The following is a 144,179-nucleotide window of genomic DNA, read 5'->3' as shown; positions in this document are numbered from 1 at the left end:
GTTGCATGACTGAGTAATTGTCATTCAAAATGTGAGAGCACATAAAGCTGAAAATTGGTCTGGTTATTAAGGGTGTTTAAGTGCCCAGTGGTCAAGTGGTTAATAAATGTTTAAATGTAAGAAATTTTCTGTATCACTTATGAAGGCTGCTTTCACACTGGCGTTGATGGTAAAACGCTGCTAGTTTTAGCGGCGCTTTACCATCATTTTAGAGGTGCTATTCAGCTGCTAGTGGGGCACATATAACCCAGCTAGTGGCCGAGGAAGAGGTTAAATGCGCCTGTGAAGCACCACTACCAAATCGTTTTGCATGCGCTTCGGCAATGGTGCCCATTAATATCAATGGGCAGGAGTGGTGAAGGAGCGGTATACACCACTCCAAACTTGCTTCTTGCAGGACTTTTTTTTAACATCCTGCCAGCGCATCGCCTCAGTGTGAAAGCACTCGGGCTTCCACACAGGCTGCAGGGGAGCCATTTTGCAGGCACTTTACAGGCGCTATTTTTAGCCCTAAAGCGCCTGAAAAACGCCCCAGTGGGAAAGGTGTATGTTAGATTTTATGAGATGAAGGGGGATAAGAAAAGAAAAAAAATTGGCCTAACATCGGCCAAAAAAAATTGGCATCATATATTGACAATCGGCCGCCATGATTTCTAAATATCGGCATTGGCCAGAGAAAAACCCATATCGGTCGACCTCTACTCTTGACATGTGTGCAGCAGATCGCACCATTGCTGTTTGCAACCTATGTCTGAAGAAGATCAAGCGTGGCCAGAACAGCAGCTGCTTGGGCACCACATGCTTGACCAGACATATAACGACCTGCCGTGCAGTCCATTGGCAACAGCACTTGAAAGACCCACATCATAGAAAAAGGCGGACTTCTCGTCTCAAAAAAACTGCACTGAGAGGAATGAAGGTATAGCAATAGGTGTCCCAAGTACTTGCAGCCAATCTGCTAGCAGTACACCACCAATTGATTTTAGCAGGCAAATTTTCCTATTCTAGTTGCTGAACCATAAAAAGAAATTCGGTCACAGCCATCCACATACTCAGTGTCTAAATGCTAGCTTGACCAAATTGCAACTGCAACTGTTGCCTTTTGAGCTGGTAGACTCTGCCCCCTTTCGTGAATTTGTGGAATGTGCTGTACCTCAGTGGCAGGTTCCAAAACACCATTTCGGCTCTCTACCAGCATGTGGAAGGCAATGTTTGGCCTCGTCTGCAGATTTGTCCTCTGAACCAGCAGTTCTCCGTAAGCATTCAAGGGGCTACGCAAGCAGTCAGGCTAAAAGATGCCATGTGGTGCTTGAGTTGATCTGCCTAGGGGACAGGAGCCACATTGGGGCAGATATTCTGTCAGCTCTGCAGGGGCAGGCTCAGAGGTGGTTAACGCCATGCCAGCTTCAGCCAGGAATGGTTGTATGCGACAATGGCACCAACCTTCTCTCTGCTCTCCGACAGGGACACTTGACCCATTTTCCATGTTTGGAACACATCCTGAATTTGGTGGTGCAGTGGTTCTTGACCAGGTACCCAGGCTTACAAGATCTCCTGAGGCAGGCCAGAAAAGTATGTGGTCATTTCCGCCAGTCATACAATGTCACTGCTCGGTTGGCTGACATTCAAAGGGAATGCAACCTGCCCACCAACCGCCTCATTTGTGACATGCCCACCAGGTGGAACTCAATGTTGGCAATGCTACAGCAGTTTCACACACTGAAGAGGGCTATCGATGAGTACCTGTGCGAGTCTGGTACCAGGGCAGGGTCAGGGGAGCTTGGCTTATTTTTGCCACGCCAGTGGCTACTGATCAAGGATGCATGCACTGTCCTGTCACCATTTGAGGAGACCACAAGGATGGTGAGCAGTGACAATACATGCATCAGTGACACTGTCCCTCTAGTCTTCCTGCTTGAGCATACGCTTTGTGGAATCATGGACAGAGCACTTGAGGCAGAACAGCAGGAGGAAGAGGAGGACTCCCTTTCCTCTCAAGGCCTCCTTTATCCAGATAGCTGTCAGGGAAGGTTCCATCTGCTGATGACACTGCCTGATATTTGGTGTGCAGTACTGTGGTCCACCAGCAGGTGTCTCCTGGTAGTCTGGAACTGCCAGGAGAGCTTTTCCCTTTTGGTAGTATTATGTCCTCTTTGGGCCCGCAGTACTGGTGTCCACCAGCGGATGGATCACGGCAGCGTGGAGCAGACAGCACCTCTTGCAAACAGGTGTCACTTGAGACCAATTACAGGCATATAAATACCTGACAAACACTCACATGTTTGCCTTGGTATCTTCCTTGTGCCCTGGACCCGATCTCTATCCCATCCTGATCCTGTCCCTCCTATGTTCCTGTACCTTACCTTTAACCTTCATCCCCTCCTTATCCTGTTTGTTCCCAGTCCCTCTTCTACTGATCTCCCTGTGTATGATCTTGGCCTGGCTAACGTTTATGTTTCTGGAACATCCCTTGTCCCTGACCTGCTTTGTATGACCCTGGCCTGGCTGACATCTGTGTTTCTGGTACTGCCCCTTGCTGTATATACTGCTGTTGTGGGTGGGTTTGGTGGGTTGGTTGTGCACTGTTTGTATTTTCTTATTTATCATAATAAATATTATTATTATTCACTTCACATGCATTTTTGGTCATCTCTGTGCAGTCCACACAGTCTGGTCTACTAATTCTCCTGACAGTATACCAAGGCCATCTCTGATCAGAAGTGGCTGTACTGAGGAACCATTTTTGAAAATGCAGGCCAAAATAGTGATCTATCTTGCCTCGTTGTTAACTGAGGATAATTGTTATTGCCGTCTGGTATTGAAGGAGTGGGCCAGGGATTAACTATTAAGCCCCATACACGCTATCAGATTTTTTGTTGATTTTTTTTTCTTCAGATTTACCAAAACCATATAATATGAGGTCAAACCTTAGGAGTTTCCATTTGTATACAATCAGGCAGGCTCTTGCACTACATGGTTTTAGTAAATCTGAAGACAAAAATCTGCAGAAAATCTGATAGTGTGTATGGGGCTTTAGAGTGTATCTGTCTGGCCCATTCTCTGGTGGATCAGGGCGGTATGCTATTTGAAAATATTTCAGTCTCTGATTCAGTTGTGCGCAGAGCTAGCCTTGTCCAGTACTCCAGAGGGCAGGGATGATTTTTCTCCCCCCTTCAGTTTTGATCAGATTGAGTCTCTGGTGTGGTTATTAGAGGATGACCCGGTTTCTTTCTTTAACCACTACAGATCCGCGCTATTGCCAAATGACGGCATCAGCGCGGACCTACATTTCCGGGACTACGTCTATTGACGTCGTCCCGGATACGAGCGGCCTGCGCGCCCTGTGATCGGCGAGTCCGTGAGACTCGCCTGATCACCGATCCGTGCAAGGGGTCGATCCCGACCCCTTATCACGTGATCAGCTGTCAGCCAATGACAGCTGATCATGTGATAGAACGGAGCCGGTAATCGGCTATTATTCCTCCTCGCGCTGACAGCGCGAGGAGAGAAAAAAAAAGCCGATCACCGGCGGCCGTGATCGGGACATCAGTCCCGATCACGGCCAGCAATACAGCTGACCACCTGCCCCCTGCCAGTGCCCACCTGCCCACCGCCGTGCCATCCTGAATAAAAGTAAGTGCCCCCCATCAGTGCCCATAGTGCCCACAGTGCCACCTACAGTGCCACCCACAATGCCACCCACAGTGCCATCCAGCAGTGCCACCCACAGTGCCCACAATCTGCCTCAAAGGTGCTGCGACCCAGTGCCGCCCATCAGTGCCCAGCAGTGCCGCCCAGCAGTGCCGCCCATCAGTGCCCAGCAGTGCCACCTATCAGTGCCCATCCGTGCCACCCATCCGTGCCACTTATCCGTGCCACCCATCCATGCCATCTTATCTGTGCCCATCTTTGCCCATCAGTGCCGCCTTATCTGTGCCCATCGGTGCCGCCTTATCTGTGCCTATTAGTGCCGCCTTAACTATGCCTATCAGTGCCCACCAGTGCAGCCCATCAGTGCCCACCAATGCAGCCCATCAGTGCCCACCAATGCAGCCCATCAGTGCCCACCAATGCAGCCATCAGTGCCGCCTAATCAGCGCACTTCAATGAAGGAGAAAAATGACCCGTTTGCAAAATTTTATAACAAACTATTAAAACATTATTTATTTATTTTTATTTTTTTGCATCTTTTTTTGTTTGTTTAGCAAAAAATAAAACTCCGAGCTGTAACTAAATACCACCAAAAGAAAGCTCTATTTGTGGGAAAAAAAATGATAAAAATTTCATTTGGGTACAGTGTTGTATGCCCGCGCAATTGTCATTCAAAGTGCATCAGCGCTGAAAGCTGAAAATTGGTCTGGGACTGAGGGGGGTTTAAGTGCCCAGTAAGCAAGTGGTTAAACATTATTCCTCATGTTCTCAGCAGGTGTTAGAGTGCAATCTCTTGTTAGACAGGCAGAATGTAAACCAAGTTTTGTTCAGCCATTATTCCAAGCCTGGTCTAATATATTGCAATCAGCCTCTCTCCGCTCACAGCACCCCATGTCTGCTACCAAACACCTGCCTGCTCAGACGTCTTTTCTCCCATCGCCCATGGCAACCTCCATTTCAGCCCAATATACTCTGCTTCAGAGCAAATATCAATGCCCGTTTCTACTCCCTGCACCTATCCTGCCTTTAACTCACCTGCCTCTTCTCGGCTGCCTGCAATCCTTCACAAACTTCCCCCAGCTACTATTACCTCTTCCCTGCCATATTCCAACCCTCCTCTCCAGTCTGCTTCACCCCCTACCTACAGTCCTGTAGTTACCTATAGGACTCCAGTAGCTAAGCCAAAGAAGAAATGGAAGTTCTTCCCCACTCACGCGATCCTGCCAGTAACCCAACTTGCTTCCACACCAACCAACCTGCTCCAGCCTGCTTGCATGCCAGCTGAACCTAATATCCCAGCTGATTCTGCCAAACCTCTGCCTGCTATCCAGCCAGTGTCTCCGCTGGAAGTTCCTGCTCCCCAATCTGATGTTCTTTTGCCCATGTTCCACTCCAATGTTTCCTCTGTCTGCTGCCCAGCCTGATGACCCGGAGCTTGCTGCCCAGCCTGAGGACCCGGAGCCTGCTGCCCAGCCCGATGACTCGGAGCCTGCTGCCCAGCCCGATGACTCGGAGCCTGCTGCCCAGCCCGATGACCCAGAGCCTGCTGGCCAGCCCCGATGACCCAGAGCCTGCTGTCTGCCTTGATGTGTCTGCCATCAGCCTGGATGTGCCTGTGCCTGCTGCCCAGCCTGATGTGCCACTGTCTACTACCCAGCCCGATGACCCGGAGCCTGCTGCCCAGCCCGATGACCCGGAGCCTGCTGCCCAGCCCGATGACCCGGAGCCTGCTGTCTGCCTTGATGTGTCCACCATCAGCCTTGATGTGCCTGTGCCTGCTGCCCAGCCTGACGTGCCACTGTCTACTACCCAGCTCGATGACCCGGAGCCTGCTGCCCGGCCCAATGACCCGGAGCCTGCTGCCCGGCCCAATGACCCGGAGTCCGCTGCCCAGCTTGATGACCCGGAGCCTGCTTTCTGCCTTGATGTGTCCGCAGTGAGCCTTGATGTGCCGTGCCTGCTGCCCAGCCTGATGTGCCACTGTCTGCTACCCAGCTCGATGACCCGGATCCTGCTGCCCAGCTTGACGACCCGGAGCCCGCTGCCCAGCCCGATGACCTGGAGCCTGCTGCCCAGCCCGACGACCCGGAGCCTGCTGCCCAGCCCGACGACCTGGAGCCTGCTGCCCAGCCCGACGATCCAGAGCCTGCTGCCCAGCCTGATGACCCGGAGCCTGCTGCCCAGCCTGATGACCTGGAGCCTGCTACCCAGCTCGATGACCCCGGAGCCTGCTGCCCAGCTTGATGAGCCTGCTGCCCAGTTCGATGCCCTGGAGCCTGCTGTCTGCCTTGATGTGTCCGCCATCTGCCTTGATGTGCCCATGCCTGCTGCCCAGCCTGATGTGCCACTGTCAACTGCCCAGCTCGATGACCCAGAGCCTGCTGCCCAGCTCGATGACCTGGAGCCTGCTGCCCAGTTCAATGACTCGGAGTCCGCTGCCCAGCTCGATGACCCAGAGCCTGCTGTCTGCCTTGATGTGTCTGCCATCTGCCTTGATGTGCCTGCTGCCCAGCCTGATGTGCCACTGTCTACTACCCATCTTGATGCACCTGTGTCTGCTCCCCAGCTCGATGACCCAAAGCCTGCTGCCCAGCTCGATGAGCCTGCTGCCCAGCTCGATGACCCGGAGCCTGCTGCCCAGCTCAATGACCCGGAGCCAGCTGCCCAGCCCAATGACCCGGAGTCTGCTGCCCAGCCCGATGACCTGGAGCCTGCGGTCTGCCTTTGTGTCCGCCAACTGCCTTGATGTGCCTGTGCCTGCTGCACAGCCGGATGTGTCTCTGTCTGCTACCCAGCTTGATGTACCCTTGCCTGCTGCTTGAGCTGCCTGTTGCCTGGTTTGATACTTTGGACTGTCTCATACCCAGCTTAGTGTGACTTTGCCTGCTGCCCAGCTTGATGCCATAGACTTGTCCCAGCAGCAGCTAGTTGGAGGGTCCAGAGGCCACTCCTTTGAGGGGGGATACTGTCATTGAAGGTTCCATCCACTGATGACACTACCTGATATTTGGCATGCAGTATTGTGGTCCACCAGCAGGTGTCTCCTGGCAGTCTGAAACTGCCAGGGGAGCTTTCCCCTTTTGGTAGTATGTCATCTATTATTATGTCATCTTTGGGCCGCAGTACTAGTGTCCACCAGCGGATGGATCATGGCAGTGTGGAGCAGACAGCATCTCTTGCAAACAGGTGTCACTTGAGACCAATTGTAGGCATATAAATACCCAGCAAACACTCACATGTTTGCCTTGGTATCTTCCTTGTGCCCTGCATCCTGAACCTGCATCCTGAACCCTGAACCTGATCTCGATCCCATCCTGATTCTGTCCCTCCTGTGTTCCTATACCCTTACCGTTAACCTTCATTCTGATCTATCCTCTTCTTGTCCTGTTTGTTCCCAGTCCCTCTTCTACTGACCTCCCTGTGTATGACCTTGGCCTGGCTAACGTTTATGTTTCTGGAACATCCCTTGTCCTTCTGCTGACCTGCTGTGTATGACCCTGGCCTGGCTGACATCTGTCTTTCTGGTACTGCCCCTTGCTGTATATACTGTTGTTGTGGGTGGGTTTGGGGGATTGGTTGTGCATTGTTTGTATTTTCTTATTTATCACCTATCTTAATAAATATTATTATTATTATTATTATTCACTTCACATGCATTTTTGGTTGTGCAGACTCTGTGCAGTCCACACAGTCTGGTCTACTAATTCTCCTGACAATAGCATTCCTGCAGCCCCGCCAAACACACAGGAAGAAGAGGAGGAGGATTGTGTCAGCATGGACGTAGAGGATAACACTTAACAGCAGTCTTAAAGGGATTGTTTTCAGTCCGCAGGAACCCAAGGAGTTGTACATGGCTGGGAGGAGGTAGTTATGGATAATGTAATCCTTAGTGACCCAGTGGACTCAGAATTGAACACCTCTGCAAACTTGCACTGCGTGGCCTACCAGATTCTGCAAAACCTGCGAAAGGACCCTAGGATTTGTGGTATCAAGGAGAGGGATCATTACTGGCTGGAAACCCTTCTTGATTTACATTACAAGGGTAAAGTTGCAGAACTTATCCTGCCTTTGCAGAGGATGAAACATCACCTGAAGAAAGGCTTGTTTAATGCATTTATAGACCCTGGGAGGTTACTATTTACTGGTGCCGGACAATGTGTTGCTGAGGCTTTGTTCAGTCAGAGGAAGAGAGGTGGAGAAGCTGGCCGGCTGACCGATGCCTTTAAACAATTTTTCAATCCTCAGCGCCAAGGTCTGATCCGTTCAAGCAACCATCACCAGCATCTGCATTATATGGTGCAGAAATATCTAGGGGCAAGAGCAGACTTGGAGACCTTTCCAATAGAGCATCTACTGGGCTACTGGGTCTTGAGGATGGGCCACTGGCCAGAACTTGCTCAATATGCAACCGAGCTACTGGACTGTCCGGCATCCAACGTGCTTGTAATGAATGAATTTGTAATGAATCAAAGAGTGCGACTGTTCACAGACTCTGTTGATAGGCTTACATTCATAAAAAAGGAATCACTCTTGGATCAGCAGCTATCAAGCACCTGCTGCTTATGTAACTAATTTAATTTGCTATGGATCTGGAATCCCTTGAAGACTGCCTATGCTGACTATCCTATCCTCAATCATGATGATGCTAGCTTTCAACACTATTTTTGGTTTAGGGCACCGCTACCACCACCCAAGGCCCAATTTTTCTGCCCCTGTTCAACAGGGGCATGTAATTGCAATTTTTTTATATAATATTTCATTTCCTGCACCCAACAAGAGTAATTATGAGGGCTTATGCCCCATACACATGGTCAGACATTCTGACCACAAAATCCGTTGGATTTTGACCCGAAAATTGTCTTGCATGCGCACGGTCACACAAAGTTGTCGGAAAATCCGATCGTTCAGAACGAGGTGACTTACAAAATGTACGACGGGACTACGTAGAGGCCAGCAGCCAATAGCTTTCGTCTCCAAATTTTTTCTGAGCATGCGTGGCACTTTGTGCGTCGTAATTCTCAACACACGATCAGAAAAAGTCTGATCGGATTTTGTTGTCGGAAAATTTTAGCTCCAGCTCTCAAACCTTTTCCATCATCAATTCAGACGGAAAAAGTCTGATAGAGCCAACACACGATCTGATTTTTCGACAACATAATCCGATTGGAATTTTTCCGTCTGAATTTCCGACTGTGTGTACAGGGCATTATAGTGTTCTGGCACCACCAGGGCCCAATTTTTCTAACCTTATTTAACAGGGGCATGTAATTACAATTTTTTATATAATATTTCACAGCAGGGCCCATTCCTGCGCCCAACAAGAGTAACTGTGAGGGCTTACAGTGTTCTGGCACCATCAACACCTAAGGCCACATTTTTCTGCAGAATAAATAGGGAAGGCCGTATAGTATATATACTGCTGTTCAGAGTATATAAGGCTGGGGAGTGACTCCCATGCCATTTTAAAAAGGGCCTGGTTTGAATTTTGGAGGGGACATCCGCATAAATTTTTTTGTATTTTTGGTGGGGGGGTTCCCCTTAATATTCATACCAAACCCAAAGTCCCATAGACTTTAACGGTGTTCGCACACATTTTTTGCCTGTTCGCATGTTCTGCTGCGAACCAAACCGGGGGGTGTTCGGCTCATCTCTAAAGACAACATAAAGAACACCTACCTTCATGTCCCCATTGCCCCAAAACACCACAAATTCTTAGGCGCCCATGTCAACAGTCATCATAATCATTTCTGATGTTAACCTTTAGGCCTGAGAACTTTTAAAAAAAATACTGGTTGTGTTTATAGTCTTCATAAGTCATCAGGGAGTTTGGATAAGCTCATCTTAGCCCAATCCAGAATGACCCTAATATAAGCTCATTGGGACCTGGTTCTGATAGGATACTTTTTTATCATTGTATACAACAAAATATCTTAACCACTTGAGCTCCAAAAGGTTTTATCCCCTTCATAACCAGAGCATTTTTTTACTATTATGTCTTTATTCAAGCTTACTAACTAACTAACTAACTTTATTAGACATCCACCATTCCATGCTTTTTATACTGAGCCTCTTTTCATACAGGCGGCTGTCCTGCCACTGTTAAAAGCATGTTTTGTTAATTTTGAAATTCCAAGACTTCAGGCACAGTGATCACTTGCAGTTGTACATTGCGATTAGCAGTGGTTACGTGTGGCTGCGTTTAGCTGCAGTGGAACATTCTTGCCATTTTTGATGTGCTTCCTGTTTTTCATTTCTTATTGCCGCTGCTATCCGCAGGTCAAATTGTACACTGCGATTACCTGTGGTTATGTACAGTTAGCTGTGACAAATCGGTCCTGGACGCAATCAAATACATTTTTTCTAACCACACAAAACCCCATGTAACAAAACTATCACTAAACACAGTGTGTGAATGGGGCCATAGGAAAACATTGTCTGAGTTTAGGTGCGGTAGATAACTTCATCTATCCACAGCTAAAAGCTGAATTCTATCCGCCCACGTGAAAGGGACCTAATTCAGAGGAGCTGTGCTGGACGAATCTGGACCTGAAAACCCCTGTTGCAAACATGCCTGCTTAGGGGGAACCCCTTTTATCAATCAGAAGCTCTTTTTATTTTGCCATAGTCAATACTGTATAGTCAAGACTATACAGATCACCTACTCAGTGTTGCCAACCTCCCGTATTTTTATAGGCAGTCGGTAAAAACACGCCACTTTTCTCCTGTCCATAAATGCCCGTAACGAGAAAAGTGGCAGTAAAAAATGGCTGTGATGGCTCGGCTTGGAACTGCACATACGTGAGACCATCACCTTTTCGATCCTAGTATATTTGGCTGCGCTCATGGGGCAGGTTTGACAGAGGCTGTGTGGCGTGTGGCGAGTGATAGAGACATCATGGCTCATTTCCCACCAGCTTTACAAAACACCCAGGGGCCGAGTGGCCAGAGCGGAGGAGATGTGGCGTGTGACTGGCAGACTATTCTGTTGTCTGCGGGAGCGGGACGGAGGGAGTGAGACTGTTGGACCCCATCCACGGCAATGGACAGACCAGGCACACAAGCAAGGCAAGCCTGCAGACTCGGAGCTCTCAGGTGAAATATTCCGTCCAGCCCCAGACAGAGCCATGGGCAGAGGTGGAGAGAGACTGTCACTGTAGCAGGTGAGCTCTTCATCATCTGTGCTGTCTGCAAGTCAAATTCAGTTTCATGGGTGCTCATTCTTTCCCTCTTGTCCCAGAGCTAGGAAGGATGGGCTGTTGGGGGCCAAGCCTGCCTGGAGACTTTCACGGAGGTCATCTTTGTTGCACTACTGAAGTGCTGTCGGAGTCAGTCATTTTCATATGCTGTGGGTGGCAAATGTGGTGTGTCTCTCTCTCTCTCTCGCTCTGAGGCAAAAGCAGTCCCTCTCTCTCGGAGCAAAAGCTGTCTCACTTTCTCTGTGGGTGGGCAAAAGCTGTCTCTCTCTCTCTGTGGGGGCTAAAGCAGTTTCTCTGTGTGGGAAAAACAGTCTTTCTGTCGGGGGGAAAAGTGGTCTCTCTCTTTCTCTTTCCGTGGGGTCAAAAGTGGTCTCTCTCACTCACTCTGTGGACATAGGTAACAAAAAACGGATGGGTTACAATGACCTGCCATACTATATAAAAAATGTTTTTACTTTCAGATCTACTTGAAATCACATTACTAATTGTATATTATAGTTGTTTGTAGCTTAACCACTTCAGCCATGGAAGATTTGGCTACTCAATGACCAGGCCATTTTTTTGCGATACGGCCCTGCTTAATTTTAACTGACAATAGCCTGGTTGTGCAACGCTGTACCCAAACAAAATTGATGTCCTTTTTTTCCCCCATAAATAGGACTTTCTTTTGGTGGTATTTGATCACCTCTGCGGTTTTTATTTTTTGCGCTATAAACAAAAGAGGAGCGACAATTTTGAAAAAAAAAAACACAATGGGGGTTTTTCTACTAAGGCTCCATGCACACTGGAGCTCATAAACTGCAGTTTATTAGAGTTTGGGCGTTTTTTTTTTAAAGCCCATAAACTCCACTCTATGTTAGCCTATGTGTCCATGCACACATGGACATTTTTTAACTTTAATGAGCAGTGGAGTTTATGGGCTTTTTTCTGAACACCAGAAATACGCGTTCAAAGTGACGTTTTTCACCGCCAAAAACGACAAATGCCGATAAACGCTTATAAACGCGCATAAACACACGTTAATTAGTGTTCGGCATTCTATTTTTTCAATGCATTGTGGGAGTTTGGAATGCACTGTGGGATTTTTGGAGTGTCCTCTGTGTATTTTTATTGAAAACGCCCATAAACGCTCTTAAACGTTAGTACAAAACGCTGTTAAAAGCACGTTTTTCAACCAGCGTTTTCTGCCAGCAATCTGGCATCCAGAAAAAGCTTTTTTGAGCTTCAGTGTGCATGGAGCCTACAGGCAAATCCACTTTGCACTAAAAGTGCACTTGAAGTACAGTCACTGTAGATCCGAGGGGGACATGCAAGGAAAATAAAAAAAAAAAACAGCATTTTAGCTTGCACATGATTGTTCTTCCACTCGTTTCAGATCTACCTCTCAGATTTTCGTAAATAACCCCCAATATCTTTTACTTTTTGCTATAATAAATATCCCACATTTAAAAAAAAAATGTTTTCCTCAGTTTAGGCCAATATGTATTCTTCTACATATTTTTGGTAAAAAAATTGCAATAAGCGTATATTGATTGGTTTACGCAAAAGTTATAGCGTCTACAAAATAGGGAAAAGATTGATGGCATTTTTATAATTTTTTTTTTTACTAGTAATGGCAGTGATCTGCGAAATATAGACATATTGGACGCTTTTCACACATTTTTGGGACCATTGACAATTATACAGCGATCAGTGCTATAAAAATGCACCGATTACTGTATAAATGTCACTGGTAGGGAAGGGGTTAACACTAGGGGGAGATCAAGGGGTTAACTGTGTTTCCCTAGGTGTGTTCTAACTGTAGGGGGGAATGGGACTGACTAGGGGAAGAGAGATTGGTGTTCATACTTGGTATGAACACACAATCTGTTTCTTCTTCCCTGAGAGAACCGGGTTCTGTGTGTTACACACACAGATCCCAGTTCTCGCTCTGTCACGAGCGATCGTGGGTGCCCGGCAGTCATCATGCCCGCTGGCACTCGCATCAGCTCTGGGCACATGCTGCGGCGCCCCTAGTGGCCAAAAGGTGAAGCAATGTAAGGTGATTTTGATTTGCCCAGCCGAGCCAACCTGCCGCATTAAAACTGTGAGGCTAGTCCGGAAGTGGTTATATGCCAAAATTTTCACTTAAAACTGTAATTTTGTAACTTTTTGAAATGCCAGTAAATTGTGGGTGTTTAATCAGTAAACTTCAGTTTGGTAGGTTGGCAACACTGCTTACTCAAAAGAAGTTCTTACCCCTCCAGAGAAAATGGCATATTCGACCAGGGCAGTGGCAGAATCCTGTGACCTATGGTTGAAAGTATAAGCAGATTTGGTTTGTTAAGCAGCAAGGAGGAGTACTTCTGACACCTTTATCTTCCACTGTATACAAAACAAGTCTTTAGGTCCTACACAGGTATTGGACACATCTGTTGTTTCTTTTGCTTTTGGCACAGCATTAAACTTTGTAGTATTATTATTATACAGGATTCATATGGCACCAACAATTTGTGTAGTGCTTTACAACATGAGGGCAGGCAGTACAGTACAATGCAGTTTATTACGGGAGGAATCAAAGAGCCCTGCTCTATGAATAGAACTCCTATGTGTCTAGGGATATATAGAGATACTCAGTTGTTGATTTTTGAATAAAGATCATTTGCTTTAATTGTTCTACTGATTATTTCATAAGAATGCCAAGAAAATTCATAGATGTGAACTGTTTTCAAATTGCAATTCTGTTCAGCCAGTCTTGTGATCAAAAATTTTCTACATTAACCCAAATATGTTCAGGCCAATTTCCTGTTTTTTAATCCCTTTCCATGATGTTCCATCACCACCATCTTGCTACACCCTGCACTCCTCCACAGTAATGATAAGTGTATCCTTAATGTGGAGGAGTGTGGGATGTAGCAAGATGGCGGCAACTGAATGTCACTTCTGCTACAAATTCGCCTAATCTAATGAAACACTTGCACAAGTCCGCAGGATGAAACATTGTGGAGGTGAAGTATAAGAAAGTGATGAAGCTGCGGTAATGAGATCGTGACATGTGATACACAGTAGTGATATCCATTCATTCATGACATTCATGACTGTCATTCATAAGGGACATCTGGTTCCTTTATAGCAGAGCGGAATAGAGACTAGAGCTGGCTGCTGGTGTTATTGTGAATTATGACTTGCTAGTGACCAACACTGCCCTATACAATGACACCAGCCAACAACACAAACCAGCTAGTACTCTAGTCTCTCTCGGACAACTCACCACCCACCTACCTGCTCTTCTGGTAAGGGAGACTAGAGTAGTAGCTGGTGTATTGATACAAAGGCAGTGGTCTCCGGCAAACTGTCATTCACAACAACATGATCTGCTAGCTAGTACTCTGTTCTCTTTCCCTAAAATAGTACTTGGCTGTGGGTGGGTCTGGGTTCAGTTGTCTGAGAGTCTATAGTATTAACTGGTGTATGTTGTTGGGGGCTTGTATTTTTGTGAACGATGGTGCTCGTCTCCAACAACCGTCATTCACAAAAACATAACCACTATTACTCTAGTCTTTTTCCCTAAAATAGCTGGCAGGCAGTGAGTGGGCCTGTGCTCAGTCTTTTCTCCAGTGAGCAAAGAAGATGGCAGAGGGGTACAGCAGAAGAGGCACAGATGGCAGAGCTGCAGATGCTACAATGAAATAAGAGAAGTGACTTCAGTGCTGTGCTGTAGCACCTTCAAAAGAAACAGCCACCACAAACAGAAATGTATTTTTAATTTTAAAGCACTGCACATATCTGAACAGTACTGGGTCGGCTGGGGGATTCAACAAGAAGTTTCAACTTCTGGTGCTTTCAGAGTATAGGTCCATTTTCAGGTTTGTGCTGCAGCATTATATAAAAGCTTTGATTCGCGCTGAAATATATTTAAATGAATTTTCAACAAAAATATAAAAACTGTTGGAAGTGTGATTTTTCTCCAACACTTCTAATTTACCTAGAATATTATTATAATATTTTAAATGTTATGTCAGAACATAGGCGCTGAGCGGCCTCATATTTGCGTATGTTAGTGTAAATACAACTGTGCTGAGAGCGCTCCCGGGAAAATTACCAGAGGCTAATGGAAAGCTCTCAATTGTGTGACTGCCATGACAGGCAATGACAGCAGTCATAAACCCTGCCCCACCTCTCGGCATACTAAACTCCTTAAAGGGCCAGGAGGCGCCGGCTCCAAAAGGTTAATAAGATATGTCTAAGGCCGCGTACACACGGGCGGATTGTCTGCCCAACTAAGTTCGGCAGACAATCCGACAGACAGTCCGTTCAAAATTTGCATGAACGGACTTGACCACACACGATGAGCAGACAGTCCGCTGAAAGCGTGCGTGATGACGTGTACAGCACGTACGACGGGACTAGAAAAACTACGTCCTATACACTGCAATGCAACCTTCGGCCGTGTAAACCCTTTCTGAGCATGCGCCATACTTAGTCCGTCCAACTTGCCTACACACGAGCGGACTGTCCGCTGAAACCAAGTTTGGACGGACAAAACCAAGTTTGAATGGACTGTCTTACGGAAATTCCGTAAGACTTTGTTCGTCAGACTGTCCGCTGAAAAAGTCCGCTGAAGCCCACACACGAGCGGATTGTCCGCTGAAACACTGTTCAGCGGACTAAGTTGGACAGACAATCCGCCCGTGTGTACGCGGCCTAACACACAGCATAGGCATACTTAGAATTACACCTCAAAACACATTCTGCTACACCTTCTGAGTATGGGGATACCACATATGTGAGACTATTTTTTTTACAGGCTAGCCACATAAAGGAGGCCCACAATACAGGGAGTACATCAGGTGTTCTAGGGGCATAAATTACACATCTCATTTCCTGACTACCTATCACATTTTTTGAAGGCCTTGGAGCAGCAGGACAAACACCCTCAAGGTATCTTCTAAGAGGCATGATGAGTCTTTTGAAGACTCTTTTCTCTTGCCACAAGTTTTTGGAAAACGCAGAATGAAAATAAATTTTCGTTAATAAGTTGTTAATTAATAAGATATTTACTACATACAGCATAGGCATACCTAGAATTACACCCCATAAACACATTCTGCTTTTCCTCCCAAGTCCTCCCGAGACCCAAAATCAGCACATTGGCTAAACGGTTAGCACTTCCATATAGCAGCACTAGGGTCATTGGCTTGAATCCCAAACATGGCACTACCTGCATGGAGTTTGCATGTTCTCCCTGTGCCTTCCTTGGTTTCCACTCCAAAGACATACTAGTAGGTAAATTGGCCCTAGTACAGTGCCTTGAAAAGGTATTCATACCCTTTGCAATTTTCCACATTTTGCCATGTTACAACCAAAAACATAAATGTATTTTATTGGGATTTTATGTGATGGATTAAAACAAAGTGTCACATAATTGTGCAGTGGACTGAAAATGATAAATGATTTGCAAAATGTTTTACAAATATGTGAACAGTGTGGCGTGAATTTGTATTCAGCCCCCTTTACTAACTAAAATCGAGTAAAAACCAATTGCCTTCAGAAGTCACCTAATTAGTAAATAGAGTCCACCTGTGTGTAATTTAATCTCAGTATAAATACAGCTGGTTTGTGAAGCCCTCAGAGGTTTATTAGAGAACCTTAGTGAACAAACAGCATCGTGAAGGCCAAGGAACACACCAGAAAGGTCAGGGATAAAATTGTGGAGAAGTTTAAAGCTGGGTTAAGTTATAAAATAAATATCCCAAGCTTTGAACATCTCACAGAGCACTGTTCAAGCCATCATCCAAAAATGGAAAGCGTATGGCACAACATACCAAGACATGGCCGTCCACCTAAACTGGGCTGGGCAAGGAGAGCATTAATCAGAGAAGCAGCCAAGAGGCTCATGGTAACTCTGAAGGAGGTGCAGAGATCCACAGCTCAAGTGGGAGAATCTGTCCACAGGACAATTAGTCGTGCACTCCACAAATCTGGCCTTTATGGAAGAGTGGCCATTCAACAAGCCATTGTTGAAAGAAAACCATAAGAAGTCCCCTTTGCAGTTCACAAGAAGCCATGTGGGTGAACTTTTTGGCTTAAAAGCAAAACACTATTTTTGGTGGAAAACTAACACTGCACATCACCCTAAACACAAAATCCTCACCGTGAAACATGGTGGGGGCAGCATATTGTGGGGATGCTTTTCTTCAGTAGGGACAGAGAAGCTGGTCAGAGTTGATGGGAAGATGGATGGAGCCAAATACAGGGCAATTTTAGAAGAAAACCTGTTAAAGTCTGCAAAAGACTTGAGACTGGGGCTGAGGTATAACTTCCAACAGGACTTGGAGGTTGATTTACTAAAGGCAAATAGACTGTGCACTTTGCAAAGTGAAGTTGCTCCAGAGCTCAGTAAATGAGGTAAAGATTCACTTTGCAAAGAATACCAAATCACATGCAAGGAAAATAAAGAAAACTGCATTTTAGCTTTCACATGATTGGATGACACAAGTCAGCAGAGCATCTGCTCATTTATTAACCACCTCAATACAGTGCAGAAACACCCCCTTCCTGACCAGACCAATTTTCAGCTTTCAGCAAAACAATTACTCAGTCATCCTACACTGTATCCATATGAAACTTGCGTCCTTTTTTCCACACAAATAGAGCTTTCTTTTAGTGGTATTTAATCACTAGTGGGTTTTTTATTTTTTGTGCTATAAATAAAATAAAACGTAAATTTTGGGAAAAAAATGCCTTTTTCTTCGTTTCTGTCATAAATTTTTGCTAATTAGTAATTTTTCTTCATAAATTTTGGCCAAAATTTATACTGCTACATATCTTTGGTAAAAATAACCCACATTAGTATATATTATTTGGTCTTTGTGAAAGTTATAGAGTCTACAAACTATGGTGCCAATCACTGAAAATTGATCACTTCTGATCAGGCCTTCAGTACATCAGGTGTACCTCATTTCTTGAGACACTAACAAGTCAGGAAAGTACAAATACCCCCCAAATGACCCCTTTTTACAAAGTAGACATCCCAAGGTATTAAGTAAGTAGCATGGTGAGTTTTTTTAAGTTGTCATTTTTTCCCACAATTCTTTGCAAAATGAAGATTTTTTTTTTTTTTTTTTTTTTTTTACTAAATTGTCATATTATCAGGTTATTTCTCACACACAGCATATGCATACAACAAATTACACCCCAAAATACATTCTGCTACTCTTCCCGAGTACGGCGATACCACATGTGTAGGACTTTTACACAGCCTGGCCACATACAGAGCACTAACATTGATGTAGTACCTTCAGACGTTCTACGAGCAAAAATTACGCATCTCATTTCTCAACCACCTATTACACTTTTGAAGGCCCTGGAGTACCAGGACAATGGAATTTCCCATAAAATTACCCCATTTTGGAAAGCAAACACCCCAACGTATAATCTGTGAGGCATAATGAGTCTTTTGAACGGTTCATTTTTTTCCAGAAGTTTTTGGAATATGTGGAGAAAAATTAAAACCCATTTTTTTTTTACACAAAATTGTCAATTTATAAGATATTTCTAACACATAGCATGTATATAGCAAATATTATACCCCAAAATACATTCTGCTACTGCTCCCGAGTATGGCGATACCACATGTGTAGGACTTTTACACAGCCTGGCCACATAGAGAGGCCGAACATTGAAGTAGTACGTTCAGGCGTTCTAGGAGCATAAATGACACATCTCATTTCATTCCTACCCATCACACTTTTGAAGGTCCTGGACCACCAGGACAGTGAAATTACCCACAAAATGACCCCATTTTGGAAAGCAAACACCCCAACGTATATTCTATGAGACATGGGCTGCAAATAGGTACTCGGGTACTCTGATGGCCTGGTGACAGGTACTCGGGTACTCTGATGGCCTGGTGACAGGTACTCGGGTACTCTGATGGTCTGGTGACAGGTACTCGGGTACTCTGATGGTCTGGTGACAGGTACTCGGGTACTCTGATGGTCTGGCAACAGGTACTCGGGTACTCTGATGGTCTGGTGACAGGTACTCGGGTACTCTGATGGTCTGGTGGCAGGTACTCGGGTACTCTGATGGCCTGGTGGCAGGTACTCGGGTACTCTGATGGCCTGGTGACAGTTACTCGGGTATTCTGATGGCCTGGTGACAGGTACTCGGGTACTCTGATGGCCTGGTGACAGGTACTCTGATGGTTTGGTGACTGGTATTTGGGTACTCTGAAGGGCGGTGACAGGTACTCATATGGACTGTGACAGGTACTCGGGTACTCAGATGGACTGTGACAGGTACTCTGGTACACAGATGGACTGGAACAGGTACTCGGGTACTCAGATGGGCTGTGACAGGTACTCGGGTACCCTGATGGACTGTGACAGGTACTCTGTACTCTAATGGACTGTGACAGGTACTCGGTACTCTAATGGACTGTGACAGGTACTCGGGTACTCTAATGGACTGTGACAGGTACTCGGTACTCTAATGGACTGTGACAGGTACTCGGGTACCCTGATGGACTGTGACAGGTACTCGGGTACCCTGATGGACTGTGACAGGTACTCGGTACTCTAATGGACTGTGACAGGTACTCGGGTACCCTGATGGGCCGTGACAGGTACTCGGGTACACTGATGGGCCGTGACAGATACTCTGGTACCCTGATGGGCCGTGACAGGTACTCGGGTACCCTGATGTGCCGTGACAGGTACTCGGGTACTCTGATGTGCCGTGACAGGTAGTCGGGTACTCTGATGTGCCGTGACAGGTACTCGGGTACTCTGATGGGCTGTGACAGGTACTCGGGTACTCTGATGGGCTGTGACAGGTACTCGGGTACTCAGATGAACTGTGACAGGTACTCGGGTACTCTGATGGGCTGACAGGTACTCTGATGGGCTGTGACAGGTACTCGGGTACTCTGATGTGCTGTGACAGGTACTCGGGTACTCTGATGGGCTGTGACAGGTACTCGGGTACTCAGATGAACTGTGACAGGTACTCGGGTACTCTGATGGGCTGACAGGTACTCTGATGGGCTGTGACAGGTACTCGGGTACTCTGATGTGCAGTGACAGGTACTCAAATACTCTGATGGACTGTGACAGGTACTCTGATGGACTGTGATTGACAGGTACTATGAGGGGTGGTGACAGGTCCTCTTTATTGGGGGGGGGCAATCAGTATGATTGGTGTACACTGTATGCGGTAACGAGATGTTACCGCAATCTCCTCCTCACACACGATCGGTGTGTGAGGAGGAGAACCCGGTAACATCCCGTTACCGCAGTTTGTTTACATTTTTGTGATCGGCTGTGAAAGGATCACAGCCGATCATGTGGGTAAACAGCTGGCCAATGGCTGTTTACCAGCGTCGGTGACGAGCAGTGTTCCCGCGCGCATGCGCCGTGCACGTTCGGGGTGTGACCATCTGTGATCGGCCGTGACTTCATCACGGCCGATCACGTGGTAAACAGCCATAACGAATGGCTGTTCACCCCCTTCGGTGGCGAGCGGTGTCTCCGTGACACGCCGCCACCGAAGAAACAGGGATGCGCGCGCTCGATCGCGCGCATTCCCTGTTTAAACGGGAGGCCGTCATATGACGGCCTCCCGCCACAATAGGTGCGCCGCCTGGCCGTCATTTGACGGCCGGCGGTCAGCAACTAGTTAAGCTCTGGAGCAACTGCTTTTGCAGAGTGCAGCTTCACTTTGCAAAGCGCAGTTTATTTGTCTTTAGTGAGTGAACCCCAATGACCCATACATACAGCCAGAGCTACAATGGAATGGTTTAGATCAAAGCATATTCATGTGTGTCATGTACCTGATGGTAGAACCTGATATGCAGAGGATGGCCTCTCTTGCTCCTCTGACTCGAGGCCCCTGATAGCTCAGACAGGAGGCGCAGGAGTGCAGAGTCGCACGAGTGCCTGGCAGGATCGCTGACAGCAGAGCTGGATTGGAACTCCTGGTGGAGCTCTGGAGGAACACTGACACTGCAAAAGTCCAGAAACAACAGCAAGCAGGAAGCTGGAACAAGCTGGTACTGGAACACCACAGGCAGAGGAGCTGATTCAGCTGCAGGAGGGCTGAAGAGAAGGCAGGAACAGGCAGGCCGGGTCATACACAGGTGGACACGTCAGGAACTGATGCAGAGACTGGATTGGTTTCAGGATACAGGCCGGGTCGCCAACAGGCTGGCAGTGAGGTAACAGAGGGGGCAGGCAGGTGCAGAGTGAAGGACAAGCCAGGGTCGGATGCAGGCAGACGGCAAGAACGTCAGGAAGCAAGCTGGGTCCCAACGGGAACAGATATCAAATATAGTAAGGACACAAATGGAACACTGTAGAGCAGACAGCATTGAGTCTGGGTACTTAAAATAGACTATTTTGACGCCATAAACTGTCACAAGTAGTGCGCGCAGGCGCACCCGATGTATTCTAACAGGAAATTAGATTCTGTGGCTACCATCTTGGTTGCTGGCATACCCTTCCTGACATTTCCCCCCCCCCAATGCCTCTGGCTGTCCAATTTAGCCAGTTTGGCAGGATGGGAGTTCTTGAAGGCTTGAATCAACTCTTGGGCATGAATATTACCTTCCAGTTCCCCGGAATTGCCCTCTGGCCCATACCCTTTCCATTTTATCAGGTACTGAACCCAATTTCTCCTCTTCCGGCAATCCAAGATCGTTTCAACTTCAAATTCTTCCTCTCCATTGATAATTACGGGTCCAGGTGGACCAGTATTTTGTCCCGGAAAAGGATCAGAGATAGCAGGTTTCAGCAGGGTTACATGGAACGTGGGGGGAATCCTAAATGAATCTGGCAGTTCCAACTCATAAGCAACCTCGTTAACCCGTCTTTTCACCGGAAATGGCCCCACAAACTTAGGGCCTAGTTTCTTCCAAGGGCAGGCTAATTTCAGATTTTTTGTTGCTAACCACACTTGGTCACTAGGATTCAGGATCAATTCTCCCTTCTCTTTCTGTCAAAAACCTCCTTATTATAGGCCTGTGTCTTGGCCATTATTTCCTGTAACAGTTTGTTGTTAGAGTTGAAGAAATCAATTGTTTCAAGAACAGCTGGTACAGGGCAATCTGGTATTGGATTGGACAGAAAAGAGGTATGGAAACAGTAGTAAAAAAGGAAGAAAAGCTCCCCCAGGTGGGGTTTTTAGGCAGCAAACACAAAGAAATAGGGTAAACAATATATATAAATGTAATTATTTATTTAAGATGAAAAAAGCTTCATAACATAGTAGTTAAAACATGAGCTCCAGTGGGAATTAGCTTTTCTTCCTTTTTTACATTTATTTCAGGGTGAGCAGCGCTCTTTAACCCTTGTGGGTATGTGTCTTGTCTTTTGCTGGAAACCGTAGTTGGCAAAGAATGGTGACTGTCTTGTGGCTGAGTGGACCAAATTGTTATAAGAGAACTCGGCCAAAGGAAACAGTGAGACCCAGACGTCTTGGGAGAACGAAGAGTAGCAGCATAGATAATGTTCAAGAGTTTGATTGATCTGTCCATTTGTTTGTGTGTGATAAGCTGAATAAAATGAAAGCTCAATCCCAAGGGAACAACATAAAGCTCTCCAGAATCTGGAGGTGAACTGCTCCCCATGATCAGACACAATATTAGCTGGAATCCTATGAAGCCTTATGATATCCTTGATAAAGGGTTGTACAGTTTCTTGAGCTGATGGTGTACCCTTCATGGGTAGAAAATGTGCCATCATAGATAGCCGATAGCATTACTACAAAAATAGTGTTGTAGCCCTTGGATGGGGGAATTTCTACTATAAAATCTATTGAAATCATCCTCCAATGTCTGTTAGGGACAGGCAATTGTTTTAACAGACCCCAAGCCCTGGATTTGCTGTTATTGTTGCGGATGCAGGTGGTGCAGGATTCCACATATCTCGTAAATCCTTCTCCACCCCAGGCCACCAGAATGTCCGTTGCACTAGTTCAGACATCTTGCTAATGCCAAAATTACCTGCATGTACATGATCATGGCCTCGACCCAAGATGGAAATTCAGAGATCCTCTGGTACGAAGACCTTGTCTTTGTACCAAAGCAGCCTGTCCTTTGCCAGTAGAGTGACTCCATGTGGTGGGGAGCTCCTCACTAAGGTTTGTTTCATCTGCTCCATCGAGTCTCCTTGTTGTAGAAGGAAGTTCCCAGAAGACAGAATGGTATCCTGGGGGTGAGACTTCTTCAGACTTACTAAACATGCGCAACAGCGCATCAGGCTTTGTATTCTTGGATCCGGGCCTGTACATTATATGGAAGGCATTATAGAAAAGAATAGCGCCCACCTGGCTTGCAAGGGTTTCAACCTCTTTGCCGTCCTTAAATATTCTAGATTCTTGTGATCTGTATAGATCAGGATTGGGTACGCAGCCCCTTCTAGTAGGTACCTCCATTCCTTCAAGGCAGCTTTGATAGCTAGAAGTTCACAGTACCTGACATCATAGTTCCCCTCTGCAGTTGATAGCTTGCGGGAAAAGAAGATGACTGGATACAACAGAGCCTTAGATCCTTGCCTCTGGGACAGTATTGCTCCAACCGCTGTTTCTGAAGCGTCTACTTCTAGGATGTAAGGCAGGGCTGGAGTAGAAGTGGAAGTAACTGAGAGGCACTTACAAAGTTTAACTGGGCAAGACCTCACGTAATGTCCTGGTCCTCCACAGTACAGACAGAGATTCTGCTGACGTATACATTGGTGCTCTTCTGCGGAGAGTGAGGGGCAAAGTAGGCCAAGTGACATGGTTCTGGTGCATCAGAGGTGGATGCGGCAAGAGCAGGTGGAGCAGAACTGAATACTCATGGTAGCATCCCTACTGGGCATGACTGGCCAGTGGCTCATTCTGACCTTTGCTCCTGTCAGGAAGCAAGCCGGGTCACAACGGGAATAGATATCAGATATAGTAAGGCAAGGACACACAGGGAACGCTGTAGAGCAGACAGTGTTGAGTCTGGGTACTAACAAAGGTTAAATAGGCTATTTTGGTGCCATGAACTGTCACAACGTGTGCACGCACCCATGGTATTTTCACAACAGGAACTGAGGTTCTGCATCTACCATCATGGTTGCTGGCATGCCCTTCCTGACAATGTGTTAGAATGGCCCAGACCTATATCGAATTGAGATTCTGTGGCAATACTTGATAAACTGAAAATGATATACTCACCTTTCTGTAATCTTCCTTTCCTGGTGCATCTTCACGGCAGCATACAATGGGTTGTGACTCCACCCTCACAACTGGATAGGACTGGTTAACTATAAATCAAAGACAGACTCGGCTCACAGCATTCTCTGTAACTCTCACCATTCGGGTGGGCATCTGTATGCTGCCATGAAGATGCACCAGGAAAGGAAAATTATGGAAAGGTGAGTATACAATTTTCCGTGTTCCTGGCGCTTCATGGCAGCATACAATGTTGTAATCAGTAGCGCAAGTATGCACCATGAATTTCCCAAATTTTACTGTCATAAACCGGGTTCACCTATTAAAGTGTAATGAAGGTCTCCTGGGAGGACCATATTGCTGACTTGCAAATAGCCTCAGGAGACTCAGCACTGAGCTGTCCACAGAGCTGGCACTGCCCTAGTTGAATGTGCTCTTAAGACCTCCAAAACAGGAAGGTCTTGTGAAGAGTAGGCTCCTTTAATTGTCTTAACAATCTAGGAGGTTGACTGAATGCATTGATGCTGATTGACCCTGCCTTAACCACTTAAGCCCCGGACCATTTTGCTGGCCAAAGACCAGAGCAATTTTTGCGATTCGGCACTGCGTCACTTTAACTGACAATTGCGTGGACGTGCGACATGGCTCCCAAACAAAATTGATGTATTTTTTTTCCCACAAATAGAGCTTTCTTTTGGTGGTATTTTATCACCTCTGTGGTTATTATTTTTTGTGCTATAAGCAAAAAAAGAGCAACGATTTAAAAAAACAAAACACATTTTTAGCTTTTTGCTATAATAAATATCCCCCAAAAATATATAAAAAAACATTTTTTCCTCAGTTTAGGCAGATACGTATTCTTCTACATATTTTTGATTAAAAAAAATCGCAATAAATGTTTATTGATTGGTTTGCGGAAAAGTTATAGCGTCTACAAAATAGGGGTTCCTTTTATGGCATTTTTATTAATATTTTTTTTTATTGGTAATGGCGGCGATCAGTGATTTTTATCGTGACTGCAACATTATGGCGGGCACATCGGACATTTTGTGACACATTTTTGAGACCATTGTCATTTATACAGCGATTCCTGTGTAAATGACACTGGCAGTGAAGTGGTTAACCACTAGGTGGCAGTGTAGGGGTTAAGTGTGTCCTAGGGGTGTGTTTCTAACGTTGGGGGGCATGGCTGTATGTGACAGTCACTGATCTCTGCTCCGATCACAGGGAGCAGAGATCATTGACACTGTCACTAGGCAGAATGGGGAGATGCTTGTTTACATTAGCATCTCCCCGTTCTTCCTCTCCGTGAGACGATCGCTGGTATCCCCACGGTGATTGAGTCCGCGGTGCCCGCGACCCGACTTATGGAGAGCATAGATTGCCCAGGGAGTGGAGTCTAAGAGCCAGCAGGTGTTCACCAGAGCCTCCAGTGTTGAGGATGGACTTCGCTGCAGTCTGGCTCCAGGTCGCGGCCCCCAGGGTCTCACAGCTCACACTCACAGTAGACTACAGGAGAAGGAAGCAGCAGGCTGGAACAACAAGAATAGTAAGGGCATAAGGCAGAGGTGAGGGCAACTAGCAGACAGGAACAACAGAGTACACGCCAAAGGTTCAGGGTCACAGGCAGACAGGGATGGTCAGGGACATGCCAAAAGGTCAAGGTCACAAGCAGACAGGAATCGTTGAGAACACGCCAAGGTCGGTAACAGAGACAAATGTAGAGCACACGGCAAGCAGGAAACAGGAAGCCAAACACACAATGAATACACAATGGTTGATCAGCACCGCTGGCTTGCAGTGCACAGGTTAATATAGGGTTCCCTGATAGGGCCTGGGGTGGAGCCACGCTTAGAGGAGAGTTTATAAAAACCACCAGGTGGAAGTGGCTGGCCTCTTAGTCTGAACACATGAGGGGAGGTAAGCAAACAGAGGAAGATCACTGCATAACCATGACAACTGTTTTTTTCTTTTTGTTTGCTAGCAACAGAGGTGAACCAAATCCTCATCTGCTCTGGGCATATTTTCCAACCAGGTGTGTGCACAAAGCTTCAGACAGGTACCCCCTGGATGAGTGCACCCTTGAAAGGACTTACACTGTTCTCCCAAGACAGGTGCCTTAGATCTTTAAGGCTTCAATAATGAAGATTGGGTTTCAATAATGAAGATCAGTTCTTTACTAATCTTTTTGCCGGTCCGTAGGATTTTCACTCCTTGTATCTACTTGGGATTTGGGACTTTTTGAATTTTCTGTTTTTTTGTAAGAAGACCTGCTAGTGGTCACCCTTGATATGGCTGTATCCTGTCTACTCCAAAATAGATTGGATCAGTTGTCTGGTATCTTGCACCAGTTTTTTTTTTTGTTTTTTTTTATTATCTGCAGGGCTGACATTTTCTGTAAAATGCAATGCAACATGACTATCTGGGGGTGGTCTGTACACAGAATAGCCCCCGAAACATAATTCCCTGCTTGTATAACTGGCTCACTGATTTTCCTAGAAGTCTGCACCAAGATACAATTCAGATTTTTGGCATCCACTGCAACAAAAATTTCCACCTACTGGCTTTGGTTGGAAATGCTAGGCAATTAAGCCACTGTCTGGGGAGTACAGGCTTCATGCATCAACTCCTTGGCTGATTCTTTAATCAAGGCGGCTGCTTTCCAGGCATCCCCTTCTTTGCTCCAAGTAGACTTGACATGCTAGCTTGTCAAACAATTACTTTCCACCAAAAATGCAGCAACCATTAGGGCTGGTAGCCTGTGGTGTTTGTAAATGGGGAGCAATAATAATGAGAGGTGAGATGATGACATTGATCAATGTCGCTTTGATGTCTGCGCTTGAATGTTGACAATATCAGTGCCTGAGAATGCTCAGATTGCCATCCTGGAAAAGCTCTAGGTAGGAAACTGGTCACAGAGGGCGTGTCACTTCCTGCCTCTCATGCTCAGAGTGTACTTGCACTGCTGCCACCATCTTGGAAATGGCAAATGCCCATAACACAGAGACAAGAAGAAAAAAGCACATGGAAAGCAAAGGGAAACGCTGTCACTTAACGTCTAAGCTTGTTAAAAGTTTCTTGAGAAGATTGCACTACCAGCATGGGGCTCCAACCATATAGCTCATTTAAAGACTGTAGAGGAAGGATTTCCACCCAGGGGAGGCTAAAATATGCCCCTGACCACCAGAATGGGGCTCCAACCATATAGCTCATTTAGAGACTGTGCAGGAAGGACTTCCACCCAGGAAAGGCTTAACCTGGCTGGGGCAACAAACGGTTTGGGAATCGAATATCTTGAAATTCCAGTCCTGATCAGGTGAGGGGAAAAAAAGGAGAATGCTGTGAGCAGGGTCTGTTTTTATAGTTAACCAGTCCTATCAGGTTGTGGGGGTGGAGTCACAACCCATTGTATGCTGCCATGATGCACCAGGAGATTTCTGTTCACAGACACTCTCTTTCCAATCTGACAGAGCTTGAGCTATTTTGCAAAGAAGAATGGGCAAAAATGTCACTCTCTAGATGTGCAAAGCTGGTAGAGACATCCCCAAAATGACTTATAGCTGTAATTGCAATGAAATGTGGTTCTACAAAGTATTGACTTGGGGGGCTGAATACAAATGCATGCCATGTTTTTCAGATATTTATTTGTAAATATTTTTGAAAACTGTAAAATGATACAATAAATATTATTGTACCTATCTGTTAATCTGTCTAATCCCTATAGTTAATCGATATTAAACTCTAAGCACATGTTGCTGATGATATCACTATAATGCTAGGTTAGCTATGAAATCAAGCACACGGCTTAATAAAACATATTTATTTCCCAAGACGTCAGGAAACGCTAACATGAAAGTATTAAAAGATATTACAATATTACAAAGCTTACAATCAGAACATAATACAAGAATATACTGTATTTATCGGTGTATAACACACGCCGGCATATAACACGCACCCCAAGTTTAGGAGGGAATTTTAAGGAAAAAAAACTTACATTTAAATGCCCATCAATGCAGCCTTATTAGTGTAATTTGCAGCCTTGTCATGCAGCCTGTCCATCATTGCAGCCTTGCCATGCAGCCTGTCCGTCATTGCAGCCTTGCCATGCAGCCTGTCCGTCATTGCAGCCTGTCCATCATTGCAGCCTTGTCATGCAGCCTGTCCATCATTGCAGCCTGTCCATCATTGCAGCCTTGTCATGCAGCCTGTCCGTCATGCAGCCTGTCCGTCATGCAGCCTGTCCGTCATGCAGCCTGTCTGTCATTGCAGCCTTGTGCATTGTTGTCCTCTCAGTGATGTCCGCTTTTATTTTTAAAAATGGCGCCGCCGAGATGTCCTGTGTATCTCGGCGGCGCCTGGTAGTTCTCGGCAGCTTTTGCCCACCTTCGGCCATACTCGGCGGCTTTCGGCCGCTCTCGGCCCTTCTCGCCGGTTTTCGGCCGCCGAGAAGGGCCGAAGGCGGCCAAAAGCCACGGAGAAGGGCCGCAGGTGGCTGAAAGCCGCTCAGAGCCTAGAAATCGTGGAGGATCGGCGTGTAATACGCATCTGTGATTTTCCCCTGATTTTAAGGGGAAAAAAGTGCGTATTATACGCCGATAAATACGGTACTTAACACATCCTCTAGAATAGACTCATTGGTTGGTCTCCAGATGTTGAAAGAGAGCTCTCTGTTTGAAACAGCCCTTTTTACAAACCTCAATCACACCTCATCCAAACCCTCTCCCATTGCCAGCCCAACTTGGTTTTGGAGTGTTCCTGGGGCATTCGTCCTCAACAGATTATATTACTGACCACCCTGCTGTATTGTCCACTAGGGGGCAGCGTTTGTCCATGAATTGCCACTGTCTGACCTGAGTTAAATCTTCATAGATATCTTGGTCTTTGATCTTCTGTAGCTCAACTCATAAATGATCTTGCCAGCCATGCTCACTTTGAAGCTTGCTTGTAGAGTAGTTAATCAGGAATACTCATAGACAGATCTGAGTCAGTATTGTCATGCAGTTAGGCTTAATTGGCTACATTCCAACCTAGGCCACCTGGCTGTATCAACCAGGAAGTAAACCTCCAGGAATATGATATTAATTCATATTGAATTTCAACAAAAAACATTTGTCATTTTCCTTCCACTTCAAAATTATGTGCCACTTTGTGTTGGTCTGTCACATAAAAATCCCAATAAAATACATTTACGTTTTTGGTTTTAACAAGACAAAATGTGGAAAATGTCAAGGGGTATGAATACTTTTTCAAGGCACTGTATGTATAAATGTGAGTTATGGACCTTAGGTTATAAGCTCCTTGAGGGCAGGGACTAAATGTAAATGTATAATATATATGTAAAGCACTCTGTAAATGGACAGTGGTATATAAGTACCTGAAGAAAACGTATGCATCTAATTTCCTGACTACTTGTCACATTTTTGGAGGCCCTGTGTCACATACCTGGTTGATGAGAGGGATTACCTTTACATCTCCTGTCCTGTTTCTCCTGGAGGTGATGGCAGGATATAACAGGGCATGTGTGCCTTGTAGAAGATCCTAAATAAAAAAAAGGGGAAAATAGGGGACATTGGGACTTTATATGAAATACACCACTCTGATAGGCTAAGACATTAAATATAGTATACACAATGTTCAGTAGTGACAATAATGGGCATAGAGCAATATTTAGTAAGTATTTAATTAAATCAATAAGCATAATACAAACTAGGTAAAACATGATTAGTACATCATATTATAATAAAATTGATAGCATAATAGACAATGTATCACATGATAAAATTGATGTCAGCAGTACACCCAAAATAAACGCAAACATGATGAACATATTACAATAAAAAATAAATTAATGTCTCAGCCCTTTAATAAAACCCATGGTATGTACATGGATACTGTGATATGGCATCAAATATAAAAGTTCAACGCGTTTTGTGGATTTGTATCCACTCATCAGGAGAAGCTGATTGGGAATATCTATAATAAATTGTATATAAATAATTAATGATAATTAATTAGTACAGGAAGAGAGGGAACAACACCTATGATCCTAACACTCTTACCTGTAGGTATATGGTATAATGATAGAAACAGGTAAATGATAAAAATAATTCTGGTAAGGTACATCGGGGGATGAACCACTATCCCCCTGGGAGCTGAGGTAGTGACGAAAGTGGCAGCAGGATAAGGCCATCCAAGGAACAAAAATAAGAGGAGTGCGCAAACGAGATCTCCCTTCCAATGCAGTGATATATCACCGGCAGGTGAAGTAGAATGGTGGATGAACCCCTTTTGAGGACTCTCGTCAATGTAATCTTTCAGAGCACCCAGTTCCTTTTCGGATAGCGGAAAGATTCGGCCGAATGGAATTGCAGCCCCAGACAGGAGCTTGATGGGGCAGTCATAGGCTCTGTGTGGGGGTAAGGGGTCTGCTTCCCGCTTACTAAAAACGTCCAGAAATTCATGATAAGCCCTAGGCACCCTTTGGTAAAGTTCAGCTTCGACGTTCATACAAAGTAGGGCAGTGGGTGGCGTTGTGGGTTTGCGCAGACAATGTTCTTGACAGTATAAGGACTGATAACTGATGCTGCCAGAACTCCAGTTAATCAACGGGTTATGGGCCTGGAGCCATGGTAGGCCCAAAATGACAGGATACAAGGGAGAGGAAATAGCGCCTAAACAGAAAAGTTCCTTGTGATTGGTAAGAGTCACAGTTAGCAATGTAGGGGTTTCCTTAGGCTGCTTTCACACTGGGGCGGGAGCGGCGTCGGCGGTAAAGTGCCGCTATTTTTAGCGGCGCTTTACCGTCGTTTTAGCGGTGGTCTGCGGGCGCTAGCGGGGTGGTTTTAACCCCCGCTAGCGGCCGAAAAAGGGTTAAACCCGCCCGCAAAGCGCGGTGTCCCATTGATTTCAATGGGTAGGAGCGGTTTAGGAGCGGTGAATACACCGCTCCTTCACCGCTCCAAAGATGCGGCTAGCAGGACTTTTTTCACCGTCCTGCCAGCGCATCGCTCCAGTGTGAAAGCCCTCCGGCTTTCACACTGGAGTGAAAGGGGCCGGTTTTTTTCAGGCGCTACACAGGCGCTATTTTTATCGCTGTAACGCCTGTTTACCGCCCCAGTGTGAAAGCAGCCTTAGTCACCAGTCCAGACTTCACACAGGAGCCATCGGCTAAGAATACAGTAAGTCCCTGCTTCTTGGATTGAAGGGGTATATGTTGTAAGTCTGCAAATGCCAAATCAATGAAACAGCTGCATGCACCGGAGTCCACAATTGCAGTAGTGGACACGCTTCTTCCTGGGAGCTGGAACATGATAGGCAGTGCCAGGTGAGCAGAAGTTGCAGGCAGGACCGCCTGGGTAACTGAGGAGGCTGTCGGACCCTTGTGTTTCTTAGCTGGGCAATTCTGTACGTAGTGGCCGGTCCCACCACAATAGAAGCAGAGGTTGGCCTGGTAACGCCGTGAGCGTTCTCCATGGGAGAGAGGAAGGCAGATCAGGCCAAGTAGTGTAGAAGTTCCTGTTACCGGTTCAGAAGAGGGCGAATTAGCAGATGTTGGCTGGGTGAGAACTTAGGCATCATCCCCATAGGCCAAGAAAAGCCTGCTGACCTCTCTCGCCTGCGTTCCCGAAGGCGCCGGCTGATCTGGATCCCCCACACGAGCTAGTTCATCCTTTAGATCCTCCACTAATCCTAAGTGGAACTGATGTTGCAATGCTGTGTTGTTTCAACCCGTGTCTGCACTCTAGCATCGGAAGTCAGTACTATAGTCCTCGACCACTCTGCAGCCTTGCTGGACTACATGGAGAGAGGACTCAGCAGTAACAGTCCGAAGGGGGTCCTCGTATAATCGGGACATAGCCTGGAAGAAGGAGGACATTGTATTAAGTTGTGCGTCCTTTACCTCCAACAGAAGATGAGCCCAGGTTTGGGGTTCACCCTGGAGCAGAGAAATGATGAACCCCACCTTGGTAGTCTCGGCAGAAAAAGTCTGTGGTTGGAGAGAAAAGTAGAGCTGGCAGGCGTTGCGAAAGGCTCTAAACCTGGACCGGTCTCTGGAGAACTGCTCAGGATAGGGTACGCTTGGTTCGGGAGCAGACATCACTGTGGCAGGCGCAGCAGCAGGAGTGGTAGGAGAAGGCAGAACTGGTACACATTCCTCAAGTTGAATGAACTTCTCCTACAGAATCTTAATTGCTTGTATCAGGCCGGTGATGCTCTGGCAGACCTTAGATGTAAGAGAGGTTCCTCCCGCAGGCTCAGTCATGGCTGCTTGGTACTGTCACGTACCTGGTGGGTGAGCCTGATGTGCGGAGGAAGGCCCTCGTACAGCTCCAGTTCGAGAAATGGTGATGGTGAGACAGTATGCTCAAGACCACGGCGGGGTAAGGGGTGCCTTGATTAGTCCAGAAGTCTGTACCAGTAGAGGCCAGGAACTCACAGCAGGTAGCAGGCTGAGGAGCTGGCAGACTGGCAGAGGACAGGATGAGATGCACCACCGGAAATCAGAGCTGGAAGTAGGCTGGCAGAGGGAGCAGGGTGGGTGGACAACAGACAGGCAGGTCAAACAGAGACAGCAGACAGGAGCGTAGTCAATCACAGGCAAGCTTCGGCAACAGATGGGCAGATCGGGCATAAACAGCAGGCATAGCCGTAATCGGGTCACAAGCAAGTTCGGCAACAGGTGTAGGTAACTGGAGAGAGGGATCAGTCCATGGGAAGCCAGAGATCAGGGCAGGAGGCAGGCAGAGGTAGGCAGGAGCAAGCCGGTTCGGTATCAGAAGTCACACACACAGGAATCAGGGTTCAGGTAAGGCTGTAGACAAAGCAGCAGCTTGTCACTCTTGAAGCTCAGTTTAAGTAGCCTAACTGGCGCCAGTTCTAGCGACAGGTGCGTTTGCCGATGCACAATCGTGGCCACGATCACGCACGTGCATGCACGTTCACAGAAGTGCCAGTGGCTACTCTGGCCATTCTTGGTGGGTGCCTCGCACAGGTATGTGCCCGGGGCGCCAACTGTAGACTGCGGACGTCTTCCCTGACACTGTAGTTTCCAAAGCGAGCAAAGTATTAAGAGAGGTGTGGACTCCAGAGAGAGAGATAGAGATATAATTTTGCCCTTGTACAAATCATTAGTAAGACTTCAATCTGGCAGTTTTGGGCACCAGTTCTCAAAAAGGATATCGAGGAACCAGAGAAAATGCAGAAAAGGGTAACCAAACTGATAAGAGGCATGGAGTAGCTTAGCTATGAGGAACGATTAGAGGAACTGAATTTATTCTCTCTTAAGAAGAGGGGATTAAGAGGGGATATGATCAATGTGTCCAAATACAAAAGGGGTCCATATAGTGAACTTGGTGTTGAGTTATTCACTTCATCACAGAGGACAAATGGGCACTCTTTACGTCTAGAGGAAAAGAGATCCCATCTCCAAATATGGAAAGGTTTCTTCACAGTAGGAGCTGTGAAAATTTGGAATAGACTTGCTCCAGAGGTGGTTCTGGCCAACTCAGTAGATTGCTTTAAAAAAGGTCTGGATGCTACTCCCCCCGCCCTCCACGTCAGTGTATGAAGGCTAGTTTGGAGTGAGATATGGGAACTAGGGAGGATGAAGAGTGGAGTGAAGCCTTGGACACCTGCAAACTAATGTCACCTAAACTTTCTGACCATCTAACCCAGATCTATATACTAAACCCGATCGATCAAACCTTACTCCAATCAGAATATCTAGATACAAACACGATCAATCCGCCAATTGCCCGATGTGCGACCAAAAAGTAGGAACATTTGATCACTTAATCTGGAGTTACCCAAAAGTCCACGGTTTCTGGACACAAGTAGTACAGTTCCTGCATGATACTATGGGCTCCCCCATAACATTGCACCCTAAATTGTGCCTTCTGGGTATATTCCCAGAGCCAGATATGAATACATTTTAGTAAAATTTTCCTAAATTAAACTTATCTCTGCACGGAAAGTAATAGCCAGGCAATGGATGAGAGCTAACCCACCCGAGTTTAATAACTGGATTGTAGAAGTGAATAACAGCCTACCCTATAGAAAAACTCATATATTCTCACAGAGGCTGCACGTCAAAATACACCAAGATCTGGGATAAGTGGCTACAGGCCCCTGAAACTTGCGGTTAAAGTGGTTGTAAACCCTTACAACCAACTTTGATCTACAGGTAAGCCTAGATTAAGGCTTACCTGTAGGTCCAAGAAATATCTCCTAAACCTAAACGGTTTAGGAGATATTTGCCGAAAGACAGGCACCGCTGTCTACGACGCAGGTAGGGTTTTCGGTTGACTTTTTATTTCACGCATTGTTAAATATCTTGTCACTAAACCTCGATATCAAACTTACAAATCATTCGTAAAACCCTACACACAGCCGCAACGTCTGCCTATTACTCATAACGTTATCATACCAAACATTTCTTTGTTTTTATGTACCTCACACCGACGCGAAGACACTGCTTCGTTTAGGCGTGTCTCACTGTTTTATGCTCCGCAGACAAATCAATGTCACTCGTGAATTTGCTGGACACCGATCAGTGCCATATCAAGGCTGAACCATTTCAAAACCATTTCAAAACCATTTCAAACCTTTTCAAACCATTTCACTCTCACCTACCGCGCTCCGATTCGAATCCAGTTGCATCCGTGATGCACCGTTTCATTCCGGTTTCATCGATTCGTCCCGGTGCACCCCAGTTGTCTTTTTGGCCTTTTTTCTGTACATGCTCCAGAATCCCGTTTATTGTCAGTCACAGGTTGCGGCTCAACGATTCATGCCTCTGTCATGGGAAATCATTTCACTGTCACGTATCACGTTCTGATACGAATTCAGTCGCATCTACGATGCACCAATTCGCTCCAGGGTGCCCCAGGTATTTTTTGGCCTCATTTCAGTACATGCTTCAGAGTCCCAGTCGTTGTCAGTCGCAGGTTGCAGCTCACCGATTCATGCCTCTGTCATGGCAAACATTTTTCACTCGTTTCACTGTCACTTATCGCGCTCCGATTCAAATCCAGTCGCATCCGTGATGCATCGATTCGTTCCGGTGTGCCCCAGTTGGTTTATTTTATTTTTTTGGCCTCATTTCAGTACATGCTCCAGAGTCAGGATTCATTGTTGGTCGCAGGTTTCGGTTTTCTGATTCATGTCATGGGAAATCTTTTCACTGTCACATATCACTCTCCGATACCAATCCAGTCGCATCGTGCACTAATTAATCTCGACGCGCCCCAGGTATTTCAGCCACATTTTGGTACATGCTCCAGAGTCCGATTCGTGGTCAGTGATCGATTCGTGCCTCTGTCATGGCAATCAAAATCATTTCACTGTCACGTACCGCGCTCCGATTCAAATCCAGTTGCATCCGTGATGCACCGTTTCATTTCGGTGTGCCCCAGTGGTTTTGGCCTCATTTCAGTGCATGCTCCAGAGTCTGGTTCGTTGTCAGTCGCAGTCGCGGCACGACCAACTTGTGCCTCTATCATGACATACATTTCATTAATTTCACTGTCATGTACCGAGCCCCGTTTTGAATTGGTCGCATCTGAGATGCGCCGATTCATTCCGGTGTGCCCCAGTTGTTTTGTCCCTAGTTGGCTAGGTCTCATTTCATTCCATGCTCCACAGTTCGACTCATCGTTTGTCGTCCGACTCATCGTTTATCGCAGTCACGACATGCCGATTCATGCCTACATCATGGCAACATTTCATTCATTTCATTTCACACACTTGTTGCTTGAGTCGAATCCACTCATACCGACAATGCATTGATTCGCACCTGCCATTTCAGCATTACAGGTATCGTTCGCATGTTGCCTGTCATTCCCCCCAAGTCCGGCAGTCACTACAGATCGAATCCTTCGTGCTTCGATATTCATCCAGGGTCTTGATTCATTTGTTAAAAACCTTTGCCTCATTGCTATTTCCCCTTATAGTTGCACAATCTGATGCATGTTGGTTTTGTTTCATACACTTTACAACGGGTTAGTATCAGGATTCATTACATACAGTTACAAAGATTCGTGTCAGTTTCATTTCATACACGCTACAGCCCGAATCCAGTCGCCTCAGCAGCACAGCGATTCATAAAGGGTTCATTTCGTACTCTCCACAGTCAGAATTCTATCAGATTAATTTCATACACTCTACAATCGGTTCTTAGCAGATTCATTTCATGCAATCGATTCGTATAAGATTCATTTCATACTTATGACCGATTCATATAGGATTCATTCCATACACATCCAAGTACAACTTCTTGCAATCATTGCGAGCACGCATCCAATCACAAACTTCTTGCAATCGCTGCAAGCGCGCACCCAAGCATACACTCCCTGCAATCATTGCAAACACATATCCAAGCACAAACCTCTTGCAATCGCTGCAAGCACGCATTCAAGCATAGACTTCTTGCAATCGTTGCAAGCACGCATTCAAGCATAGACATGTTGCAATAGTTTCAAGCACACATCCAAGCAAAAGCTTCTTGCAATAAGTGCAAGCACGCATCCAAGCATAAACTTCTTGCAATCGTTGCAAGCAGATGACCAGACACAAACTTATTGCAATCATTGCTAACACACAGTTCTGGCTAGCTCAGTAGATTGCTTTAGGAAAAAGGCCTGGATACTTTCCTAAATGTACATAATATAATGGGGTACTAATATTCATAGGTAAAGTTGATCCAGGGAAAAATCGGATTGCCTCTTGAGGGATCAGGAAGGAATTTTTTCCCCTGCTGTAGCAAATTGGATCATGCTCTGCTGGGGTTTTTTGCCTTCCTCTGGATCAGCTGTGGGTGTAGAATTGGGTATGTTGGGTTGTACGATATTTTATTTATTTATTTAATTTTATGGTTGGACTGGATGGACTTCTGTCTTTTTCAACCTAGCTAACCATGCATCCGACCATAACTTCTTGCAATCATTGCAAGCACGCATCCTGGCATAACTCCTTGCAATCGTTGCAGGCACGCATCCTAGCATAACGGCTTGCAATTGTTGCATGCATGCATCTTGGCATAATGTCTTGCAATCGTTGCAAGCACGCATTCAAACATAGCTTCTTACAATAGTTGCAAACACACATTCAAGCACAACTCCTGCAGTCTTCGCAAGCACATGCAGTAATATGAACTTCTTAGTCACTACGAACACATCTCCAGTGACAAACTCCCGTGCAGTCGTTGCAAGAACACGTTTAAGCACAAGTTTTGCAATCGTGGCAAGGCACGCAACTTAGCATAACTTCTTGCAATTGTTCTTCTTGCAAGCACATTCTCAGTGGCATACAAACTGGCTACACATCATTTTCAGCGGCACTTAATTGGCCATTTGTCTCCAGTGGCATTTTTCATAGGAGCCACTCACCGTTTCCTGCCTGTCATCTCTCCCTTAGGACAGTTGAGTTCAGCTTCCATCCTGCACCACTTACTTCTTCTTGTAACACTACCAGGCTATACCTAGCCAGCATACAGCATTTCTTACCCTTACAGGACCCGGAAAGCCGTCTGTCTTTACGGCCCATACAGTAAGATCCCCTCTACGCATCCAGACGCATCAGCCCATAGCCAACGGCAAACGCTCGTCCATCACAACTGCCATCTTTAGGGACATGTAAAAATCCTCTTACATTCCCCAGTCTAGTCATCCAAGCCATCTACCTGGCCCTTTAGGGTTTTCTGTGGCATAGACAATTTATCATTAGTGGCACTGGTAGCCAGGTACTATACAGACACCACCTAACTTTTAAAGACCACTACGTCCTTCAGCTTATGGTCTCCAACTCCAAGACTTCACCCATACACGGGGGTTTACCAAGAAGCTGCTCCAGTCTCTCTTGAGAATGCTCAATTCTACAATACGGGTCATTCCCCAGGGTCGATCTTTATGTCACGCTCTCTGATCTTCCTCTCACAGACACAGGACCCCTTTCAGATCCTTAATTTAGACGCCGCGGCAATAGCAGACCTATCAACGTTGGAAGGTTCTGTACTGCGTGGATCAGTATAGCAATGTTTATACCATCTACAACGCTCCTATCACCCATGGTAGTGACAGATGCCGCAGCCTCCACAGGCTTCGCTGCAATTTTTGGCCACCATTGGTTTACAGGACCATGGCCTCAGGGATACTCCTAAACCCTGGGTTTACCCGGGCACCCTCCCTCTTCAAGCTATACCCAGTCATTACAGCCGCTCAACTCTGGGGTCATATCAGGACAGGATAGGCCGTGGCTTTCACCACCGACAACCGGGCCGAGGCCGATCTTGTTGATGAAGCCAGGTCTGGATCGCTCTCAGTTATGTCCTTCCTGCGCAGGCTGCTGCAATTATCTTGGCAGCACCAGTTTAATGTCCACTGTACGTTCATTGCAGGCTGCCATCTTCCGGGACATGTCTACTATCTTTACTAGTTTGCCATTTGGCCTTCTCCTCAGCCTGCTCATACAAACAGCCATTTACTTAGCCTACTATGGGTTCTGATGGCCTAGCAAGTTCACCTACAGCATTCCCGCAGGCCAAGTTCTGCGTAGTCGTCACTTGGCTTGCTACCGACACCGTTTTATCCTCCACCTTACAGTGTCTAAAACCCAGCAATCAGGCTCCAGAATAGACGTCCATCTCTATAAAGCAAACAACGTCTGGTGTCCAGTAACCATACTCGACCACCTACTGTCACTCCTTCCAGAACGCTCAAACTCTAGTCACCTGTTACCTTTTCCGTGCAAACCCCTGAGTGTCTGCCAATTTTTCAAACACATGGGGGGTTCTTCTATGCAGCCTACACCTCGACCCCAGTCCATACCACAGTCACTCTTTATTATTGGAGCAGCCTTGGCAGCATCTCGGCATGGGACCCAGGTCACGTCATTAAGAGACTAAGCAGGTGGAACTCTGCCTACCTCGCCCGGTACATCCCCAATCCTCGGGTGGAAATGGCACAAGCATTCACCAAACTTGCTCAATAAATTAAGCTAAAACTAATAAAACTAAACCCCTACCTGAATGTTTTTGCCCCCTTATTTTGGTATACCGACCATCAGACCAGGGCACACTTCAGGTCTATTTCATGTTGTAAGTCTTATGGTAAGTCTATTTGTTCATATCCGTATTGGCCATAGGGCTTCGACCATAAGTAGGAAGGCCAGTATAGTGGCCTGAATTTATGGGAGGAGCCCGGGGGTATTTAACCAGCCCTCTCGCCTGTGGTCTTTGTTGGTTTCCTGTGCGCGGTACCCATCCTCCCATCCCCTTTTCAGGGCATTTCTCAAATTAATTTCTCTTCACAAATATTAATTTCTAATATAGGGTATGCCCCCTTATTTTGGTATTTAACTCACTTATATATTGTCACTTGTGATTGAAGACTCTGCCTGACTTCTTTGGATTTAATATATGCTCACAATTTATTTTAATTTTTTTGATAAGCGCTGCACTTTTAATTTGACTATACATTGTTTAAGCTTTTTATGTACTAACCTGTGTCAGCGACTGTCACTGTTGTACACATTTTTTCTAGCACTGAACTTTGCACAGATTTTCATAAATGACAAAAAAATTATTGCAGGAAGGGAGAGCGAAGAAAGCTTCTTCCTGTCTGTAGCAATCTGAAAGCATAGTTCTCCCAAGATTCTCCTCTCAAGCCTATGCAAAATGAATTGCCTGAAGCTCAAGTATTGCTTTTAAAGATAAATGATTCTGTTTCTGCATCTTTTGGCATGTTGAGAACTGTTGCTTGTAAATTTACAGATAGGTCAACTTTAATACTTTACAAATTAAATTTATTTGGCACCATTACTACCCCATGTGGTAATCCTACAATGATCAGTGCAAAGGAGTGTTGTTCAGATAAGTTATACCTTAGCAACTGATGGCATCTCTTGCACTTGATAATAGCAATTTAATTGAGTCCTCCATGGGCAAAAGGGTTGAAGGAAAAAAACTGAGAGAATGTCTACTACAGACTTGGTAAAGACCACCAATATGGTTCTTAAGGCCCATACACACGATCAGACTTTTTGACAACAAACATGCAAATTAGCTGTTTTGGAGCAACATCCGACTGTGTGTACGCTCCATCGGACAAACTTTTTTGGTTTTCATCGGACTTTTGTTGGCTGTGCGAACGGACAAACTTTCTGGCAACAAAAGTCCGATGGAGCAAAGTCTGATCGTGTGTACAGAAAACCATAGGACTTTTGTACAAAGTACAAACACGCATGCTCAGATCCAATGCAAAAGATCAGACAACAATGCAGAAGTTGACCAAAGGTGGCGCTAAAGAGCAGAAAAAACACATGATTTGGTGAAAGTTGGCTGAAAAAGTCCTGCTGTGTGTATGCAATACAAGTTCAGGGCCGACGCCCTTTGTACAAAAATCCACAGGGAAAGTTTGTACAAAGTCCTATCGTGTGTATGAGGCTTTAGCACTACAGGAATATGTGCTGTACACATGCACTCGTGGACTCATTTTTCAAGTGAAAGATCTCTGTTTCACTAGAGTCGCTGATTCAGAACAAACATTTGCATATCAGGTGAGTCAACAGCACACAAAAAACGTAGGCAACAGCAACTGCTACACATCTATTTTGGCAGGTTACTTTCTAATTGGGCTGATTTTTTTTGTTTGCCTTTTAATTATTGAGAGGGGATTGCATAATTCCATACAGCTAAAATCTATTTAAATATAAATGGAAGTAAACAACCTTGTTTTATTATGCTGGTTTTGTAAAAAAATTGTTATCAGTAAGGAAATCATTCAAGGCTAACCAATTTAAGTTAGTTATTTTATACAGATGGCATATATCATGTGATAAACTAATCATGCATTTCCTGGAACAAAAAAATTGTCAAATTATCCTTGATTGTTAAAACATATTAATAGTAACAACGCACAGATACAAAATACAGTTTCACCATCTGATGGTATTGCTTGGTAAAAGAAGAATATGAATGTTCTTTGCTGAAATTACTTGTTTTATTATGGCATATTTTGTTTAGGATAGATTGCTGTAGCTGAGCAAACCTCAGTATATTTCAACAGAAAAACAACACATTACTCTTTATAGACCATACGAAGTTCTTGACTCAGTCCATTTAGCAAGTCCTCTAGTTAAAAATAATAGGCACATTGTTTTACATTTTTTTCCTCCCATAGTGCAATTTCTAAATACTTTGAGCGCAAAAGTTCTTGTTAAAGGACACCAAGCCATAGAAAATATCCCACTGGATAAATTGGCAGCATAGTAGGACTGGCTGTTAGTTTTTAATTTACCAGTGATATTTCCTTTATTGGATACCTGATGTGTGTTAGTGTGGATGTCTGTTACTGACAACGCTGTACATTTTTACTATGAAATGGTAAAGGCAATTGTGGTTTTATGTATATTTATGTAATAAAGCAATTTGTACTTTTTCTTCAACCTGCCAACTCCTCATTGATGAGTCTCTTGTCTCCTTTTATTACATGGAGGTAAATTAACTTGTGTACACAGCAAGACAGGCGTGGCGACGGGGGGCTTACAGATTCTGATAAGCCCCCTGCTTGCAGACCCCCAACAACCACAGCCCAGGATTGTCAATAAGCCCCCCCGCCCCAAAGCACCCACCCCGCCATGTTGAGGGCATGTGGCCTGGTATGGTTCATTTGGGGGGGGGGGCATATCCTCATTCCCTCCCCTTTCCTGACCTGTTGGGATGCATGCTCAGATAATGGTCTGGTATGGATTTTGGTGGGGACCCCACACTGTCTAAAAAAATTAGTCAAATCCCATTTAAAATGACTCGCGGTTAAAATTGCTGGCACCCAGGTATTGAAAAAATAATGAAAGAAATGGCATGGGGTCGCCCCTCCGAGTTCATACCAGGCCCTTAGGGTCTGGTATGGATTTTAAGGGGGAGGGGAGATAAAGAGTGGGAAGAGAGAGAAAAGGCAGGGGGGAAAGAGAAAGAAGGAAAAGAGAGGAAGAGAGAGGGAGGGAGAGGAAAAGAAAGGCAGGATAAAGAGAGAGTAGGAAGGTAGGTAGAGAAAGAAAGGGAAGGAAGGAAAAGAGAGGGCAGAGAGTGGAAGCCTTTGACAGAACAATGGACGCCAGTCACTTTTTTGAAAATTAATTGGAACACACAAGGAGCTGGGGGTTAGGGATCATAGATCCCCTTGCAGAACACTTACAGACTTCTCCCATGTCCAGCTTCATAGTGTCACAGCCTAAGTGGGCCTGGCAACACTGCAAATAACATCCTAACTGGTCCACAGAATTTGCTCACTCCTGCTGGTTCCAGTGCCCTCATCTCTAACTTAACCTAAAGGGTCCCAGAATACTGAAGTACCATTCAAGAAGCTCAGTGTGGCTCACGCATGTGTAGTGGGCAGCCAGCTGTGAAGCCGCAAGGGGTCACAGTCAGCTGTCCACAGTAAACATGTCAGCTCCGGGGACTGAAGACTGGCTAAGAACTGGTTGGGGTGAGCAAGGCGCTTTACCCCTGGACAGGTGAGTGTCCTTTTATTAAAAGTCAGCAGCTACAGTATTTGCAGCTGCTGACTTTTCATTTTTTTCAAACATGGCAGAAAACTGCTTTAGGACATATATTCAGACCTCATTTTATGCCTTGGGATTACTGACAAGAAAATGTAGTGTATCTGCAAAGTCACATTAATAAACTGTGTAACAAGTCACTAGAAGTCATTATAGATCTAAGTACTGAAGGAAAAGAGTCAGCATAAAAGCCAACCACTAGCATTTTTAGAACATGAGTGATTTTTTTAAATGGATGTACCTTTTATTGTTCCTAGGAATGACCTACAGAGCCAATTTGCCTCCTGAGTATTGCAAGTAGCAATCAACCTGGCAGCACCACTTGCATGGATCAATCCATGTAAGGCTGCTCTAATGTTTTATTTTCATTAATATGGTAATTTAAGAGGTAGTAGAGAAATATAATTACAGGTAAAGAATAGGTTCATTTGTAAACCAAAAAAACTGCTATAAAAAACTGCCATAAATATCAACATCAACAATATTAACTTTTTCTGCGCAATAAATTTGATAAAAAAAAATATTAAAAAAAATAAAAGGTAATCATACAAATATTTTCTGTGTTTCATCCCGATCATAGTATAGTTTATAAATAATTTATTTTACTATTTTATCTGTAACACTGAGCCAGATGTAAGAAATCAATTCCTAATTATGAGCCAAAATGACATTATACTGCTGTTGCTAAGCAACACACTACATGCCAGCATAGTGCTAATGTCATCTTAAAATATTGTTAAAATTGTGACTGTATAATGTTAGAAGTGTAATAAAGGTTTGGCTTCAAACTAGAATAGCGACAATATTCTAATTCATACAAGAAACTACTTAGTGAAAATAAAAATATGTTACTGTAATTGTAGATAGCATAACAGTTAAAATAAAACAACAGGAAGCATTTGTAATAAAAAGCTAGCCACCATACTAATCCTATTAACCACTTAACAACCGGCCCATAACCGAATGACAGCTACAGGGTGGTTGCTTAACCACGGGAGGGCGTACTATGACGTCCTCCCAGAATTCCACTCTCGCACCCCCCCCAGAGGATCCGGCGCATCACGGATCACGGTGAATGGCCGCTGATTGCTCCGTCAAATGACGGAGCGATCACATGTAAACAAACTGGTATGTTTTCCGGTTCCTCCCTCCCCTCTCCATCCAGTGTGAGTGGAGAGGGGAGAGATCGGTGGCAGCAGCGCTGTGGGCTGCATGTGTAGTGCCCACAGCGCTGCTTAGTGACAGATCCATCCATCCATCCATCCATGCTCACCCAGCCATACTTTGCATACCCAGCCATACTCTGCATACCCATCCATACCCATCCATACTTTGCATACCAAGCCATACTCTGTGTTGGCCCGGTCTTCTGTCCCCGCCGCCTTCTTTTCTTCTTCTTCCTTGCGATGTTGACACGACACTCTCTCTGGAAGAAGAGAAAAAGAGAAGAAGAGAAGAAGGTGGCGGCAACAGAAGACCGGGCCAACACTAGTAAAAGAGCTATAAGAAGATAGCGGAGGCCCGGCAGAAGAACCGAAGAGCGCGACAAGACCCTGAAGTCGGAAGAAGACCCCTGGACGGCGGCGGCGATGATGAAGAAAAAAGCCGGGCTCCACCGCTAATAAAAGAGCTAGCAGAAGATAGCGGAGGAGTCTGGCGAGAAGACCCCCCCAAGACGGAAGAAGACCACCGGAGCTGTCTAATAAATTATTTTAAAAACTTGTGTTTTTTTTTAATGGTACTTTATTCACCAGGTGAATGGGTAGGGGTACAATGTACCCCATACTCATTCACATTGGGTGGGGGGTCGGTATCTGGGGGCCCCCTTATTAAAGGTGGCTCCTGGATTCTGATAAGACCCCCGTCTGCAGACCCCGACAACCAACGGCCAGGGTTGTCGGGAAGAGGCCCTTGTCCTCATCAACATGGGGACAAGGTGCTTTGGGGTGGGGGGGCCGCAGGGCCCCCCTTCCCCAAAGCACCCCCCATGTTGAGGGCACATGGCCTGGTACGGCTCAGGAGGAGGGGGCGCTCGCTCGTCCCCACCCCCTTTCCTGACTGGCTGGGCTGCGTGCTTGGATAAGAGTCTGTTATGGACTTTGAGGGGACCCCCACACCGTTTTTTCAGCATTGGGGTTCCCCTTTAAATCCATACCAGGTGACGGGGCTAGCAAGGTGTCAATCTTGCTGATGGAGGTGGCGACATTGACTTCCTTCGCTTGTTCCGTTTACCTGGAGCCACGTTCAAAATGAACAGACTTTTCTCCGTGTGGGCAAGTCCTTTCATTTCAAAAGTCCGACGGACTAACACACAGATTGTCCGCCAGACTGCCGAGTCTGGCGGACAATTTTGAGTCAAAACTTCTTTCTAAGTCCGCCGGACAGTCCGATCATGTGTATGCGGCATAAAAGGTATTTTTGGATGCCTGTGGCCAATCATAGCTCAGGCTGTGTAATACACGCCCCACACTATATAAGGCTGCCAGTGCGGCGGCCTTGTGTAGTGTGTTGGCGTCTGAAGCAGTTAGTGGGTGTTCTGTGTACCTTCAACACAGTATACACTGATCGTTATCGGACGATTTTTCGTTCTTGCTCTTCTGTAGTGGTTGTTGTCTGCCTGCCCTGACCACAGTATACATCGCTATATTCACCTATATAGCTAGCGATATATCTATCTTTTATAATAGAGCTTGCAGTCAGTGTTAGGAGCTTGTGCGTGCTGTCTGTGTGCTCTGAACCCAGTATACACCGCTATATTCACCTATTTAGCAAACAATCTTGCTCATTTTAAATAGAGCTTGCAGTCAGCGGTAGGAGCTTGTGCGTGCTGTCTGCGTGCTCTGAACCCAGTATACACCGCTATATCCACCTATATAGCAAACTATCTTGCTCATTTTAAATAGAGCTTGCAGTCAGCGGTAGGAGCTTGTGCGTGCTGTCTGCGTGCTCTGAACCCAGTATACACCGCTATATCCACCTATATAGCAAACTATCTTGCTCATTTTAAATAGAGCTTGCAGTCAGTTGTAGGAGCTTGTGCGTGCTGGCTGCGTGCTCTGAGCTCTGAGGACTTCCAGAGTGGTGGAGGAGGACAGGGAGCTGATGGCGTCGGTCAGCCCAGGCCAGGAGCCTGTTCCTCGGCCTGAGGAAAAGCGTGGAGCCCTGAAGCTCCTGGAGTTCGTTGAGGAGGAGAGGCTGTACTTGGAAAACCAGCTTGACTTGGTTGACTGGTCTCTGAGACAGCCAGGAGAAGACGTGGAGAAATCTGCGGAGAGGATAAGAAAAGCCCAGAGCTTAATGGTAAAGGCTTCTCGCTGTTACTGCGAAAAAATGAAAGTTTTGGCCGAGCTGAGGAATAGACGCGACAGATCAGGTATCAAGAAGAGAACAGAATTCAAGCCTATCATAGATGGACTGAAAGAGCAGTGTAACATGCTTGGTGAGCTTTTATCAAATCTAATTGACAGTGCCTCAAGCGAAAAGGACTTTCTGTTGAGAATAGATAAAGTTATGAGAGTGGCGTGCGATGAGGGCTCTCAAGCGGTAAGACGCCGCAACCAGCGTCTATCACAGGCGGCAGAGCCCATGAGAGAGGCGGAGGAACCCACAAGTGAGAGTGCACAGACAGATGGAGGAGAAAAGCAGAAGGTTGTGTCCCCGGAAAAGATAAGGACCAAGGCAAAGACAGAAGGTGACATGAGAGACTCTATCCCAGTGACTAAGGGCTTAGGTAGCGCTACAGTGGGTCCCGGCAAGCCTAGTGGTTCTCAGCCTGTTGCCAGGGCTGCAGACCCGGTGGTAGCTGTGGACGCCAGTGGTGCAGTGCCAAGCCAAGGTCAGAGAGGAAAGCAGAGTTTAGTGGTACAGCTGGAAAGACTGATGGAGACTAAAAAAGCCACGGACTTACCTTGTAAATCCCCAGTGAACCCAGCCGGTGTTTGCGGGCAGGGCATGCCGTCAGCTGAGTTGTCGGCTGCCACTGCTGCAACCCGGTCACAGGGTAAGGGGAAGGAGCTCCAGGGTAAGGGTGGACAAAAGACTCAGGTCAGCCTGGCTACCTCTGTAGTAAACACAGCGGTGTCCAGTAGTGAAGTAATGGCGGGACAGCATGGAGGGACGCCGTCTTCCCATGCTGACACTAAGAATCGTTTGGCGGGAGAATTTGGCGGGGTTTCTGTAAGGAGGAAAGCTGCGGTCGCGCCGGAAGTGACGCCAGGGCCGGAAGCGGAAGTTGGCCGTGTGAAGAACGTCCGGTCGGCAGCTTCCGGTATAGCATCCGAACGGGAGAACGTTCGTTCGACATCCGAACGGGTGGAAGCCGAGGAAAATGAGTTTATGGAAATCTCGGACAATCTACCCCCTAGACAAGTGTCAGCATGGGGTGATTGTCCCATGGGGGATGTGGATGAGGCTGATGATCCAGCATTGGTGTTTATTAAAGGCTTGGAAGGGTCACAAAATGTACAAGTGGACTCGTGTGGGGCTCATGAGACTGCAGAGGAGTCGGATGGCCTGGATGCCCTTCTCCGTGACCAATCGCTAAGTGGTCTGGCGGAGGGTCTCCCGGAGGTCCAGCAAGGGGGTATGGAGTTGGAGGAAGGTATTCGGGGCTTGGAAGCTGGGGTGGCTCATCCGGATCCTAAAGAAGGGGTTTCTGCCCCAGGATCTGTTTTGAGGGGTTCACCGGAGGCCAGGCTCCTGAATGCCTTGGGAGAAAGGCGTTCTTACGCAAATGTCGCAGGGGCGAATGTGTCTCTGGGCCACCTGTATGACCAGTTTGGGGCTGGTAATTTCCGTGCTCCCCCGGCTGGTCAACCTTCTGGGGCCAGTTCGTGGTCTCGGGGTGCGGGTGGCCCGGAGCGCAAGCGCCGTAATGTTGTACAGTTAAGGTGGGAGGGGGAAGGTCAGTGCCCTAGTAGGGGCCAGGTGGTTGACATGATTTTATCACTGGGAATTAAAGTTTGTGAAATTTTTGCGGTCATCCACCCTGCAGGGTCGCATGATTTTGATTTGAGTTTCACAAACCTAGTGGTGATGGAGATTTTTATCACCTCTTTTGGGTTGATCAAGGGGACTGATCCCTGGAAGGGTTTCAGGATCATCCCCTTGAGTCGGCAAGAAGATGTGAAAGCCCTCACTATTCTGGTGAGGAACGAAAGTCTGCCCCCGGAGGACATCTCAACTTGGCTGAGTAGGCACGGCCAATTGCAGTGTCCCCTAAATAAGTGCCTGGATGAGCGGGGAGTTTGGACCGGGGCTTGGAACACCAGGATTCGGTTACGGAGAGCCGGTAATACGGTGGCACATGTTCCCGGTAGTGCATTTATCGGGAGGGACCGAATCCTGGTGTTCTATCCAGGACAACCCCGGAGATGTTTTAAGTGTGGGTGTCCAACCCACCTAAGCGCAGATTGCACAGTTGTTAGGTGCATAAAGTGCAACAAATTTGGCCACTCAAGCGATGCATGTGGCCTTATCTGTTGTAATCTGTGTGGCCAAATGGGTCACCCATTTAGCAGGTGCCCTAAGGCCTACAGAGGTGATGTTCCACCTGGTGGTCAACCCAGGGGGGAGGGACCTCCCCCTGGGCCCACAGGGGGAAGTGCTCAGGGTAATCAAAATGTGGTGGGGAAAACCAAGGAAGCACCCCCTAGGGGAACTGATGCTGAGGTGACCCCCGATGCTAGCAAAGTACCCAGGGGTCAAGGCCCGTCTGTTAACGAAACCCCAATGGAAGGTGTAGTCGGTCCCGCTAATGAAGGTCCCTTAGGGAAGAGTCTTCCTGCTACCTCTCCTCGTGCTGGGGGTGCTCCATGTAGCAGAACGTCTCGTCGTGGGCTAAGCCCGGCGGAGGAGAAAAGAGGGAGAGTGGTGAGGAGGAGGTCAGCAAGGAGGAAACCGGTACGGGTAAGCTCCTCGCGGAGTAGGAGTCCTCTCAGATCCCCCAGTCCGGTTCCTTCCTCTCCATGTCGCCTTCCGGGTAAAGGAGTTGAGTCTTCGGCCTCCTCGGTGTCTGGAGACGAACATGGATACAGTAAAATAGTGAGTAGGTCTGTTGAAACGGCTCAAGGGGAAGTAGCGCAAGAAGTCCCGAGGGATGATGGTGGTCCTGATCCTAATAGTGGTGGTAAAGTTCTTGTTAGGAAGAAAAAGAAAAAGAAAGAACGTTATGAATGGGACAAGGTTCTTGACAGGATGTCAGATGACCAAGTGCGTGATTTGGTTATGTCCCCCCTGTGTAGGCAAAGTGTTGCTAAATAATTAAGTTGTAGTATTGTTTAGGTTTGTTTGTAAAGTGATTTGTAAAGTTTGTTTGTAATGTGTTATATTGGTAGCAGTCATTATCAATAAAAAATATCCACCTATATAGCAAACTATCTTGCTAGTTTTAAATAGAGCTTGCAGTCAGCGGTAGGAGCTTGTGCGTGCTGTCTGCGTGCTCTGAACCCAGCCTACACCGATATATTCACCTATTTAGCAAACTATCTTGCTAGTTTTAAATAGAGCTTGCAGTCAGCGGTAGGAGCTTGTGCGTGCTGTCTGCGTGCTCTGAACCCAGCCTACACCGATATATTCACCTATTTAGCAAACAATCTTGCTCGTTTTAAATAGAGCTTGCAGTCAGCGGTAGGAGCTTGTGCGTGCTGTCAACCCAGTATACACCGCTATATCCACCTATATAGCAAACTATCTTGCTAGTTTTAAATAGAGCTTGCAGTCAGCGGTAGGAGCTTGTGCGTGCTGTCTGCGTGCTCTGAACCCAGCCTACACCGATATATTCACCTATTTAGCAAACAATCTTGCTCGTTTTAAATAGAGCTTGCAGTCAGCGGTAGGAGCTTGTGCGTGCTGTCTGCATGCTCTGAACCCAGTATACACCGCTATATCCACCTATATAGCAAACTATCTTGCTCGTTTTAAATAGAGCTTGCAGTCAGCGGTAGGAGCTTGTGCATGCTGTCTGCGTGCTCTGAACCCAGTATACACCGCTATATCCACCTATATAGCAAACTATCTTGCTCGTTTTAAATAGAGCTTGCAGTCAGCGGTAGGAGCTTGTGCGTGCTGTCTGCCTGCTCTGAACCCAGTATACACAGCTATATCCACCTACATAGCTCTTCTCTATTTGAGCCATCTGCCATCTGCAGGAGTTAGTGGAACTTGTGTGTGCCTCCAGCACAATATACACTACCCAATTGCTGTTTTTCCCAACTCCCTTCAGGCCATTACCATGTCTGGAAGGCCAGTAAGGAGAGGCAGACAGGCACGAGCCGATAAAAGAGGGCAAGCAGGCTCTGTGTCTAGAGACAACAGTGCTGGTCGTGGACGCGGTGCATCGTCATCATCCATGGGACACGCTTGTCCTTCTTTTTGGCAGCTGGATATGTTGAGCCGCAACATGCCAACGACTTGGTAGAGTGGATGACCAAGTCCTCTATATCCTCCTCATCCTCTCTCACCCAGTCTGAGGGTACTAGCAAAGCAGCTGCCAACGCATCGTCTTCCCTCCTCTCAACGTCATCATCAGTGACTCCTTCCCTAGACCCACCACGTCCTCCTGAGGATTCTCCTGAACTCTTTGAGCACAGTGTTGGGTACATGCTCGAGGAGGATGCCAGTGTTTTGTTGGCTCTGATGATGATACTCAGCTAGAGGAAGGCAGTAGCGTGAATGCAGAGAGAGGGGATGCTCAAGAAGGACAGCAATCTGGCAGTCATGTTCCACAAGCTGCAGCATACTGCCAGGTTTGCTCCAGCGATGAAGAGGGAGGGGATGATGAGGGCACTGACTCCACATGGGTGCCTGGTAGGAGAGAGGAGGAGGAGGAGGAGGAGGCACATGTCCAACGAGGCAGGATGCCCTCCGGGGGCCAGCTTAGGGGCAGCACACCGACTGAATCACACTGCAGAGCTCCGCCTGTGCAGGGCGCTGCCTCTGCACGTTATTCTAAAAGTTCTTTGGTGTGGGCCTTTTTTGAGACGAGTGCATCAGATCGCACCGCTGCTATTTGCAACATATGTCTCAAGCGTATCTCGCGTGGCCAAAACATCAGCCGCTTGGGCACCACATGCTTGACCAGACATATGTTGACCTGCCATGCAGCTCGTTGGCAAGCGTACCTCAAAGACCCACACCAAAGAACAAAGCGGACCTCTCCTTGCTCCTCATCAGCTGGGATCTCCAACCCCACTAGACCTTCAGTCCTCTCTGAAACCTGCTCTGAGAGGAATGAAGGTGTAGAATTAGGTGTGTCACAGCCAAGTGCTTCCGGGCACTCTGCTAGCAGTACACCCACGTCTGATTATAGCAGGCAAATGCCCCTGCCCCAGCTGCTGGACCGGTGAAAGAAGTTCACTCCCAGCCATCCACATGCCCAGCTGTTGAATGCTAGCTTGGCTAAATTGCTAGCACTTCAACTGCTGCCTTTTCAGTTGGTAGACTCGGCCCCCTTCCGTGAGTTTGTACAATGTGAGGTTCCTCAGTGGCAGGTCCCCAAACACCACTTTTTCTCACGGAAGGCGATTCCGGCTCTCTACCGGCATGTGGAAGGCAATGTCCTTGCCTTGCTGGACAGGGTGGTCAGCGGTAAGGTGCATATTACCGCTGACTCATGGTCCAGCAGGCATGGACAGGGACGTTACCTGTCTTTCACGGCCCATTGGGTCACTCTTCTGGCAGCTGGGAAGGATGCAGGACAAGGTGCAGTAGTGTTGGAGGTTGTTCCGCCACCAAGCCTCCAAAATGCTACTATTGGTTGTGACACACCTCATTCCTCCACCCCTCCTCTTCTTCCTCCATGGCCTCTTCCAGTGCTCTGTCCTCAGAACCAGCGGTGCTCCGTAGGCCTTCCAGGGGCTACACAAGTACGCAGGCAAAACGATGCCATGCCGTGCTTGCGCTGGTTTGTTTGGGGGACAGGAGCCACACTGGGGCGGATGTTTTATCAGCTCTGCAGGGGCAGGCCGAGAGGTGGTTGACGCCAAGCCAGCTTAAGCCAGGAATGGTGGTTTGCGACAATGGCACCAACCTCCTTTCCGCCCTCCGACAGGGACAACTGACACATGTGCCCTTTGTAGCTCACGTCCTTAACCTGGTGATGTAGCGGTTCTTGGGCAGGTACCCAGGATTACAGGATGTCCTGAAGCAGGCCAGGAAAGTCTGTGTGCATTTCCGCCAATCATTTAATGCCTGTGCTCGGGTGGCTGAGCTCCAAAAGGAGTTGAACCTGCCCAAGAACCGCCTTATATGTGACATGCCCATCAGGTGGAACTCAACATTGGCCATGCTGCAGCGGCTGCACGCGCAGCAGAGGGCCATCAATGAGTAACTGTGCGACGACGGCACCAGGACAGGGTCAGGGGAGCTCGGTTTTTTTTCACCACACCAGTGGGGCATGATCAGAGATGCATGCACTGTCCTGTCACCGTTTGAGGAGGCCACAAGGATGGTGGGCAGTGACAGTGCATGCATCAGTGACACTGTACCTCTTGTCCACCTCTTGGAGCATACGCTGCGTGGAATAATGGACAGGGCACTTGAGGCAGAACAGAGGCAGGAAGAGGAGGACTTCCTTGCCTCTCAAGGCCCCCTTTATCCAGACAGTGTTCCTGCTGTGCCACCCATCACACAGGAAGAGGATGAGGAGGAGGAAGAGGAGGAGGAGGATGATTGTGTCAGCATGGAGGTGGAGGCTGGCACTCAGCATCAGCAGCAGCAGTCTTGTAGGGATGATTTACAGTCCCAAGAAACCCGTGGACTTGTACGTGGCTGGGAGGAGGTAGCTGCAGATCATGTTGTCCTTAGTGACCCAGAGGACTCCGGACCGAATGCCTCAGCTAACCTACGGTGCATGGCCTCCCTGATCCTGCAAAGCCTGCGGAAGGATCCTCATATTCTTCGGACCAAGGAGAGGGACCATTACTGGCTGGCCACTCTCCTTGATCCACGGTACAAGGGTAAGGTTGCTGACCTTATCTTGCCATTGCAGAGGGAGCAGAGGATGAGACATCTCCGGGAGGCCTTGCAGAAAGGTCTGTGCAACGCGTTCCCAGAGACTGGGAGGTTAAAAACTCCTGGTCCTGGACAACGTGTTGCTGAGGCATCGGTCAGAAGGAGCGGTGGAGAAGGTGGCCGTCTGACCGATGCTTTCAGACAATTTTTTAGTCCGCAGCCCCAAGGTATGATCGGTTCCAGCAACCATCGCCAGCGTCTGATTTACATGGTGCAGGAATACCTAGGGGCAAGGTCAGACTTGGACACCTTTTCCACCGAAAATCCTCTGGCTTACTGGGTCTTGAGGATGGATCACTGGCCAGAGCTTGCACAGTATGCAATTGAGCTACTGGCCTGTCCTGCATCCAGCGTTCTTTCGGAACGCACCTTCAGTGCTGTTGGTGGCTTTGTTACCGATCACAGGGTGCGCCTGTCCACCGAATCAGTTGATCGACTGACCTTCATCAAGATGAATCAGTCTTGGATCACCCACAGCTACCAAGCACCTGAAGCTGATGTAACCGAATATTTTTTTTAAAATATCACATCCCTTCAAGACTGCCTATGCTGATGCTGAGTGACTGTCCTGTTATGTTGATTGTCTATCCTCTTCCTCCTCCGCTGATATGTTGGAAACAATTTCTGGTTCTGGGTGATGCCATCAGCCCAATTTTTCTGCCCCTGTTTAACAGGGGCATTTAATTACATTTTTTGATGCAATGCTTTGCAGCAGGGCTAATTCCTGCACTACAACTAGAGTATATGGGAGAGGTTGCAGTGTGGTGGCACCAGCACCAGTGCCTAAGGCCCAATTTTTCTGCCCCTGTTTAACAGGGGCGTTTAATTACAATTTTTGATGCAATGCTTTGCAGCAGGGCTAATTCCTGCACTAAAACTAGAGTATATGGGAGAGGTTGCAGTGTCGTGGCACCAGCACCAGTGCCTAAGGCCCAATTTTTCTGTCCCTGTTTAACAGGGACATGTAATTACAATTCTTGATATAATATTTCACAGGAGGGTCCGTTCCTGTGCCCACCCAGAGTAACTGTGAAGACTTATAGTCTTGTGGCACCAGCACCACAACCACCAAAGGTCAATTTTTCTACCACTGTTCAACAATGGCATGTAATTACAATTCTTGATATAATCGTTCACAGCAGGGCGCTCCAGCACCCACCAAGAGTGACTTTGAGGGCTTACAATGTTGTGGCAAACCAACACCTTGTTCCGCCATTTTTGCAGAGCATATAGGGCAGGCCACTACTTTCAAACATCCAACTTACAAACATCTCCTACTTGCAAACGGAAGGAGACAACAGCAAGTGAGATGAAAAAAGATATACGACAAAACAAATTATACAGGGGTGATAACCCTTCCCTATGTTTTCCAAAAAGCTTAAAAATAGTTTTTTTGACTGGAGCTACACTTTAAAAATGTACCAGTTGAAAATTACAAACAGATTCAACTTAACACAACACAGTCCCTGTCTTGTTTGCACCGCCTGTATACTGCTGTTCTGAGAATATAGGGCCTGGGGGCCACACGCATTTCCTTTTTTTAATATGGGTACGGGGTTCCCCTTAATATGCGTACAAGACCCAAAGGGGCTGGTAATGGGCAGGGAGGGCTACCCATGCCATTTTTCTCAATCATATTCAACCATATTGCAGGAACCAGATATAACAATAAAACCGCAAGCAGTTTTAAATGATGTTATTTCCGTTAAATGTCATTTTGTGCAGGGACTGTTCTAAACACGGGAAACACGTGGCACTTCACAGGCATACTACAGACACCCCCCAGGCACGATATTTAAAGGAATATTTCACTTTTTTTTTTCACTTTAATCGTCATTAAAATCAGTGCTCCCGTCAAAATGGCCATTTTTCAAAACATTTTAGGCATTGACCCATGTCCCCTTGGGCAGGAGCCAGGTCCCCAAACCCTTTTTAGGACAGCATCTTGCATATTAGCCGTTAAAATTAGCACTTTTAATTTCGAACGTTCGAGTCCCATAGACTTCAATGGGGTTCTAAAGTTCGTACGAATTTGGGGTCCGTCGAAAGTTCTGGTGTGAACCGAACTGGGGGGTGTTCGGCTCATCCCTACTAGGGAATCCAACTGCTTCTGTGCACATTGAGAAGAGCAGAAGTGGGCGGGAAAAGAGAAGGGCATGAACCTGCCACACTGTTCTCCCTGCAGGCAGCTGCTGGCCGACTTTTATGTGTGGCTCTCATGTGCCATTCAAAGTGCCACTATGTGCCACCAGGTTGCCAACCCCTACAAGAAAGGCACCGGAACAAAGCCTCTCATGGGGCCCCGGGCCCCCGACTGTCCCCAATAGTCAGTCTGCCCCAGCTACAGTGTACCCATCTTCTGATGGCTACTTTCAGCAGGATAATGCACCATGTCACAAAGCTCAAATCATCTCAAACTGGTTTCTTGAACATGACGATGAGTTTACTGTACTCCAATGGCCTTCACAGTCACCAGATCTCAATCCAATAGAGCACCTTTGGGATGTGGTGGAATGGAAGATTCGCATCATGGATATGCAGCCGACAAATCTGCAGCAAGTGTACATAATAAAGTGGCTAGCTAGTGTAGATTGCTTACTACAAGAATGGCAACTCCTTGCAATCATTTATTGAATAAAATAGATAATCTCCCTTTTATCAGTGTGTCCTATTATGTGTAAAATCCTTAGATTCAATAAAGGTGCACTATGCATTGATAAGGCAAATACAGTGAGGGAAAAAAAGTATTTGACCCCCAGCTGATTTTGTGCATTTGCCCACTGACAAAGATATCAGTTTATAATTTTAAGGGTAGGCTTATTTTAACAGTGAGAGACAGAATATCAGCACAAATATCCAGAAAAACACATTTCAAAAAAAGCTATACATTGATTTGCATTTTAATGTATGCATACAACTATACTTACACAATGAAAAGAAAATGGGAATTTTTAAATAAAAATCATAATTTATCCATTGTAAACCATGAAACAAATATATATATAAATTGTGTGTATATATATATATATATATATATATATATATATATATATATATATATATATATATATACACACACACACACACATAAGTGAAAAAGGGGGGTAAAGGTGCGCTAAGGACCCTGGACTATTCTAATGAAACAAAACCAGTAGACAAATAAATTATACCGAAAATAAAAACCCAATGTGCAAACGAACAGTGTATTATAGTGAAAGGGGCTGCCACTACTCAATATATTCACCTAAAAGGTGAAGGACATAAATAGATGCTAGGGTGGTAGTTACGGCGCTCACCTGTTATTGATTGAATTTGCGGGAAAACCCGCCTATTAGAGCTTGTGCCTAATTATTTAAAATAAAAATGAAAAAATATAATGCAAATAACAACTTTTTTGTGCATTGAGTTCTATGTTAGCAATACCTCTCCCAAAAAAATTTTTTTAAACAAAAAACGAACAACAAATGGCAAAATAAAAATTAGTAATGAAATGAAAATCGCATGCCTCTATTTAGCGATTTTATGAACAAAATAGACTGGATTTATGTTCTGTGGCAACTTTAGAAGCAGGTGATACTTTTTACATAGCCAATTTTGTTATTATGGCACTTTATTAAGCACGTAGCACTTTTTCTCGTATGGTTTGCACAAATTCATATCAGCACTTTAGTATTGCAATAAGGGGTTTTATTTGCAATTTTGCATATATAAATTTACATAAGCACTTTAATATTGTAGAAAAAGGAGAGAAAGGGGCGCCTCTGGGTGCAGATTTTTTTAAAAGGTTTTATTTTCAGTGTAAAAAACCTTTTAAAAAAATAAAACCTTTTAAAAAAATCTGCACCCAGAGGCGCCCCTTTCTCTCCTTTTTCTCCTTTATCTACAGCAATCCAGGAGCTCAAGTTTCAGCTCTTTTAAGGTGGCAGCCCTGCATGCGGATCCATCCCCCCCTCCCCATCCCTTTTCCCCTCCCCCTCTCCATGAACTAAAGAACATTTATTCCCTCCTTTTTTTGGTCTGGACAAAGTAGTGCATTCCCTGCACTCACCATATGTAACCTTATAGACTCCTTTTTTTCAAGTGGGAACCTAATATCTTTGATTTGCGCCAAATACTTGTCTTATGACTTTAATATTGTAACAAGTGGTTTGTTTGAGCATCTTTCTTGCACTTTGCATATCTCATAGTGATAGAGATATACACATTCATTTCATTACTAATTTTTATTTTGCCATTTGTTGTTCGTTTTTTGTTTAAAATTTTTTTTTTGGGGAGAGGTATTGCTAACATAGCACTCAATGCACAAAAAAGTTGTTATTTGCATTATATTTTTTCATTTTTATTTTAAATAATTAGGCACAAGCTCTAATAGGTGGGTTTGCCCGCAAATTCAATCAATAACATGTGAGCGCCGTAACACACACACACATATATATATATATATATATATATATATATATATAGATAGATATACCAAATAAAAGACATAAAAAAACAATAAATGTCCAGTGTCAGTGTTTAAAAACCATTCCCCTTAAATTTAATTTTCCTCTATGGTGAACAATTCTTAAATATATGAGTGCTTTCAGGTTGCTGGTATTTGTAGGGCTCCTATCCCACCACCAGTATTATACCTCTCTCACCTCACAAGATGGACCCAATATATATCAGGTTAGCCACACTTTTTTCTTCTTGATCATGGAGTTCCTGTGTTGCTCTTTATGCTTCCTTCCTGGTCAATGTAGATGTTTAGGATATTAATCCATTGCCATCTTGGGCCATCCTAGTTTGTTCTCACATATGCAACCAAAAAAGATTAATGCTCATAGTGCTCACTGCTTATTTGGCTTAATTTTGTTAAAAAGTTTAAACATTCACTCACATTATAAATAATAAAACATTACCCGTCGGTCTCCTAATTGATGCAGCCTCTGTGTACCTCTATGGTTCTCCAACAAAATCTCACTCCGCTCACTTCTGATTGCGGTGTGAGATCACGGCTCCTCCTCCCTACGTTTTACGTCGCTGTGCCATGTGACTTTGTGACTATTTGTCTCTTACCTTCATTTGCAAGTCTTCTGATCTTGACAAATATGCAGTGAAAGCTGCATAGACTAGAGCAACACTGTGTAAAATAATTCTTGAAAGACTGTACCTAAAACAGAAAAAAAACAAACACACAAAATCAGGGGATCTAGGAACATGATATACCAAAATTACTGCATACTGAATCATGCCCCCCCCCCCCCCCAATACATACGGAAGAGTGAACAAAACAAGAATATTAATGCAATGTCCTCCAAAACTATAAAAAAATTAAAAGCATAGTCCAACATATATACAATGATAATAAGAAAATCTTCCAAGCAGTGATCTATAAGTATGTTCCTAAACAGTCTTCACCATGCACCATGTACCCATTTATCTCTAAATCTGTTTTTCAAACTTGGACCTCTTAAGTGGCAGGAGAAAAACCTTACCACTCCTCCACATCCACAGAGTTATTATCTTGGTTGGCTTAGAAAATGTATCAATGCATTCTTTTATCTGGTATGGCTAAAAGAAAACATAGAAATCATAGTGCTGACTGTGAACTACAAACCACATGGCACATACCATACATACAGAACATTCACTTGTGCTAGTGGACATGGTGATCCAAAAATAACTGAGTACACAAAAACTCCCTGGCAAGCATCTTCCCGTGTGCTCTTCAAAATGCTTGCCTCTAAGTAAATAGTGATACCAACTGTGAATCCATCATCCATTGTGTCAAATCTACTCACCTTTTTAAAAAAAAAATTCTAAGAGATTAGGAGGTCAGATATCACTTAATCCATATTATAAAGTGTTAAAATCCCAGATCCATGTCACATCCAACAACTGCACCTCCAGTGGCTAGTATGGTATCTTCCTCATTAGGCACAATAGATCTCAAAGTGAAACCCGGCAAACCATAGTGTTCTCTGCTATGATTTATTTGCTTATTTTGTTTTGTTCACTCTTTGGTATTTATTGGGTAATATGGGGGGTTATATATTTAATTTTACATCAGGTTATTAAATTATTATGGCTGTACCATATTTGGTATTGATTTATGAACATGATCACGAAGAAAAGTCTAACAAAATGTTCTAAAAAGTCCCCCTTTCTCTTGTAAAAGCAGCAACAGCAATAAAAACTTTGCAGAGGATCTAACTTTTTTCACTCCATCCAAACCTACTATGCTGTATTTACTGATGTAAATAACGCATAAATTACAGAGAATTTTTTGTGTGGGTAGAATGTGTCTTTTATATTGAGTGCTTTTAGATGGCCCTTTCAAGTGATTTGATTTATGTTTATAAATCTATAAAAGTTTGTAATTCTAGAGACTTTCTTAGTGTTAGGAACATGAATGTATGTATATAAACACGTTCAGATTTGCAAAGTAGCCATTGCTATCTGGTGTGTTTGTATGAATAGTAAAGAGGAAAAATCAGCATCAGGGTTGGCTTCTGTGACTCAGACTATTTTGTGACTCAGATTAAATGAACAAATTTTATATTTATTTTCAGGTCTTGAATCCACCATGGCTCTGGGTGGAGATTTTTCACCGATGAGATCTCAATCACAGTAGGACCTGCAGTCAGATATACATACTGGCCATTAGGTAGCTACTTACTCTCTATTCATAGCATCATGCAGAGGGAAGCCTTCAGCATCATCCTGCTTTGTGGCTTTGAGATGCCATATGATTGAATATCCAGAAGTCCAGAGAAAGTGGTGAAAGATGAGTAAATGTGTAAGTATGCAAATTAGCCATGTCCTTTAGGCCTCTTTCTCACGACCGATCCATTCAGATACGCCTGTCAGTTTTTTAGGCGGACCTGAACGGATGCTCGATAGACCTCTATGGCGCATCAGATGTCAGCAGTGACATGTCCGCTGACATCCGACCCGCTCCGATCCGAAAAAGTGTGATGGAGGAAAAACCTACTTTTCCATCCGTCTGTGGATCGGATCAGGCGACGATGGACACTGCGGTCCGTCGTCATCTGATCTCCCATAGGGGAGAGCAGCAATCTGACAGGTTCGTCCGATGGAGCGATCCCCACTGAGCAAGCGGATGTCTACGGGAAGGATCATCACGGATCCGTCCCGTGTGAAAGAACCCTTAGGAACAGCCATTTTTCACCTCAAATTAGTGGGGCACCATGGCACTTGTGTAGGGCACTTTGTTTAGCCCAATGAACATTGTTTCATTGGGCTAAATCACCAGATTAAATCATCGCTGATAACTATTATTGCCTTTTCAGGCTCTAAAATTCCAGTTTCGTCCGTAGTCACTAATCTTGGTGTAAAAATGGATTCCCAACTCACTTTTGAAGCACATATAAATCAAGTATGCAAGACCTCTTTCTACCACCTTCGTAATATCTCTAAACTTCGTTCTATTCTTTCCTTTTCCGATGCTGAAAGGTTGGTTCATGCCTTTGTCTCCTCTAGGCTGGATTATTGCAACGCACTTCTCATTGGGATTCTGAGAAAGAGCATGCAGAGGTTACAGTATATTCAAAACTCTGCAGCGAGGATCCTAATGAGCGTGCGAAAGCATGAGCATATCACTCCAATTCTTAAATCTCTGCATTAGCTCCCAGTTTCTGCTAGGATTGAGTATAAGGTCTCTCTTCTTGCCCATCAATGCATATATGAACATGCTCCACCTTATCTTAAGGAACTTCTTAGATTGCAAAATTTACCTCGTTCCCTCCGCTCAACTAATTTGAATTGTCTAGAGATTCCAAAAACTAGATTGAAAACCATGGGAGATAGGGCTTTTTATGCTGTGGCCCCACGTTTGTGGAATGCTTTGCCTGATAGTTTGAGGGTTTCTCAGTCTACTGAAAATTTTAAAAAGGGATTGAAGACTTTTCTTTTTAGCAAATTTTTTTCAATTATGTTATTTGTTTGTTTTATTGTAATTATGTAGCACTTTGAGGTCTTTTGATGGAAAGTGCGTTATAAATAAAATGTATTATTATTATTATTATTGTTTCTACCATGAAAGGGCTAATTTGTTGAAGTCTATGGGACCTGAATGTGAAAAATCAAAAGTGCCCATTTTGAAGGTTTACAGTATATGTAAGTAATTGGGCATACAATGGTTATGGGGGTCCCGATACTGCCCTGGGAGACATATCAATGAAAAAAAAGTTTGTAAAAAACGTAATTTTTAAATGAGCATTTATTTATTGATGCTTAAAGTGAAAGTATAAAAAATAAAAATTCCGTTTAATATAGTGCCTGGGGGGGTCCTCTTAGTCTACCTGTAAAGTGGAACATCTGTACTGTGTATAGAAGCTGCTGCAGCAATAATTGCATTTATAAAGCCCAAAAAATTTAATTTTCCCAAGCTTTCTTTATTTTGTAAGCAACTGCTTAGGAAGCCAATCTGTATGATGAGGCCACAATGTAGTGGATGGGGAACAAGATTAGGGATTCTTTTTTTTTTTTTTTTAAAGAATTAAAGAATTTGTTTTTATTGAATTATCAAGGTAAATACAAAACAAAACAGCCTAATGGGCATACCTAGGCTTGGTCACTACTATAAACTACTAAGAGAGAGAAAAAAAAACCGAGAAACATACATATAAGTTACATGTATTCCTAACAAAACCACTGTACGCTCAACCACCTATGCAGAATATGAAAATAAATCCTCCAGTTTTGCATATACCCTGCAACTTTCTTCAGTTATTAATGGGATGACATGTGCAATATACTTGCATAGATTATTGACATGAGAGCCCAGGGATGTTTTTGAGATCAGGGATGTCACCCACTTTATTCCCGGTGCCTAGTAGAATGGTACTAGACATTGATTAAATCTGCATTAGTGTACAATGTGCATTAGTGTACAATGGTAGAGCCGTGTTCACTAACCCTTTCCAGAAATTTATTGAAGGTGCGGCCGAGGCCTTCCATCTGAGTACTATAGCTTCACGGGCATAATTTAGTAACAGTCCTAGCAGGGTTCTGATAGCCCGGCGTGGGGCCAGTGGTTCAACTAGTCCCAGCAGACATACCTCCACAGACACTGGCACAGGAATGGTGGTGACTGTCAAAATAAATTTGGCCACCTCCAACAAAAAATTTCTATCTGAGGACAGCTCCAGGACATATGAATGAAATCCACTGAGGGTGAGTTGCATCACCAGCAAGAGGCAGAAACAGATGGATAGATTCTATGTAGACGTACAGGAGTGTAGTACACCCTATGTACTATTTTAAATTGCACTAATTTATCTCTAGCCAATACTAGCTGTGAAAATGGGTACTACCACATTTCTTCCCAGTCTTCTGTGTCTAATGCGGAGAAATCTACTTCCCACTTTGCCTTAAGGTTTTATAGTCCCGTATGGACATTAGGGAGTAATGCTTTATATATGGTGGATAAGGGCTTAGATAAAGTTTCATCTCTGAGTAGAGTCCCCAGATTTGAGGTATAAAAGGCTACGAGAGCATTATCAAACTGGGTGTTAAAAGCATGACTTGATCAATTTGGGTTAAACCAAAGAGGGTTGTACGGGGAAATGTGTCCCGAGGGTATGGGGCGTATTAAATTTGCCACTGACCATGCCCGCTTTCATTGCTGAGGTAAGAGGGAAAGGAGCTCTAGGGCTCCGGTACAGTAGGTTCCGTAGCGCTTCATAAGACCCCAAACGTGTTGCTTCCAGGACCACCGCCGCGTTGGACTCACCCGAGAGCAGCCAGTTGTGGGCGTGGGATAACAGAGCCGCCAAGAAGTAGGAGTGGAGGTCTGGGCAAGCCAAGCCTCCCTCTCCCCAAGGCCTCTGCAGCACTGTTAGCTTAAATCTCGGTTGACCGGTTCCCCAGAGAAAAGAGACTAAGATGGTGTTTATCATGTGAAATAAGAATCGAGATCCAGCCCCTTCTCAGCAGCAGCATAATGACACTCTCATAAGCAGTAGATACATAGTGCTCTCTGATTGACTAATAACATATTTTATTCATATAAAAAGGTTACTCGGTGCTAGGATGCAGAGCATACATCACACGTCTCATTGAGACAAAGAAAGGTGGCTTCAATGACATCACGGAGTCCTCCTGCACGTGTATCCTCCCAGTGGGCGGGACTTTCTCAGCGATTACGGAGGCTCCTGCGTCAGCTTCCTTATATACACGCCACCTTGTGTAATTAGCATCCGGATCCTGCCTCCTCATTGTGTACATTGCCATAGCAACAGAGATTCCCTTGAGACCAACTACGTCATCAATTGACCAGCACAGTAATCCTGCTCTGCAGAGAGGGCACCAGAGTCAGGCAGCATACTGCAGGGAGAACACAACTCTAGCCAGGCACAATATTAAAAAAGGAGGCAAGAATATAATCAGATCATAACCATGATCAATTAATTGTATAACTGTCTACCTATATAAAATGAAATGCTATGGCAGCCACACTTCATAAACATTCAATATATGCATATGACATTTAAATAAAAATAACAAAATTAAAAACATTACACAAAAGGTCAAATGAACATAATAATAAAATTGTATGTAAAGCCAGTGGTAACCACCCATTAAACATTAGCTAAATTTAATGATCTGAGATGAAACTATTTAGTTCAAAGTCGACATTCAAACCTGTGGGTACCCCTACCTTGGTCTCATACACCCAAAAAGACTTGTGGCGGCTCAATTGCCGAATATAGTTACCTCCCCTCCAGTTATTGGTCATTTTCACAACCCCCCCAGAATTTTAACTTTATGGGGTTATGATTGTGGAACAATCGGAAATGTTTGGAGACATTATGGGTTATGAGACCCTTTTTAATGTTGTTCACTTGCTCTCCAATTCTCACATGCAGGGGTCTGGAGGTCCTCCCCACATACTGCAGGCCACATTCGCATTCTAACATGTACACGACTCCTGTCGTACTACATGATATCAATTCTTTGATTTGGTAACGTTTATTGGTGGCAGATGCAACAAACTCTGTTTTTTAATATTGCCCCTAGCCTGCTTACAGGCAGGTCATTGGCCGCATGCATGAAAACCTGTTAGGAAGTTAAATATGCTATTCTCAAAATGGACCGGAGGGTCAATTACTCCTGGGGCTAATTTGTCCCTTAGGGAGGGAGTTTTCCTATATATAAATTGCGGTCACTCAGGTAGTAATGGCGCCTAAACTCTATCTTGTTTTAAAATGGGCCAGTGCTTTTGAACAATTCTTTCAATTTTCCTATGTTGGACAATGAAATCTAAGATGATTCTCATATTCACAGCTGAAATCTGATCGACCTTAGAAGTATTGTACACCAATGCCTTCCTATACAAGATTCCGAACTGTTTCAATCTCTCTGTTCAAAGCAAGCCTGTCATACCCCCTCTGAAGGAACCGAGTTAACAGAACTTGGAACTGAGCAAAATAATTCCTCTCATATGAACAATTTTGCCTTAAGCGTATAAATTGTTCCCTGGGGATATTACAACTACCTACTGTAGTGACAACTCGCCACTGGGATAAAATAATTATGGTCTGTGGGTTTAAAATGATTGATCATCTTGACCCGATCTCCATCTTTAGATATGTCTAAATCTAGGAAGATATTGTCTCCTTCCCATATCATTATGAGATTGTCAATATACCTCTGGTACCAAACAAGCTCCGGGGGTCGATTCTTGAAAATGGCTTCTTCCTCTCAGTGTGCCATGAAGAGGTTGGCTACACTATTTTTTAGAACACTATGTTCTAAAATATAGGCTGGTATGCAGAGGTTAAAGAGGAAGTAAACCCCTTCAAACCACTTTGACCTACAGGTAAGCCTAGATTAAGGCTTACCTGTAGGTCCAAGCAATATCTCCTAAACCTATATGGTTTAGGAGATATTTGCCCGAAAATGGGCACCGCTGTCTAGGGCGCATGCGCCGTAGACAGCGGCGCGCAGGCGCACTAAATGCGGCAAGTCCAAGAATGGATCTGCCTAATTTGTCGACTCCCGTGCGCATGCGCGGGAGTGACGTCATAGCGGCTTCGCCGAATGGCAGCGGCGGAGCTGCGAGACGCGACTCCCGTGCGCATGCGCGGGAGTGACGTCATCGCGGCTTCGCCGCTGTCATTCGTCGGAGCTGCGAGACGCCACCAGCAAGATGGATACGGCGGACTACAGGGGACAGCGGCGACTTCGCTGGCTCCTGTGTCAGGTAAGTGACACATAATGAGCTACTATGCGATGCATAGTAGTCCATTATGCTTTACCTTTGCAGGGAAAAAAAGAGGAAGTAAACCCATCAGGGTTTACTTCCTCTTTAAAGAAAAGTTACCATATTGAAGATTCACAGGTATTACAGCAGAGTTTGATAACCAGTACATTTTCAGTAAATACATATAGAGTAAACATGTTTTTTTTTTTAATTTCCCTAAACACTTTCTTTCTAGGCACTTGGTGAATTCATCATAGATTTACAATATACAGCGATTTTCAGTATAATAAGGCCAACAATATGTGGGAGTTGATGGCACACTAGATGCAAACAGAGCAAACCACTAATATTAACTTTGATAAATACATTCCAATATGCAACATTTATCCTTAAAGTGAATGCACCTGTGACCATGAAAAGCAAAACAAGCTAAAGGCAGAATTGAGTACAATATAAAAGAAGCTCACTGTACATGCCATTTCCCCTTTTCATAGCAAAATTGTACCAAAGTCTGCAAACAGCAACCCACCTTCCCTGTGCAGTCAGTTTCTGTGTAGTGAGTGTCTCGCATATCCACTCCAGGTAGCAGTTGTTCCCTGGAACTACCATAGGTGATTACTATCATTGTGGTACTATCTTGCTTTGAAAAGGGCTATAAGTGTGAGGTGTGTGCAGCCTATTGCATTAGGGTGTGCACCCCAAAGCTCAAACACACGTGTGTGTGTGTGTGTGTTTACATATATATGGCCTTGGCACATTGACCTCCCTACTGCCACACAGAGTGATAATGCTATATGTGCACTAGGTGATTTGGGTATGCCCAGGCACATCCAGCACACCCTGTGTGCAAGCCTATGAAAAGGGCACAAACTACTGTTTTAATTAAAGTGATACTAAAGTCTTGTTTTTTTTTGCTTTATAAATAACAAACATGTTATACTGACTTGCTCTGTGCAATGGTTTTGCACAGAGCAGCCTGGATCCTCCTCTTCTCAAGTCCCTCACTTGTGTTCCTGGCCCCTCCCTCCTGTTGAGTGCCCCCACAGCAAGCAGCTTGCCATGGGGGCACCCAACCCAAGTTGCAGCTCCCTGTGTCAATCCAGACACGGAGCCACGGTTCCGCCCCACCCCCTCTCTCTCCTGATTGGCTGACAGACTTTGATTGACAGCCATGGGAGCCAATGGCACCGATGCTGTGTCTCAGCCAATCAGGAAGGAGAGTCCCAGACACCCGAGGGTGATGGGCTCAGGTAAGTATTGGGGGGCTGAGAGGGGCTGCGTCACACAGAAGGTTTTTTTATCTTAATTCATAGAATACACTAAGATAAAAAAAAAAAACCTTCTGCAACTACTTTAATTGTCTGTTCTAGCCTGCTTTAAGTTTGTGGTCAGAGGTGCACTTTAAAACCTTAAATTACTTTCTCTACTAATAATAGCACAGATGTCTTACATATATTTTGCACAAGACAGAGTTATATTTAAATGGGGTATTATTAATACTTAAATCTTTTTATTATCATTTTACACATTTTTCTTTAGAGGTTTTTCATATTTTATTGCAGCACATTTATGTGGGTTGCTGTTACTAGAATATATTCATATACTCTCACATGCCAATTTCTGTTACAGATGATGAAATAAGAAGATTAAATAATAAGAAATAAGAGGCATTGTCACTTTTACCAGAATCTTTCAAATGATATTATTACAGGAGGATTTTACACAAAACTGATCACTAGAAACTGTGTTACCTTTACAAACAAAACAATTCTCAACAGTAACATTAAATTGGAGTCAAATATTATAGTCTAGTGCAGTGATTCTCAACCAGGGTTCCGTGGAACCCTAAGGTTCCTCCAAAGGTTGCTTGGGGTTCCTTCAGCATTGGTAAATTTCTGCCTCTCAGATAAGTTCCCGCTGATCCCATTGATCTTTTTAGCTATCTGTTAAGAGGTAATTCTTCCCAATAACCACAAGTGTAAGGACCATTCTTCCCATTGACCATCACTCTATTGTATTATGAGTTGTAGTTTCTAATTTTTAGCAGGGGTTCCCCAAGACCGGAGAACTATTTCAAGGGTTCCTCTGTGTTTAAAAGGTTGAGAAAAGCTGGTCTAGTGGGTTTTAAGGCATACTGTAATATGGATGGAAAAAATAGTAATTACAGTATTGCATGGAAAGTAAAAATGTGTCATCATTCAGCCAGATGCACATTTTCCAGCTATCCTGACAATTTGAAATAGAATTTTTCTGTGAACTTATACTGAAGAATATTTAAATATATATTCTGGTATCATCTTCAATTTCCACACCTTACGGCGGCCAATTGAGGCTGCACTAAAAATACCATACAATGCTTGGGACTAAAATGCAGCTATTAACAGGTCATGGTATCCACCATGCACATACTTGTCTCAAGTCTGGATAAGGAGGACAGCCCAAGAGCTTGTACCTACAGTAATAAGTCAGCAAATGGCTGCTTCTATTTTTGTAGCCTGTCACTTTTTTTCCTAAAATCTAACTTTGGCTTTCTTGATATAATCCAACAGGCAGTGGAACTATTCAGTCTTGTGCTGTCCTCTGCAGTACCTCTTTTTTTGACACTAGGGGTTGATTTACTAAAGGCAAATTGGCTGTTCACTTTGCAAGCGAAGCTGTACTTCTTAGTGAAGCTTAGTGAATGACATGAAGCTCTGCTCACTTCCATCATCCAATCATGTGTGTAGTGCCCCCTGGGTTTACTGGGAGCAAAGAGGTACCTCCAGAGACAGGGGGGCAAGCTTACATTCACCCCAGGGCTGAGTCCATGGCTATAATGGGAAGTTAGAACAGAATGTGGATGGCAGTCACTTTATATATTTGCAATGCTTTAATAAGGAACTTGAAAGAAGTAGTAGGAGACAGGGTTAGGGGAGGTTTCAGATACCATTTGCAAATCACTTACAGACTCCTTGAATCCAAAGGTAAAACAGCTTTCTCTTTAGCAGACCTTGACTACCAGGATAGGCCTCTCACACAGACCTAGCAGCCAGTAGAACTCCTGGACCAGCCTCTCTCACGGACTTAGCAGCCAGGAGCTAGTTACCACGGTTTAGCAGCCAGCAGCACTTAGCAGCCAGCAGCACTCTTGGATAAGCCTCTCTCTCACAGACTTAGCAACCAGTAGAACTCCTGGACCAGCCTCTCTCACGGACTTAGCAGCCAGGAGCTAGTTACCACGGTTTAGATGGTAGAATAGGATTCAGCTTCACAACGTCAGTACCTTTAAGCCCTCCGGCAACACTGTTAGCCCTTGTACACACGGTCGGAGATTCCGACGGAATGTTTCCTTTCGGACCGTTTTGTCGGATATTCCGACTGTGTGTGGTCTGCATTGGACTGTTTCCGTCGGAGTATCCAACGGACCAACTTTTCCAACTTGCCGGTAAAATTTGCAGACAAAATGCTCCGATCGGACATACTCCGATCATGTGCAGCCTACTGCGACGGACAAGGTGCCACGCATGCTCACAATCCAATTCGGACACGGAAGCGCTCGCTCAGGTAAAACTACTGCTCGTAATCGATATAGCACATTCGTCACGCTGCAATGTTAAAAAATTCTTTCATGAAGCACATTCTCTTGTTCTTTACAATGCTGCAAGAATGAACTTCTTTTGATGCTCATAGTCACACACTTCTCCTGAACGTATTTCTTCAGTCTATTTTACTCATTTCAGCAATACAATATTTTAAATCATCACATCTACACATTTTTTAATTTTTGGGGGGAATTTTGTGGTTGGTTTTTTTCATCAACATCTCCTTTTTTGACAGTTTGCCAGTTTGCTCATCTTTGCATTTTTTGGGATGTGTTTTGGGTTTCAACTTACCACAACACCTTTTTTGTATTTTCTTTTTCTTTTTTAATCTACAGGAGGTTGTTTAGTGTTGGTGCCCCTTGTTATTCATTTCACTTTGTATTTTTAAAATGTACCTGCCTACTCACAAATAAACTGTCCTTTTTGAAGTAAAACACATACACAAGTATTTCTTCAAACAAAAAAAACCTTTATTTAGGTCTCAAACAACTAAAAAGAGGAAGACAGCGCTGGAGAAACTTGTCAATTTGGCGAAGCCTTTGGCCCCCAGGGCAGACATGAACTAATTCGAAAAAGAACAATTGGTGGCCTGAGGAGTACATATCTCAGGGAGAGAAGTCTGGTTCAGAAGTCCTAGAGATCAGGAAAAGCAGATGCCATCTATGTCCCCAGGATGTGGTTCTTCAAGAGGCTACATCTTCTGTCATCACTCTCTCGTCTTCCTTAGGCACTTCCCACCAGGCATCCTTCGAGGCTGTGGCTGGACTCCTGTAGTTGTGGCAGGAGGAGGAGAAGGAGGGCGATGGTCGACCTCCTGGCTGCCACTTGCCACAGCCTCCCCCCGGCTGAAGTCTTCCTATGTATGAAAATGGGACATAGTTTTAGTTTTTTGCTCATCAATCACACCATTTTGAACTCATGACTGTTGCAAATTGAATGTTACCAAATAGAACAGACTATCATTCTGAGCCCAGCATTTTTCATTCTGGTCCCAAACATTTTTGCTCACTACTGTCTATTGAGATGTAAACCACTTTGTTAAATCACAACTTACTGATCAATACGAACATCTAGTTAACACCATTAAATGTACGACAAGAAATATGTTCAACAATGCAATACTTGTCTCAAGCTGGGCCCCTCCACATGTTGTTGCCTGGAAGGCCCAGGTTGGACGTTGGAAGCCTCAGCTGGGGGTGAAGGAAGCCTTGAAGGAAGACGGTCGAGTGGTGGCCTGGGTTCCCCCTGGTCTACCAGAAAATGCAGCCTCTCGAAGTACAACATCCTGGGGTAATAAATGGCATCTGGATCTCCTGATCTCAGGGACTCCAGGTGCTTCTTTCTCTCCCTGAGATATGTAATCTTCATGGCAACAATTTTCAACTTCACATAGGTCATGTCTGCCGTGGGGGCCATGATCCGCACCAAAGAAAGAAGTTTCTCCAGCGCTGCCTTCCTCTTTCTTCGGTCATGATAAAATGGGTTGTTGATCTGCCACAGGCAGGGCAGCTCCCTGAACACTTCAAGGAATAGCCCCATAAAATTGGTGTTTTTGAAGGGATCCATCTTGTCTGCAAGACACAACACAAGACAAACCCTAAAATACTAATAATGCCATGATAAACCCTCCTAATCTTGTCCCAACATAGGCCTAGATAGAAGCAGTCTAGTCTAGTTATGTACCAAGTTCCAAATTTTACCTTCGTTTGCACGATCGTCACGTCACCTCCTCACTCTGTTCACAGATCGTACGTACGACACACGCGTGTTGCGTTTTATATACAGTGCGCATGCATGAAACTCCGCCTGCCCCTGACGTTCTTTCTAGACTATTCCCCGCCCCTTCACTTTCGGCGCAGTGGGGAGAGCACATGGTGTAGAGAACACAGGTGTGCTTCCACTAACGAGGAGGAGGGTGAGGAAAGCCCGGAGCCTGAAATGTCCCGATCCAGGAAGAGAAGATTTAAGGCCTCAAATATGTTTTTTGTAGAGATATTGGAGATGGTGGACATATTGAACAGGACCGACTATGATGGGAAGTTTGGACCTTACCCAAACCCAAATATCAGAAAGGCCAAGATCATGACTAAAGTTGTGAAGAGTCTTCAGAAGAATTTTGGGGTACGCCGATCCAAGGATCAACTGAGAAAACGCTGGTCAGACCTGAAACTGAGGGAGCACGATCAGTACAGAAGGATCAAGCGTGTTCTTCAAAAAAGTAAGTAGTTGTCGTGTGTACATATGATTATTCTTGCTTGCATACATGCTCCATGTGCTTTGATTTCATGTTGTGCAGTTTAAAATGGTCACTTTCAAGTTCATGGTTTCATTCGTTCGTAAGAAACATCATTCTGCAGATAAGTATTCCAGCTTAACAAAGTGTCCACAATAATGTTCTCACCTTTGAACTCGGCCAAAAACCACAATTGTACAACACTTCCAAGCAATCTTTCTTATTCCTATTTCTGCCCTCTGTGTGCTAAGTATTCCTTTTTTACATTCTCATAGGGGAGAGAAGACTCGGCAAGTATGAGGACACCAGGGACCACACCCCTCCCAAAGAAGGGCAACTTCCAAAAGCAGAAACATAGGAGCAGGAGGAGGAGGAGGAAGGAGAGATCGTGGAGGTTGGGCAAATTGTCACCACAACAGGTGAGTGTCGGAGAACACTCATCAATCGAGTGTCGGAGTAAGCTCATCAATGTATGTCACCATATTTTTATTACATGTTGTGTTTTTTTGCTTTGTTTTGTAGGTGATGTGGAAGAAGATTCCTGTTTTACCAGTGAAAGTGCCCAGATCCTGATTGGGGAGATAATGGGGTGCAATTGTGATTTTGAAAATATACAGCAAAACATCAATGATGTTAAAAATAAAATGAAGAACATCATTGATGTTTTGGGGAGAGTGTGAAACACACAAAACTAGCTAGGGTTTTATTTTTGATATTTTAAACAACATTTTTTGTATTTATCGAAATTACAAATTTGGAAGATGCACAGAGTGTGTAAACATGCGCTATCTCCCATCATGGGGGATCAATGTACATGTTTTGTGTAAAGTGTCTGAGATGAAGGGATTGCAGCCCCAATGCATGTACCAGTGCCTTGCGAAAGTATTCGGCCCCCTTGAACTTTTCAACCTTTTGCCACATTTCAGGCTTTAAACATAAAGATATAAAATTTTCATTTTTTGTGAAGAATCACCAACAATGTAATTTGTATTTGTAATAATAAATATCCCCCAAAAATATATAAAAAAACATTTTTTTCCCTCAGTTTAGGCCGATACGTATTCTTCTACATATTTTTGGTAAAAAAAATCGCAATAAGCGATTATTGATTGGTTTGCGCAAAAGTTATAGCGTTTACAAAATAGGGATAGTTTTATAGCATTTTTATTAATAATTTTTTATTATTTTTTTTTTTTACTAGTAATGGCGGCGATCTGCGATTTTTATTGTGACTGCGACATTGTGGGGGACCCATCGGACATTTTTGACACATTTTTGGGACCATTGTCATTTATACAGTAATCACTGCTATATAAATGCAGTGATTCCTGTGTAAATGACACTGGCAGTGAAAGGGTTAACCAGTGGGTGGCAGTGTAGGGGTTAAGTGTTCCTAGGGGTGTGTTACTAACTGTGGGGGGTTGGGCTTTCATTTAGTGTACGCTGATCTCTGCTCCAATCACATGGAGCAGAGATCAGCGTCACTAGTTGCTAGGCAGAATGGAAAAATGTTGTTTATACAGCATTTCCTCCATTCGGCCGCTCCGTGAGACGATCGCGGGGATGCCCGCGGCAATCGAGTCCGCGGGTCCCACGACCGGACTCACGGGGGTCCCAACCAGCGCGGGAGCGCGCCGCCGGCGGCGCGCTCCCGATGGCACGGCGGCAACGAATACTGGACGTACATGTACGCCAATATGCCTGCCCGTGCCATTCTGTCGACGTACATCGTCGTGCACTGGTCGGGAAGTGGTTAATTTCCGGCTGGCCAGAGCCAGAAGAGTAATGGAGAACACTTTCGGGATAATGGCCAGCCGGTTCCGCCTATTTTTGACTCCAATCCACATGGCGAAATATAAATTCAATCATATTGTGCTTTCGTGTTGCATTCTTCAAAATTTTTTGAAGAAATACTCACCAAATTATGTGGCTTCAGTTGGGCCTGATGCAGATTTACCTGAACATGCCAAACTGATGGCCTTTGAAGCTGGCCGCCCTGGCATGCCCCCCCAAAGCGCCCGCGAGGTCCGAACAATATATATGGTGTACTTTGTGGGTAGGGGGGCCATTGATATGCCAGACAATGTCTGAGAGGCATTTTTTTTATAAATTTCTCTTTCAAACTGCAATAATCTTTGTTTTCATTTACTGCTTGGGTTTATTTTAGGTGTCTCCTAGCTTTTTCTGTTTTTTTAGCCTTTTTCGTCAACAGTGCAAACCCAATTTCTGTGCAAGATGAAGTGACAGTCTCTTCTTCAGATAATAATATTATTATGTTGTGGGTCTGCTACACACACACCTTGTGTTTGTTGTTAACCGCTTCGCGCCCGCCCTATAGCCAAAAGACGGCTACAGAGCAGACGCTAACTGCCGGGAGGTCGTCCCTGGATGTCCTCCTGTTTACTTCCCTAATGCGCGTGCCGCCACGGGCGCGCATCGGGCAAGTTCTGTGTTGGCCGTGTCCCTCGGACACAGCCAATCACAGATCGTGCTAAATGGCCAATCACAGTGGCCATTTAGCACTCGATCGGGCTATCCAATGAGAGGTGATCTCATATGTAAACATATGAGATCATCTCTCATCGCCGGCTCCCCTCCTCACACAGATACAGCGTGTGAGGAGGGAGAGCTTCTGTGCTGCAGCTGCAGCGTCTGTGACTGACAGTGAGTGTACACACACACACAGTAAAACACACACACACAGTGAAACACACACACAGTGAAACACACACACATGCTCACCTGTCCCCAGTGCCACCTATCAGTGCCATCTGTCCCCAGTGCGACCTGTCCCCAATGTCACCTATCAGTGCCATCTGCCCCCAGTGCCACCTGTCAGTACCATGTGTCCCCAGTGCCACCTATCAATGCCACCTGTCCCCAGTGCCACCTAACAGTGTCATCTGTTCCCAGTATCACCTGTCCCCAGTGCCACCTATCCGTACCACCTGTCCCCAGTGCCACATGCCATCTGTCCCCAGTGCCAACCGTCAATAGTGCCACATGTCCCCAGTGCCACCTGTCCCTAGTGCCATGTATCCCCAGTGCCAGCTGTCAGTGTCACATGTCATGAGTGCCACGTATCAGTGCCACCTGTCAGTGTCACCTGTCATCAGTGTCACGTATTAGTGCCATCTGTCATCAGTGTCAGGTGTCATCAGTGCCACGTATTAGTGCCATCTATCATCAGTGCCACGTATTAGTGCCATCTGTCATCAGTGCCACGTATTAGTGCCATCTGTTGTCAGTGTCACATCAGTGTCACGTGCCATCAGTGCCATGTATCAGTGCCATCTGCCATCAGTGCCACATCAGTATCACGTGTCATTGTCCTGGTGCTCCAAACAAAGTGTAATAGGTAGTCAACAATTTAGATGTGTAATTTATGCTCCTAGAACACGTGATGGCGCTCCCTGCATGTTAGGCATCTCTAAGTCGCCAGGCTGTGAAAAAGTCCCACACATGTGGTATCGTAATACTCAGGAGGAGTAGCAGAATTTAATTTGGGGTGTCATTTGTGGTATACACAAGCCATGTGAGAGAAATAACCTATTACAATGACAATTTTGTGGGAAAAAAAATAAAAAAACAAAAAAATCTTCATTTTGCAAAGAATTGTGGGAAAAAATGACAGCACCACAAACCTCACTATGCCTCTTACTAAATACCTTGGAATGTCTACTTTGCAAAAAGGGGTCATTTGGGGGGTATTTGTATATTCCTGGCTTGTTCGGGTCGCAAGAAATGAGATAGACCACCAGTACATTAGATGTGATCAATTTTGTATGATTTGCACCACAGCTTGTAGACTCTCTAGCTTTCACAAAGACCAAATAATATCCACTAATTTGGGTTATTTTTACCAAAGATATGTAGCAGTATAAATTATGGCCAAAATTTCTGAAGAAAAATTAATAATTTGCATAATTGTATCACAGAAACAAAGAAAAATGTGTTTTTTTTTCAAAATTAATTTTCAGTCTTTTTTCATTTATAGCGCAAAAAATAAAAAACCCCGAGGTGATCAAATACCACCAAAAGAAAGCTCTATTTGTGGGAAAAAAAGGACAAAAAATTCATTTGGGTGCAGTGCTGCATGACTGAGTAATTGTCATTCAAAGTGTGAGAGCACCGAAAGCTGAAAATTGGTCTGGGCATGAGGGGTGTTTAAGTGCCCAGTAGGCAAGTGGTTAACCAATAGAAATCCGTGCTATAGCCGAATGATGGCTACAGCGCGGACCTGCTTTGCCGGGACTACGTCTATTGACGTTGTCCCGTGTACGAGTGGCCTGCGTGCCCCCTGAGGGGCGCGCGCGGCGCGCTCTGTGATCAGCGAGTCTCATAGACGGATGGGAGCAAGGGGTCGATCCCGACCCCTTACCACGTGATCAGCTGTCAGCCAATGACAGCTGATCATGTGACACAACAGAGCCGGTAATCGGCTATTTTTCCTCCTCGCGCTGACAGCGCGAGGAGAAAAAAAAAGCCGATCACCGGCGGCCGTGATTGGACATCAGTCCCGATCACGGCCAGATTATCAGTGCCCACCTGCCCCCTGCCAGTGCCACCCAAATAATAAAAAAGCGCCCCCATCAGTGCCACCCATCAGTGCCCACAGTGCCACCCATCAGTGCCCACAGTGCCACCCATCAGTACCCACAGTGCCACATATCAGTGCCCACAGTGCCACCTATCAGTGCCCACAATCTGCCTCAACAACAGTGCTGCACCCCAGTGCCACATGTCCGTGCCCATCAGTGTCATCTACCAGTGCCCATCAGAGCTGCCCATCAGTGCCCAGCAGTGCCACCTATCAGAGCCACCTATCAGTGCCACCTATCAGTGTCCATCAGTCCCATCTATCAGTGGTACCTATCAGTGCCCCTTAGTGCCACCCATCCGTGCCACCCATCAGTGCCATCTTATCTGTGCCCATCTTTTCCCATCAGTGCTGCCTTATCTGTGCCCATCAGTACTGCCTTATCTGTGCCTATCAGTGCCACCTTATCTGTGCCTATCAGTGCCCACCAGTGCGGCCTATCAGTGTCCACCAGTGCCACCTCATCAGTGCATTTCAATGAAGGAGAAAAATGACCTGTTTGCAAAATTTTATAACAAACTATGAAACATGATTTTTTTTTTTTGCATCTTTTTTTGTTTGTTTAGCAAAAAATAAAACTCGCAGCTGTTATTAAATACCACCAAAAGAAAGCTCTATTTGTGGGAAAAAAATTATAAAAATTTCATTTGGGTACAGTGTTATATGTGTCATTCAAAGTGCATCAGCGCTGAAAGCTGAAAATTGGTCTGGGCAGGAGGGGGGTTTAAGTGCCCAGTAAGCAAGTGGTTAATGTATGTAGTGCATTACTGACAAATATATTGCTCATTTTCAGCACCATGACAGAAATGTGTGGAGTCATGAAAATGGGGTGATTGGGGAAAATTAAAAACCCTTGTGGGTGTTATTTACTAAAGGCAAATCCACGATGCACTACAAGTCCACTGCAAAAGTGGACCTGAAACTGCACTTGGAGTGCAAAGTGGATTTGCCTTTAGTAAATAACACCCATTGTCACAGAAAACAACAGCTTTACTACAAATATTGCTTTTGCGCATTGAAAAAGGAAGCCACACATTGTTCATAATTAAACTTTTTACTCAAAGCACATTCACATGTTCGTTTATAAAAGGGTTTTACAACAAACCAACATATTTGGTGTATATAACATTATTTTTGGTAACATTAAAATAACTTGCTGTTTTTGTGGAAACAGGCAGGTATCAAAGCTTAACATACAGAACACAGGAGCTGACAAAGTTCTACTTTGAAAAGTGAAGACAATATCAGACATGAGTATGTACAAACTGTGTTGATATTGCCTTCATCACATGGGGTGTCACCCCTGTAAAAGCCAAATTTGGAAGATGCACACAAATTGGGAATCAAACTGCCCATTTTCCTCCTGATCCCATGCCTAATGTGAAAATGTGCTATCTCCCATCATGGGGGATCAATGTATATGTTTTGAGGGTGCTTCATCTCAGCCACTTTAGCAGCAAGGAAGGGGTTGCACTCACAAAACGTGTACATTGATCCCCCATGATGGGAGATAGCACATGTTGACACACTGTGTGCATCTTCCAAATTCAGCTTTTCTAAAAATATAAAATTGTTTTTTTAAATTGAAAATGGATGCTAGCTAGTTTTGGGTGTTTCAGATTCTCCTAAAACACCAATGATGTTCTTCATTTTTTGTTGAACATCATTGATGTTTTTCTTGAGATTATCTAAATCGCGATTGCACCCCATTATCTCCCTGATGATGATCTGGGCACTTTCACTGGTAAAATGCGATTCTTCTTCCACAACATCCACATCACCTAAAAATAAACCAAAAAAAACACTGTGTATTATAAATATGCAGGCATAGATTGATTACCTTACCTGAAGCTGTGGTCTCAGACACTCACCTGTTGTGGTGCCAATTTCGCCAATTTCTACAATGTCTCCTTCCTCCTCCTCCTCTGCTTCTGGTGTTGGTATTTCCCCTTCTTTGGGAGGTGTGGGGTCCCTGGTGTCCTCAGACGTCCCGAGTCTTCTCTCCCCTATGAGAATGTAAAAAAGGAATGCTTAGCACACAGATATTTGAGGGCAGAAATAGGAATGTGAAACATTGCTTGGAAGTGCTGTACAATTGTGTTTTTTGAGTTCAAAGCTGAAAACATTATTTTTGACACTTTCTAAAGCTGGAATACTTACCTGTTCTGTGAAAGTTTAATAGATGGAGACACTATAAAAAGGGTGTTCTGGTCCCACAATAATGCTCCTGTGTAAACAGCTGCTGAGTGTCCTCTCCTTTACACTGAATCAAGTTTGCATTTCATTCTATTACAAAACCCTCTAGACCAGTGGTCATCAACCCTGTCCTCAGGGCCCACTAACAGGCCAGGTTTGCAAGATAACTGAAATACATCACAGGTGATATCATGTGCTGCTCAGTGATTGCAGCATTCTAGTCTGCATCTCACCAAGGTAATACGTAAAACCTGGCATGTTAGTGGGCCCTGAGGACAGGGTTGATGGCCACTGCTCTAGACAACAAACTTCCTTTGACTAGATATAGATAGGCCTGAACAAATATAGTTAACTGCAACTTTCCAAAACATCGTCTTTGTAGTGGGCAAACAATGTTTATCACGAACGATTGAACTCATGAACATGAAAGTGGCCATTTTAACCACTTCCCGACCGCCGCACGATGATGTACGTCGACAGAATGGCACGGGCAGGCATAAGGGCGTACATGTACGTCCCTGCCTTCCCGCGGGTCGGGGGCCCGATCGGGCCCCCGCCCGGTGCCTGCGGCGGTCGGTATTCATTCGGGAGCGATCCCGGACGAGGGGGCGGCCATTCATTCATGGCCACCCCCTCACGATCGCTCCCGACGAATAGAAATCCTTCGTGGCATCACTTCCTCTCCTGTAATGTAAACACAGGAGAGGAAGTGATGTATTCTCTCCTCCGTGTCGGTATTTTTCGTTCCGACACCGAGGAGAGAGGATCGGTGAGTTGCACCAACACGTCACTACACAGTAGAACATGCCAGGCACACTCACACCCCCCCGATCACCCCCCCAATTACCCCTGCCCCCCAGTCACAGTGACACCAATGTCATTTTTTTTTTTTTTTTGCATTGGTGTCATTTGTGACTGTAATAACTGTTAGGGCAGTTAGGGTTAGCCCCCTTTAGTTCTAATGTACCCCCCTAACCCCCCCAATAAAGGTTTAACCCCGTGATCACCCCCCGTCACCAGTGTCACTAAGGCTGGGTTCACATTGCAGCGGTTTATGAGAACGAATGTGATTCGCACCGCACTGCAATGCAAATCACATCTCTGTGCGATTCGAGTTCAGCCATACAGATAGTATGGCTGAATTCGCATCGCACCCGCCGCACCCGCCGCAAATTCGCACGGGACCCTTTTTTTGGCCCGCAGCAGAATCGGATCGCATGGGTGTTCACACCATGCGATCCGAGTTTGCAGATCGCACTGCGATATGCGAACTGATCTGGGGGTGTCATTAACATTTCACTGACACTCCCAGCAGTTCGCATAGGGCAGTGTGAACTGCCGCCGGGAGGCATGCGATGCGGGAACCCGCCGCGGATTCGTGGCGTTCCCGCATCGCTCCAGTGTGAACCCAGCCTAATAAGCGATCATTTTTCTGATCGCTGTATTAGTGTCACAGGTGACGCTAGTTAGGCAGGTAGGTATTTAGGTTCGCCGCAGCTTTTTATAGCGCCAGGGACCCCCATATACTACCGCATAAAGCCCCCTGATTGCCCCCTAGTTAACCCTTTCACCAGTGATCACCATATAACTGTTACAGGTGACGCTGGTTGGTTAGTTATTTTTTTATAGTTTCAGGGCACCCGCCATTTATTACCTAATAAAGGTTTAACCCCCTGATCACCCGGCGGGTGTCATTTGTGACTGTAATAACTATTAGGGCAGTTAGGGTTAGCCCCCTTTAGTTCTAAGGTACCCCCCTAACCCCCCCAATAAAGGTTTAACCCCGTGATCACCCCCCGTCGCCAGTGTCACTAAGGCTGGGTTCACATTGCAGCGGTTTATGAGAACGGATGTGATTCGCACCGCACTGCAGTGCAAATCACATCCGATCTCTGTGCGATTTGAGTTCAGCCATACAGATAGTATGGCTGAATTCGCGTCGCACCCGCCGCACCCGCCGCAAACTCGCACGGGACCCTTTTTTTGGTCCACAGCAGAATCGGATCGCATGGGTGTTCACACCATGCGATCCAAGTTTGCAGATCGCACTGCGATATGCGAACTGATCTGGGGGTGTCATTAACATTTCACTGACACTCCCAGCAGTTCGCATAGGGCAGTGTGAACTGCCGCCGGGAGGCATGTGATGCGGGAACCCGCCGCGGATTCGTGGTGTTCCCGCATCGCTCCAGTGTGAACCCAGCCTAATAAGCGATCGTTTTTCTGATCGCTGTATTAGTGTCACAGGTGACGCTAGTTAGGCAGGTAGGTATTTAGGTTCGCCGCAGCTTTTTATAGCGTCAGGGACCCCCATATACTACCACATAAAGCCCCCTGATTGCCCCCTAGTTAACCCTTTCACCAGTGATCACCATATAACTGTTACAGGTGACGCTGGTTGGTTAGTTATTTTTTTATAGTTTCAGGGCACCCGCCATTTATTACCTAGTCTCACAAAATGGGGTCATTTGGGGGGGGGGTTTGTGCCATCTTGGCATTTTATGGCCTTCAAAACTGTAACGCCCTTAGAAAGCCTGAAGGCGGTGCTTGGTTTTCGGGGCCCCGTACGCGGCTAGGCTCCCAAAAAGTCCCACATATGTGGTATCCCCGTACTCAGGAGAAGCAGCAGAATTTATTTTGGGGTGTCATTTCACATATGCCCATGGCATGCGTGAGCAATATATCATTTAGTGACAACTTTGTGAAAAAAAAAAAAAGTTTGTAATTTTCCCGCAACTTGTGGCAAAATATAAAATATTCCATGGACTCAACATGCCTCTCAGCAAATAGCTTGGGGTGTCTACTTTCTAAAATGGGGTCATTTGTGGGGGTTTTGTGCCATCTTGGCATTTTATGGCCTTCAAAACTGTAATAGGTAGTGAGAAGTGAACTCAAAAATTTACGCCCTTAGAAAGCCTGAAGGCGGTGCTTGGTTTTCGGGGCCCCGTACGCAGCTAGGCTCCCAAAAAGTCCCACATATGTGGTATCCCCGTACTCAGGAGAAGCAGCAGAATTTATTTTGGGGTGTCATTTCACATATGCCCATGGCATGCGTGAGCAATATATCATTTAGTGACAACTTTGTGAAAAAAAAAAAAAAAAAAGTTTGTAATTTTCCCGCAACTTGTGGCAAAATATAAAATATTCCATGGACTCAACATGCCTCTCAGAAAATAGCTTGGGGTGTCTACTTTCTAAAATGGGGTCATTTGTGGGGGTTTTGTGCCATCTTGGCATTTTATGGCCTTCAAAACTGTAATAGGTAGTGAGAAGTGAACTCAAAAATTTACGCCCTTAGAAAGCCTGAAGGCGGTGCTTGGTTTTCGGGGCCCCGTACGCGGCTAGGCTCCCAAAAAGTCCCACATATGTGGTATCCCCGTACTCAGGAGAAGCAGCAGAATTTATTTTGGGGTGTCATTTCACATATACCCACAGCATGTGTGAGCAATATATCATTTAGTGACAACTTTGTGTAAAAAAAAAAAAAAATATTTTTTTGTCATTATTCAATCGCTTGAGGCAAAAAAATAAAATATTCAATGGGCTCAACATGCCACTTATCAATTTCCTTAGGGGGTCTACTTTCCAAAATGGGGTCATTTGGGGGGGGTTTGTACTGCCCTGCCATTTTAGCACCTCAAGAAATGAGATAGGCAGTCGTAAACTAAAAGCTGCGTAAATTCCAGAAAACGTACCTTAGTTTGTAGATGTGACAACTTTTGCGCAAACCAATAAATATACAATTATTGACTTTTTTTTTACCAAAGACATGTGGCTGAATACATTTTGGCCTAAATGTATGACTAAAATTGAGTTTATTGGATTTTTCTAATAACAAAAAGTAGAAAATATCATTTTTTTTCAAAATTTGCGGTCTTTTTACGTTTATATCGCAAAAAATAAAAATCGCAGAGGCAATCAAATACCATCAAAAGAAAGCTCTATTTGTGGGAAGAAAAGGACGCAAATTTTGTTTGGGTACAACATTGCATGACCGCGCAATTACCAGTTAAAGCAGCGCAGTGCCAAATTGTAAAAAGACCTCTGGTCATTGACCAGCAAAATGGTCCGGTCTGAAAGTGGTTAAACTGTACAACATTAAATCAAAGCACATGGAGCAGTATGCAAGCAATAATAATAATATGAACCACAGCAACTACTTACTTTTTTGAAGAACTCGCTTGATCCTTCTTTACTGATCGTGCTCCCTCAGTTTCAGGTCTGAACAGCATTTCCTCAGTTGATCCTTGGATCGTCGTACCCCAAAATTCTTCTGAAGACTCTTCATAACTTTAGTCATGATCTTGGCCTTTCTGACATTTGGGTTTGGGTAAGGTCCATACTTCCCATCATAGTCGTTCCTCTTCAATATGTCCACCATCTCCAACATCTCTCCAAAAGACATAATTGAGGCCTTAAATCTTCTCCTCTGGGATCGGGATGTTTCTGGCTCTGGGCTTTCCTCGTCCTCCTCCACCTCCTTGCTACTGTGTTACTGGTATACTTAGTGCGCACCTGCTGTGTCTCCGCCATGTGCTCTCCCCACTGTGCCAAAAGAGAAGGGGCGGGGAATAGACTAGAAAGAACATCAGGGGCAGGTGGAGTTTCACGCATGCGCACCATATATAAAACTCAACACGCGTGTGTCATATGTACAATCTGTGAGCGGAGGAACTGAAGCACTGATCGTTCGAACAAAGATACAATTTTAACTTGGTACATCACTAGTCTATACTGCTTCTAGATTGAGGCCTATATTGGGACAAGATTAGGAGAGTTTAGCCTGACATTAGGGTTTGTCTTGTGTCTTGCAGAGAATATGGATGGGTTCAACGACCACAGTTTCCTCCCCCTGTTCATCGAAAAGTACAGGGAGCTGCCCTGTCTGTGACAAGCTAAACATCCTCATTACAGCAACAAATTAAAGAGGCAGGCAGCGATGGAGAAACTGCTGGAGTTGGTGAAGCCGGTGGTCCCCAGGGCAGACATCAACTATTTAAGAAAGAAAATTGGTGGCCTGAGGAGTACATATCTGAGGGAGCGCAAGAAGGTGCAGGAGTCCATGAAATCTGTCCCCAGGCTGTGGTACTATGAGAGGCTGCATTTTCTGTCAGACCAGACTGAGGTCAGGGAATCACTCTCCACTCTTCCTTTCACACTTCCTTCTATGCTTCCTTCCACCCCTGCTGAGGCTTCTGACGCCCAACCTGGGCCTTCCAGTCAGGAAGGTGTGGAGGAGCCCAGCTTGAGCCAGGTATAGTATTGTTCTACATATTTTTGGAGTAAAAATGATGTTAACTTGATTTTTACTCACTAATTGCTGATTTTATAAAGTTTTTTACATATCAATAAACAGTAGTGGCCAAAATATTTGGGCCAAGAATGAAAAATGCTGGGCTCAGAATGATAGTCTTTTCTATTTGTTAACAATTTGCAACAGTCAAGATCTGAAAATTGTGTGTGTTTGATGAACTAAAAAATAAAACTATGTCCCTTTTTCATACACAGGAAGACCTCAGCCAGGAGGAGGGCATGGAATGCGGCAACCAGGAGGTGGCTGTGGAATGTGGCAGCCAGGAGGAGGCAGGGGTAAGTGGCAGCCAAGATGTGGGCAGGCCTAAGAGCCTGACTCAATTACAGGTCCCTCCCCTCAGCCTTCCACCCAAAAGGGCCAGAAAGGGGGGGAATGGGGAGGAGTCAGTGCTCAAGCTGATTGGGGAGGCTTCTACGGCCCTCAAAGCCACCCTCACATATCAAGAGGCCTTTGCCACCTTAGCTGCGTGCAAACTAGACCAAATGGAGGCGGGGTAACACTTCATGTGTGAGGAAATCATCAGGAAAACTTTAAATAAGGGGTTGTTGGGCCAAATGACACAAAAAACACACTTGTGTGACTTGGACCATGCTCCTCCTCCTCCTCCTACCACACCTCCAGCACCACAGCCACAGCCTGGAAGAAAGCGTGGAAGGAAGACCAGAGTGTGATGACCTGGGTTCAGTCTGGTCTGACAGAAGATGCAGGCTCTTGTATGACCACAGCCTGGGGACATAGATGTCATCTGCTGCTGTTCCTGATCTCTTGGACTTTTGGGCCAAACTATTCTCCCTTAGATATATTCTCCTCAGGCCACCAATTTTTGCCTTTAAATAACTGATGTGTGCCCTGGGGGCCAAAGGCTTTGCCTCCCTCTTTTTTGGTTCAAGAAATACTTGCCTATGTGTTTTACTTAAAAAATTACAGTTTATTTGTGAGTAGGCAGGTACATTTAAAAAATACAAAGTTAAATTAACAAGGGGCACCAACACCAAACAGCCTCCTAGAGATTAAAAAATAAAACAATAAAATAAAAAGATAATAATGGTGTTGTGGTATGTTGACACACAAAACACATCAAAAAAATTACGAAGATGAGCAAAATGTCAAAAAAGGAGATCTTGATTAAAAAAACAACCATAAAATTTAAACAAAAAAACATAAAAAATTATTCTGGAGATCTGACGAATAAAAATATTCCACTCATGAAATCAGGAAAAAGAATATGAGCAGCAAATATGAGCAGCAAAACAACTTCATTCTTCTAGCACTATAAAGAAAAAGAGAATGTGCTGCATTAAACAATTTTTAACATTGCAGCGTGACGAATGTGCTATATCCATTACGAACGCTAGTTTTACCTGAACGAGCGCTTCCGTCTCAGATCGGATCATGTTGTCGGAAAATTTTATATCCAGCTCTCAAACTTTGTTGGTCGGACATTCCAACTGAAAAAGTCAGCCACAGTTAAAACCACAGTTATAGTAGGTTTTAACAAGGGGGGCAATCACTTTTTCACACAGGGCCATGATGGTTTGGATTTTTTTTCACCTTTAATAATAAACACCTTCATTTACAAATTGCATTTTGTGTTTACTTGTGTTGTCCTTGACTATTGTTTAAATTGGTTTGATGTTCCGAAACACTTAAGTGTGACAAACATGCAAAGGAACAGGAAATGAGGAAGGGGGCAAACACTTTTTCACACCACTGTAGCTACCTCTTATATTCCCAACCATAAAAAAGGCCAAATTTTGCAGCAGGATGGTGCTCCATCGCATACTTCCATCTCCACATCAAAGTTCCTTAAAGCAAAAAAGATCAAGATGCTCCAGGATTGGCCAGCCCAGTCACCAGACATGAACATCATTGAGCATATGTGGTGTAGGATGAAAGATGAAGCATGGAAGACGAAACCAAAGAATACTGTTGAACTCTGGGAGGCATGCAAGACTGTTTTCTTTGCTATTCCTTATGACTTCATCAATAAATTGTATGAATCCTTGCCAAACCACATGGATGCTGTCCTTCAAGCTCATGGAAGTCATACATGATATTAAATTTGGATCTCAAAGCACTACTACTTAATTTGCTGACATATTTTTGGATTTTCAGTAAAGTTGTTCAATTTCTGTATAGGCGACAAAACTTTTGTGTTGCCAAAATTTGACCTGTCTGTCTTGATTAAATGATAAATCATTTTTCAGTGAAACTAATTTATTTCAGTGCATTAAACATCATTTGGGAGGGCTTTAGCTTTTCATATGAGCTATTTATAACACCAATTGATTAATTAAAAGTCAGGTTAATAGCAGGAGTTTCTACAAAATAGAGAAGCGACAAAACTTTTGTCAGGGACTGTATAGCTTACTATGCATGTACAGTATGTGTAAAATTATAGTTTTACCTTGACTCAAGCAGATGCAGAAACTCTGGGTTATTTGTAAGTCCTTCTGATGACAGAAAAACATTAAGGGATTTGAATGTGTAACAGAAGCTTATTCTCCCAGTATATGTGAGGTATAATCAGCGTAAACAACCACTCTAATCTATGTGCAAATATTGAACAATATTCAAATTTGCCAAAAAAACAAGGCAAAGACTGCTGCTAACACCCTACAAGTGTGTCCACACAACTTCTAAAACTTAAGTACAAAATATAATTGCAGCACAATCAAAATTAAAACATAAGACATAAACATAATCCCATAGCTGAAATAACTAATGTAGTATCAATAGTGTAACAGTTCCCAATAACAGGATTCCACCATAGCATGATAAAGTGAAAGTCATTAAAAATCATCCAATGTGTTTGGTGCCCACCACCTCCAGATAAATGCCTGCTCACCTCCAACGAATGACCCCACCACAGTGTCACAAAGGCCTCAGTGAACTCCACCCAGGATGGTACTGGAACACTCATCAATTGGCATCCCTGAATCACGCTACTCCACTTCTTCAGTCTCAGTCAAACGTATAACATACCAAAAAATAGAAATGGAGAAACCATAGTGCTCCCTGCTACAAATTTATTGAAAATTAGATCAATGGATTGAAAACACTCACATAAATATGTTTAAAACAAACATGTATTCAGCTCACCACGCTGATACTAAAGTGAATAGTGACGTCACGGGTATTGGCTCCTCCCACCCATAGGCATTATGCTGTCCTCATAGGCTTCTTTAGCAGTATCTTCCTCTTTATCTGTATTTCTAGTGCAATTAACAATTCATTGGCACTCACATGCAGATTGCAAAGGCAGCGTGTTCACTTGTGATGTGGGAAACACAAGCGGAATACGCCTTTCCCGCACCACATTTTGGTGTGAAGCAGCTCTAACTATTGCACATTACACAGTTGGTGCCAAGTAATGGTGACTTTTTTTTTCTTTTGTTATCTGAGTAGGTGTTCTATTACTGACTCATAACAGAAGAATCTGGCAGTTAGCGTCTTAGGGTTATGTGTGGAACATTCACGTCCTAACACAGCTTTAGCCAGACATCAGTGCAGTCAATTAAAACAGCAAGGGAAAAGTGAGCCAAAGGAAAGTCACTTCCTATGTACTTGTTATTTACTATGGCATGTGAATATTTTCTTAAACTGTAAAATAAGAAGGCAACACATTTGAACTTTTTATTTAACATGCTCATATATGTTTTTATTTATTAAAATACTTCTAAATGCAGGAAAAAACAAGAAAAAATAAGCAAATTATAAAACAAATGTACTTTTTTTTTTTTTTTAGCTTAGATCTGCATTAATACTGAACACCAGGCTCAGGAAAACAGGAACTTTGAATTACGTTTAAAGTCCTTATCTTAGAGTACAGGACGCATGACTTATATGGAGACCATATAATTCACAGACCATGGGTTAAATGGAAGTACTGAAATGGATAAGAACTACAATCTAGTTCAAGGTTATCTGCTGCTGTTTCTAATTAAAAAGTATAAACGTGCATGCACATTAGAAGTAAACACTCTCTGAGACACGTTCAGCTCGGTTACTTCTAACTTCTGATTTATTCGTGTTAATATTTTATACAGAAAGATACGTCATTGCTATGTCAGTCTAATTGGTACATCTTATTGGTTAAAATACAAGAGAAATGGAGAAACTTGATGCTTGAAGTTTGGTTGAAGCTGGTTCTCTTATCTCATATGCATTCTTCTAATGTGTGGGAAGCAGGGGGTACCCGCCATCTTTAAGAGCCAATCTGTATACTACATAATAAGTAAGGAGTTGCATAGAAACATGTATACACATAAGCAAATAGACATTTTCTGATTATCAGTTTGTACATTACATTCCTTCACAGTCCCCCCTAAAATGGATACAGTATTTTCTTCTGTCCCTCATCTAAAGGTCCTACTCACCTGGCCCATTCTCCTCAGCAACTCTTTTAGGCTGTATATAGAGTTAGGCAGCAACTAGTTTACTACCCCCCTCGATACAGCTTGAGAAGGGCAATCAGGTGCTATCTATCCCTATAACCCTATAGGATATTGAGATTTTGGACATAGAGTGACTGTAGAGGAGTGAAGAGGTTTGTCATCCTCCATCATAAGAGGGTCCTCTTCTTCTTGGTGGAGAAATGTAGGTGTGCTGTTGTCTACAGCCTTGCTCATTAACTTCTTTATGAAAAGTAGAATACAGCATACAATTGGGGCTAAAAGAACCAGGATTATTAGTACTGTTACCCCTATCTGGGCGAGCACTTTTTGCCACCCAGTCATCCAGCTAAAATATTGATCCCATGGGTCTGTAATACCTGAGTTCTTCAACTCCAATCTACATTCTTGTTGACAGTTATTATGGGGATCAAAGACTCAAAACCAGCTTTTACCTGATCCCTGGATTTGAATTCATCAGGCATCCGCTTGGCCTGTACAAATGAGGGTAAAAGTTTTCGGAGAGAGCTACTTGCTTCCTCCTCTGACTAGGTGCTGGGTATCAGGAGTATCTTCTGCTAGGATATGGAGGGGCATAATGACCTTTTCAAGGGCACTTTCACCGGTCCAGATACCCTCTAATCTGGTCCTATGTTCCAACCCACTGTCCCTCCCAGGAACCACAATTCTGTCCCCAGTAACTGCCTGTAAAACACACATATATATCCTTACCATCAGGGATGTCACTGTACCAATGGCATTGCCATGGAAGAGTCAAACGGACAAGGTACTATGTCACAGTAATCAAAGGTAAACGTGTACCTGAAGAGTTATACCAAAATGTAATTATGTTATTTTTTTGTGATGGCCACCTCCTGGGCCCCTCCCCCTAGACCAAACAGAAAAAGGATATGCAGCATGGTCGTCATGAAGTGGGCAGGATCTTGTCCTCAGGGGTTGGAGCTTTCATGTAGTGGGAAGCATATATTCAGGTGTTCTTCCCGGCCAATTCGACTGAGGTGGCTGTGGTCAGAAACTTGGAATGGACCATCATATCTGGGTACAAGAGAATGTTTTCTCACAAATTTCTTTACCAGCCCCCAATCTCCAGGCAGTAGTTGGTGTGTTCCTGTATCTAATTCAGGATCTGGAATGGAAGAAAACACCTGGACATGCATTTGGGTTAATTCTCGTGATAATGCGGTTACATAATTAGTCAACACATCAGATTGCAACCATAACTGTTGTGGAAAGTAACAGCCAAGTCTGGGGGCTGAACCAAAGAAAATGTTATAAGGGGATAGGGCATGTTACCCCCAGGGAGTGTGTCTGACACTGAACAGGGCAATGGGCAAACTGTCTGGCCGACTCATGTTAATCTTTTGGGCCATCTTTAACATCCTGTTTTTTAGTGTCCCTTTCATCCTTTCTACCTTCCCACTACTTTGAGGGTGGTAAGGGGTGTGTAGAGCCAACTGAACCCTCAGTGCTGCCCAAGTCTCTTTTTGTAAGGGTTGCTGTGAAGGCTGGCCCATGATCGCTCTCTTATCACATCTGGGACCTCAAATCTACATACTATCTCACTCAGTAGTTCCTTAGCTGTGGTCTTGGCAGTTATGTCCACCTTCACTAGGGTGTATTCGAATCTGCCACTCCTTGGTATTTGGGAGTGATCAATTTGTATCCTCTGGAAGGGGGTATAGGGCTTTTGCCAGGTGCTTCTTCTGTATGTTCTGGGTTACATTTGTCGCAGATAGTGCATGATCTGCAGAAGTTGTTGGTCAATGGAGCAACTCCTGGTGCTACATAGTACTTGATAAGAGAGTTCATAAGAGTCTTTGTCAAGTAGGCAGCTCCATTTGCCCATTGCACCACGGCTGGGTACATACTCATGGGTAGACAAGGCTTCTTGTTGCACTCAAATAGTCCATCTCTGAGAGTTCCTCCTCTCCATTTTCCAGCTTTCCTTCTCATCCGAACTTGCTGCTTCCTGTAATTCTTTCAGATAAACTCTGTCCACTGGGAGAGTCTGTAGGATAAGCACAGGGTGGTCTTCTTCTACCACCCTGCTGTCCACTTTCGCGTGGACCACTGGCTGTCTGTTCGGCAGCTGAATTGGCTAGATTGCCTTGAGTTTCCTTCGAGTTGAGTTTGTTGTGTGCTTTACTTTTAGAATAGTCACTTGGGTTGGGAGAAGCAGGGCATCCACCAAGTCCTTGATGGCTGAGCTGTGTTTCACAGGTGTTCTTGCAGCTGTCAGGAACCCTCTGTCCTTCCAGATAACACCAAAATCATGGGCAACGCTGAAAGCATATTTTGAGTCCGTATGAATGTTGGCTCTTTTTCCCTCTGCCAATTTACATGCTGTAGTAAGTGCTTGCAGCTCTGCCACCTGTGCGGACATCACTGGTGGTAAGGTTTCAGTTTGGAGAACCGAGTTTTCAGTGGTGACCTGGATCCTGCAGGGGTATTTCACTCACGGTGGGGAGATGCGTGGTTTCCAGCCACATTAGTTCAATGCAGTCATGGGGTGACAAGTCAAGACTCGACTCCTCCTCCTTTCCCCCCTTGAGAAGTGGAAGAAGGGTGGTAGGTTTCAGTGTTTGACAATGTAATAGAGTAATACCATCCAGTAGGAGGGAACACAGGAGTCTCAAGTATCTGGCAGTGGATAGATGTTTCGGCTGGATCTTGGCTGAGTATGGCAGCAATGTCATGGGGAGCAAGCAGAACGAGGCAATGTCCGAGGACCAAGTACGAAGTTTTGTCAAACAAGGCTTGTGCAGCAAAGACAGCTCACAGACACAATGGGCCTCCTCTTGCTATCGCATGCAGCCGACAGGAATAATATCCTATAGGGCGTGGCACATGCAGTGTGATTGGGTGAGTACACCTGTAGCATGTCCCAGATGTTCGGATACAAAAGACTTGAACGTTTTGTCATAGTCTGGGAGCCCTAGCGCCAGAGATGGTGTGCTTGAAGGCCTCAAAGTTGGATATTGCTTCAGGAGACATCTGGAAATCTGGAAGGGGTCTGATTTCAGAGCATCATACAAAGCTTGCATCAGTAGGGAGCCTTCTGGAATCCATGCTCTGCAATAGGAAATTAGTCCAAGGGAGGAACGAAGGGGCTTCTGGCCTTGTGGCAGTGGGATGTCGGAGATTGCTTTCACCCTGTCTTCAGCGAGGTGTCTTGTCCCATGGGACAAGACAGTGTCCAAAAAAAATTACAGATGTTGAGCACCACTGCAATTTGGGCTTTGAGGCTTTGCAACCCTGGTTGGCAAGATAGCACAATTGGCTTTCTGAGGTGACTTCAACAGTGGGTAAGTCAGCTGCACAGTGGAGAAGGTCATCAACATATTGGAGGAGAATCACTTCCGGGTGATCCTCTTGTTATGTGTCAAGGATGATAGCCATAGCTTTGCAAACTGGCTTGGAGAGTTCTGTGCTCCTTCTGCCATAACTGTTTAGGTATGTTGTTGTTGTTTTCGTGGGTGAATGCAAAAGGTACCAGCAGGAGGGGTGAGGGTGGACACTGAAGAGAGCGTTTGCAAGGTCCACCACTGTGAGGTACTTTGCAGTCAGGGACACCCCTGCAAGTAGCTGGTTCTCTTTTAGGGGTTCTCTTCTTCCTAGAGAACAGAGGTGTGTTGCATGGAGATGCACATGGTATCAGAGCTCCATTTGACATGAGGGCCTTGACATGCTTCAAAATAGCTACAGATTGGGCTAACTTTAGGGGGGGGGGTATTGGGGTTTCCAGGGCAATGATGCGCCCTATATGAACTTGACTGAAACTGGTGGCACCTTTAAGTGACACTTGTCTTCCGGTCCTGTGGATCATAGGCACGCAGGGATTCTGTCAAGTACTTCCTGCGGTATTGAACTTGGAGTTATTGCTTCATGAAGTGTCATCAGGAGAGGCAGAGAATACAAAGCAGATGAGTCTTCTAAGGATAGGGGAGCAAGCTTTTTCTGATATCCTCTTTGAACCCTGAGACAAAAGCAGTTGATAACGCGTGTGTGTGTGTGCCTTCCCATAGTGGGAGAAGCCCAGATCATCAAAGGCCTTTATGAGTCTAGCATGATACTTCTCCACAGACTCCCCTTTATCTTGGGTTGTGATAGACTCATCTGCCAATTTCTCCTTTACCCAATCACGGAGTTGTGCACAGAACTCCACGCCTGAGGTGTGGGAAGTGGCACTTGTCAGGCAGACATCATAGTAGGGCCGCCTGCATGACCGGCAAAAATACATGGCCTACTTTAATTTGGCATAGGCTGATCAAGTCTCTTGTATCCACACTATCCTGCGGTAGAAGGGTATTGGCTGTTTTTCTGGGTCAGGCAGACTTGTCACTAAGTCCGCTGCTTGTGATGGGGTAAAAGCTACATACATCACCAGTGCCCCTTCTGGTAACCGAGACTGGTGTTGGGGCGGGGGCTGAGAATGGGCACTGTTTCTTATAGTTGCCAGCATATGTTTGAGGTCCTCTCAGAACTGTGAGTCCGGAGCCGGATTGGGGGTTAAATCAGCAGGTGGCCTTGCTGCCTGTTGTTGGTCTTCCCACTCGGACGCTTCTTCCTCATTAACATATCTGGCCTGTGAAGGTAGTGCTTCCGTATTGGGGAAGATGGGTGTGTGGTAGGAACCACCCTGGTTTAAAACAGGAAGAACTCGGTATAGGCTGTGGTTGGGCCTACCGGGTGTACCAAGATGGCCGCTGGCAGAAAGTGCACTGGGCTGGGCAGAAAGTGAAGGCCTGGGTGCACTAAGATGGCTGCCGGGTGGAGTTGTCACAGTGGGTTGTGCTTGAGCTGGAGTGGTGAGAAGGGAGTGGGTTTTAGGGTTGCCCCTCCCCCTCCTCTGTTTCAGGTTTTTGCATAACACGGCGATTCCAACATATCATCAACTCTGTGATACAATCGTCAGCTTTCTCAACTTCCTTTAACCAATTTTCTCTCTGTTTCTTTAGCAACATAACACAACTTTGTTAACTATTTCAACATCTTCTCTCCTCTTTACAATATCACATGCTAGCATTCCCCTCTCTCTCTCTCTCTCTCTTTTAGCGGACGGCTTCAGAGGAGAATACAGGCAACTAATGGGTTAATACTCCTCTCCCACTGCTATCTTATCAAAGAATTCTTAGGGTGGGAGCTCACATCCCTGCCAGCTATCCTGTCTCCTTGCAGGCTCCTGGCTGTTTGACTTTTATCAAACCCCAGCTACCTACATTGATGTCAAACATTAATCCACATACACATTTAGGACAAGACATTACACCTGCCACTCTTTGAACTGGAAAGCTCTAGCAGCTGAGAAAGCCCTCAGGAGCACCTCACCTGAGTTGCAAGACTGCCAAATTCCAGCAAGCCTTCATTCAGACTGCCAATTCCTGCAGCTGAGTAAAACCCTCAGGAAAAGCTCACCCGACAAAACCGTTTATAGACGTTTGCAAGACTGCCAATTCCAGCAAGCCTTCATTCAGACTGCCAATTTCCGCAGCTGAGAAACCCCTCAGAGGTCCTACACTGTCAACCTCGAGTAACCCATCTATAAACGCCTGCAGAATTCCATCCCACCACTAGAGGCAGAATCTAGGGGTGAGGATGCACACACGCCTGCAGCTGCACGTTCAGTCTGCTGATTTGCAGTACTTCAGGATGACAGACACTGAACAGATAATACAGTCAGCAGAAAACCATTAGCAGGTTTGTTAAAACAGCCCCAGGAGAGAAATAAGTTACCTGCCTCTTTGCACAATCTAAAGGAGCCAACGAGACAAAATCAACCAGCCCAATCAGAGAAGTCGTACAGTGGTAAGAATAAATATGCTTACCGTACTGTTAGGGCTATGCGCTTAACCCCCTTCTCCGATTTTGCCAGCCGTTCGGTCCTGGAATGCGGTCTCCTTTCGACTGAAGCCTGGAGCCCCCACGTTCTGGGCGCCAATTGAAATGGATAAGAACTACAATCTAGTTCAAGGTTATCTGCTGCTGTTTCTAATTAAAAAGTATAAATGTGCATGTACATTAGAAGTAAATACTCTCCGAGACACGTTCAGCTCTTCTAACTTCTGATTTATTCGTGGGCGGTGTTAATATTTTATACAGAAAGATATGTCATTGCTATGTCAGTCTAATTGGTACATCTTATTGGTTAAAATACAAGAGAAATGGAGAAACTTGATGCTTGAAGTTTGGTTCAAGCTGGTTCTCTTATATCATATTCATTCTTCTAATGTGTGGGAAGCAGGGGGTACCTGCCATCTTTAAGAGCCAATCTGTATACTACATAATAAATAAGGAGTTGCATAGAAACATGTATACACATAAGCAAATAGACATTTTCTGATTATCAGTATGTACATTACATTCCTTCACAGTACTTACAGGTATTGGACACCTGATGACGTAACATATGACGAAATGTGTAGGGTGGAGCCGGAACACATTCCACTGCGCATGCATGACCCAGCCGGTGGCTATTTTAGTTTTTGGAAAAAGACTACACATGGGATGTTAATGGCTTGTAATACTTTTGAAATTAGAAAGTGCACGTGCTTTTATTAAATGTTGCCGTGTATACGGTTTTACGCCATGGAAGGCGTCTTTTGTCTCCTTTTATAAATCCTTGCCTGTGTTGCCTGTGTGGAGCCGTAAAAGAGCTACAAGAATATAGCGGAGGAGTCCGGCGAGAAGACCCCCGAAGACGGAAGACCCCCGGAGCTGTGCAATAAAATATTTTAACCCTGTGTTGTGTTTTTTTTGTACTTTTTTTCACAGGTGAATGGGTAGGGGTACATTGTACCCCATACTCATTCACATAGGGTGGGGGGCCGGTATCCGGGGGCCCCCTTATTAAAGGGGGCTCCCGGATTCCGATAAGCCCCCCGCCCGCAGACCCCGACAACCAATGGCCAGGGTTGTCGGGAAGAGGCCCTTGTCCTCATCAACATGGGGACAAGGTGCTTTGGGGTGCGGGGGCCGTGCGGCCCCCCTTCCCCAAGGCACCCCCCATGTTGAGGGAACGCGGCCTGGTACGGCTCAGGAGGGGGGGCGCTCGCTCGCCCCTCCTTTCCTGGCCGGCCCGGTAGCGTGCTCGGACAAGGGTGTGTTGTGGACTTGGGGGGGCCCCCCCGCCGATTTTTTTTCGGCGTTGGGGTTCCCCTTTAAGTCCATACCAGGCGGCGGGGTCAGCGACGTCTCCTTCGCGGGCCCCGCCTACCTGGAGACGCACTCGAAATGAGCGGACTTTCCTCCGCGTGTGTGGGCGAGTCCGTTCATTTCAAAAGTAGGGCGGATAGTACGGCGGACTTAGTACGCCGTATTAGTCCGCTGAAAAAGTGCCGTGTGTGGGCAAGTAGCCCGTTCGGAAAGTCCGACGGACAGTCTGGCAGAAAGTCCGCCAGACTAAGTACGTCGGACAGACGGCTACGTGTGTACGCGGCTTTACTAAATACCTTGGACTGTCTACTTTTCAAAAAGGGGTAATTTGGGGGGTATTTGTACTTTTCTGACATTTTAGAGCCTCAGGAATTGAGATAGGCCGTCAGTGCATCAGGTGTGATCAGATGTGATCAATTTTCAATGATTTGCACCATAGCTTTTAGACTCTATAACTTTCAAAGAGACTAAATAATATCCACTAATTTGGTTTATTTTTACCAAAGAGATGTAGCCGTATAAATTCTGGCCCAAATTTATGAACAAAAATTACTTATTTGCTAAATTTTATCATAGAAACTAAAAAAAGTGTTTTTTTTTCTAAATTTTCACTCTTTTTTCACTTATGCCGCAAAAAATAAAAAACCCTGTGGTGATTAAATACCACCAAAAGAAAGCTCTATTTGTATGAAAAAAATGATAACAATTATGTTTGGGTACAGTGTTGCATGACTGAGTAACTGGCATTCAAAGTGTGAGAGCGCTGAAAGCTAAAAATTGGTCTGGTAAGGAAGCTGTATAAATGCCCTGTACTGAAGTGGTTAAAAATCTTGATTTGTTTAGGGGGATCTAATGCATTGTGCACCAAGCTATTCCTTAAAGCTGGGGCTCTTCTATAAATAAAAGAGGGTTTGTTTGGAACTATATTTAGAATATATACTTAGAATATTGTCCGACTGTAAAACAGGCCAGTGTTTCTTGAGAACCTTTTCTACTAGTTTATGTTATCGGCTGAAACCTGTGAGGAAGGCCATCTCGTTGTACTGATTATTTTTCTCATTCTTCTTCTGCTCTATCGTGTTGTTTCTGTCCATTACTCTGATTTGATTCTTTAGGGATTCCAAGTACTTCTTTTTATATCCCTTTTCCACAAACCTCTCAATAAGTATATTGGACTGGCAGTCATAGTCTTTGAGGGTGCTACAATTGCGTTGAATGCACATAAGTTGGCCTTTTGGTACATTTCCTACCTATTTGGGGTAATGACAGCTGTTAGTGGGAATGTATCCGTTGCAATCGGTCTTCTTAAAAAAGTTCTAGTGTGTAATTCCCTTCCTGCTTTAAAAATTTGGAGGTCCAGATAATCAATACTTTGTTTGTCCCATACTCCTGTGAACATAATGCCATAGATGTTGTGATTTATTTCTTCAAGGAACTTCTTGAGATCATTTTCTGTGCCTCTCCATATAATAATGATGTTATCAATGTACTGTTTGTACAATTTTAGATTTTCTCTTCTCACACCATAAATTTGTTCCTCCTCCCATCTATTAAGAAATAGGTTTGCGACACTGGGGCCATATTTGGCCCCCATAACTACTCCCTTAGTTTGTGTGTAGTATTCTCCCTTGTACCAAAAAAAGTTGTGGCTCATTGCAATCCTTAAGCCTTCTAAAATATAGTTGATCTGGGCTTGTTTTAGCTGTGTTTGGGTCTGCAGGGCCCATTCTACACTGCTTATACCATCTTCTTGTATGATGTTGGTATAGAGTGAGTTAACATCAATTGTTACTAAAAAATCTTTATCCGTTACCTCCATATTTTTCAGCTCCAGGATTAGTTGTTAGCTATCCTTCAAATAGGATTTGCCCTCTAGTACAAGCAGTGTTGGTCATCTTACTTTAACCAATTGCCGCATATAGCAAAATGATGGTGGCAAAGTGGTTTTAATATCCTGACCGGGCGTCATATGACGTGATCAGGATATTAAGCCGCTGCGCTCCCCCGGGGGTGTGCATCGTGGCGATCATTGTTGCTGACACACTGCAGCTACAATCTCGGTAAAGAGTCTCTGATGCAGACTCTTTACCATGCGATCAGCTGTGTCCAATCACCGCTGATCACAGTGTAAATAGGAAGAGCCGGTGATCGGCTTTTTCTCCCTCGTGTTTGTCAGGCGCAAGTAGAGGAGAGCCGATTGGCTGCTCTTCTGACAGGGGGGTCTGTGCTGATCGATTATCAGCGCAGCCCTCCCGAGGATGCCCACACTGGACCACCAGGGATGCCACCAGACCACCAGGGATGCCCAGCACCAGATATGCCCCCTAGACCACCAGAGATGCCAGTCAGTGCCCACAATGGATGCCAATCAGTTCCCACAATGGATGCCAGTGCCTATCACTGATTGCCATGCATTATTGTTTGGCACTGATTGGCATCCATCCCTACAATATTGTACACTACAGTGCCGCTATCAGTGCCCATCCATACTGCCTATCAGTGCCCATCCGTGCCGCCTATCAGTGCCCATCCATGCAGCCTATCTGTGCCCATCCATGCCGCCTATCAGTGCCTATCCATGCCGCCTATCAGTGCCTATCCATGCCCATCCATGCCACCTATCCATGCCCAACTGTGCCACCTATCCATACCGCCGATCCATGCCAATCCGTGCCACCTATCTGTGCCTATTTGTGCCACCTATCAGTTCTATCTGTGTCGCATATCAGTGCCACCTATCAGTGCCGCCTATCAGTGCCACTTCATTGGTGCCACATCATCGGTGCACATCAGTGCCGCCTTATCAGTACCCGTCACTGCAGCCCTGTCAGTGCCCATCAGTGAAGGAGAAAACGTATTTATTTACAACGTTTTGTAACTGAAACAAAAAACTAATTTTTTTTTCAAAATTTTCGGTCTTTTTTTATTTGTTTAGCAGAAAATAAAAATCCCAGAGGCGATCAAATACAACCAAAAGAAAACTCTATTTTGTGGGAACAAAATGATAAAAATTGAGTTTGGGTACAGTGTAATATGACCATGCAATTGTCATTCAAAGTGCGACATGGAGGTCTATAAGTGCCCGGTATTGAAGTGGTTAAAAAAGTAAGTAGTTAAGTTACAAATTACTTCTCCCAAAAAGTAATTGCGTTAGTAACTCAATTACTACATTGGAAAAGTAATTAGTTACTCAGCAAAGTAACTGTGACTTTTTTTAAATATTCTATAATGCAATTATGTTCTATAACATCTTTAATATCAAAGATGTTTATATTAACTGATTGAAGAATAAAAACACTATATACAGTATTTTAGAACATTTGGTATTTATTTGAACCCAAATGTTGAGTCGATGGCAGCGGTAGTACTTGAGGGGTGGCGGCGGTGGTACTTGAGGGGGTGGCAGCAGTGGTAATTGAGGGGGTGGCAGTGGTGGTACTTGGGGGGTGGCGGTGGTGTACTTGGGGGGGGTGGCAGCAGATGTACTTGGGGAGGTGGCAATGGTGGTGGTGTACTTGGGGGAGTGGCAGCAGTGGTACTTTGGGGGGTGGCAGCGGTGGTGTACTGGGGGGTGGCAGGCAGCATGGTACTTGGGGGGGTTGGCAGCGGTGGTGGTGCTACCGTCTCCCACCACCACCACCTGTAATTGGGGGGGGTGGCAGCGGTGGTGGTGCCATCCTCTGCCATCACCACCACCTCTGCCTCTTACTGATCCCATCGCCCACCACCACTGATCTCATCCCTACCCTATCCCCCCAATCACCTCTGTTGTAGAAGTGATGGTGGATGGGTAGGGATAGGATCAGTAAGAAGCAGAGGTGGTGGAGAACTTAGTATGGATCGATTGCACTGCAATTCGAATCATCAGTCACTTACATGAATGCCTCAAGGGATGCCTTTCCACATGGGGAGAGAGAGAGACCCTCCCCTTCACAGGTGGCAGCTGGTCAGCTGACTTCATTTTTCAGTGTCTGCCCCGCCTCCCTACATTTTCTCTCTGGATAGGCGGGGCAGGATGGGGTGGTCCAGACAGTCTCTCTGAGTCTCAGCCTCTTCTCAGCTCAGCGGGCAAAAGCCCCCCTCCCCACGGCGGAACTAACGGCCAGGCAGCGCGGCCATGGCAGGCCTACCGGGCGGTATATGTAATTGAGGTAACGCCGCCCAAGTAATGGGAACTGAGTTACCACGAGGGGAAGAGTAATCAGTTAGATTACAATTTACAATTGTATAATTGCACGTTTTTTATTGATGTATTTTTATATCAATTAATAATTTGTTTATTCTGAAGCGTTGAGCAGTGTGCCATTAGGGCTGGGTTTTACACATTTTTTAGCACGCTTTTTTAAGAATCAGTTAGATTACTCATTACCCTCTAAAGTAACTGTAGTACGTAACTCCATTTATTTTAACTTAGTTACTTACATAACTGAGTACAAGTGGCTGTAGAAAAGTGTCTAAGTATTCCCCTAGCCTGCAAAATATGGAATCTATACCACTTATTATGGGTCTACTGGTGGTTTTTCTTGATTCTTATGAATTTTAGGGACATAATAATAAATGATTGGCGCTTTGGCCACTTCCAGAACTAGAAAGTTTACTTCTTTCTTGGATAGGATCCTCTTGTCTTTTTTTTTTTGTACAAATGCTTTCAGTTTCTTCTCATTCTCCTTTTGGGTTACCCTTGAATTTTTTGTACTTGTCTGTGACACTTAGCAACTTCATCTCTTCTTCATAGTCAGTTTTTTTTTATGATGACCAACCCCCCTCCTTTATCCGCCGGGCGGATGATCATTTCCTTCTTTTTCTCTATCTCCTTTATTGTTTTCCATATCTTCTCTTTTCTGAATTTCTTCAACTTTAAATTCTTTACATCTTCCTCCACCATCTTCTTAAAAACTTCCAAACTTTCATTATTTTTAGATTTGGGATTAAAAATAGAATTATTCCTTAATTGGGTATGTTTAACCACTTCAATACAGGGCACTTTCGCCCCCTTCCTTCCCAGCCCAATTTTCAGCTTTCATCGCTCTAGTGCTTTCAGTGACAATTGCGCGGTCGTGCTACACTGTACCCAAATAACATTTTTATCATTTTGTTCGCACAAATAGAGCTTTATTTTGGTGTTATTTATTCACGACTCCGTTTTTTATTTTTTGCGATATAAGCGCAAAAAAGTGGAAATTTGGAAAAGAACAATATTTTCTTTTTTCTATTTTAAAAGAAATCCAATAAAATCAAATTTTGTCATAAATTTAAGCCAAAATGTATTCTGCTACATGTTTTTGGTAAAAAAAATCCGTTAAGTGTATAATAATTGGTTTGTGTGATCTCGGACATATGTACGCAAATGATCATGTACATATGTGTGCAGGTGATCACGTACATATGTGTGCAGATAATCATTGGGACATGTGGTTTTAGTGGGACATATGTGGGGGACATGTTTTTATTATTAGGGACATGTGTTTTTATTATTTGGGGACATGTATGTTTTGGGGACATGTGTGTTTTGGGGACATATGTGGGCGATCCCGCTCCTTCTGAAGGATGTTCCTGAACGTCCTATCAGAAGTAGACGGCTCCCATCCGGCCGTATATGTGCATTGGCCGGGTGGGAAGTGGTTAAACTCGGTATCGACTATTTTTTCTTTGAGGGAATTGTTTGGATGCAAACATTTTTTTTTTTTTTTTAGTTTCCTAATACATTTCTGCAGATCAATGTACACCTCAAACTTGTCCAAATCTTTGTCTGGAGTAAATTTCAGATCCAGGTTTAATACCTGCATTTCTTCCTCATTGAAATTGATATCAGTTAAAAAAATGTTTTAAAAATACTGTTCCCTGTATTCTCGCCTTCTTTTTCTTTGTCCCCCCTCGTTTGTTTCTAGTCTGCTTTCTCTTTCCCATCTTTGGGGTCTCTGGGGGAGCTTCTTGCCTGTCCCCCTAATGGGGTCTTCCGTAATCCCAGTTGACTTCTCTCTGTTCTGGGTAGTCGTCTTCTGATGTTTCTGTGTATTGTATCCTCCTTGGTTCCTTCGTGATCCCCAATTTTGATTACAATTTCTTTGAGGTCTTGGGGGTCTTTCTTGCCATTGTGGTCTTTGTGGTCCGAAGCCCCCCCTTGTTCTTGGGGGTCTCCCCCTGTTCCCTCTGGAAAAAAAATCCCTCCTTTGTTCGTTTTGAGGGTAACCTTGATGGGTGTATCTAGGGGGAGAATACCTGTTGGGGTGCCTTTGAAACCTTGGGGTTCTATCAGTTTTACAGTCCTAGTATTCATTAGACATGTGCAGAGTGAAATATTTTAATTCGGAATTTTGTTTTCGTCCGAAAAATACATTTATTTCGTTACTCCCAAAATTCGTTTTTATTTATTTAGTTTTTCATTCAAAAATTGCATTCGTCCAAAAATCCACATGAATTACGGTCAAATCTGTCTTTGAAGGCTTATGGTGTCTGTCGAATGTATAAAGAAGATTTGACGGAGCAGGTAAACTCTATATAGCCTATGTGTCAGTTGTCAGATAGATCGTGATAATAACGAATATGGCAGCAACCCATTGCGAGAGCGAAATGGATGCATTGGAGGACATTCCTGGGCCATCTACATCTACTAGTACTACTAGTAGTATCATGGAGGCAGCAGCAGCAGCAACATCCCCATCACCACCACCACCAGCATCAACGAAAAAGCAGCAGTGCAGGAGGGGGACACAAGCTGCAACCAGCAGGAAGCGTAACCTTATGTGGACTCACATAGAGTCCCAGGTCCTTGTAAGGGAAACGCTTCCTTGCTGGATGCAGCTGTGTGACCCCCGCTCAAGGGGGTCCACTCCTGAGTGGAAGCAGATGAAGTGGGAGGAGATCTCGGAAAAAGTCGAGGCGATGTACCACCACCGGCGTGACCCAACTGCCTGCCGCAAAAAATTCTGCGACATAAAACGCTAAGTAACTTCTCTGATTTTTTTTTTTACATTTTAACCACTTCAGCCCCGGAGGATTTGGCTGCCAAATGACTGTGCCAGTTTTTGGGATTCGGCACTGCGTAGCTTTAACTGACAATTGCGTGGTCGTGCGATGTGGCCCCCAAACAAAATGTATTTATTTTTTTCCCCACAAATAGAGCTTTCTTTTGGTGGTATTTGATCACCTCTGCGGTTTTTATTTTTAGCATCATAAACAAAGAAAAAGCGACAATTTAAAAAAAAAAAAAACATTTTTTTTTACTTTTTGCTATATAAGTATCCCCCCCCCCAAAAAAAATGTTTTTTTTCCTCTGTTTAGGCCGATATGTATTCTTCTACATATTTTTGTTAACAAAATTTGCAATAAGCATTTATTGATTGTTTTGCGCAAAAGTTATAGCGTCTACAAAATCGGGGGATAGTTTTATGCCATTTTTATTAATAATTTTTTTACTAGTAAGTAATTAGTAATGGGGGCGATCAGGGATTTTTTTTTTATCGTGACTGCGACATTATGGCGGACACATCGGACACTTTTGATGCCATTTTGGGACCATTATGTAATTTATACAACGATCATAGCTCAAAAAATGCACTGATTTTACTGTGTAAAAAAAGGACACTGGCAGGGAAGAGGTTAACCACTAGGGGGTGCTGAAGGTATTAAGTGTGTCCTAGGGAGTGATTCTAACTGGGGGTGATGAGCTACCAGTGACACAACACTGATCGCTGCTCCCGATGACGGGGAGCAGAAGATCACTGTCTTGTTGTCACTAGGCAGAACAGGGAGCTGCTGTGTTTACACTGGCATCTCCCTGTTCTTCAGCTCCGTAACACTATCGCTGGCACCTGGTGGACATCGAGTCAGCAGGCCCCGATGTCATGTTACTTTGCACAGCCGTGCCATTCTGCCGACGTATACCGGCGTGAGCCGGTCAGCAAATGGTTAAAAATTAAATCACATATTATTCCCAAAAACAAGTCGTTCCCCCCCCCCCCCCACACACACACCCACACATAAACATATATTATTGCTATCACATGTGATGTCAGTAAAGTTAAGTGAAACGTTTTTTTTAAAAAAAGGAATAAATCATTTTCAGTTTTTAGAAAAAACTAATTTTGCATAGGTGTGCCTACTAGCCTACACATGAAAGTATAGTTTGCACATAAATATTATCGCCATGATCATTGTAAGAGGAATATTTCCATGGCCATTATTTGTTCTTAGTTATCAGCGTATCACTACTAAACTGAGCAGTAAGTGCTTTTAAAGCGGGAGTCCGCCGTTTTTTTTTTTTTAAAAGCCAGCAGCTACAAATACTGCAGCTGCTGACTTTTAAAATAATGACACTTACCTGCCCAGCGCGCCCGCGATGTCGGCACCCGAAGCCGATCTCTTGATCGTCTCTCGGGTGCTGCCGCCGCCATCTTGGCTATGGGAATCAGGAAGTGGAGCCTTTCGGCTTCATTTCCCGGTTCCCTACTGCGCATGCGCGAGCCGCTCTGCGCAATAAGGATGGTCCCCGCTGTCTCTGGGATCCATGTGTTTCCCAGCAGACAGCAGGGGACCTTCGGAAAGGGGCGTAGATATCGGCAGAAAGGGGCGTATATTCTGCAGATATCTATGCCGGAAGTGGGTGCAGATATCTGTACTGTACAGGTACCTGCACCCCCCTCCCCCCTGAAAGGTGCCAATTGTGGCGCCGGAGGGGGGGAGGGTTCCAATGAGCGGAAGCTCCACTTTAGGGTGGACCTCCGCTTTAAGTTCCACTTGACCACCTGTAGGTTACGCCCACTTTCTGACCAGGCCATAGAGTGCTGCAACTTTAACTGACAATTGCACGCTTCTGCGATGTACTACCCAAATTAAATGTATGCCCTTTTCCTGCCACATATAGAGCTTTTATTGGTGGCATTAGATCACCGCTGGGTTTTACATTTTTTGTTATTGAAAAAAGAGTTAAATATAAAAAAAAAATAATAATAATTTTTGTTATGGTGGCTGGACTTAACCAGCTTGCGGACCCGCGAGTGGTTAATGCTTTGCAGAAGAAACAAGAAAGGAAATTTACACCATATACAGTTCACACAAGCGCCTAATTAGAAAGGTGGACTGAACATCTATATTATTTACTTGGCACAATCCCAATCCTGTCTTTTATATTTTATTGTGCAAATGTACACCAAAAAAGCATAAGTTTTTCTTAAAATAAATTTGGTTAATAAAAAAAATGTGCAAATCTTGTGCTACATGAAAAAAATTTGCCTAATCCAAAAATTCCATTTGCATTGTTTCATACTACGGGCTCATTCTACAATTGTTTCATGTGTTCATGTCATTTTTAGATTACAGTTGTAGTTTAATTATGGAACCCGTTTCTCATCTCTTTTTGTTTTGCAGTTCCATAGCACGCAAACGCAGGCAGGCAGGGCGCAGAGGGAAGCAGGTGCCTCTCCTCCTCCATGAGGCGGAGCTCTTAGAGGGTGTAGGGCAAATATAGTATTTTAAATATGAAATGCTGATGGCATGCCTTGTCTAGAAATGGTTGTCCTTTATTCTGCAAGACTTCGGTTTAGCTGGAATTATTAATTATATTAGTCCCCCTCTGCAGCTGATTCCAGTCTTCCTGTTAACGTGACCTGTGCTTGTTACTTCTTCAATGTCACTTCCCTGATCACGCCACCTTCTTGCTGCAGTTCAGATTCCCAGTCTGAGCCAATCACTTTTAATCATAATCAATCAGCGTGAATAACACAGCAGGCTGGAGGGGGTGTGTCAGACAAGAATCCCCAGCTATTGGCTTTCAGTCCCTGAACATGTTCAGTCTCTGGCATGCCCCTAATGCATGCATTAACATTTTCCTCATGATATCTGGTGCCTCCTCTTTGGCATCATCTAAAGCAAAAAATTGTAAATGACCTTGCGACCTCGTAGATCTTTGTGCAGGCAAATGTCTATAAAAAGTGAGTCTTTAGGCTATAGTTCAGACTCCACAGTGTATTGTGTTGCCCATTGGCAACAGGCTGTTTGTTTTGTTTACTTATATATTTTACATGTACCCTGGAGTTTTTCTTTAACTGCTCATATTTGTCTAGTGGTTTTTGTTTTAGAAGTTTTAGACATACTGATCCTTGGATCCCCAGTGGTCGGACACATTTCTATGCACCCTCAGTTATTAAGACCTGCATAGGTCTTGAAGGCTCAGGGAGAGACCAGACCACTGCAGTAGCAGAGGGGAGTAGATGAAGCACCGGCTGCCGGGATATCTAAGGTTCAGTAATTGTAAATTCTCTGTTATACATCCTAGCCTAGACCAGGAGCGAGTAATAATCTACCTAGCCTAGAACAGAAGTAGGGCTTATTCAATCAGTGGCCACACAAATTTATAACCTTTAAAAAGTAGCCTGCTATATTTTATTAAACAACTTTTTATTAGGTCATCCCTAATGCAATGGCTTCTCTTTGGTGAGTGTAATGTAATATTAATAATATATATATTAATATATATAATATTAATAGCTGGTATAGCTGATATGTTTTTCTGCAAGTGCAACTGGTCTTCCATATTTGCGTCAGTCAGTCAGTCTGGATGAGGTAGATTAGTTATGTGGTGGTCACTGGTCAGCACTTAGGCCTCGATTACACTTTAAGATTTTCTCCAGCCGGCCGTGCGACCAAGCCGATAAAAACTTTGGGAGATTCCCCTTTACAGTTACACTGCTCGGTGTGTAGAGGGGAATCCCTCTGTACTCTGTCTGGGGAGGATACACAGCTCCACCCCAGTCAGAGTACAGTAAAGTACTACACCTTCCTGCACAGCTCTGCAAATTTGGGATGACGCAGCGAATTGAGACAGACACCTCTCTTCTACACACAAATTGATTAGGTGCATTTCACTGAAGTGAATATCAAAAATGGAAAACTGGTATGTATAAGTGAAAACATCTCAAGATGTTACATGATTGTCTACAAGGGCTGGGAGATAATTGCTTTATATAAGGTTAGGGTGAAGAAGCCATGTGTATTGTATTATCTATCTAATGTATTTTCTTTTCTTCACAGGTGAAGTCTTCGCCCTTCACCTCCACCCAGTGGACGAAGCTTTAGACCTGCCCACGTCTGGTTGGGCTGTCTGTCCTTCTTCCTCCCCAGCAGATTCTCCAGGGCATGTTCCCTTCCACCCTCCACTATACCCCCACCTGGACACAGCCATCGGTGCCTCCTCCCCAGTGCGTCCTGGTGAGGATTCTCCACCTTCCATCTCCCCTCCAGAGCCACATGTGAATGTGTATCTGCATCTCATTGCGGAGGTCCAAGAGAGACAATATGCCTTAACCAGGAGGCTATGTCACTCCTTGGACCTCCACAATTGCCGGCAGCTCTGTCACTATGTGGCTTTGGAGAGGTACCGAAGTAGCCTTCAGAGGCAACTGGAGGCTACTCGGTACCTTGGTGAGCAGATGGCTGGGATCAATATGTTCCTACAGCATCTGCTCATCAGGTTGGGGGAGAACATTCTGTAAATAATATGTAAAAAGTTTTTTATTTTATATTTCAGTTCAGTAGTTTTACTTGTTTTATTGTTAAAAACAAAAAAAATTTGTTCAGAACTAATTGTTTTCTTGAGTTTTGCTTTCCTTGGTAGATTCATTATGTATGTGATGTTTATCTAATTGAACTAGTCCATTTATTGTTACTAACTTACTAGAGGCCTTATAATTGTAGTTTTTCTACATTTAACCATCAGGCTGGACTTAGAAAATTTAAGAGATTCTCTCTACACTATTTCACTGTGCAAAGGGTAATCCCATGTATATTGTGTCCAGTCACACCTTTCAGGTTTCCCCCCACCAGAATACACAGCAGATAGTAACAGCAGGGGTTAACCATACAGCCCTCAACAGTTCACAGGGCATAGGTTACAGGCTTGCAATCATGAGGGCAACAGTTAACCGGACAGAGATTCACAGGCTAGCGTAATCACAAGGGGCAACAGTTCAAAGGGCAGTCATCACTTCCAGGGCTTGAGTAACATGGCAGCAGGGTACATTACTCACACTGGTGACTTAAGACAATTGCAGATGGTCATGAAACAGGCGGAGGATCAGAGAGGGCCCTGGTGTGCCCAGGGTCAGAGATTGCAAATGGAAGGGGTCATGGGCATCTGGGTGCAGCTCAGCAGTGGCCAACTAATCTATCTTGCATAGAATCACGTTTCCAGGTGTATGCTTCTTTGTTCTATGTTGTGTTGGTAACATAATCTGATCCTTGAGTTGACAGTCTCTTCATCAAGAGAAACTGTCATGCTGTTGAGGTCATCTTTAATCATTGTCTCTTATTTCCAGACCATCATACAAAAATGGTTAAATTAGCACACGTTGCTATTTGTATTTACAGCAACACGTGAGCATTCATTCATGCAATCACTCACACTCTAGTCACTCTACACATACACAACACTCATTACAAAAAAGTTGATGGAAGGAATAAAGGGAAAAATTTGGATTGGTTGAAAAAATATAATTCTATTTAAATCTTGGGGTCACACCAAAGACAACTGCTATTGTCAATGTCAACTTCAAGTGGTAAGAAAATTTAAAAAAAATTATTTTCCTCAACATTTGGATGTTTCCTCTGAGTCCCATCTATCTTCACATGGTGGCAATGATTCAGGTCTCACAAGCTAAGGCTAGGGTAACCCAGCTCGAGGAGGTTACATTTTAGGAAAGTTATTTGTTCCATCAAATGGGGTGTTAGTTGTGCACGATGTGGATTAAGGATGTTCCCAGTAATAGAGAAAACTCTCTCACTTTGCACACTGGTTGTAGGGCAGGAAAGTAGTTTCTGGGCAACCAGGCAAAGACCAGGCCACACACTTTTCTTACCATCCCAATAGGTCAAAGGGTCCTCTTTAGGAAGCAAAGGTGCTTCATATAGGTAGGCCCTGACCATTTCAGAGGCACTGCTCTCCTCTCGATTACCTGCTGCTTGACCTGCATCCACCAGATTGTCAAGTGCCTCTACCCAACATGCACATGCTCCACTCAGTTGTTTTTGAGTGATGGTGCCAGGCCTTGGAATAGCAGACATGGCAGGTGAATCTTCCAAATCGGCCTCATTCGGCATAAATCTCTGTTGCTGCAAATTACGGACCCTTTCAATCAGTTTTTCTTTCCAGTAGGAGAGGCTGTTGTCTCTGAGTGCCAGTTTACCTTTGATCCTGGGATCACACAGGGTAGTCAGCATGAGTTCAGGGCTTTTGCGGACACGGTCATTTAGCCGATCTTTTAAGTTGTCTTGTAGCTTTCTGATGAAAGACGCTACATCGGCATGAAGTGGGCTGCCACAAACAGGCTCACTGTTTTCTAGGAACGATCCCATCTTATCTATGAGATAGGTAAACACGGGTATGACCTGTCCTAGGCTGGCATTGCTCTAACTCAAGTTTTCGGTCACAATACAAAAGGGGTTTAAGACAGAAACAAGCTGCCCAATTATACACCAGCAGGGCTGGACTGGGACAACAATTTGGCCCTGGACTTCATCCAGACCGGCCCACTTTCATTTTGCAAACACGCAAAAAACAGTATATAAACTGTACGCAATTGGGTAAAAAAGCCCCTAGAGAGCCCCCCTTACATCAGGGTCCACAGAGAGCCCCTCCTTACATCTGGGTCCCCAGAGAGCCCCCCACTTACATCAGGGTCCCAGAGATCCTCCCCTTACATCAGGGTCCCCATATAGCCTTCCCCTTACATCAGGGTCCCCAGAGAGCCCCTCTTACATCAGAGTCCCCAGAGATCATCCGCCTTACATCAGGGTCCCTAGAGAGTCGACCCCTTACATCCGGGTCCCCGCAGAGGCCCCCCCTTACATCCGGGTCCACAGAGAGCCTCTCTCTTACATCAGGTTCCCCAAAGAGCCTCCGGCTTACATCAGGTTCCCCAGAGAGCCCCTCCTTACATTAGGGTCACCAGAAAGAGGGCAGGTAGTGGGCCGGGACCCTGTGGTTGGGGACTCCTAGACTGACTCGGGGCTATGGGCCCCAGATTCGGGGCTATAGCCCCAAAAGTCTCCCCCCCAGCGATGCCTCTGGGTGTCACTGAAAGCGGCCCACTGAGCCATCGGCCCACCGGGAAACTCCCTATAGTCCCTATGGCCAGTACATGCCTGTACACCAGTCATCACGTCCCAGTGTGGAATCAATCCCAATGCTGTGATGAGATGATAGATTGTGGATGACTGTCTTTTGCTCCAAAATGCATTCCAGCATTTCCAGGGTATAGTTCCACCAGGTGCTGACATCTTGTTTCAGGCGATGTATGGGGAGCCCTGATTGTTCTTGCTCCACCCTCAACAGTTGACTAGCAACTACACTGCGGTGGAAATGCCCTGCAATTTTCCTGCAAAGGTCCCAGATTTGAGCAATTTTGTTGTTTTTCTCCACTGGGATTGCACCCTTGACCAATAAATGCAGTATGTGTGCAAAACAGCGCACACCGACAAAAGATCCATCTTGGAGCGCCATCTTGGAGCACTTTAACCATGTTTGAACTTCCGTCTGTCACTATGAACCCAACAGAAACATTGGTGACTGCCCGCTCTCCAAACCAATTGGCCAACATCAATCTAATTGCCCCCAATATGTTGGCAGAGCTGTGTTTATCATCACGGACTTCTGTGTGGAGCAGGAAAGCTTGATAACCCTGCTGGTCTTGAGCTGCAGACCTGCTTCCTGATGAAGTTTGAACTCTTACACTAGTGCCACCACCAACAGGCACAGTGGCCTGCCACCAGTGTGCAGTCAAAGACAGGAAAGCATGGGAGCTGTGCACAAATCAATGGTCAAATGAATTGTCTGACCCTCGGCTTTGGCCATTTTTTCCTTTAATACTGCAATGCACGAATGGTAAAGTGCTGGAATAATCTTTCTGCTGAAAGTTGTTTGTGCAGGAACAATGTATCGTGGAGCAAGGGCATGCATGAGCTGTTTAAATGGCTCCCCTTCAATCATGCGAAAAGAGGCTCCTCCAACAGCAATGAATTGGCCAATGAGGCGGGTGATCTTGTTGGCCTGCTGTTTTGACATGCCCTTGGAACTAAAGCCAACAAAACTATCTAGGGTAGGCTGATAATGTCCTTGGGAGGATGAGAAGCCTGATTGGGTCTGCAGTGGAACTACTGCACGTGGACGGTTTGTCTTAATTGAACCCTCTCTATGGGCTGTGCTCTGAGTAAATGGTGTGGTTGAGGAGGTACCACCAGTACAGTCAGAGTCCATTAAGCTGCTTCCTGCGCTACCATCTTTTTCTGCCTCTGCCACAGTAAACTAGAGTGGTGTTAATTTTTAAGGTGAAGGTTCATAACAGCGTTGGTTAAATGTCCCAATTTTTTACCCCTACTGACTTGCTTCCCACACAACTTGCACTTTGCAAAGAACCCGCCTTCCAATGTTTGGAAGTATTTCCACACGTTGCTGTGGCAGGATGCAGCCCCTTGATCCTGTTGATCTCTAGTACTATTTAGGGCTGATATAGCTGCAGCAGGTAGTAGTGGTACAGTTACACTTGGTGAACTAGTGCTAATGGCAGGGGTGCTGGGGAGGTCGGTGTTATCATCATCACAGGATTCTTCCTCCATAATAACAGAGGGAGAAGGGGAGTAAGCAGCAGATGAAAAAAACTGAACTGCTACCTGTCCTACTCCTGACATAATATCCCTCTTGCACTTTCTCTACGTCATACTGTAACTCTTGTGGGGTAAGAGTGTATAAAACGTCTGGAGTGGTTGGGGAAAAAGGAGCATCACATTCAAAATCATTCTCTTGGGCCAATGAAAAAAAAGTCTCACACTCTGTCTCTGCTGCTGTCTCCCTCAATTGCTTCTTTGGGGAGCTGGGCAGTGGCACTGGCAGTGTGATTGGTGGCTGTGAGTGTACAGGCAACTCCACTTGTTTTATAATAGGTTTCTTGCTTATCCCATAAAAATAAGAAGCCATGACACCTGTAGAAGTAGAAGGAAGTGCTGCACTGGCAGTGGAAGCAGCAGCAGATGGTTGGTGGTCTGGCAGGAAAACTCATAGTAGAACTGGTGGTGGAACTAGCTTTGCTGGTGGCAGTGGTGGTGGCACCCACTGTTGTGGACAGCATGTTTGTGGCGGCAGAAGTGTCAGAGACACTAGTAGCAGAGACCTTGCCACTTTTTTTAGCAAGGCATCCACCGCGACCATGACCACGACCACTACCTCTACCTGCCTTCACTTTTCCATTAGAACGGTACATTGCTGTTTCTGTATATATATTATATACTAGTTCAAACAGAAACTGGTGGACTGGTGATAGCGATCACTGATCAGACAGGTAACAAGATTCTATAATAATAAATCCCCCCACAACACAGGCAGCCTCTGAGGCTATCACAACAACACTAGCAGCAACACTAGTATCGCTATAAGGTTCTCACACTAACACAATAGCAGCAGATTATTAGGAAAAAGCTAAGTTGAACTGTAGCTTGCTTCACTATTGTTCTGCTGCTGTGCTTATGCTTAATAATTGGGGTTCTCTGACAAGTGACAATTCAAACCGACCAGCTAAGATTGACTGTCTTCTGAAATGATTCAGTGTCTATGTCTCTCTCTGCTAGCAATCGGAAGTGAAAGTAAGTTGGCTGTATGTGTGTACTTAGTTCTAGCTATTTTACTGCTCCTCCACTTTGGTTACAATCAGCCAATAACATTCATCATCAATTATTTTTATTTTACTTCCCCCACCCAATTCCAGAATCTTTTCTCTCTATGTCGAATATTTTCTCTCTATGTAAAATCTTTTCTCTCTATGTCGAATATTTTCTCTCTGTTGAATCTTTTCTCTCTATGTCAAATATTTTCTCTCTGTCAAATATTTTCTCTATATAATCTTGGACTAATAGAGGTAAGGTTAGGCACATTCGATCACAGGTCCAATAGACACAGATTGTAATTGTCAGAGTTACGTAGAATCTCCTATTCTATATCAAACTGTTGTCACAACGAAAACGAAAATAAAGCATTTATTTATGTTGGATCTTTCGTTTTTCGGATTCTGCACTTTCGTTATCGTTTGTCAAAACGAAAATACCTGAAATTCGGACGAAAATTTATTCGGATGAAAACAAATGCACATGTCTAGTATTCATATATTTAAAAATATCTATAGCTGCAGGACGTATATGATACCCCTAGAGGTGTCAAAGAAAATTATGAAAGATTTGACTCCCGCGCTTATGGTACAAATGAAAATTAAATGTAAAATATGTGGCGAGCTGCAGCCTTTATCAATACATTTACCCTAAGGTAAATCTAGAGAAATGTGAAAAAAGGGAAGGATAGATATGGAGCTGCTCTTATTAAGAGGTAATTTGCAACCTCTAGATTTCTCTAGATTTACCTTAGGGTAAATTTATTGATAGAGGCTGCAGCTCTTCACATATTTTACATTTAATTTTCATTTGTACCATAAGCGCAGGAGTCGAATCTTTCATAATTTTCTTTTTTAAATATATGAATACTATGACTGTAAATCTGATAGAAGTCTTCAACCCTACTAGTGTGGTAAACAAACAGGACATGGATAGTTTGTTTAAACAATTAAAACACAGCATGAAGAAACAATTAAGGGTGTGGTGGGATATAGCCATGCTAGAGATGTAAGTTGCAGAAAAAATTGCACCCAGAAGGCTCAGGTGGGATGTCTTACCAAATAATAGGGTTAATGATAAAGGTTCTAATGGATGAATGGTACAGGTTTTTTAACCAAAGTGAAACAGACCTGTTGCAGAAAATAATCATTAGGAGACAATACAAATTAAAAAAACACAGAAACAGAAGTACAACTCCTAAGAGAACAACTCCTCCCATTTGCTGATTCCAATGAATTTAAGGATAAGCAAACTCATCTCCAAGAAGCAATTAAAAAATATGATAAGGAGATACAACAAAAAAACTAAAGAAATTCAGTAGAGATGTACTAGATTATAGGAATCAACTAGTTTACAAATGGCAGGCAGATGATAATTATCTGGAGGAAGATAATAACATCTCTATGACAGAAGACTCTAGGGACCCTTCATTAGAAAGGGAAACAATAGGATGGAATGAAACCAGACTATAGATAGCAGAAACTCACAGACCAGCACCAAGGAATGAAAGAAGTCCCACACGTGGAGCAGGTGAAAGAACTCCCACATACAGAGATCAGAGAAATCTAGAGCGATTATCTAACGAGTACTATCATGCGAACGCTCAGAGAACACTGAGGTTTCAGAGGCACCCCAACGGGTATTCTCCCCGTAGATACACCCATCAAGGTTACCCTCAAAACAAACCACAACAAAGGAGGGAACAGGGGGAGACCCCCAAGAACAAGAGGAGGCTTTGGACCACAAAGACCACAATGGGAAGAAAGACCCCAAAGAAATTATCAAAATTGGGGATCACGAAGGAACCAAGGAGTATACAATACACAGAGACATCAGAGGACCAACTACCCAGAACAGAGAGAAGTCAACTCGGATTACGGAAGACCCCATCAGGGGGACAGACAAGAAGCCCCCCAGAGACCCCAAAGATGGGAAAGAGAAAGCGGACTAGAGGCAAATGAGGGGGGACAATGAAAAGAAGGTGAGAATATTAGGGAACGGTATTTTTAATTTAACTGATATCAATTTCAATGAGGAAGAAATGCAGGTATTAAACCTGGGTCTGAAATTTGCTCCAGACAAAGATTTGGACAGGTTTGAGGTGTACATTGATCTGCAGAAATTTATTAGGAAACTAAATATAAAACATTTTTTGCATCAAAACAATTCCTTCAAAGAAAAATAGTCGATACAGAGTTTAAACATACCCAATTAAGGAATAATTATATTCCCAAATCTAAAAATAATAAAAGCTTGGAAGTTTTTAAAAAGATGGTGGAGGAAGATGTAAATAATTTAAAGGTGAAGAAATTCAGAAAAGAGAAAATATGGAAAACAATAAAGGAGATAGAGAAAAAGAAGGAAGTCATCATCTGCCCAGTGGATAAAGGAGGGTAGTTAGTCATCAACAAAAAAACAGACTATGAAGAAGAGATGAAAAAGTTGCTAAGTGTCACAGACACGTACAAAAAAGTCAAGGTGACCTGAAAGGAGAATATGAGAAGAAATTGAAAGAATCTGTACAAAAAGAAAAAGACAAGAGGATCCTATCCAAGAAAGAAGTAAAATTTCTAGTTCTGGAAGCAGACAAAACGCCAATCGTTTATTATGTCCCTAAAATGAAGAAAAACCACCGGGCAGACCCATAATAAGTGTTATAGATTCCTTATTTTGCAGGCTAGGGGACTACTTAGACACTTTTCTACAGCCACTTGTACCAGAGGGCAAATCCTATTTGAAGGATAGACAACAACTAATCCTGGAGCTGAAAAATATGCTAAGATAATGGATGAAGATTTTTTAGTAACAATTGATGTTAATGCACTCTATATCACATCATACAAGAAGATGAAAAAATCAGTGTAGAATGGACCCTGCAGACCCAAACACAGCGAAAACAAGCCCAGATCAACTATATTTTAGAAGGCTTAAGGACTGCAATGAGCCACAACTTTTTTTGGTACAAGGGAGAATGCTACACACAAACTAAGGGAGTAGCTATGGGGGCCAAATATGCCCCGAGTGTCACAAACCTATTTCTTAAAGTGGTTGTAAACCTTTACAAACAAATTTGCCCTACAGGTAAGCCTAGATTAAGGCTTATCTGTAGGTCCAAGAAATATCTCCTAAACCTACAGGGTTTAGGAGGTATTTACTAAAAGACAGCGATATGCCGTTAGTGGTGGCTCGCGTGCGCCTGCGCGGGAATGACGTCATCGCTGCTCCGGCGCTGTGAGTGGCTGGAGCTGCGATACCCGGAAGAAGATAGATGCTCCGGACTACAGGGGATATCGGTGACATCGCTGGCTCCTGTGTCAGGTAAGTGACACATAATGGGCTACTATGCGATGCATAGTAGCCCATTATGCTTTACCTTTTCAGGGAGACAAAGAGGAAGTAAACCCATCAGGGTTTACTTCCTCTTTAATAGATGGGAGGAGGAACACATTTATTGCGTAAGAAGAGAAAATCTAAAATTGTACAAACGGTACATTGATGACATCATTATTATATGGAGAGGCACAGAAAATGATCTCAAGAGGTTCCTTGAAGAAATAAATCACAACATCTATGGCATTATGTTCACAGGAGCATGGGACAAACAAAGTATTGATTATCTGGACCTCCACATTTTTAAGGCAGGAAGGGAATTACACACTAGAACTTTTTTAAGAAGACCGATAGCAACGGATACATTCCCACTAACAGCTGTCATAACCCCAAATGGGTAAGAAATGTACCAAGAGGCCAACTTATGCGCATTCAACGCAATTGCAGTGCCCTCAAAGACTATGACTGCCAGGCCAATATACTTATTGAGAGATTTGTGAAAAAGGGATATAAAAAGAAGGATTTGGAATCCCTAAAGAATCAAATCAGAGTAATGGACAGAAACAACATGATAGAGCAGAAGAAGAATCAGAAAAATAATCAGTATTAAGAGATGGCCTACCTTATAGGTTTCAGCCGACAACATAAACAAGTAGAAAAGGTTCTGAAGAAACACTGGCCTGTTTTACAGTCGGACAATATTCTAAGAAATATAGTTCCAAACAAACCCTCTTTTATTTATAGAAGAGCCCCAGCTTTATGGAATAGCTTGGTGCACAATGCATTAGATCTCCCTAAACAAATCAAGATTTTTAAGGATATAAAAGGATTTTTTAAATGTGGAAAGTGTCTTCCCTGCAGAAAAAGCAAGAAAACGGAACAAAAGAAAGTGGATTTTAGATCTATTGCCACAGGGAAAGAATACAAAATTAAGGAGTTAATAACATGCACTAGCACACGTGTCACATATGTTCTAGAATGTCCTTGCCACAAACAATATGCTGGCAGAACCAACAGACCCCTATTCGTTAGAATTAGGGAACATATAAACAATATTAAAACAGGCTTTACAAAACATGGTGCATCCAGACACGTTAAGAATGTCACAATGAGGACCTATCAGGTCTAATTTTTTATGGCTCAGACAAGATAAAAGGACACTGGAGAGGAGATAATAAAAGAAAAAAAAATCTCCCAAAACGAGACCAGGTGGATTTTTACTTTAGACACCCTTCAGCCTAAAGGTCTGAATATTGACATTTTTGTCAGATTTAAACTGCTTCCTCACCAACTTCTAATTTTTATTATTATTACTGCAGTCACGCACTCATTTTTCTCCTTCAGTTGAAGTTTACATTACAAGGGTTCCCCTATTATTAACTACGGTTTCCACCATTGGAATCTTATATTTCATAAATTTTTTTTATTATATTTCATCTATATTTCATTATATTGAACTTTCAAAGCATCTCTGTATGCATGTTCTTTTTATATCTTACGTATATTTTTTGCTATTTTTTGCAATGTTTACCAATTTTTAACAACTTTTTTGCAATTTGCGGCTTTATGCGATTTGCTGCGATTTTTGCAATTTTTTGCTTTTTATCGCTGCAATGATACCCTCTCTTCCTTCTAGTATTTCTCATGTCCACCTACGGATGTTACTATGCATCCTTTAACATCATTTTCCCCTCTAGTCAAAGATGCCATTAGCAGAATATTATCATGTTACCACTTTTTATTATATTGAATATCACGGCTTTTTTTATGCATGTATTTTTCTGCAATTTTAGCATTTTTTTGCAAATTGCAACTTGCTGCAATTTTTGCCATTTTTATCGCCTTTTCACGGTAATGACACTCTCTCTTTCTTCTAGCATTTTTTTATGTCCACCCACGGATGTTACTATACATTCTTTAACATCAATTTCATCTCTAGTCAAAGATGTCACTAGCAGAACACCATGATGTAACCACTTTTTTAACCATTGAATATCAAGGCATTTTTGTATGCATGTGCTTTATAAATGTACCTTACATACATTTTTAGCAATTTTTTGCAATTTTAGCAACGTGCGACTTTATGCAACTTGCTGCAATTTTTGCCATTTTTTGCTTCTTAACGCCTTTATACCCTCTCTTCCTTTTATCGCCTCTCTTGTCCACCTTCGGATGTCATTATACATCCTTTAACATAATTTATTACCTCAAAGATGCCACTAGTAGAATACCATTATGTAACTATATACTTTAACTTAATTTTGTTATATTGTGTACCATGATATTTATTGTTGGATTATGCGGTGTGTCCGTTATAATTAACTCATTGTTAAGTAGTCCTTTTAAAATTACAACTCGTCATGTTGCGGAGTAGTGCTGTTTATCCATTGGCATTCTAAATCACACTACTATCAATAGCATCCACCATGCCGAAGTCTACACTAACCAAAAATGGTCGCAGTTACATGGTCACCAATTTGGAACACACCTCATACCATATAAAAAACAGATGGTGTAGCAAGATGGCGCCACTCCAGATGAAGTCCCAGTGATGAAACGTGTAATCGCATCACTTTCCGACTTCGAGCCATGGAGGGCAAATCGCGCCGGCTTCCTGATTTAAATTTTTTTTGGCTTGAATGAGTTTTATTAAATGTGAGTACCCAACAGTATTACTACTACTTGTACGGTATCACACTATGGAGTTTCTTTCCTCTCTACATGTGGGCAACATTTAAGAGGCTAACATAAAGGAGACCACTTACATCACAGACAAAGAGGCACTTGGAGGATACAGGACAGGAAGTTTTCCTACTCCACAGGCTGCACAGTGGCTCATACTGTGAAAGTGAAAAACCTTGTTGTGGGGTGAATAATAGCGGTGAGTGCGTTTCTTATGGGACAGAGCAGAACAATGGGAAGAGCAGAACAATTTGAAGGAGCACATAGTCACTTTATTATTGGACTTTTTTTTATACACCAGGTTTTAAGGACGGTATATGCATGTTTCTGAGCCCAGTTTCACAGCAATACTATATACCAGTCATATGTGTTGTATTTTTTTGCTCAGAAATGTTACTTTGAATTGCAGATTTTGCACAGGATTGTGGATTTCACACAGGAAAAGTTAGCGCTTTTCTATTTGTTTTTTCATCTTATTTTTGTTTGAATGCACACAGCTTCTAACAGTATGCATTATAAATAAGCGATTAGGAAGTTTACACAGTAGGATATTTTTTTGCATTTTCTGCACTTTTTTTTCACTTTTTGCATTATATGCACCGATGGTATCCACACCCCTTAAGCATAGAGGTTGCAAATTACCTCCTAACCACTTAAGGACCGCCGTATTGCCATTGTACGTCATCGCAATGGCACAGGCAGGCACAAGCACGTACATGTACGTGCCTGCCTTCCAGCGGGTGGGGGGTCCGATCGGACCCCCTCCCGCTGGATACGGCGGTCCGGTTCGCTTCAGGAGCGATCCGTGATGAGGGGATGGCCGTTGGTTTCTGGCCACCCCCTCTGGATCGCTCCTGGCCAATGAGAAGCTTCCTCCCACTGTGTATTGTATACACAGGAAAGAGGAAGTGATATCATTCTCCTCGGGCGGTCTTTTTGACCGGACTACGAGGAGAAGACTAAAAGTAAGTGCACCAAAACACTACTCTAACACATAGGTACACATAGGTACACAAACCCCCCCCCGATCCCCCCCCGATCGCCCCCCCAGTCACAGTGTCACTGATTGCATTGATCATTTATTTACTGATCACTGCATTCAGTGTCAGTTGTAACAGTAAAAACTGTCAGGGCAGTTAGTGTTAGGTCCAGGGTAGCCCCCTACCCCCCCAATAAAGGTTTAACCCCCTGATTGCCCCTAGAGTTAACCCTTTCACCCCCTTTTGCCAGTGTCACTAAGCAATCATTTTTCTGATCGCTGCATTAGTGTCGCTACTGTCGCTAGGTAGCTAGTTATTTTTTTAGGTTCACCGCCAGGTTTTTATATCGCTAGGTACCCCGATATACTACCCAATAATGGTTTTAACCCCCTGATTGCCCCTAGTTAACCCTTTCACCCCCTTTTGCCAGTGTCACTAAGCGATCATTTTTCTGATCGCTGCATCAGTGTCGCTAGGTAGCTAGTTCTTTTTTTAGGTTCACCGCCTGGTTTTTATAGCGCTAGGTACCCCGATATACTACCCAATAATGGTTTTAACCCCCTGATTGCCCCTAGTTAACCCTTTCACCCCCTTTTGCCAGTGTCACTAAGCGATCATTTTTCTGATCGCTGCATTAGTGTCGCTAGGTAGCTAGTTTTTTTTTTAGGTTCACGCCAGGTTTTTATAGCGCTAGGTACCCCGATATACTACCCAATAATGGATTTAACCCCCTGATTGCCCCTAGTTAACCCTTTCACCCCCTTTTGCCAGTGTCACTAAGCGATCATTTTTCTGATCGCTGCATTAGTGTCGCTAGTGTCGCTAGTTATTTTTTTAGGTTCACCGGCTGGTTTTTATAGCGCTAGGTACCCCGATATACTACCCAATAATGGTTTTAACCCCCTGATTGCCCCTAGTTAACCCTTTCACCCCCTTTTGCCAGTGTCACTAAGCGATCATTTTTCTGATCGCTGCATTAGTGTCGCTAGGTAGCTAGTTATTTTTTTAGGTTCACCGCCTGGTTTTTATAGCGCTAGGTACCCCGATATACTACCCAATAATGGTTTTAACCCCCTGATTGCCCCTAGTTAACCCTTTCACCCCCTTTTGCCAGTGTCACTAAGCGATCATTTTTCTGATAGCTGCATTAGTGTCGCTAGGTAGCTAGTTTTTTTTTTAGGTTCACCGCCAGGTTTTTATAGTGCTAGGTACCCCGATATACTACCCAATAATGGTTTTAACCCCCTGATTGCCCCTAGTTAACCCTTTCACCCCCTTTTGCCAGTGTCACTAAGTGATCATTTTTCTGATCGCTGCATTAGTGTCGCTAGTGTCGCTAGGTAGCTAGTTATTTTTTTAGGTTCACCGCCAGGTTTTTATAGCGCTAGGTACCCCGATATACTACCCAATAATGGTTTTAACCCCCTGATTGCCCCTAGTTAACCCTTTCACCCCCTTTTGCCAGTGTCACTAAGCGATCATTTTTCTGATCGCTGCATTAGTGTCGCTAGGTAGCTAGTTTTTTTTTTTAGGTTCACCGCCAGGTTTTTATAGTGCTAGGTACCCCGATATACTACCCAATAATGATTTTAACCCCCTGATTGCCCCTAGTTAACCCTTTCACCCCCTTTTGCCAGTGTCACTAAGCGATCATTTTTCTGATTGCTGCATTAGTGTCACTGGTGCCGCTAGGTAGCTAGTTATTTTTTTAGGTTCACCGCCAGGTTTTTATAGCGTTAGGTACCCCCATATACTACCCAATAATGGTTTTAACCCCCTGATTGCCCCTAGTTAACCCTTTCACCAGCGATCATAGTATAAGTGTCACTGGTGACGCTGGTTAGCCAGTTAGTTATTTAGGTTCCCCGTCAGGTTTTTATATAGCGCCAGGGACCCCCATATACTACCTAATAAAAATTTGAACCCCCTGATTGCCCCTAGTTAACCCTTTCACCAGTGATCACCGTATAAGTGTTACGGGTGACTCTGGTTAGTTTGCTTTTTATAGCATCAGGGCACCCACCATTTATTACCCAATAAAGGTTTAACCCCCTGATCACCCGGTGGGTGATATCAATTAGGTTTTAGGGTCAGGGTCTGCGTCGCCCCAGGCAGCGCTAGGTTAGTGCCAGTACCGCTAACACCCACACGCAAAGCATAAACCTCCCGTAATGGTATAGAATCTGAACAGATCAATATCTGATCTGATCACATCTATACTAGCGTCCCCAGCAGTTTAGGGTTCCAAAAAAACGCATTGTTAGCATGATCAGCCCAGATACCTGCTAGCACCTGCGTTTTGCCCCTCTGCCCAGCCCACCCAAGTGCAGTATCGATCGATCACTGTCACTTACAAAACACTAAACACATAACTGCAGCGATCGCAGAGTCAGGCCTGATCCCTACGATCGCTAACAGTTTTTTTGGTAGCATTTTATATTTAAATCCGGAAGGCAGTGCTTGGTTTTCGGGGTCCCGTACGTAGCTAGGCTCCCAAAAAGTCCCTTACATGTGGTATCCCCGTACTCGGGAGAAGCAGCAGAATTTATTTTGGGGTGTAATTTGACTTATGCCCATAGCATGTGTGAGCAATATATCATTTAGTGACAACTTTGTGCAAAAAAACAAAGTTTGTAATATTGCCGCAACTTGTGGCAAAATATAAAATATTCCATGGACTCAACATGCCTCTCAGTAAATAGCTTGGGGTGTCTACTTTCCAAAATGGGGTTTGTGCTATTTTGGCATTTTTTGGCCTTCGAAACTGTGATAGGTAGTGAGGAGTGAAATCAAAAATTTGCACCCTTAAGCCGCGTACACACGGGCGGACTGTCTGGCCAACTTAGTCCGTCGAAACACATTTCAGCGGACAGTCCGCTCGTGTGTGGGCTTCAGCGGACTTTTTCAGCGTGCAGTCTGGCGTACTAAGTATTTCGGAATTTCCGTAATACTGTCCGTCATACTTTGGTTTCAGCGGACAATCCGCTCGTCAGTAGGCTAGTTCGACGGACTAAGTATGGCGCATGCTCAGAAAGGATTTACACGGCGAAAGGTTGCATTGCTGTGTATTGGACTTCCTATTTCTAGTCCCGTCGTACGTGCTGTACACGTCATCGCGCAAGCTTTCGACGGACTGTTTGTGCATCCGTGTGTGGTCAAGTCCGTTCATTCGAAAGTAGGACGGACTGTCCGTTGGATTGTCTGATGGACTAAGTTGGCCATACAGTCCGCCCGTGTGTACGCGGCTTTAGAAATCCTGAAGGTGGTGATTGGTTTTCGGGGGGGCCGTGCGCGACTAGACTCCCAAAAAGTCCCACACATGTGGTATCCCCATACTCGGGAGTAGCGGAATATATTTTGGGGTGCAATTCCACATATAACCATGGCATGTGTGAGCAATATATCATTTAGTGAGAACTTTTTGTAAAAAAAAAAAAATTTTTATTTTTTCTCATAATTCAATCCCTTGGGACAAAAAAAAAATATTCAATGGTCTCAACATGGCCCTCAGCAAATAGCTTGGGGTGTCTACTTTCCAAAATGGGGTCATTTGGGGGGGTTTTGTGCCATCTTGGCATTTTATGGCCTTCAAAACTGTGATAGGTAGTGATAGGTAGTGAGGAGTAAAATAAAAAATGTATGCCCTTAGAAATCCTTAAAGGCGGTGCTTGGATTTTGGGGTCCTGTACGCGGCTAGGCTCCCAAAAAGTCCCACACATGTGGTATCCCTGTACTCAGGAGAAGCAGCAGAATGTATTTTGGGGTGTCATTTCACATATGCCCATAGCATGTGTGAGCAATATATCATTTAGTGACAACTTTGTGCAAAAAGAAAAAAAAAGTTTGTAATATTCCCGCAACTTGTGGCAAAATATAAAATATTCCATGGACTCAACATGCCTCTCAGTAAATAGCTTGGGGTGTCTACTTTCCAAAATGGGGTCATTTTGGGGAGTTTTGTGCTATTTTGGCATTTTATGGCCTTCGAAACTGTGATAGGTAGTGGGGAGTGAAATCAAAAATTTGCACCCTTAGAAATCCTGAAGGTGGTGATTGGTTTTCCGGGTGCCGTGCGCGACTAGACTCCCAAAAAGTCCCACACATGTGGTATCCCCATACTCGGGAGAAGTAGCGGAATATATTTTGGGGTGCAATTCCACATATAACCATGGCATGTGTGAGCAATATATCATTTAGTGACAACTTTTTGTAAAAAATTTTATTTATCTTTTTTGTCATTATTCAATCCCTTAGGACAAAAAAAATAAATATTCAATGGGCTCAACATACCCATCAGCAATTTCCTTGGGGTGTCTACTTTCCAAAATGGGGTCATTTGGGGGGGGGCTTGTACTGCCCTGCCATTTTAGCACCTCAAGAAATGAGATAGGCAGTCATAAATTAAAAGCTGTATAAATTCCAGAAAATGTACTCTAGTTTGTAGACGCTATAACTTTTGCGCAAACCAAAAAATATACGCTTATTGACATTTTTTTTACTAAAGACATGTGGCTGAATACATTTTGCCCTCAATGTATGACTAAAATTTTGTTTATTCGATTTTTCTTATAACAAAAAGAAGAAATATATTTTTTTTTCAAAATTTTCGCTCTTTTTCCATTTATATCGCAAAAAATAAAAATCGCAGAGGCAATCAAATACCATCAAAAGAAAGCTCTATTTGTGGGAAGAAAAGGACGCAAATTTCGTTTGGGTGCAATTTCGCATGACCGCGCAATTACCAGTTAAAGCAGCGCAGTGAAATTGGAAAAAGACCTCTGGTCCTTAAGGTGTTTATTGATCCGGGGCTGAAGTGGTTAATAAGAGCAGCGCCATACCTTCCCCTTTTTCACATTTCTCTAGATTTACCCTAGGGTAAATTTATTGATAGAGGCTGCAGCTCTTCACATATTTTACATTTAATTTCCATTTGTACCATAAGCGCAGGAGTCAAATCTTTCATCACTGGTTGACAATCCAGCCGAAGATCTGAAGGAACTGAACTGATATTTCTCACACACAGCATGGCCATACTTAAAATTACACACAAAATACTTTCTGCTACTCCTCATGAGTACGGGGATACCATGTCAGAGACTTTTTCAATGTCTGGACTGATTATGTACTGCACATTGCAACCTTTATATCACAATAAATCTGGCAAAAACCAGGGCCAGTGCTAGAATATTGTGCACCCTAGACAAGACCAGCTACTTGCACCCCCCAGCCCCCATCCCCTCCATTGTCAGAAATGTTATATCTGTGAAGAGATATAAGAGATGAAAACCCCCCTCCAGAGTAACAGAGATGCAGCCCCTGAATGAACACAAGGCTGTGACAGGCTTACTAGTCCAACTGCCCCATCCAAGGAAAGAAACAACGGGTAGTACAACCAGTGCCTGCACAAGGCCAAATGACCTACCGGACCGCCCTATGTACTCCCTACATGGGAGAATGCACCGCCCACATCAGTACCCCATCCAGTGCATGGCGGTCCAAGATCCACAGCAGAACCAATGACTGCTATTGCCAAGAGGGTAAGGCGGTGGCATACCAAGCTCCAGGCATTGAAGCCAACAGGTAGAGCAGGACAACCTGTCTGCATGACCCCGAAGTCCCAGGCACCCAAAAAATAAAAAATAAATATGACAGGGATTACTGTAGGTCAAGGTTAAACAGTATGAACCAGGGGCCATGGTTGCACCCTAGACAGTAGTGCACCCTAGGCAGCTGCCTAAGTTCATCTAGTGGTAGCCCCGGCCCTGCCAAAACTTTATTAACCACTTGCCGCCCGCCCTATAGGCAATTGACGGCTGCAAAGTGGTTTCATAATCCTGACCGGACGTCATATGACGTGATCAGGATTATGAGCCGCTGCGCGCCCCCGGGGGTGCACATCGCGGCGATCGTTGTTGCGGGGTGTCAGTCTGACACCCGGCAACTATGATCTCGGTAAAGAGTCTCCGACGGAGACTCTTTACCACGTGATCAGCCGTGTCCAATCACAGCTGATCACAGTGTAAATGGGAAGAGCCGGTGATCGGCTTTCCCTCACTCGCGTCTGTCAGACCGAGTAGAGGAGAGCCGATCGGCTGCTCCTCTGACAGGGGGGGTCTGTGCTGATCGATTATCAGCACAGCCCCCCCGAGGATGCCCACACTGGACCACCAGGGACGCCACCAGACCACCAGGGAAAAGGTAATCCTCCCTAGACCACCAGGGATGCCAGTCAGCACAATGGGTGCCAATCAGTGCCCATAATGGATGCCAATCAGTGCCCACAATGGGCATCACTGATTGGCATGCATTATTGTTTGGCACTGATTGGCATCCATTACTATAGTATAACACCAATGCCACCTATGAGTGCCCACCTGTGCCGCCTATGAGTGCCCACCTGTGCCACCTATGAGTGCCCACCTGTGCCGCCTATCAGTGCCCACCTGTGCCGCCTATCCATGCCCATCTGTGCCGCCTATCCATGCCCATCTGTGCCGCCTATCCATGCCCATCTGTGCCGCCCATCTGTGCCAGCTATCAGTGCCAATTTGTGCCACCTATCAGTGTCCGTCCGTGTCGCCCATCCGTGCCACTTCATTGGTGCTACATTGGTGCCCATCAGTGCCGCCTTATCAGTGCCCATCAGTGTAGCCCCATCAGTGCCCATCAGTGAAGGAGAAAACGTACTTATTTACAAAGTTTTGAAACTGAAACAAAAAAAACCTTTTTTTTTTTCAAAATTTTCGGTATTTTTTTATTTGTAGCGCAAAAAATAAAAACCGTAGAGGTGATCAAATACCACCAAAAGAAAGCTCTATTTGTGGGAAAAAAATGATAAAAATTTCATTTGGGTACAGTTTAGCATGACCGCGCAATTGTCATTCAAAGTGCGACAGCGCTGAAAGCTCAAAATTGGTCTGGGCAGGAAGGTGTTTAAGTGCCCTGTATTGAAGTGGTTAAAAACAGTGTACAACAGTGCTCTGTAAGAATAGTCAGGAAATATAGCTTAGTGTAGCTTTACCTATAGCAGTTCTCGTTCCTATAAACCTAGCCTAGTGGAATGTGGCTGTCCCCAGCAATGCTATGTTTACTGACCAGGAAGTACAGAGGGCCAAACAAAGGGTGAAGAAAAGAGTTTCTGTGGTTCCAGGAATGCAGTTTTCCACAGGGGATGGCTGGGACTGATGTCTCACAGGAACATATTCAGTAGGACATGCAGATTCACCAAGCTACAAGCAGAGATGTGGTCATTAAACAGATAAACAGAGCAGGTCCACTACAGGTGGCAGGTAGAGGTTACACTGCGCAGGTGTGGCAGTAATCAGTAACATTGTTGCTGGCTGAATTTGGGTGACACTTGCGTGGCTAGCAGCCAGGAACATTGTTAGTGGCTGCACTGGTCTAATGACTTTAGTGTGGCAGCCATCAGGAACACTGTTTTTAGCTGCATTGGTATGCTGATACTGGAGCTCATGTGGTGGCAATCAGGAACATTGTTTCTGGCTTACACTGTTCTGTTGACACTGAGACTGGTATGGCTAGTGATCAGCAACACTGTTGCTGGCTTATACTGGTCTTGTGACACTATGACGTGTGTAGTGGCAATTAGGAACAAAGTTAGAAATTAGGTTTCTGGCTGCTCTGGCGACTATGGGACTGGTGCGACAGCAATGGGGAGTATTGCTACTAGCTGCACTGGTGTGGTGATACTGGGACTGGTGTGATGGTCATCAGGAACATTGTTGCTGACCTAAAATGGTCTGTTGATACTTGTGAGGAAACAATCAGGAACATGGTTGTTGGCACTGGGACTGGGGGTTAGCAATCAGAAACACTGTTGCTAGCTGCATCGGTCTGGTGGCAATCAGGAACATTGTTGCTGGCTTGCACTGGCCTTGTTACCCTGGGACTGTTTAGCATTGACCAGAGCACTGTTGCTGGCATAAACACTGGTCCGGGGACACTGAGACTCGTGGTGGCAATCAGGAACGAAGTTGCTCGCAACTGACCTGGTGATTCTGGTCCCAGTGTGGTGGCAATGTGGAATACTGTTGCGAGCTGCAATGATGTGGCAACACTGGGACAAGTGTGTACTTGCCCTTGTGTTCCAACAATAAGAAACAATGTTGCTGGCTTACATTGGTCTGGTGAAACTGGGATGGGTGTTGTGGAGATCAGAAGTGCTGTTGCTAGCTGCTCTGGCGTGGCATCACTGGAACTGACATGGTGTCAGGCACCTTTTCCAAGGCCAGGATGCTGAGAGAGGCTCCCCTTACGGCTAAGCACAGTATACCCTTGAAGATGGTATAGGAGGTATAGTGCTCAAAGAAGCATGTGTTGCCAGCATGTTGAGAAGGCTTTTAGCTGATGATCACTTGGAGACTTTGCTTGAGAAAATGACAAGGAGTAATCTGGACACTAGTAAAAGCTTGGCTGAGGGTAGAACACAGGAGAGCAGATTGGAAGCCAGCTGAGGGTCAATCACAGGTAAGTGATAAGCCAAGCTGGGGGTTGAACACTGGTAATCAGGCAGGTGCAAGTATAGCAAAGTCTGTGAGCCAAGTCAGAGGTCAAACACTGGTAATCAGGCAAGTGGAAATATAGAAAAGTCCGTGAGCCAAGCCGGGGGTCAAACACTGGAGAGGAGATCAGTGCAGGACAGTAGGCAAGCCGAGGTCACAACAGGAATCACTTGAAAGTATAACACAGGAAAATTGAGGAGCTGAAGACAATACAGCACCTTGGGTCATACAGAGGCAGCCTTTTATAGGCCAGCAGGGGGAACCATCTATAACATGATGCATCTATGGCACCCATTTCTTCTACTGGCAAGATTGCCAGTACTTCTACAACCTATTCTCTGAACACTATTTCTCTAACACATGGTGGTGATTGGGAACGCTATCACTAGCTTACTCTGGTCTGGGGACACTACCTGGTGTGGTAGAAATCAGGAACATTGTGTCTTTCTGCACTGGTCTGGTGACATTGGGACTGATGTGGCAGCAATCAGTAACACTGTTGCTGGGATACACTAGTCTCGTAACAGTGCGTGGTGTGAAGGCAATTAGGAACACTGTTTCTGGGTTATATTGGTCTAGTGACATTGGGGCTGGTGTGGCGAAGAGGAACACTGTTGCTGGTAAAACTGTACTGGTGTGGCAGCAATCAGGTTACTTGTTTACATTGATATGGTGACACTGGGATTGGAGTGGTGGTGATCAGGAACATTTTTGCTGGCTACATGGGTCACTGTTGCCAGCTTACTCTGGTTTGGTGACACTGGGACTGGTTTGGCAGAAATCAGGAACACTGTTGCTGGCTCACACTAGTGTGGTAACACTGTGACTGGTTTGGTAGTGACCAGGAACACTGTGGCTGGCTGCACTGGTCTGGTGACAATGTAACAGTGTGGCAGGTATTGGGACACTGGCTGGCTGTTCTAGTAAGGTGTCTCTGTACTGTGGTGGGTAGTGATCAGGGACACTGGCTGGCTTGGAAAATTGCTGCTGTCTGCAACATGCAGCCTTTTTTTTTTCCATGTGTAGTTGCTGCGATTGGTCATAGTGGTGACATAGTACAGGGCCAAATTTATTGGCCTTGTACATCATTCTGTGATGTACAATATAGGGTGAGCGCAAGCAACACAAAAGGGAAGCCCTTTTAAAATGGCTTTCTGCCTTCAGGAGACAGCCTTCCGGCTGGTCGGTAAGTGGGTTAAGATTTAAATAAAACGATTCCTCAGCTGTTCTCCAGATGATAAAGACGACACGTAAGTAATTTTGCGGCTCAACTTCAGATAGTGTTTTATGGCTTCTGCTTATAGAGTAAAATGCAGGCCCAATAAAGAGAGTGTCATCTATTTCATCACCACCGTTGATGCACAAGGAAAATACCTAACTTTGCCTGATCCGAGGTTTTATTGGTGAACTGTTCCTAGAGTCAAGTCTTTAAAAAATGTTGCATAAAAGAAAAATAATTTCATTGTGTCTTCAGATTTTCCAATGTTTTATGCAAGTTACAAGGACACTGGGGTAATTAGGTAGGTGGTTACTACAGGAAGATGCACGTCAAGTTCTACAGGCTTTTAGCCCACCGTGCTCTGTTTATTGAGAGACTTACAGCGTAAGGCAGCGTACAGCATAGTTACAGCGGCTCTGACCACCAGGTGGCGTGAGTCAGCAGGAAAGGAACAGTAATAGGCAAGAACTTCTTTTCTCACAAGTCGTTAGAAAATGTTAGAAAGATATTTCACGTGTCTATGAAGGAGGAAGTTCCGTTGTATTAACAATGGAATTTCGCCCTTCAAGGCGAAATGTATAGTGTACAGTGTTGTCTTTTGTATTGTGTTTCTTTCAGGATGCACCGAGATCAAGATCGGAGGTTGGGTGGGTTTAGTCAGTTAGCTGGGTGGTATATGTACAACAATGAATGTGTTATTGTGAAAATCGTTAATGTTTGAATATGTATCTGTGACGCTCCGAAACATACTTCGGTTGATTAACCCCACTAGACCATCTGGTCTGGGGTTGGGATCCGTCTGTTCCCGAGTCTCGGATACCAGTTGGTCCAAGGCGCAGTAACTGAGGGAGGATATAAGGTGTCCGGGTTTGCTCTCGGCTTGGAGGGGCACCACAGATCGTGAAGGTGACCTGGGGAGGACTCTACGGAGGAGGGTTAACAAGCTGGCATCCTGAGAAGTGCCTGGTTACTGAGTTGGGAAGGACATTGATGAATCCACGCTTTTCCCAGTACTACCAAGGAGACAGAGAACGTTCCAGGTACTGAGGAAAAAGGTTCCTGTTCACTTTCAGTTACAACTTGTTCAAGGTCAGAGATTTTACAAGTTCTGAATCAAGGTGCTGACTGCCATATTCTCTGGCTAGAAATTTGTTCAGCCTTGAAGCGCCCAGCTGCGAGTGGCTACTCTCTGGGTGGTACTAAAAACGTTGTTATGTCTGCAGTTTAAGGTGCCTGAGTTCTTCACCCTTGCCCTCTGTTCCTATACAAGACTGTGTTGTTGGATGTTACCCCTGTAAGTAAAAACCTTTCAAAAGGACTTTATTGGTGTCAGCGTCTAAAGTTGTTGGAGAATCACCAACAAGTGGGACACAATTGTGAAGTGGAACGAAATCTATTGGATATTTTAAACTTTTTTAGCAAATAAAAAACTGAAAAGTGGTGCGTGCAAAATTATTTGGCCCCTTTACTTTCAGTGCAGCAAACTCACTCCAGAAGTTCAGCGAGGATCTCTGAATGATCCAATGTTGTCCTAAATGACTGATGGTGATAAATAGAATCCACCTGTGTGTAATCAAGTCTCTGTATAAATGCACCTGCTCTGTGATAGTCTCAGGGTTCTGTTGAAAGCACAGAGAGCATCATGAAGACCAAGGAACACACCAGGCAGGTCCGTAATACTGTTGTGGAGAAGTTTAAAGCCGGATTTGGATACAAAAAGATTTCCCGAACTTTAAACATCCCAAGGAGCACTGTGCAAGCGATCATTTTGAAATGAAAGGAGTATCAGACCACTGCAAATCTACCAAGACCTGGCCGTCCCTCTAAACTTTCAGCTCAGACAAGGAGAAGACTGATCAGAGATGCAGCCAAAAGGCCCATGATCACTCTGGATGAACTGCAGAGAACTACAGCTGAGGTGGGAGAGTCTGTCCATAGGACAACAATCAGTCGTACACTGCACAAATCTGGCCTTTATGGAAGAGTGGCAAGAAGAAAGCCATTTCTCAAAGATATCCATAAAAAGTCTCGTCTAAAGTTTGCCACAAGCCATCTGGGAGACACACCAAACATGTGGAAGAAGGTGCTCTGGTCAGATGAAACCAAAATCAAACTTTTTGCCCACAATGCAAAACGATATGTTTGGCGTAAAAGCAACACAGCTCATCACCCTCAACACACCATCCCCACTGTCAAACATGGTGGTGGCAGCATCATGGTTTGGGCCTGCTTTTCTTCAGCAGGGACAGGGAAGATGGTTAAAATTGAGGGGAAGATGGATGCAGCCAAATACAGGACCATTCTGGATGAAAACCTGTTGGAGTCTGCAAAAGACCTGAAACTGGGACGGAGATTTATCTTCCAACAAGACAATGATCCCAAACATACAGAAAAATCTACAAAGGAATGGTTCACAAATAAACGTATCCAGGTGTTAGAATGGCCAAGTCAAAGTCCAGGCCTTAATCCAATCGAGGATCTGTGGAAAGAGCTGAAAACTGCTGTTCACAAACGCTCACCATCCAACCTCACTGAGCTCGAGCTGTTTTGCAAGGAAGAATGGGCAAGAATTTCAGTCTCTCTATGTGCAAAACTGATAGAGACATACCCCAAGCGACTTGTAGCTGTAATCGCAGCAAAAGGTGGCTCTACAAAGTATTAACGCAAGGGGGCCGAATAATTTTGCACGCCCCACTTTTCATTTTTTTATTAGTTAAAATAGTTTCAAAAATCCAATAGATTTCGTTCCACTTCACAATTGTGTCCCACTTGTTGGTGATCCTTCACAAAAAATTAAAATTTTATATCTTTATGTTTGAAGCCTGAAACGTGGCAAAAGGTTGAAAAGTTTGTGGGGGCTGAATACTTTTGCAAGGCACTGTATATATCTATATATATATATATATATATATATATATACACATACATAGCAGCCCTTAAATGTATTTGCACATTTGCAGCCAAATTAGGATAACACCTACTTTATATATTTGTTAAATGTTCCCATTAGAAAATATTTATAAAGTAAAGCTGGCCATACAAGGATTGAAATTCAGGGCCGGCTGAATTTCAATCCATGTATGGGCACTGTATGTTGACTGACTTCTGTACAACCACCCTGTCTAAATTTTCCCTGCTATAGACGGCAGTATTGTGACCGTGGATTAGTCTTCCCACTGTGAGAATACAATAGCTCTCCCTGGTTTCTTATGTTTAGTCGGGGGCTGAAAAGTCATGCTTAACATAATTACCCTGTTTTAATGTGTTCACAGTTCTTCGTTATCACATATAACTAGTTTTGAACACGGTCTGTAGTAACAAAAAGGTTAAAAATTTAGAAACCGTCCTCCTGCTTTGTATGTTAGAGATGTATTGCTCATTCTGTGTGGGAACATCAGCCATGACACCTTCTCCTTAGTATGCTGTATCAAACACATAGTGAGGTTCTCAGATTTGACTGCAAAGTGGAAATACTCTTTAAACCTGCTGCCATGTATGCAAAATAGTGACTATGGGGTTATTTACTAAAGGAAAATCCACTTTGCACTGCAAGTGCACTTGAAAGTGTACTGAAAGTACACTTGGAAGTAAAGTCGCTGTAGATCTGAGGGAGACATGCAAAGAAAATAAAAAACAGCATTTTAGCTTGCACATGATTGGATAATAAAATCAACAGAGCTTCCACTCATTTCAGATCTACCCCTTAGATTTAGAGCGACTGTACTTCCAAATGCACTTGCAGTGCAAAGTGGATTTTCCTTTCGTAAATAACCCCCAATATGTCTGCATTTTATGTGTAACTACACAAGTGAACAAATTATAACAGAATTATTCTAATCAGGCATGTTGTGTTACTGATACATTTTTTATCAGCGAACATATGATGTAAATTCTGTTGACCGTTTGATAAGTGATGGAAATGTATAGTTATTCTTAGGTTATGGTTAGATAACTGGTTGATATTATCCTTTTAAACAAACTGAGCTATTTTGTTTTTTCCCTTTTCTTCAGTAAAAAAGTTACATTAAAAATGGATATAAAATCAAAATAAATGCCTTTTTATTTGAATGCAGCAAGTACTGTGTATGCATATGTGGGAAATACTGGTAAACCAAGTAAAGTCTGTTGTAATTAACCACTTCAATACCGGGCACTTAAACACCTTCCTGCCCAGACCAATTTTGAGCTTTCAGCGATGTCGCATTTTGAATGACAATTGCGCGGTCATGCTACACTGTACCCAAATGAAATTTTTATCATTTTTTTCCCACAAATAGAGCTTTCTTTTGGTGGTATTTGATCACCTCTACGGTTTTTATTTTTTGCTAAACAAATAAAAAAAGACCGAAAATTTAGAAAAAATGTTTTTGTTTTTTTGTATCAGTTTCAAAACTTTGTAAATAAGTAAGTTTTCTCCTTCACTGATGGGCACTGCTGGGGCTGCACTGATGGGCACCGATAAGGTGGCACTGATGGGCACTGATGAGCTGGCACCAATGAAGTGGCACTGATGAGGTGGCATTGATGGGCACTGACATGTGGCACTAATAGGCGGCACTGATGGGCACTGATAGGTGCCACTGATGGGCGACACGGATGGACACTGATAGGTGGCACAAATTGGCACTGATAGCTGGCATGGATTGGCATGGATAGGCGGCACAGATGGGCACTGATAGTTGGCATAGATGGGCACTGATAGTTGGCATGGATGGGCTCTAATAGGTGGCACAGATGGGCACTGATAGGTGGCATGGATGGGCACTGATAAACGACATTGTATTGCATTGTTTTGTACTGATGGATGCCAATCAGTGCCAAACAATAATGCATGCCAATCAGTGGAGACTCTTTACCGAGATCGTAGTTGCGGGGTGTCGGCTCAAAATCCTGAGGACATCCTATGACGTCCGGTCAGGATTTTGAAACCACTTTGCAGCCGTCATTTGACAATTGGCAGGCGGCAAGTGGTTAACCTGTATGGCAGCTAATCAAGTCATCACTGCCATGGCTGGAAATGTAGTCAGTAGGGATGAGCTTGGTGTTCGAGTCAAACGCATGTTCGACTTGAACACCAGCTGTTTGCCCGTTCGACGAAGCCAGAACTCTGTGGGCCATCCGCGCCAAATTCACATGGCGCTCACGACCCACAATGCACTGCGCCATTGCAGTGCATTGCTGGCTCATGATTGGCCAAGCATGCATTGTGACCCCGCATGCTTGGCCACAGCGCCGGCAGCGAGGAGAGCCATGATTGGCCACAGGCAGGATGCCTGTGGCCAATTATAGCTCAGGCTGTGTAGTACACGCCCAACACTATATAAGGCCGCCAGTGCGGCGGCCTTGTGTAGTGTTCCAGCGTCTGCAGGAGTTAGTGGGTGTTGTCTGTGTGCCTTCACCGCAGAATACACCTGTATCTACTAGACTTGTGCACAATGGAAAATTTCGTTTAGTTTCGGTTCGTTGTCATTCGTAAAATACATAATTTCGTTCTGTTATATTCGTTATGTTACGTTAATACGTTTTCGGATAATTCGTTATTATTCGTAGAGTGTCGAATTCATTCGTTCGTATTCGTTGAAATTCGCTATTTATGTATGTATGGACATTCGTGATAATGATTCGTAGTTTGGAAAGTCGTTTGTTTATTGAATCTTTTAACACACACAATGACAACGTCTCTTCTCCTCGGCTCAAATACAATACAACACCCTTCTAACTCAGTTCTCAGGAATGCACTTTGCCAGTAATCCAACCCCCGGCACAAAATTAATTAGCTGATTGGACTATAAGATTTACTTTGAACTGACCTTTTGTTTCATTAGATCTTTAAAGAATTACTAAATTCATTCGAATTCATTCGTTATATTTCTTTCGTATTCGTTGTTATTCGTTATTTTTTTATTCGGACATTCGGATGCATCGATTCGTAGTTTGGAAAGTCGTTTTTGTTTATTGAATCTTTTAACACACACAATGACAACGTCTCTTCTCCTCGGCTCAAATACAATACAACACCCTTCTAACTCAGTTCTCAGGAATGCACTTTGCCAGTAATCCAACCTCTGACACAAAATGAATTAGCTGATTGGACTATAAGATTTACTTTGAGCTGACCTTTTGTTTCATTAGATCTTTAAAGAATTACCAAATTCATTTGAATTCATTCGAATTCATTCGTTATATTTCTTTCGTATTCGTTGTTGTTCGTTATTTTTTTATTCGGACATTCGGATGCATCCGAATGTCCAAAAGATGCAAAATTCGGCCGAATTTAGATTCGTTACGAAACGAATTGCACAAGCCTAGTATCTACCCTTTATTGCTGTTCTCTAATTGAGCCATCTGCCATCTGCAGGAGTTAGTGGGTGACTGGGTGTTGTCTGTGTGCCTTCACCACAGAATACACCTGTATCTACCCTTTATTGCTGTTCTCTAATTGAGCCATCTGCCATCTGCAGGAGTTAGTGGATGACTGGGTGTTGTCTGTGTGCCTTCACCGCAGAATACACCTGTATCTACCCTTTATTGCTGTTCTCTAATTGAGCCATCTGCCATCTGCAGGAGTTAGTGGGTGACTGGGTGTTGTCTGTGTGCCTTCACCGCAGAATACACCTGTATCTACCCTTTATTGCTGTTCTCTTTTTTTTTTTATTAAATCTTTTTATTTTATAAACATATAAAATGTACATACTGTTACGAATAAAGAAACTACCAAGAGATAATCTTACACAATTCCATCAGTGTCACGATTAGTAGCTCCCTACATACATGATTCTTTCTATAACCCTTTAAACCCCTCCCATCCCCCCATTCCCCTCCCCCCATTCCCTCCTAGTGCCTTATCTTTCAACCACCTTTTTACTGTGCCTTATTTTTTGGGAAATTAGTAAACAATAAATATATTACTATTATCCTACTTTCTCTCACATAGATTACTTTGTCACTCTTCTAATCTATTCTCCCTTCCTTATATCATCCCCTCAGTGTTTAATTCTCTCTTGCCATGGGCCCATTGATACCCTTTATGGTGGACAGCCCATTTTATCCAACCATGGTATCCACAACTTAAAAAAAACACCAAAGTTCCTTCTTCTAGTGTATACCACTTTTTCCCTCCATACAGTATCATTCATCACCTTTATCCATTCTTCACACGTGGGGGATCTTACCGATTGCCAGTTCTGGGCTATTAACTTTCGTGCCTGAAATAGGCCCCTTATCACTGCTATTTTAACTTTTTCCGATATCTTCCTGTCTTCTATTTTTCCCAATAAGCATATCTCCTCCCCCGGTTTAAGCATGGTCCCAAAAGTATTGTTAATAACTTCCACTATTCCTGTCCAGTACCTAAATAATTTTGGGCACTTCCACATCATATGTATCAAATCCCCAGTTTCTTGACACCTTGGACAATTATCGTCCACTCTATAACCAAATCCAAAAAGTTTTTTCGGGGTATAATAAGCCCTATGTAAAAAAAATAGCTGGGACATTTTTTTGTGCAGGGGACACTGAGACCAGGGCACTACCTTCTAATATCTTTCTCCACTGTGCTTCTGTTATCTTTTTTTTTTTTTAACAAAGAATTTTTATTTATGTTTCAAACAAAAAAAAAAAGAAAACAGACATGCGTCAGCAAGGTACATACATATTTTGAGTAGACAGATAATCAAATGTATCACATATAAGCACAGATAGTTCTTAGCAATATATAGAGTCACTAATCATTGCAACATAAAATATAAAACCTCCCCGAGACCTCCCCCCACCACACAAAAAACCACATAAATTCCAAAAAAAGGGGAAACCCCCCTCCCTCCCCCCACCCTCCACTCCCCCTAGCCTAAACAATAGTCAAATGCTTCGCCTCAACCCAAGCCGCCCAAATCTTCCCAAATTTCCCAGGGCAGTTCCTGCCCAGATATGTAAGTTTATAAAGCGGCAAAGCCGCGTTCACCAGGGACTGCCACAGTTGTTTAGTAGGAGGGAGAGGTTGATTCCATTGCAGTAGTATGGCTTTCCTCGCATAGAGTGTAGTGTAAAAAATAAACAGTTTCTTCCCCCAGGAGATATCCAGAAAATCACAGATACCCAGCAGGAGAGGTATCGGGCTAAGTGGAATCGTAAGCTCCCCCACTGCATTAATATCGGCCAGGACCCCTCTCCAAAATCCCACTACCCCAGGGCAGGACCAGACCATGTGGAAAAAGTCAGCATCATCTTCTTTGCATCTGGGGCAGGTAATCAATCGGTCAGGGTAAATCCTTGCCAGGCGTGCCGGTGAAAAATATACCCGGTGGAGGAACTTCAATTGTATAAACCTGTCCCTTGCAGAAATCGCAAGGGTCAGGTATTGCTGTAAACCCTCCTCCCAGTCCTCCTCAGTAAGTTCCGGAATGTCGCCTTGCCAGAGCTCAAACAAATGGGAGATCCCAGTCTCCTCCGATACGGTCAACGCGGCATACACCATGGACAGTGTGCGCGTCCCTCCCCCCTCAGGACCAAGCGCCTCCTCCACCGCCGACACCCCAAGAGTCGCTCTAGATGGGAATTGAGAACGGAAGGCGTGTCGCAACTGCAGGAATCTGAAAAACATATGGTTCGGGAGGTCCCTGGCCTGTTTAATAGCATCGAAGGAGAGTAGTTGCCCCTGGGACACTATGTCCCCCAGTGTTATAACTCCATGCCTGGCCCAAACAATCGGATCCGGGATGGATTGAAAGTGGGGCAAGCGGGGGTTCCCCCAAAGGGGAGTCCCCGGGGCCCACACCCCTGCGCCCACCAACCTTTTGTTCACCAGATCCCATATTTTAAGCGTCGTACGCATCGGGAGGGTTATCCCAGGGTTAGATCGTGGTCCCCTATAGATCAGGTTCCTGAGTTCCGCATGAGAGCCCAACAACGCCGCCTCCAACGAGGACGCAGGGTTGACCGGGCCCTCGGAGAGCCACCACCTGACAGTCACTAGGACTGCCGCCCAGTAGTATTTCAGAAAACAGGGCAGTGCCAGACCGCCCCTCACAAGGGGCCGTTGGAGGGTTGTTTTAGCTATTCTAGGGGGCCTACCATTCCAGACGAAGGACGAAACAATGCCATCTAATTTCTTAAAAAATCTAAGCGGGATGTGGACTGGGGTCTGACGGAAGAGATAGGTAAACCGAGGAAGGACCGACATTTTAATTAAATTGACCCGTCCCACTGGCGAAAGCGGCAAGGACCTCCACCCAGTACACCTCTGGGTCAACTGGGTAACCACCGGACTCAGGTTAAGGGTAATAAATTGTTTCAAGTCTCTGTGTATTTCCACCCCTAGATATTTAAATTGAGAAACCCTCTGCAGTTGCCCATCTACTCGGGGTCCACCCTCACCATCATGTAGTGGGAATAGAATTGATTTCGCCCAATTTATACGTATACCCGAGAACTGTCCGAACCGGTCTATATGCGACAGTGCCGCCTGTAGGGAGGCTCCGTCGTCCTTGAGATACAACAAGGTATCATCAGCGTATAACGAAACTTTTTCCTGCAAAGGACCCCGGACAATACCCCGAACCTCAGGAGAGGAGCGGAGAATAGCCGCCATAGGTTCAATTGCCAGTGCAAAAAGCCCCGGGGACAGTGGGCACCCCTGCCTGGTTCCCCTATGGAGGGGAAAGAGCGGGGAGAGGACCGCACCCGTACGCACTCTGGCCGTGGGAGCTCTGTACACCGCCCTGACCCACGAGATAAAGGCTGGACCGAATCCAAATCTACGGAGGACTGCCCACAAATAGTCCCACTCCACTGAATCAAAGGCCTTCTCCGCGTCTAGAGAGACCACAACCTCCTCCCCACCTTCTGCATCCCCCGAGGCCAAAACAGTAAAGAGCCTGCGAATATTAATATCTGTCCCCTTCCCTGGCATAAAGCCGGACTGATCCTCATGGATCAAGGTAAGTATAACCTCGTTCAGTCGCCTGGCAAGGATTTTGGTCAGCACTTTCGCGTCCGAGTTGAGTAGGGAAATGGGTCGGTATGACGAGCACAACTGGGGGTCTTTCCCAGGTTTAGGGATCACCACTATGATGGCTTGTGTCATAGATGGAGGAAGTTCCCCCTCCCGAAGGGACGCGGTGAGCATATCATGCATTCTAACTGACATCTCCTCTAGGTAATACTTGTAAAATTCCGGGGGTATCCCATCCTCCCCAGGGGTCTTCCCCGGCTGCATGGACCCCAGCGCCACCCGGACTTCCGCCAGAGTAATCGGGGAGTCCAGACCGTCCCTGGCCTCAGAAGTAAGGGCAGGGAGTGTCACCCCCTCTAGAAAAGCACTTAACTCCTGCGCTGAGTACTGCACCCTAGATGAATAAAGGGCGGAGTAGAACTCTGCAAAGCAAGCGTTGATGGCAAGGGGATCCGTCACCATTGTCCCAGCACTATTCTGTATTCGAGGGATAGTGGAGATTGGGGCCTGCTCCCTCGAGATCCAGGCCAACAATCTCCCCGTCTTTTCGCCCTGTTCAAAAATCCTCTGCGTCTGAGCCAGTTGACGTTTGCTTGTTTTAGCCACCCTAAGGAGCACCACCTCTCTATACGCTACTTTCATATCCTGAGCCGTGAGCGGGTTACCCGTGAGGGTGAACCGGGTCTCCAGTTCCTGGGCCCTGGCCTCTGCCTCCTCTACCGTGATCTTATCATTCCTGCGCTCCCGACCAATGGAGGAGAGGTAGCACCCCCTCATATAGGCCTTGAAGGCATCCCAGACCATCCCCCCAGAAGCCGTGCCAACATTTGAGGCCCAAAATCCCCGGATTTCACCGCCCATCTCAAAGGCAATGGTGGGATGCTCAATCCAGTACCTAGACAAGCGCCATAGTCTATCCCTCTGAGGGGTAGAGGTTTGCAATGTACACAGCAGTGGGGAGTGGTCAGAGATGCCCCGAGGAAGTAACTCTATTCCAAGGACCCTGGGAAGCATGGGGGCACCAGCATAGACTAGGTCAATACGGGAGAGTGTGTTGTGGGAGGAGGAGTGGCACGTAAACTGGCGATCTGATGGGTGTTTCCACCTCCAGACATCCTCCAGCCCAAACACCTGTGCCCAGCGAGAAACTGGAGAGTCTGTGGCCCGGTCAGGCGTCAACCTATCCAGGGAAGGATTAGGAGGAATATTAAAGTCCCCTGCTATAACCACATTGTCAGTCTGGAATTGGGCTATCAGGGCAGTCAGTTTATGTAGTAGAGACAGATCCGCAGGAGGAGGCATATAAAGACCCACCAGCACCATTTCTATCATGTCAATTGTGGCATGGACCAGTACGTATCTCCCGTCCTTATCTGTGACTATATCAAGAGGCTCAAAATTAAGGGACCTATGGATAAGGACGCTAACCCCCCGGGCATAGCCGGAGTATGTGGCATGATAGTGGTATCCCACCCAGGGCCTCTTCAGTCCCATAATCCTTCCCCCCACTAGGTGCGTCTCCTGAAGAATACAGATATGCGGAGCATATTTTTTCATGTAGTCAAAAACAAGAGAGCGTTTAATCTTCTGGTTAAGCCCCCTAACATTCCAGGAGAGGATCTTCAACGGAGCCATAATCTGGAAGGGCAGGGGGGACCAACGGATACGACCACCCGGCCAGGGTCGGGGCACAAATATCTCATCTTAAGTAATGCAATGATATACCTTATACATTCATTATAGTAGCGCTGTCTATACCAGAAAACATGAAAGCATGTAACAAAAAAACAACAAAAAAAACAGAAAAAAAAACAGAACTCCCCTCCCTTCCCACCCCACACCCCAGAAAAACAGCCCCAGGGTGTTTGAGAACCCAAACCAAACATAATCAAACCCATTTAAAGGAGAAATCTCCCGTGGGGGCGGTGCGTATCAACCAGCACACCTAGGACAGAGTCTCCTGCGCAGAGTAGACAAACTCCAGCGCAGCCGCTTCCTGGAGGCAAAGGAAAAGAAAAAACAAGACAAAAGGGAACAAATCGTAGTGTATGTGGCGCCTCAGATTGAAGTGCAAAATTCTCTTGGAATGTTCCAAGGGCCCATTCTTAGTAGCAACTCATCCAACAGGACGACAACATCGGAGTAGCGGGGTCCAGCATCATCAGTACAGAGTATTCACATCCAGAAGTAATCTTGCAAACCCCCCCGGGTATAAACTAGGGAGGGGGTAGGGCCCTAAGGCCCGTTAGACAGAAATATAAAGACATGAACCTGTAGACCCCCCCTAAGGAGCATCAGAATATCAGGTCGGCTCCTCGCCCCCTGCCCAAAACCAGTATTGAAAAGGAGAGGGGCACTCCGACCTGCCCTCCAAGTTCCAAAATGGAGGGACAGAGCTAGGGGGGGGGGGGGGAAATCCGATCCGCGTGACACTGGGCAAAGCTTGTGATGCTTGTGGACCCCAGTCAGGTAATCACCATCAAAAAATTATCTCTGCTGGGGAAGGGAATCAATCCATCTGGAGGCCTCACTCGGGGCGGTAAAGAAACGAACGGATTCTCCGTCAATCACTCTGAGTTTCGCGGGGAACATCATGTTGTACTTGAGACCTTTGGTGCGCAGCTGGGCCTTGACTTGGTCGAATGTCCTGCGTTGCCTCTGCGTCTCCACAGAATAATCAGGAAAAAGCATTAATTTAGCATTTTCAAAGCGCAGGTCCCCCACCTTCCTCGCCTCCCGAAGAACCAGGTCTCTGTCTCTAAAGTTCAAAAGGCGGAAAATAAACGTGCGTGGCGGGGCGCCCGGTGGGCCACGAACCGACGGCATTCTGTGCGCTCGTTCCACGACAAAATGGGGGGAGAACTCAGCGAGCGGGAGAAGTGTACGTAGCAAACGTTCGGTAAAGGCTTCGGTGTCACGGCCCTCCGACCCCTCCGGGAGGCCCACCAACCTCAGGTTGTTCCTCCTATTCCTGTTCTCGTGGTCCTCGGCTCTGGATTCCAGCGCCTTCACCCGCACCTGCAGGGTACGGAGGGAGGCATCATGGTCGCGGGTAACATCTTCCACGTCTCCAACCCTCCGCTCCACCTCGGCAAGCCGCTCCCGGTGTTTATCCATATCTCGCCGGATAAGCCCCATGTCGAGCTGTATCTGCTCTATCTTAGTGGTTAGGGTAGTCTGGCAACCAGTGATCGCTTGCATAAGAGCTTGAAATTGATCATCACCCATCGGTGGCGTGTCAGCGTGGTCCGTTTGAGACGCCATGTTGGTGTAGGCCTGCCCGCGTGCCGCGCGGGTCTGTAGTGGAGTTCCCGGCGGGGTTCCCGGGACCGTATGCTTCTTCCTATGGGAACCGGAGCTACCCCTGCGCATCCCCGAGCCTCACCACCGCTTCACCGGCCCACGGGGAGAGATATATGTCCCTAAATGCCGGATAAATAGCCTGCCAGGTGCGGAGCTCTCTGCAAACACGTCCTAGCTGGTTGCCATCTTGGCCACGCCCCGCTTCTGTTATCTTTACTCCAAGATCCTCTTCCCACCTTTTTTTATTTCTAATCAATCTGTCCCTAGTAATAAATTTACTGCAGAGCTGTGCATATATCTCAGATATCAATCCCTTAGATGACTCCCTATTCACCACTTTTGAATAAGAGGGGTTTTACACCATACTACCATTTGATTTCTAAAATGTGTTTGTAGGGCATGTCTTATCTGAAGGTATCGGAAAAACGAGTGGTTAGGAACACCATACTCCCTCCTCCGCTCCTCAAAAGACTTCAACCTACTCCCCTCATATAGTTGGGCCAATCTTACCACACCGCACTTTTCCCATACACCTACTTTACCTATAGGTGTCAGGTCTGGAAAGTGCTTATTATCCCACAGTGGGGTATATTCTGTTGGTCCTACGTATCCCATTCCTTTTTTTACTGCCTGCCAGACCTTTGTAATTAATCTTAGTGTAGGGCATTCAGAAAGGAATGAGTCAGCTTCCAGAGCTTCCACCAGTTTAACATGCTTAGCTCTCTTCAACAGCATCGGCTCCTTTTTATTCCTATCCTCCACCCTGTCCCAGCCCCTCAAATGCTGTAGCTGAGCGGCCAGAAAATAGCAGCGGGGTGTGGGACTGCTGCGCCCCCCTCTTTTATTGGTAACTGCAGTGTCTGTAGGCCTATACGAGGTTGTCTCTTCTTCCATATTAGTTCCCTAAATAAAGTTTCAATCTTTTTGAACTATTCCATTCTTATCCAAACTGGGGCATTGTGTAAATAATACAACAACTGTGGCATCCAGACCATTTTAATTAAATTACCGTATTTATCGGAGTATAACACGCACTTTTCCCCCCTTAAAATCGGGGGAAAGTCGTGGGTGCATGTTATAGGCCGATCCCCACTGTCTGTGAGTCTAAAAGACCGAGCGCCGCCGAAAAAGACAGAGCGAAGCCGAAAAAGACCGAGCCGACTGCTCGGCTCCGCTCGTAGTCCCGCCTCCCTGCTGTTTCTGGAGCGAGTGCTGCCGAAAAAGACAGAGCCAACTGTACTGTGTACTCGGCTCAGCTCGGCTTGCAGTCCCGCCCATACTGGGCGGGACTGCGAGCGGAGCCAAGCCGAATACACAGTACAGTCGGCTCGGTCTTTTTCGGCAGCGCTCGCCCCAGAAACAGCAGGGAGGTGGGACTACGAGCGGAGCCGAGCAGTCAGCTCGGTCTTTTTTGGCGGTGCTCGGTCTTTTTCGGCGGTGCTCGCTCGGTCTGTCTCGGCGGCGGGAAATTTAAACATGGGCAAGCTGCAAATGACACTCTGCAAGGCTGCAAACGGCGCTGGGCAAGCTGCAAATGACACTGGCAAGGCTGCAAACGGCTCTTGGCAAGCTGCAAATGACACTGGCAAGGCTGCAAATGACACTCTGCAAGGCTGCAAACAGCGCTGGGCAAGCTGCAAATGACACTCTGCAAGGCTGCAAACAGCGCTGGGCAAGCTGCAAATGATGCTGGGCAAGCTGCAAAGGACACTGATCATTCTGCAATGATGGACAAGGCTGCAGATGCACACTGATAAGGCTGCATTGATGGGCATTTAAATGTAAGTTTTTTTTTCCTTAAACTTCCCTCCTAAAACTTTTTTCCTTAAAATGCCCTCCTAAACTTGGGGTGCGTGTTATACGTCGGTGCGTGTTATATGCCGGTGCGTGTTATACCCCAATAAATACGGTAATTCTGCCAGCTACTGACAAAGGTAGATGTTTCCAAATGTCCCGCTTCTGACTAAATCTAAACAGGAGGGGAGCAAGATTATCTTTTATATATTGGTTTGGGTCCCTTGTTAACCATATTTCCAAGTATTTCATTCTGTCTACCACCCGCAGTTGAGCAACTGCAGGCGGCAGAGAGCTTATTGGGTCTACCGGCAGCAATGCAGACTTCTCCCAATTAATTACCAACCCTGATATCTGTCCAAAGTTTTCCACTATATTCATGGCCGTCACTAAGGATACATCTATATCCCTGAGAAAGAACAGGATATCATCTGCGTATAATGCAATCCTGTCTTCACCCGCTTCTCTTTTAAATCCCTGTATCACCCCTGCTGCTCTAATGGCAATTGCCAATGGTTCAATTGCCAAAGCGAACAACAGGGGCGACAGGAGACATCTCTGTCGTGTACCCCTCTCAAGTTCTATCGGGTCAGAGTACATGTTGTTAATTTTTATTTTTGCTCTAGGGGTCCTATAAAGTGCTTTTACCCAACCTATAAAGGTGGGTCCGAACCCAAACATCTCCAGAGCCCGCAATAGATACCCCCACTCCAAGCTATCAAAAGCTTTAGCGGCATCTAGAGATACTATGGCCCGCGACCCCATGTTTAGCGTCGGAATCTGTAAGTTTAAATACACCCTCTTGATGTTAACACTGGTGGCCCTATTCTCTATAAACCCAGATTGATCTGGGTGTATACGTTTTTGTATATGTCTATTCACCCTTGCTGCCAATACTTTTGCAAGTATTTTCACATCAGAGCACAACAATGATATTGACCTAAACGATGCAGTGTCCTTAGGGTATTTCCCTTCTTTTGGCAGCACTATTATGGTGGCTTCTGACATTGAAATAGGCAGCCCCCCTCCTGATGGCACATCCTCCAGTACCTTCAATAGTTCTGGGATAAGCACCTCCCCATACCGGTACTCCAGGACCGTGGAAGACCATCTGGTCCTGGAGACTTCTAATTGGCCATACCGGCCACAGCGCACTGTACTTCCTCCAGGGTTATGGGGCTCTCTAGTTCTTCTTTTGCTTGTCTCTTTAAGGTTCTTCCCACCAGGTTAAAACTTCTCCTTTCCCCTGATGAAGTCACGTGATGTGATGCCACGCGTAGGGACAGGAAGGACGCCCTCTGCTGCTGCATAGAGAGACGAGTTTGCTACTCGTTTTTACACTGATATTTTATGAATGAAAAATTGTGAGTACCTTGTGTAATTTTCTTTAATAAATTGGTTATCATTCAAAATTACTACACTATGGTACCCCTCTTGTATTAATTTACTATGGTGCCCT

The sequence above is a fragment of the Lithobates pipiens genome, unplaced genomic scaffold (assembly GCF_037356315.1).
Source record: "Lithobates pipiens isolate NorthernLeopardFrog02 unplaced genomic scaffold, aLitPip1_a1.2 Scaffold_13, whole genome shotgun sequence".
NCBI classification, from domain to species: Eukaryota; Metazoa; Chordata; class Amphibia; order Anura; family Ranidae; genus Lithobates; species Lithobates pipiens.
This window is presented reverse-complemented; position numbering follows the sequence as displayed.